Source organism: Calliphora vicina, chromosome 4, assembly GCF_958450345.1.
Source record: "Calliphora vicina chromosome 4, idCalVici1.1, whole genome shotgun sequence".
Taxonomy (NCBI): Eukaryota; Metazoa; Arthropoda; class Insecta; order Diptera; family Calliphoridae; genus Calliphora; species Calliphora vicina.
Window position 1 is genome coordinate 7729710 of NC_088783.1, and position 144179 is coordinate 7873888.

The 144179-nt window shown below is 29.0% G+C and overlaps 1 protein-coding gene across 1 annotated transcript; it reads left to right on the top strand.

Annotated features, from left to right (window-relative positions):
• Positions 1 to 24420: 24420 nt before the first annotated feature.
• On the top strand, positions 24421 to 100530 carry LOC135957917 (uncharacterized). Its single transcript, XM_065508759.1, has 6 exons — positions 24421 to 24953; positions 38420 to 38599; positions 85239 to 85330; positions 85466 to 85591; positions 93416 to 93811; positions 98727 to 100530. The coding sequence occupies exons 1-6, from the start codon at positions 24462 to 24464 to the stop codon at positions 100528 to 100530; spliced, it is 3090 nt and encodes a 1029-aa protein (XP_065364831.1). The 5' UTR covers positions 24421 to 24461.
• The last annotated feature ends 43649 nt before the right edge of the window (positions 100531 to 144179 follow it).

Here is a 144179-nt window from a genome sequence, read left to right on the forward strand (position 1 = left end):
GTGAGAATAAATGGCAGATATATGCTCTTCAAAATGACATTTATTCGGTACAAATGCCTTTCGAAAAATTATCGATGATTATTAGGTATTGTGAACATTCATATTTTTAATAATTCCCCAATTTTTTAAACATTTTTGTTAGATAATTATTAACTTTGGCGAAATTTCGTAAATTTTAGATTTTTTGTTCTGACGGGCATTCCAAAAGACATTACACTTATACAAACGATTACAAACGAATAAAATGCCCAGAAATAAACATTATCGACAAGTGACAATAAACACATGCAATGGTTTTCAATGGTCATAAATCACACACAAATTCAAAAATGCCTGAGTATAAGAGAAGATCCCCTGCAGTTCTTGGAATTAGTTGCGCATGAATTTAGTAGCGATTTGAATTTAACGGTCTGTAAAGAGTGCTTGCATCATTCATCATGTTTATAAACATGTCCATCAGTAGAAGCTTCTACTTAACAACAATGATACACGCAGAGAGAAAATATAATTGGGCATGGTTACTGTAACCATTTAAATAGTGTTACAAGATTTTTAACAATATTATAGTCACAGTAACCATTTACATGATTGTGGTAACCATAATATGGTTAATTTACGATTCACATGATTGTGTCAACCATATATATGGTTACAGTAAACAAATATATGTTTGTGGCAACCATATTTATGATGAATAATTTTATAATAATTTGTTTTTCTTTGATAAGTCCTTCATCATATGAATGGTTGTCACAAACATATATTTGTTTACTGTAACCATATATATGGTTGACACAATCATGTGAATCGTAAATTAACCATATTATGGTTACCACAATCATGTAAATGGTTACTGTGACTATAATATTGTTAAAAATCTTGTAACACTATTTAAATTATCTATTTAATTAAGCTGCTGAAGCTTCATGAAGCTACTGGAAGGAAGATGGCGCTATGTACAAATAGTGGCAGCAGTTGCAGTCAGTAGTCAGTTCATTATATGCTGTTAGATTTAACATATGCATTTTTGTACATTATAATGTGTAATTTAAGTGTGTTTATTATTGTGAAACATGTATTTGTATAAAAACACTAGTGACTAATTAAACTGTTGTTGTGTAAATTTGAAAAAAAAATGTTAAACTACTAAACTGCTTTTATTTGCAATCAAAAAATCCGGTTTATTTAAAATAATCCACCGTTTCTAATAGGTAAAAACATAACAATATGATTTCATTCCATTTGTAATTTCTATAATTTTCATTATAGTTAGTTAATATAGTTAAGTCAATATAGCCATGTCCGTCAGTATTATATGATTATAGCAAGTTTGTCTAAGCCGGTGCAAAGTTTACTATGTGTAACTGCCATTATAACTACAGGTTATATACATATATATGAATTTTGTATGTTTGTAATAAACACAAATACTTTCTTAGTACAAAATATTTGTATTTATCGATGTTTTTTTGACTCCCTACCCCTTAAAACTTCAATAGGGTGGGTTATTTACAATAAGCGTTTTGTTGCTGTGGTGCTGCTGATGGACTGGTGTTGGAATTTTCATGTTGTTGAGGAATTGTTTGCATTAAACATGAAATTACTAACCAAATATATTTCATAACTTCTTGTCATGTCACTTGCTGTCAACATGATAGTTTTTTCTTTTTTATCTTACAAGCTTTGTCTTGTTTCCGGTTGCATGGGGGGATACTTAGATTTGATGAATTACAATATTATTGAGAGAAAAATGAAAACGGGACGTCTTATAGAGGGGATTTAGAGCTATGGAGGAAAAAGGTATATGGAGGAAAAAGGTATGTACAGTCAGAGACTAAAGTTTAAATACATCTCAAAAATATTTAAACTTTTGTCGAGTGAATTTTATAGTATGTATTTTTAAGAATTAACGTTATGTTTATAATGATGTCTATTTTTTGTTATTGTATTTTGTTATTTATAAAACTAAATAAAACTGTATACTTTAAGTTTTCTTTTCTTTAAACAATCAATATTTGAGATTGTATTAAATTTATTTAGTCTCTGATTGTATATTAAGGTGGACCTTCAATGTATGGAAAAATTGAAAAATCATCTGTTTCAAAAACGAAGTGCAATTTTGTATTAGCTTAGTATAAAAAAAACATCGAGATTGATAGATGAATGGGCTTTGAGCGAGACCGAACTCAGGTGGTCAAATATCATCACTTGTAGAATATCCAGAATGCTCTGGCCCAATCTGACAGAGGATAGAACTAGGACTCTTTTGTATCTTAGCAGGAATTCGATTAGGCTTCTTACGGGTATAATTACTGGGCACTGTATGATTGGACATATGTCGGAACGTATGGGTTACCCACGTTATAGCTACTGTAGAAGTTGTTTAGACGAAGAGGAGGAGGAATCGGTACAGCACCTTCTATGTGAATGCCCAGCCTTACAAGAGCATAGACTACTACATCTTGGTAGAGCTCTTTTCCATGATCTGGACTGTCTCAGAGATGTGTCACTAGTAAATATGATCAGGTTTATTAGAAGTACCGGTTGGTTCCCACGGGGACCACAGGAATCACATAGTCAACGAAATTAGGAAGGAAAACTATTCTCACTTTATGTACGAATTTTCAGCATAAGGGAATAGTATTTCTAAGGGTATCACAATGGGCCACAGGGCCTCCGAGTGAACTCACTAAATTGCGAGCAACCCACGTAACCTAACCTAACCTAGACCTATTGGATAGTAATTCAAACACAATTTTTCAACAAGATCGGTCAAGAATTCTCGGAGTTAGAGGGGGTCAACATTTGACATTTTGGCCAAACATGTGATTTTTCTCATGCATGTAACTTAAGACCTATTGTTCTTAGCAAAATGTATTCTATTTCTTCAATCTTTCGATAAAAAATATTTAAAAAAAAATAAAAAAATTTTAATATTTTTTTTCCGAAACAAAAACTTTTTTGAGTTTTTTTTCAATATGGCGCCTTTTATTTTTCTTAAAATAAAGCTTAGATATTTTCCTTGAGGACCTATTTGGTCGCTTAGTGGGATGCGAGTTCGATATCTATAAAAAAAAAATGTTTTGTAACTCAAAACATGCAATTTTTGACTTTTTTTCCAAAATCAAAAACTTTGTTGACTTTTTTTTCGAAATGGGACCTCTTTTTAATTTTTTTTTGCTCAACAGAAAGCTCAGATATTTCCTTTAAGACCTATTTAGTCGCTTAGTGGGATGCGTGTGGGATATCTATCAAAATAAATGTTTTGTAACTCAATATATAAAATTTCCGACCTTCACCCCGATCAGAAGACATCGATTTTAAAAGTTGGTTCACTTGATTTGAAATTCCCATATGTAAGTTATTAGAAACAGCGTTTAAAAGACACCCTATCTATTGCAAATTCCGCATTTTAAGTCATGCATCCAATATATTAAAAACAATCCAATTCTGTTGCCAATTTGAAGTTAGACTTCTACTATTTAATACTAATCTATATAAGTAATCATATGACCAGACACTACAATGAAAATGGTATTATAATTTGTTAGTTTTATATCGAATGACATATAAATTGTAATTTTGAAAACCTAAATTTTATAATAATTGTATGTACAAAGTTAAACATGCCTTGGAAAAGCCTATAGACTTTAATTTAGTTATATACTAAATTCAACAAAAAAAAAAACTATTTAAAATATCTGTTTGGCCACAGAGCCAAAATATTTTTGTATTTTTTTTTTTTTTTAACATAGACAAATTTTATTTTGCCACAGACAAGAGCATAATGTGCACAGATCCAAACTTAAATGTGTATATGTGTAGTTTACACATACCAGAAACACATGCCACATCATTTATCATATACATTAGGGTGGCTCCAACCAAAATAAAAAATCATTCTAATATACCCGTTTTCAAAATATTTGTACTGCGTTCAGTATTTGGTGAGCTGTATCAAAGGATAAAGAGTTAATCTAATCGGTTTCCAAAAATTCAAATAAAATTCGAAATAGACTGAATTTTGAAAAACGAAAAAACCCGTTTAGGTTGAGTTATATGGGGTTTATAATTTATTAAATTAAACTAATTACTTTAAATAATTACATTTAAAAAATTCAAATTTTTGCAAAAAATTACAAAACTTATAACATTTTTGGACTTAAACCGTAATTTTAGGGTTAAAGGTCTTTGAAAGCGCCTTTCAAATATGAACAAAATCATATAAACCCTAAAAAGGACATTTTTATCCTTAATTTTAGTTGAGATTATTTTATGTAATTCTCCATAGAAATTTGGCCATCCTAATGTACATATTTATATAAATAATGATGATGATGTTTCGTATGTTGCATGTGTACATATGTATGTTATAAATAATATCCTTTTTTGTTGCTGCTGTTGTTGTACGTGTAACAATGCTGTATTATGTTACCGTTACTTCTACTGCTCCCCAGTTTGCAGTGACTGGTCTTGTTACACACAATCACTCAAACATAAATTTGTACATGAAAACACATATTTCTTTCTCCATTTCATTTTAGGTCGACAAAATTTAGGTGATATTTGCCTCAAGCGACCATTTCCGTTCAATTTACGATACTTAATTTGTTTTTGTGGCTTTTGCCTTAGTATTTGCAACTATGTATGTGTGTTGTTACATTGGATGCTAGAAAAATTAATTTCGTCAGAAAGGAGGACTCTAAATTAGTGATCATTTGTAAAAATATTATTACGTTTTTAACTTTTAAAAACGGTGGTTTATTTCCTTTAAATAAACAGAATACTTTTGATTGCAAATAAAATCAGTTTAGTAGTTTAAAATTGTAACAACTCTTTAGTTATTCAAATGTACAACAGTTTAATTAAATCACTAAGTGTTTTTAGTATACACACACTCTCATGTTAACACTAACAGATTATAATAAACTCACTAACTACTGCAATCGCAACCACTATTTGTAGACAGTGCCATCTTCATTCGAGTAGCCTCGATTGTTCTTAACGGACAAAACTAGAATACTCGAATTCTATAGCTTTCAAATTTAATGTTAGCAGCTTAAACATTTAGTGTTGCCATATTTACAAACAATGCTAATAACTGCATGCTATCAACATTGTTGTTAAGTAAAAGCTTCTATTGATGGACATTTTTGTAAACATAATACAGACTCGTTTAATTCGAATTCCTTGAAAAATATTTTCATTTATTAGAATGTATGAGTTGGGAAAAGTTTTGAAAGCGTTTTTAATATATTTCTTATGGTACGAAAAAAACAAAAGTTATATTTTTAAAATAAAGTCGACTTTAACAAAAATTAACATTAAAATTTCTTTTATGGTTAGGGTGAATATTTTTAAATATTTATGAAAAAAGTACAACATTTGTAAAAGATCAAATAAAAAAGAATGCAATTTTTATTCAAGATTTATTATATTTTTTTAATTTGTAATTTAAAAATTGACTTCGACAATACATTACGAAAAATGCAAATTAATGATGTTTGATTGCTATGATTCCTAAGCCAAAATATTGAAGCCTAAATGCATATGCAAATTATATGTGGCTCACTCCGCAAAATTTAAATATTTTTACTCCCACCCAATTAATTTTAAGCTAAATAAAGTTTAGTTGAATATTTCCCTAACATTATATCCATGTGTGAGAGCGTCTGTAATGGGCTTGAGTTTGCATGTTACATGTATCAAATTTATTTGCATACAAATAAATAAAAAAAAAACTAAAACAGACACATGCAACAACAAAAATAAAAAAAAACAATCTTTAAACATTCATACATATGTCTGTTTATCTTGAGGAAACAAACATTTACATACATAGATATAAAAGATACAGTGTCGATCAAAAAACATTCGACAAAAATGGCTTCTATACTATGTCTATAGGGATAATATATTTGCTTGTTTTTTAAAACAAAAAATAATTCCCACTCAGATTTAACTAAAAATAAGTAAGAAAGTATGGTGGGTCAAGCCCGACCATATAATACCCTAAGTAAAAGAGCAAACAAAAATTCTCTTTTAAAATTTCAATAACTTTTATTTTTGAGTGATTTTCGGAAGTGGGCCTTATATGGGGGCTATGACCAATTATGGACCGATTACCATGAAATTAGGTCGTGTGATTTATGTCTCTATTAAAGTTAACTATGTTGAATTTTGTGTGTTTACCATTTTTAAGCGATTTATGCACGTTAAAGTGATTTTCGGAAGCGGGTCTATATGGGAGCTATGACTAATTATGGACCGATCGTAACAAAATTTGGTGACATAAATTTTGTGTATATAAAACTTATTTGGAGCGGAATTTGTGTAGATACCTATATAAATTAAACATTTATGACCGATAAAGTCCAATTTCGGGAGGACATTTGTATGGGGGCTATGTGAAATAGTGGACCGATTTCAGCCAGTTTCAATAGGCTTGGTCCTTGAGCCGAAAAAATAAATGTACCAAATTTGATCGAAATATCTTCAAAATTGCGACCTGTACTCTGCGCACAAGGTTTACATGGACAGCCAGCCAGCCGACCAGACGGACGGACGGACATCGTTTAATCGACTCAGAAAGTGATTCTAAGTCGATCGGTATAATTTAAGGTGGGTGTTAGACTAATATTTTTGGGCGTTACAAACATCTGCACAAACGCATAATACCCTCCCCACTATGGTGGTGTAGGGTATAAATACAAAATGATAAAAATATTTACTTGATAAAAATAGTCACCTTACGGTGATTGCGGTAACCATATGATTATGTACCGATTCTCATGATTGTAGCAATCATATACATTAGAGTGTCCCTTAGAATTAAATTTTTTGAAATGTTGAAACGGTACCCGCTGAAAACTTTCGTAATGACCTAAAATACCACAAGAAAAATGTTTAGCTTGTTCTAAGAAGGGCAAACCCTGCCGACTTTCGATTTAGTTTTGAGGTGCATTTACAAGCGGAGAAATGCATTTTTTTCAGTTTTTTTTTTTTAAATTTTGTTATTATGTTATTACTTTTGCAATTTAATTTAAAAGAATCGAAATGTGTACATAATTGTCGTTCTAATGAGATATAAAAGACAAAAATTGGTTAAAAAATGTTAAAGTTATTAAAAAATAGACAGGACATTAAAGTGTCTCCGGCCACTAGAACAAGAAATGTAGGAACAAAATTAACATATTTTGAGAAATATTAAAACAAAAGTTTATTATTACTTAAAATATATCCATATTTACTTGTATATGAGTTTTTGTCTTCGTAGGATACCGTTAACCTATTCGCAGGTATAACAAAAAAAAAATATTTTTTTTTAACTGCAGTTTCAAAACCCAATTTCAAATTTTTAAAAATTTTGTTAAACAAATTTCAGAATTTTTTGATCATGACATGGGGATTTATTTACAATATAATAGAGAATAAAAATGTGAAAAAGAATGCCAATACTCCCTATAGTTTTTCCGTACCTACTATATAAATTTTGCTATTTTCAAGAAAAACTAATTTTTTGGCCATTTTCCTTACTGTTATTAATTTTAAATAAAATCTGTTCAGAATATTATAGATCAGGTAATTTTAAATATAGTCTGAAAGTTTTCCTAAAATCGGAAAACGTTACGTCAATATTTGGAATTTCTAATGGAAAGATAGCGAAATGTTATTTATATAACATGAACTCTAGTATTTATAATAACAGCACAAAAATGGAAATTAACCCTTAAGGCCACTTGAGGTTAAAATGACCCTGAACTTTTAAAATTATGAAAAACACAGTCATTTTGACTCCAAGTGCTAAAAAAGAGTTTTAAATACCCATCATAAAAAAACTCATTTGAGGAGTTTAATTTTTTCCGTCAAAAAAAAACTCATTTGAGGAGTTTTATTTTTCCAGTCAGAAAAGAAAACTCATTTTATGTAAATTGACACCTAAAGCTTGCAGCTGCTCAGATCATTACGATTTTTAAAGCAGCTTGCATTGCAATTGTATAAATTGTCATTAAAATAAAAACAAGTAGGATTTTAATTTGATATTATTTGATTCCTGTTATTAAATTGTTGTTGCTTATTTTTCTTAAACAAATAAATTACTACACACATTATAGTAGAAAATAAACGAAAAGAGTTTTATTTTCTGATGGGAAAAATAAAACTCCTCAAATGACTTTTATTTTCTGACGGGAGAAATAAAACTCCTCAAATGACTTTTATTTTCTGACGGGTAAAATAAAACTCCTCAAATGTGTTTTTTATGATCATAGATTCTGAAAGACAGAGTCTATAGGAATATATTATTATATAAGTTAGTTTTTGAGAGTTTTTGATTTAAAATTTTATGGATAAAAGTTATAAATTATATTGTGTCCGATACTGTACATGGTGTATAATACATGAGATACTATTAGTGTAACTAAGTGTAAGTGTGCATGTGTGTTGAGAGGAGCTAGTTTAAAATGTTTTGGCTCAAATACCAGTAGATTTGGTCAAAGTTTAATGAACCTTTAGTTTTTTTTTGGAAAATAAATACTATGTTGTGGTTTCTTTTGCTGTTGCTATTTTCTGGATTTTTTCTAAATTTTTTTTGTTTTCTTTTTAAAAAAAAAGAATAACTGGCTTTGCTCATACTATACCATAATGTTTCTCAATATTAAATTCAGTATTAAGTTTTTTTGTAGCACACATTTTTGTTGTTATATGTGTTGCAACAATAGTTTTGGTTTGTTTCATATTTAGGAAACGCAAAAAAATGAACTAGTAGAAAAAATGAACAAAAATCATTTGCTTGTTTCTTTTTTTACAAACTGCATCTCCTACATGAAACCCAAAATGGAGACTGAGACTATTTTTAACAATTTGTTTTACCCTAAGGAGTTTTTTCTCTATTTCTTTTTTATACTATTTTCCCAAGTATTTTTAGCATAAAAAGTTTTATCGTGTAGGACTTTTACTCAACATGTTAGCATGATGAATATTTCACTTGGTTCTAAACTCTGAAAGATTATATTTTTACACATTTTTCATTTAGTTTTCTTTGTTTTTTTTGTGGCCATTGCTGTTGTCATAAATGTTTGTGGGGAATTCTTTATAAAATGCAGTGTGGGTTTATAGTCGAATTAACAAGGGATTCATTTAATGTGAAGTTATTAGAACAAGATTAAACGGCAGATTTTCCACTGCACTTTATTTATAGTTTTAGCGGTTTGGTTTTTATTTAAAAAATAATATATGTTTAAACATTTATGGCGTTTTATAAGTAACTTACTGCGTACGTGGATTTTTATAAGAATTTTTTAGGATCAAAATTAATAAATTAGATATTACCACGAGATTTTATATATGGGGCATTTCATGTCAAGTGAACCAACCTTTGAAATCGATGTCTTCCGATCGGGATGAAATTTGCTCCAAGGTTAGTTCTATTGGATAGTAACTCAGACACAATTTTGCAACAAGATCGGTTAGAGGGGTTCAAAATTTGACATTTTGACCAAGAAGGGTTTTTTCTTATCCATGTAACTTATTAACTTATTGTTCTTAGCTAAATGTGTCCCAAATAGTTTAGATAGCTCTTTCTTCAATCTTTCGAAAAAAAATATTTAAAAAAAAATTAAAAATTTGTAATATTTTTTTTCCGAAATCAAAAATATTTTTGACTTTTCTTTCAAAATGGCCTCTTTTTTTTAAATAAAGCTTAGATATTTTCCTTGAAGACCTATTTGGTCGCTTAGTGGGATAACTATCAAAATAAATATTTTGTAACTAAAGACATACAAATGTTGAGTTTTTTTGCAAAAACAAAAACTTTGTTGACTTTTTTTTTTTCAAAAAGGACCCTTTTTTATTTTTTTTTTAGCTCAACCAAAAGCTGAGATATTTTCCTTGAAGACCCTTTTGGTCGCTTAGTGGGATGCGAGTGGGATATCTATCAAAATAAATATTTTGTAACTCAAGACTACAATTTTTGACTTTTTTTGGCAAAATCAAAAGGAAAGCTTACGTCCATTTCTTAAAATAGTGTTCTTCTTGCTTTCGTTAGAAAAGGACGTGCTGTTAATATGTCGGAAGTTAACAAAATTTGTGCTAAATGTTTTGTTTATATTGATAAAAATCCTATAAATTGCATTATTTGCCATCGCATTTTTCATAATCATTGTGCTAATATAAATGATTTAAATGCTTTAAAAATAATAAATTACAATAAAAACATTGTTTACAATTGTGACAATTGTTTACCATCTTCTTGTGGACTAGTTTCAACAGTATATATTTTGTCAAATGAAGTAAATAAATTGAAGTCTATGGTCATTGAACTCTCTCAAAATCTTAAATCAAATAATGTAAAAGAAACAAAAAATATTGAGACTGCAAACAATACATCTTATAGTAAACATGTAATTGCTGAATCCAATGATTTTGTCGTTAATACAAGTGATGTTCGACAATCGCTCTCCCCAAATGAAGTTGTTGCTGTTGATAATGAGAATATTCAAACAATTGGTGATCGTAATTCTCTTGCTCTTGTTATGAATTCATCTATACTGTCTTCTACAAATGTGAATACTGCAAACGCTAATTTGAGTTCACTTTCTTCTGGTCATGCTTTAACTGAAAATAACAATTTCAGTTGCGTTGAAAATAATATTGCTGAATCCAATCAACCTGCTGTAGCTGCTCTCAATACTGGTTTTACTCAAACTGATACTCTGACTAGTGATGTTGTTGTTGGTGTAATTAATAAACAAAAACATAATTACACTACTCTTGCTAATGGTACTAATGAAATAAATACTAATGTATATCCATCTACATCTAAAGCTGCTTTTGCTGATAATGTAAATAACAAAGAGTCTGAATGGACTAATGTTTTAAAAAAGTAGAATAATAAACAAAAAAGAATTGTTTTTGGCCAGAGTAATAACAGTGAACTTGATGTTATTGTTCGTAGGCAATGGGTGCACTTATCATCATTTAAACCATCTGTAACAGAAGATCAGATTAAGTTGTATGTTGCTAAACATATTGATGTTAATGCAGAACATATTGTCTGTTATAAGTTAATTAAGAAGGATGCTAATTTAGATGATCTTAATAAAATCAATTTCAAACTTGGAATATCTTCAAACTTCTATGAGAGACTTTTTGATGCTTCTATTTGGCCATCAAATATTAGAGTACGTCCGTTTAAAAATTTTCCAAAAAAGCCGTCGGTTCAACATTTAACATAGCTAAAAACACGCATAAAACTAATTCTTTATCTATTTATTATCAAAATGTTTCTGGAATGAGAAGCAAATCGTCCTTAGCTCTTTCATTTACATCTCAAATGGATTATGATGTATACGTTATCATTGAAACATGGCTTAATGAAAATTTTTATGATGGTGAATTTTTTGATTTAAATATATATCAAGTATTTAGAAAAGATAGAGATGCTATTAAAACTGGTCTCAATAAAGGAGGCGGCGTTGTAATTATTGTAAAACGTTCATTAGAGTCAAAATTAATATGTTTACTTGATGATGATTCTCTTATAGATCAAATATGTGTTGCAATTTCAGGTACTTGTAATAATAATATTTATATTTGTGCTTCTTATATACCACCTAATAGTAGTGATTTACTCTATGAGAAGCATGTTAATAATATAATCAGTTTATATGATTCTAATTCTACTGAATCAGAATTTTGTATCTTAGGTGATTATAATTTGAGTAAATTAACATGGTCTTTTATTTCTGGTGATGATAAATTATTTTTACCAGGAAATGTAAACGGCCTACATGAGATTAATTTAATTGATTCTTTTTTTAGTCTTAACTTAAAACAATCTAATACTATTCCAAATAAATTAAATAGAATATTGGACTTAGTTTTTGTTTCTAATGAAATTAATTGTACAGTATCAGAATGTGCGACATCTCTGTGTAAAGCTGACATGCATCACATTCCATTAAGTATTTCTGTAGATTTTTATGCTTATAATTATATAAAAAATACAGATAAAATTTGTTATAATTTTAAATGTTGTAATTATGATATAATTAATGATTTTATTAATTCTGTAAATTGGATTGAGCTTTTTCTTGAGAAAAGTGTGTTTGAGTGTTATGATATTTTTCTTACGAAAATGTCGGATATATTTTCTTTGTATGTACCCAGGGCTAATGGTAGGGTTTATAAGTTGCCTTGGTATACTAGGGGCTTGAAAAAACTAAAAAATTTAAGAAATAAATTTTTCAGGAAGTATAGGATTGGTTATAATAGTGAACATCTTAAGTTATATAAACATTATTTGAGAGAATTTAATTTTCTTAATAGATATTTATATAATCAATATATTATTGGTTTTGAGGATTCTATTAATATTAACCCAAAATCATTTTGGTCATTTATTAGTTCCAAACGTGGTAAATCTTCTATTCCGTCTTCTGTTTTTTATAAGGACAATATGTCAAACTCTTCTATTCAGTCTGCAAATCTTTTTGCGCAATATTTCAAATCTAATTTTATTTTACCATCAGCTAATTTTGATTGTTCCGTTTTGAACAATATTCGTTCAGCAGGTCAGTTCTCAGACATTCAATTATCTATTTCTGATATAGTTTCTGCTATATCTGTTCTAAAGAATTCGTTAGGCTGTGATTCGGATGGTTTATGTGCTTATTTTATAAAAAACTGTTGTTCTTCTATTTGCTTCCCTCTGCAATTGATTTTCAATAAATCATTGAAGTTAGGAATATTTCTAGATAAATGGAAACTTTCGTCTATTACTCCTGTATTTAAATCTGGCAATAAATGTAATGTTGAAAATTATAGACCTATTTCTAAGTTATCGACTGTTTCAAAGCTTTTTGAACATACGATAATTAAAAAAATTTCTTTTTTTGTTGAGCCTATTATAATAGAAGAACAACATGGTTTTTTACGAGGCCGTTCAACAACCACGAATTTAGCAGTTTTTAATCATTATTGTATATCTAACTTTGAATTGGGATTTCAAGTAGATACGATATATATGGACTATTCAAAAGCTTTTGATAAAATCTCACACAATATTCTGCTAGCAAAATTGGATAAAATTGGATTTCATTCAAATTTTTTGAACTGGTTGAGTTCTTATTTGTGTAACCGTGTTTGTTATGTCAATATTGATGATTATTTTTCTATCCCTTATGTTGCTACTTCTGGTGTGACTCAAGGAAGTGTGTTAGGCCCCTTTCTTTTTTGCCTTTACATTAATGATATTTCTTCTTGCTTTAATGTCTGTAAATTTTTGCTTTATGCTGATGATATAAAAATTTTTTATCGTGTTAAATGTTCTCAAGATGCTTTAGATTTGCAGAAGAGTTTGGATAAATTAGTTTTATGGTCGGATCGTAATAAATTACAATTTAATATTAATAAATGTTGTTATCTATGCTTTCATAAAGTGAAACATACTGTTTATTTTAATTATTCCATACATTCTATATTACTACGAGAAGTTTATGATATCATGGATTTAGGAGTTATATTTGATAGCAAATTAACTTTCATAAACCATCTAAATTATATTATTCCAAAATCATATTCTCTTCTAGCATTTGTTAGGAGAAATAGTACTGAATTTTTTAATCAATTTACACGTAAAATTTTATACTTTTCATTTGTTCGATCTGTTCTTGAATATGCTTCTATTATATGGAACCCCCATTATATTGTACATGTAAATCGTTTAGAAAGAGTTCAACGTAAATTTACAAAATTTGCTCTTTCTTTGAATATAATAGATTATAATCATATGTTTTCTTACATTACCCGTTGTAATATGTTGGGCATTCAAACACTTGAGAGTAGAAGGTCATTCCAATCTATTTTATTCTTATTTGATATTGTAAATTACAATATAGTATGTCCTAATTTGTTGTCATATGTTAATATAAGTGTACCATCTAGATCATTAAGATATCATAATTACTTTTTTATTGGTTTACATAAAACTAACTATTCTTTGAATGAACCATTGGTTAGAGCTCAAAATTTGTTTAATAATTTAAATGAAAATTATGTTTTAGATTTTAGTTTTTCTAAAGAAAAATTTAAACATTATTTAAAGAATTTGTTATAATTATTTTTAAGCGAATAGTCTGTAAGGATATTTTGTAAATCCAAAGACTTTTATAAATAAATTGAATAAATAAATAAATAAATAAAAAATAAATATTTTGTAACTCAAGAAATACCATTTTTGAAATTTTTTTGAAAAATCTAAATTTTTTTCCAATATGGGCCCTTTTTTAAAATTTTTTTTTAAAAAGTTTTTGATTTTGCCAAAAAAAATCAAAAATTGTATAGCTTGAGTTACAAATAGAGTTTTTATCCCGGGAATTCCCGGGACAAATTTCCCGGGAATTTTCCAAATTTTTCACTACCCGATTCCCGGGATTTTTAATCGGGATTTCCGGGAATTTAAAACTGACAAAACTACAAACATTTTAGAACTCACAAAAAAATATGAAAAGCTTTTTTTACAGTAATTCATTTATATCTCGGCAATAATAGACCGATTATTACTATTATTTATTTGGGCTTTTTCGAATGAATATTTAAAATGACATATGGAAAACTGCACGATCTAGAAATAAAGGTGACTAATCTTCAATGCCAAGATGTACCGGTGCGAATTATTACAGAACCTTCTGGTAGAACAAAGGCCCCTACTTTTGATGGCACACCATTTGGTATTTTCAAGTATAGAAGGCATTTTGACCTTGAAAGAAAAGACAGCAACAGTACTTGTTTTTTTTTATTAAAAGCTGAATAAAACTGAATGAATAAACAACATTTTAACCCAATTTGTAGTAGATTTGAATCAACAAAAATTTAATTATTCAAAGTTTGAATAAATTCTGTTATTAAATAACTGCAAAATTAATTAAATTTAAATGAAGCTAAAGAATTAGATACTGGGAATGGATTTATGGAATGAAAGGCTGACATTTTTTAATTACGCGTTAAAATTTAATAAATTTAACTCAAATTTAATTAATTAATACGAAGCTCTTTATATAATGATTATAACACTAAGTTTTTATATGAAATTTTTCAGATTTATTGATTTATCGCAAAGCCACAGGAATAAAATCAGATATCGACCATAAAAATCTATGGATTATTTTCGTATTTATTCACAATTAAGTAAATTCGCTCATTTTTACAAAATTGCATTTTGCTTACAAGCGTGTACTTTGAGTGTAAATTTTACATGTGTTTTGTTTTTGTTACAATAAAAAAATTAACACTTTTTAAGTTATCATAAATTATATGGATTTTTAAAGCCTCTAAAATGTTGTTGCCCTGTGTAATTATTAACGCTTGCAGTATTGGGGTATGCAAGAATAAATTTCGCATTGCGCGTAAAGTTGAAATTGGTTTTTAAAAAATTCTTAAAAAATAATTTTTTTGCTGAAATAAAAGTAAGTGAGGACATTTCATAGAACTCTGTTGGAACTAAGTATATTTGAAGAACAATTTTAAAAGCAATTTGGTAAAGAAAAAAAATTTAAAACATTTTTTGTTGAAAAACTTTTTTGGGTGAAAAATAGGTGAACAAATCGAGGTAGAAGCAGTTGTTTGCTTATTTCTCAGTCATTTGTTGATCGATTTTCTCGGTGGGTTGGCCTAAGTTATTTGGAGGCTTCGGAAAGTTGAAGGGATCGCAAATTAAAAATTTTTAAATTACAAACGGAATAACAAACGTATATGTATGAATATCCTTGTCACATATGGTAATGAGTATTAATTTCTAAACACTAATTAGCATTTATCGCAACAATATGAACTAATTTGAAAAAAATCACATTAAAAAAAAAATTAAAAATAATATCGCTATAAATCAAATGTTATAACATTTCATAATTTTTTAATTGTCATTTCACTGTAACATCTTAGACATGTTTCCACATACATACACACTTGCAGTGATATCCATTCTAGTGTAATAATTAGTAAGTTTTTTTTTCCCATTGAATGGAATTTCATGTTTATGGGACATAAAAAAAGTTATTTTTATTAGATTCCAGCAAACTATCCATCCATCCACACACTTGCATGAGCATATTTATTGCACACACGTGTTTCTTTGCAGGAATTTGATTTATGAAAGATATTTAAACTTGGCAAGATATGAAGCAATAACAAATGGCAACAACATTGTTGCAAGATATTAAATGGAAAAAAAAACTGATTTTTCAAACACAAATTGCATTCAGTGCATGTTCTTCATATGATACAGTCAACGCCTGCACCATCTTTATCATCAGCATCCTACTAATGTTAGTCAGTACAATTATTATCACCATTATGAACAATGGACAGACTGACTGACTGACTTATTTTATTCACACATATTTTCTCATTTATATTCCCAACTCTGTGCTCACTTGTTCTCCATCTTCTCCCGTTTATTAGCAGTTACTAAACTAAAGTAACTATTTAAGTTTTCACCTCCTTCCATTTCACCACAATGAGCACAAATTGCATTAGACTTGATGGTTTCAGTTTTGGTTTGAGTTTCGGTTTTGTCTTGACTTGCATTGAGTTCATATGTGGTTTATTTGGTTCCTCCCCGTAGTGTTGCTTTGCTTGCTTTTTGTACATCAGTTCGTTATTTTTTTTTTGTTTTGTTTGTGAGTTCTTTTCCATGTTGCGAGTTTAATCTTTATGTTGCTCATCAACATTATTTTGTTGCTGTTGCTGTTTTTGTTTCTAGTTCTATTCTTTATAGTTTTTTACATAATTTTTCATTAGATTCATCTGTTAGACAGATGGGAATCCTTAGGAGCATCCCACATGAACATATGAACTGTGTTTGTGGTTATGCTAGTACACTCAAGGAATAAAATTGGGAAACAATTATTGTTTACAGAATTCACAGAAACTGAATTGCTTCGATGACTATAGAAGAATTTATTTCAGCTGCACTCGGAACTGTGAAAATTCAATTCTTCGAGGATTGTTAGGTTAACGAGAGCTACCCTTGCTCCAATTTTCCTCAATTTTTATCAACAGAACAGATTCCACGTATATATTGGATGTAAGATTTAAAAATGCGGAATTTTTTAAAGTTTTTAGATTTTATTTTGTACAATATAAATATCTATATTCGAAGTATTACCTATTCTTAGCTATGACCTTTACCCATCTTATTGACAACATATGAATTCCGAGACAAAAGAACTGCTCAACCAATAACGAACCAAGCCAACATCGGAAACTCAGTAACAAAGTGTAGCGTATCCCAGAGAGAGCATTCAGCATAGATCGAAAGAAATATAAGTCAGACGGGGCACGGCCTGGACTATAAGGCTGGTGAGGCAAAACTTCCCAACCACTTCGTTCTAAATACTTTTTAACAGGTATTGCAACTGAGCCTTGTCATTACGGAATATTACGGTTTGGTGTCTGGACGCATATACTGGGTATTTTTCGGCAAATCCTGGTTGATGGTTGGATGCGCAGTTTCTTCTCTTTCGAACGTTTGGGTATCCGCAACATTATCAAGTGTGAGGCATAGGAAGCGGTTCTTTGAAATCGTTTTTCTCAAGCCTTGAACTAGAATTCGCTGCTTCGGACACATGATTGCATAAAAACTCATATAGTGTCACGTTTGGTGAGACATCTGCAGAAGATTCTGGAATGCAAGATTTTCACTTGAACAAATTGCTGCTTTGCCAGTGCTATCTTGCTTTCATATATGGTTAAATAGGTTCTGGTATTGCTCATATATTATATATCCAATCACCTTCATCTCGATAATTGTGTAGCTAAGAAGGTCTTGAGAAGGATCACCATAAGTTAGGCTTTGTTTTATGATCTTAAACATTAACGCAAGCTAAGTGTCCTCTCAAATACCGGATATTTTGAGCTACTTGCACGCAGAGATAAAATATAGTTGTGCATTTTTACTGAAACCATTCAACATTGTTACAAGTTTTTTGATAATATTATAGTTACAGTAACTATTTACATGATTGTGATAACCATAATATGATTAATTTACGAGTCACATAATTGTATCAATCATATATATGGTTACAGTAATAGTGTTTATAAACAGGTTAACCGGTTAACCGAAAACCCGGTTTTTCTTCGAAATCTCGGTTTTTTGCGAACCGGTTAATTTAAAATGTTGATTTTCGGTTAACCGGTTTATCCGGTTTTTATCACTCGGTTAACCGTTGTGACTAAAATTAACAAATCTCGCATTTTACTTCATTTTGAATATTCATTGTATACACATTATTTGTCTGACTTGAAACTTAAACTGCTGATTTACAATACAAACCTCTTTAGATTAATATTTTTAATATTTACAATGATTCTAAATAGTAGAGGACGATGAGTTTACTTTAAAACTTTTTCAGAATAAATTTCACATAATGAACCTGTTAAAAATTAAAATTAAATTCCGCATAATTCTATAAATTTTGGCTAAATCTTGCGTTTACATCTTATAGGTCTGTTTTTGGGACTTGTAACATTTTCTGTTTCATATCAGAAAGTCGAGGTGATAATAGATTTCAAAATTATCAAATATTTAATTAAAAAAATTATTTATATTTTTTGATTGAAATTCAATGAATAAACCAATAATTTAAACAAGTATTATATATTTAGTAACATATTTATAAACATTTGACTGAGATAATAATTTTGAAATTTTTACAAAATAAATGGACTTAGCACTTTTGTATATTTATAGTTATTTAATATTAACAATCCTGACTACTCAAAATTGCAAATTTTGAAGCTGTATATACTTTATTGGACATTTTATGTTTTCTACACATATATGACGGTTAACCGGTTTAACCGGTTTTTTCGATGTCGGTTAACCGAAAAACCGGTTTTTTCAAAAAGGACAATTTTCGGTTAACCGACAAACCGGTTTTTTAAAAAGTCGGTTTTTTATAAACACTATACAGTAATCAAGTATATGTTTGTTTCCAGAAGCTGGGCTCCATGTTGTATTCATCCGAATTCTTGGAGATCTGGGACGCCTTGTATTTTACGGAATGTGTCAGTGAATGACGTTTCAACATTAGTCGAAATTATCATCACATCTGGCATATTTTTTATTAAATTGTCTGCCATTTTTTCATTTAATTTTTTTCAAGTCAGGCGATGGAGCAACAGCCTTCCCTTTAGGATGAGCTGGGGTTTGATCAGTTTTCAGAATTTTAATTCTTTTCTATGGCTTTGGTTGTGATGAATCCTCAATTTGATCTTCATTCACATTTGCCTTAATAATTTTTCTATATGTTTCGTTTGCTAGAATCATCTGTTTCCTTGTATTCAACTTTTCACCATGCATTTCATCGATAGTTCTTATTTGTACGAACTTGTTCTTTTATAGCGTGGTACAAACTCCATCAAAGATGTTATAAGTACGAAAAGCATTAATCTTTCCTTTTGCTTCTCCAGTTTTCACGCTGTAACATAATATTCCGGAATGATTTTCGATGTTATGCGTTGTTGTTACTCATTCATCATCATAATCTTGACATAATGTCCTTATAAGACATTATCAAGGAATAACATCCACACAGGGAAGCAGTTGGAAACCAATTCTGCAGAATTTCAAGTTTCATTATATCACAGCTGGGGTGTTCATCCATTATTTCCAGAACTACTACAGCTTACGAGTCTATTTCTAACCTGAGACTATCCTTGAGGGTCTATGTCTGTATGTTCACGTTTATGCCTAAGTCTAATGTGCTGTTTTTGTAATCCAAACGAGTACTTTGAGTGGAAATTTAACATGTGTTTTGTTATTGTAACAAAAACAAAATACATGTAAAATTTCCACTCAAAGCACTCGATTGCTATAAAAAATAGCACATAAGACTACGTTCATGTTTCTATATAATATTTGTTTTGAGCATTTCTTTTTTTAAGTATTCGAATCTTTGAGTGTATTTCATTTCATGTTGCTCCTTGTAGTGGCTGCAGTGATGTGATGTTATTTGATGTGTATGGTATTTATGAATGCATCATGTATATTTATGTTTTGTGAGTGGTATGCAACTAATCACAGCACTATCTCCTCTATCGCTACTTCCTCCGTTGAGATGTAAGCTATCATGTCATGATAGTATAAAATTAAAAATTGTTTACATTTTTAATTTCAAAATTATATGTTCATATGTAAGTTCTTTTTTTTATTAAGTTTGTATTAACTTCTAAACATAATTTTGACTAACTTATTCAGTGTAGATAAAATTAATTGCGTTGAAACAGAAAATTAATTTGCAAATCAAATATAGTCAGACTGTTAAAAAAACGAATAATTTAGCAGAAACATAAACGATGAAACAACAATGTTATTTTTATATATATATTTCGCTTTTCTATAGACATTTGTGGCTATGCTATTAATTTCGTATTATGGTCCTTATTTTGAACTTCTGTGATTTTACTTGCTACCAATGTTCACATTTCACATTTAAGGCATTTAACATTTCATATACGAATGTTTGGATCAAAATAGCAATATTTTCAAAAAAAAAATTCAAAAAGTTATTCGTTTTTGTATTTTATTTACCCATAGATGTTAAAATATAATATGTATATGAATATTTTCTGACAGCGACAATTCATTATAACTTGATACCACAAATTATAACATTTACTGTAAATCACAATCCTAAATTGAATTTTTTTTAATGAAATTTCAATAATTAAAAAAAATTCTTAAATGAGGATTGAAAATGTACATTTTAACGGTTGTTTCTATTATGGGTTAGCGTGGCAACCGATTTGACATTGGCTTAATTCGAGAAAATTTAGTTTTTAGTCCTAAATTTGTTAAAATTATTTCTTAAAACAACATTTCGCAGCCTATTATTAGTATTCAGTACACAAAGGTTTAAAAATAAAATTTTCTCGAAATTTCGTTAAAAAAAATTATAAAATTTAGGATTTGCGATTTGCATGAAATTTTATGATTATTTTTGATACCAAGTCGATGTCAGAAAATGTCCATATAGTACGGGTAACTAAAAAAATATTTTTTTGGAGAAAATATTGCTACTTTGACACTAATAGCGTTTTCATTTCTAGCATAAATTATGCCTTTTACCCCCGAAAATATGATACATGTTTCACCTTGAACATTGGATGTAACACATTGTGAGAGTACGGATAACCCTTAATAAATAGTACAAAATATGTTGGCAATATTTTGTGTCAGAAAAGCAAACGACATAAACTTCAACTAAAATGTACAACCTCTGAAGGTTATCTGATTCTGCTAAAACTTTCAGCATTTTGATTTTAAGATGACGGGGACCAATTTAAGACCTTGGGAACATTGAAAATAGCAAAAATGCAAAAATGCAAAAATATAAAATTAAAGAAACAATTGTAGAAATTGAATTAAAAACAAAATAACATGACATTAAAGTGTCAAAGTGCAATTATACAAATCGCTGGCAAAGTTGAATAATTAAAGAAAAATTATACTTATACACACATGTACTTACAAAAGATCCTAATAACCAGCCAGCAGTTTTGAAGTAGTCAATGTATCTCTTAGTAATCTAATGTATCCCAAGTAATCTAATGTGAAGTCAATTGTCACCAAAGTGTCTCTAAGTAATCAAGAATGTAGTAATTTTAATTGTTTATTTTGTATTGCACTTTTTAATGAGGGTTTCGTTCAAACATCTAAGGTAATGAAGGGTGAAGTCAATTACCTCTTTAGTATCTCTATGTTATCTAGAGTGTAGTCAGCTTAAACTTTTAATTTGTTATGCGCTTTAGAAAGTAGGTATTTTACCCACCAGATAATAAAACCAAGAATTAAACATTATATTTGCAATTTATTTGCACATGTTAAAATAACTAATCTCGTAGCTATTTATGTAGCTAGTGGTCACCCTAAGTGATAGCTAAAATCACTAGTTTTGCTGGGCAGCATTTTTGCATTGAATGCTAAAGAAGTCAATACATCCCTTTTAGAAAGTTGTTTTCATTAATGTCTAGTTATTTGGCTGACTGAAATTTATATATTTTTGGGTCATTCGGTCAATTGGTTACTTTATGTATCCTAGGTAATCTAGCGAGAAGTCAATCGGCACTTTATTGCGCCTAAGTAATCTGGGGTGTAGTCACTTTTAACATATTTTGTACTTTAGAAAGTTGTTATTTCACTCACCACAAGAAGTTGGAGAGTCAATTTGCACTAAGTTTCCTTTTGCAATAACTATTCACATAGCTAATTCCATAATCAGTTCGGGACACTTAGCCAGAACTGCAGGATTATTTGTGGTTTTTCTGCTTGAAATGTTTAAATTGTTCATAATGTGCGTATGCATGTGTGAGGATTTGTTACAATTTCAATGGAAGTGTTACAATGACAACGACCGTTTTGAATAGAGATGACAATTGTGTAATACCACTAAATACACATTCACATGGAAAACAAAAGAATGACAGAGTCTGTAATTAGTCCTTCCATGACTGAGAAATGTGATTTGTAAATGAGTTGCACAAAGTAAATTAAGGACAAGAAGAAGGCAATGATTGATTGGTCTGTCAAAATAGAGAAAATTTAAAAAAGAAATTTGTCAATACGACTTTATAATTCATTGGAATCATGGCAGAACAAGCAAGGTACAATTATTAGAAAGTATATTCTCAATTATACATTCCCTATAACGTCAAATAAAAGAAAATGAAAAAAATATAAAAAGGAAATGTCTAAAAAAATTAATTAAATTTAAATATTTATTACAAAAAATTCAATTTAAACCATTTATATTTGAAGAAAGACTATATTTTTTAAATAAGTGTATACAAATTTGAATTAAAACGTTAAAAATTTATGAAATATCGCGCCAACAAATTAAAAAAAGTGAAGTGATTGAATACATATTTTGACGTTTTAGGGGTGAACATTGAAAACTCTATCTAATAATTGTACCTGGTAACTGATTACACCATGCATTGGAATGATAATTTTCAATGTCTTTAATTTTAATCCATACAATTTTATCATTTGCATTAAATGATTATAAAACCAAAATTAGAATATGCGGAAAATGTAATAAAGGTAAGTTTTTAAAAGCTTTGTGCTTTAAAATTTTTAGAAAAGAATGCGTTTTTAGCTGAACCTTGCATTTGTGAATATCACGCTATTCCACACGAATTTTTTATACTGTACGTCGAATATTGGCTGCAGACATCAGTACTTAATTATAGCTTAGGTCCTTATGAAACTGAAATAAAATCTAGCTATGTCCCTCGGCTTTTAGAACTTATAAGCCAGATTTAGAAAATATTCAGCCTAGCCACAAAAGTCTTAAAATCAATTTTAAGTCAATAAAGTTGACTATTATTTTAAATTTCGTAGCTTAAAACAAATTTCAAATATAATTTAAAACGTTGTTTTATTATTATAAAAATAAGCTTAATGTTTTGAACTTTTATGTACATTTTTTTTTAATTTTTTTGAAATTTCTTTTTTTTTATTTACATTCATTGAAAAATATTTTCATTTATTTGAAAGTATGAGTTGGGAAATGTTTTGAAAGCTTTTTTAAAATATCTCTTATGGTACGAAAAAAACAAAAGTTCTATTTTAAAATAAAGTCGACAATAACAAAAAAAAAATTAACTTTAAAATTTCTTTTATAGTTAGGCTGATTAATTATACCCTTCACCATGAGTGTCATTCCCCTTGTAATTTCTACATTTTTCATTTGTGACCCCACAAAGTATATATATTCTGGATCGTTATAGATAGCGAAGACGATATAGCCATGTCCGTCTGTATGTTGTAGTCAATTTCCCGTAGCCCACAAATAATTTACATACATGATTCATACATCAATATATCGGAAATTCTTCCGGCTCGGTTGCTATTTAAAATCGACAAAATGGCTGAGATATAAGGAAAAAACCGGGATAACCTCGATTTTTGACCTATTTTTTATCTATATCTAGATTCCGAAGTCATTAATATAGACAATATGGATATCCAATGATAGATATTTCAAAGTCCATTGCAACAATGTATGTATATAAGGCTATAGTAAGTTGGACCTACAATGAGTCAAAATCGGGAAAAATATTTTTTAATCCGAATTTTTTTTTCATAAAAAAATTTTTTTTTGTCATAATTTATTTTCTCAAAAAAAATGTTTGTTTAAAAATTAAAAAAAAAAATTGGAAAAAAATTTAAAAAAATTTAATTTTGTTTAAATAAAAATATTTAAAAAAAATATATTTTTATGTATAATTTGGTGAACGGTATATAAGATTCGGCACAGCCGAATATAGCTCTCTTACTTGTTTTTTTACCTAATAAACTGTTATGTTTAAATGAAATTAATTTATTTTTTATATTCCTTACCATTGCAGCTATTTTGAGGGCTTTGCTACTGACCTAAGCCTCTACCATCCATAGCATGACTTCAACATTAGACGTACCAGAACCTTCTCCCCTAAGCCTACCCTCCCTCAATGACGACAAAGATTTCCACATGGCCGCCAGTACGAGTGCAGATGAAAATAATCAAAACATGAATATGGCCGACAAGGATGGGCCCGATAAATATCTGCTGATTATTGCCCAATATCTCGATGGTCACATAAATGACACAGATGCCATCGATCGATATAATGGTCCTGTGCTGATAGCTAGCATTAAAAATGTCTACTGGATATTTCTGATACAGTATGCCATGTTGGCGATGATGGGCATCCTAATGAATGTTACCATAATTGCGTACATTATGTACCATCGTCTGTACAAGGATGTGACACATGCATTTATTGTGAATTTGGCATTTTGCCATTTTATACAGTGTGCTGTGGTGTTGCCGATTTCGTTGATGGTGATGCTGATACAGAATTGGATATTTGGCCAGTTTTTGTGTTTCTTCCTGCCCATGCTGCAGGTGAGTTGTAATTAGAGGATAGAATGTAATGTCAAGTGATTTAGATGGTGAAATGAAAATGTAGGTTGTTTTTGTTGGGCAAAAGTTAGTTGACAATTTGGAAGTTTTTGTTAAGATAAAGATGTTGATGAGGAGATTTTGCATTGTAACAAAGTTGCAATGTAGTGGCAATTTATTTAATGATTGCTTCAATAACACAGTGCAACACGAAAAAAATGATAAAAGACCAAAACAAAAGAGAGCCATGTCTCCTAGTTTTGCCCAAAGTCATGCACTTTTTATGGGCCCCCAAAGATTTGTGGTCCTCAGTGTAATTTTTGCAAATAAGTGATAATTTTCTCAGGCTCATATCTTGCAAATGGTTTGGAATTTTGATTTACTCTCTGAGGCAAAGTTGTAGCCCTTGTCATAAAGAACACAAAACCTTCATCTTCAAGATCAAAATCGCAAAAAACTTTAAAAAATTCCAAATAAATTTAGAAATACATTTTTTAAAGCTGCCTAAAAGAATGCTTTAGTTTATAATAATTTAATAGTTTATGGCCCAAAACACTTAATTCCTTTAGTTTTTTCTTACTAACTTATATTGACCTACCTATACGGTCTTAAGAGTCATTCCTAGGAACTTCATATGTTCTAGAAAGTTATTTATTGAGATCTTAGGTACATTTTTGTAGTTGATTGTTTCCTTGAATTTTGAACGGTTTGCTACCTTTGAATCTAAACAGGGGGAAAAAGGTATAAAAAACGAATTTTTTTAAGTATTTGCGATTTTTACCTTGAAGATGAGATTTTTTTGATTTTATATGTTCACAATTCTTACTCTTTACGACAAGGGCTACAACTTTGCCTCAGAGAGTAAATCAGAATTCCGAACTGTTTGCAAGATATGAGCCTGAGTAAGTGATCACTTTTTTGCAAAAATGATTCCGAGACCCTAATTCTTTGGGGGTCCATAAAAAAGTGCAAAACTAGTGTACGTATGGTTATATTTCCATGACTTAAAAAATTACACACAGTGTTATGTGTAATTTAAATATTATTAATTTTTAAATTTAAGTTATTTTAGCACCTTCCACAATGAGGCTTATTCGAAAATAAATGTTGATAAAGGTATTTATAGACGGCAATATTGAGTATTAACACTTTTCAAATTTAAAATGTTATTGAAATCAGTCGGTATTTCAAAAAATCGTTTCGAAAAAACATTTATTGTTTACACGATAGTATTACAAATATTTTATTTCTTTGTTGATTGATATTTTTCTGAAAATTTTATTTTTATTTTATATTTTCTTGACTTTTTTATTTGTTTTTATAAATACATACCCGATACATATGAAAATAAAAAGTTTTTGAATTGTTTTAAACAAATTTTCAATACCGACCGTAAATCAAAAAAATCATTTGTATTTTTTGAAATTCTAATACAAATTTTGTTTAGACGATGAAATTGTATTATGATACTTGAGTTTTTGACAAATATTAATACTCAGTATTGCCGTCTATAAATACCTTAAGTAAATAACTTCTAAACTACTGATTAGTTTTCTTTTCTTGGCTATATTTATTTACTTTAGACCTGATAGCTAATAAAATGCTGAAAATAGCTGGCACCCTTACCTTTGGTCTCTCATTTGTATTTCTATTTTCCCAAAGTTAATACTTTGTTGTGTCTTTAAATATTTGTTTGGTGTTTAAGGAATTCTTTTTAATTTACTTTTGTTTTGCTTTTATTTCTTCAGGAAAGTAATAATTTTCCGCATTTAGTTTTCTGGTTTTAATCAATCTTGCTGCAGCTATTTATAGATTCTCTTAAACAACAATACCCTACATTAGGCAAGTTGCATTATACATAGGTTTAGTCTAGTTTTTTCTAATAAAGTAAAGATAAAGTATAGTTTCCTTCAAACAATCTATTGTAGCTGTCTCATCCATATTTAGTTTCCATTGCTAAAGAAGTGTATTCATCAACGTACCATTAACCAACAAACTCAAACTTTAGCTCTCTTCTTTCATTTATTTCTTAATTTCCAATACGATTTTTCTTACTTCTTTAACCCCACCACTCCCCATTCTGTACAGCTGTAGACAAACATTTGTCTGTATTTTTTTTCTTTTAGCAGCTTCTTTTATTTCTATTAAAGGTTTTTCTATCACTTTTTTTGTTTGTCTTTCCTCAGCTTAAGAATAAATTTTGAAAAATGTCTTTAACTTGATATTCGAATACAAAGTAAATGAAGAAAGTACATGTTTTATTCATGATAATCTAGAAATTTACACAAATGCACACATACTATACATTAGATATATTCACATAGAAAATAGACATTTTAACACTAACAAACTTAAACACTATTACTCTATAGATCCATATAAGGATAAAAGACAATATTTTTCAAATACTTTATGGTTTTTTTATGGTAAAAAATTTGCTTTAACAACATTTATTATGGAATTAAGTTTATATGCATACATATCGCACTGGTTCCTCTAAAGAGCGTCAACTCAAAATTTTTCAATTTTCACTTTTTGCAGGAAATCGATGTACAGTGGTCATATCTACCCGCTGTAAAAATCTTACATCATTTTCTCTACTCTTTCGCCAAAAAAATACAGTTGTATCCCTCTTCTTGATATAAAAGTAGCTTCTCCAGAGTCAACTAAAGAGAAATATTTTGAGTTGTCCCCAAATGTAAGCTGAATTCATATCAGTTGTGTTTCAACTAAATAGAAATATTTTAAGTTGTGCTAGTGTTTATGTCACAGCGGTTTACTTTGATAATGTTCGATTTTGTGTTGTCTCTTTTTAGTTGTTATAGGTAAGTTTATTGTGCTGTTATATTTCGTTTTGTTTCTATATTTATGAAATTATTGTGACATTTTAAACTATATACAAAAAACTGAATGTGCGCTTGTACATTTGTATGCATGTATGTCTGAACTCTATAGACTGCTAAATGCTGGACCGATTTTCTTAAAATTATTACAGTATTTTCCCATCCGAGTTTTAGCTAGTCACTATACAAAAACCTTAAAAAAACAGCAAAAATTACTTATCATTTTATTTCTATCATGCCTAGTCAGTAGTCCATGATTTTAATTCTTAGTTTTTTCATTAAACAAAACTGTTGTTAATTTGTTTTACAATAGAAATAGCACAAAAAAATAATTATTTTGAACAATTCTCGCCTGGTTTACATAAAAACTTAAATTTTTGACGATGACGTGTGCGAATCTAGAACACTATTCAGCTTATTTCGTTGAGAATAGCGATGATAGTACGGAGGATCCATTCATAGACAATTCTGAGGACGAGTTTCATACATCGGCAGTTTCTGAAAGCAGTTCTTCGGACTTCGAAAATCAGGTAGAAGAAGCAATTAGTCGAAAAAGAAAGATATACCGCTATAATTCCACAAAAAATAAAAAGCAAAAACAACAAAAATTTTTAAGAGACTTCGGACTTCAGTATACATCGTTATCTGAATCCAAAAAAAATGTAAAATCTAGAAGTTTGCGCCCACCTTGCGGAGAAAAGTGTCGTTTGCGATGCAGCGAAAAAATAACCGAATCAACACGCATGCAAATTTTCCACAAATATTGGTCATTTGGTGACCTACAAAGACAAAGGGAGTTTATAGCTAGCCATACAAAGCCAATTAAACCAAAATATAGGTACGTCTGCACACAAGATTTTCGTAGACTAAATAACAGTTTTTCCTTGAAAGTCGACTCAAAATCAATAAGGGTATGTAAGACATTTTTTAAAGCAACCCTTGATATAACCAACAAAGTTATAGATACAGCAGTTAGAAAAAAGAATGAAGAAGGATTTGTAGAGGGTGACCTTCGTGGAAAGCATAACAATCATCTGAAAGTAAGCTCTGAAATTAGGAATAGTATACGGGAATTTATAAAAAATATACCTAAAATTGAGTCTCATTATTTGCGAGCTCAAACGACACGTGAATATATTGAAAGTGGTAAAAGTATTGCAGATCTATACAGGGACTACAAAGAGAATCGCGAATCAGAGAATTTAACGCCCGGAAGTAAAATTATGTTCTACAGGATATTCAATGGAGAATTTAACTTATCTTTTTTTAAACCTAAGAAAGACCAATGTGAACTCTGCGAATCGTTCAAGAATTCAGACGAAAATGGCAAAAGAGATTTGATTGAAGTCTACACTTTACACCAGGAAGAAAAGAAATTATGTAGAGAAGAAAAAGAATTAGATAAGAAAAAAGGCAATGTTGCTGTATATGATCTGCAGGCAGTCCTTCCATTGCCAAAAGGATTTACAACTTCCTTTTATTACAAAAGTAAAATAAACTGCTATAATTTTACCATCAGCGACCTTTATGTTAAAAATGTTGATTGCTTTTTTTGGACCGAAGTGGAAGGAAAGCGTGGCTCCAATGAGATTGGAACTTGTGTACTTTTGTATATTAATAATCTTGTACAAAAAACAGATAACGTCCAAGATTTAGATTTAATATTTTATTCAGACAACTGCTGTGGACAGCAAAAAAATAAGTATTTACTTTCAATGTACTTTTATGCAGTTCAAAAGTATAATTTACGAAGCATTACACACAAGTATTTGATCCAAGGCCACTCTCAAAACGAAGGAGACAACGTACATAGCGTAATAGAAAAACAAGTGAAGAGATATCTAGGTAGCAAACCAATATATACGCCAGATCAATATACCACCTTAATAACAGCCGCTAAAAAGACCGGAACTCCATATGCAGTTCACCAATTATCGCATGATGCATTTTACGACCTTAAGTCACTACAAGAAGAATGGGGCCAAAATTTTGTTATAAATGAGGGCAACCAAAAAGTTAAATGGAATAACATTAAAGTTCTACGAGTAGAAAAGGATAACTTAGATTCGTTTTTATACAAAACATCTTATAAAGAAACAAAATTTGACAAGGTGTATGTAAAAAAAAAAACTTAAAGTCTTCTGACGATTGGAATAATCTTAAGTAAGTTTTTATTAATTAAAATTAGCAATACAAGTTGTAAAAAAATTAACCATTTTTCTCCTTTCAGGCTTTGTTCTGCTTATTCCGAAAAGTTACCATTATCGGAAATTAAAAAAGTAGACATAAGTGAACTGGTAAAAAAAAACATCATTCCAAAAGAGTATTACGAATCGTACTACAAAAACATAATAGATATCTAATTTTCATTCATTTTTAAATTTAATTACTATTTTTTGTTATGTATGTATGTGAATAAACATTAATTAAACCATTTTAAACTGAATAATATAAATTTGATTTACTTTAGGATACATAAGTTTGATATTTCTAACCATAAGTGACATGTTTATTAGAATTAAACAGAATTCTCAGTTAAACTGGCACAACATGAAATGACACCACTATATAAATGAACAAATTTCACATAAAGGGGAACAACTCAAAAAACTTGTTATTTTTCAATAATCCCTGAAAAAATTACAAAAACAACTACCGTTGTATACTTCTTACTCATATTTCTTTACAATGCCATAATTGTTTTTAACTTTCATTGTAAATATTCCAAAAAAAACAGTTTTTTGCCTCTACTGAAAATTTGTAAATTTTGAGTTGACTCCCTTTAGAGGAACAAGTGCGATATGGTTAAATCCAAGAATATTTTCATTTCAATGACAAAAATTACACGGTCATGACAGTATAAGTTCAACTCTACTACCAAAGGGTAGTCAATTTGGCGATTTTGGTGACCAATTTCATTTTAGGGCCTCCAAAGATTCTGAAAATCTGTGGGCTCTCAAAAAAAGGTGTCATCAGTTTTTGGCCAACAGCTATATAATATAGATAAGAGTTTGGTGAACGAATAATTACCTAGTAAAAGTACTTTTTTTTTCTTTCCAGCAAATTTTTTAGTGTGAACAAATTTATAGCGTTTTATACGACATTGGAAAGACCTTTGAAATATCTACCAGTAGATATCCATATTGTCCTTATTAATGAATTAGTAATACAGATATAGATAGATGTCAAAAATCGAGGATTTCGGGGTTTTTTGCTTATATCTAAGCCATTCGTGGGCCAATTTTTTCGATTTTAAATACCAACCGAACCGGGACTATACCGGATATATTGATGTATGAACCATGTATGTAAGCTATTTGGGGACTACGAAAAGTTGATTTCAACATACAGACGGACATGACTAGATCAACTCCTCTATCTATAACTATTCAGAATATATATATACTTTATGGGGACTAAAATGTAGAAATTACAAACAGAATCACAAACTTATAATTCGCCAAAACGTTACAAAGGACATTTTAAATAAACACTTTATTGAAATTATCATTTTAAATAAGTCTGAAAACAAACAAATATCTACACAGTTTTGTAGTAAAGAAAAGTACTGAAACATTTTTTAAAAAATATTAAGAAATGTATTTTTGAGAATTCTGGAATGTCTTTTACGTGAACTAACTTGCTATGGTTGAGAATATATCTTTATGACTAGGAAAGAAGAATTATAAATTCTTTCATTACCCCAAATGTTCAAAAAATTCTGGGATTTTACCATATACTGTTGCATTTTACTACAATATACGAGAGATGTGACATAAAATGCATCATAGATTTTTATATTGTTGTTTTTGTTTATTTTCATTTTAGTATCTATCTATCCACACTGCATTGTTTGCATTTAATACTAACAAAGTGTCAATCTAAAACATGAATTAATATAAATGTTTATGGATCTGTGTGTATACAATGAAAGATACTTGTGTATATAGACATAGACTAGTTGTATTTATGGCCAACAAGCATACACAAGTAAAACCCAGCAGTTCTGGGCGACTGAGTCTCAAACTAGTGATTTGGTTCATCAATTACAGATGCAGAATATCAGTTGAGACTGCATGGATAAACTTTAAAAATTACTACAGTTTGGCCAAACAAGAGTTTGTACAATGATAATAGCACTTTTTACTGAGTGAAATGGGTTATCCCTAAAATGAAAAGAAGCTAAAACAAGTAAGAGGAAGACTTGTATAGCCACCATATAGTCATATGGGGACTATAGTCCGAACAGTCCAGAATTTGATAGAGTGATTAATTTCTTAAAAATTTTAATTATGTCGTAATTTTTGTTAATATCATTGTACATAAATTATTTATTTTTCCGATATAGCGGCTAGTTTAATTATTGATCGATCCTCCCAAAAGTTTGTAGCTTGTCTATCTTCAATTTCATCACAATATTGATTATTATAAAGAAATTATGAATGTTCAAGTCATTTTCTGAGGGAGACCTTGTATGGGGACTGGGGACAAATGTTGCCCCCCATCTTTTTTAAGGGACACTGACTCTCCACTAGATTACATTTGGTTTGTAAAATAACTACATCCTGAAATGAAGAACAAAATAAAACAAGTAAGAGCTATATTCGGCTGTGCCGAATCTTATATACCCTTCAAAAAAAAATTTTTTTTCGCAAAGTAGTTTTTTAATTTTTTTGGGAAAAAATATTTTTCTAACAGTTATTTCAATTGTTTTTTTTTTTAAATTTTAAAATTTTTTTTTTTGTTTTTTAATTTTTTTTGATGAAAAAAAAATTCGGGTTAAAAAATATTTTTTCCGATTTTGACCCATTGTAGGTCTTATATACATACGTCATTGTAAAGGTCTTTGAAATATCTATCATTAGATATCCATATTGTCTATATTAATGACTTAGTAATCCAGATATAGGTCAAAATTGGTATAAACATCTAGGTTGTCCTGGTTTTTTCCTCATATCTCAGCCATTTGCGGACCGATTTGGCTGATTTTAAATAGCATGTCTGACAGAATTATTGAAGATTTGGATCCCGATGATATCTGGGGTCTTCTGAAAATTGATTTCAACAGACAGACGGACAGACAGACAGACTGACATGGCTTAATCGACTTCGCTATCAATACGGATCCAGAATATACATATATACTTTATAGGGTCGGAAAAAGCTTCTCACGAACGTGAAGGATATAATTAAAGTGACTACCATCTTGACTACATAGAAACACTAAAATGACAATCTTCTTCAAAATAGTTTACATGGAATGTATAAAGCAACCAACTTGTCAAATGACTATGTCAAGTAAGCCAACTTTTGAAATCTATTACTTCCGATCGGGATGAAATTTGCATCAAGGTTAGTTTTTGATTTTGCCAAAAAAATCAAAAATGTTATATCTTGAGTTACAAAACATTTATTTTGATATACATATATCCCACTCGCATCCCACTATTTTTTTCTTTTTTGTTTTTTTTTTTTCAAAATAGGACCTTTTTATTTTTGTTCAAAAGAAAGTTTACATATTTTTTTGAAGACGAAAGATTGAGGAAATAGCTATCTAAACTATTTGGGACACATTTTACTAAGAACAATAGGTAATAAGTTACATGAATGAGAAAAAACAACTGTTTGGCCAAAATGTAAAATTTTAAACCCCCCTCTAATTCAGAGAGTTCTCCACCGATATTGTTGAAAAATTTGCAAATTTCATCCCGATCGGAAAACAATGATTTCAAAAGTTGGTTCCCCCATAAATTAATGCCAAATGAAAATGACTGTCTAACACAAATACATTTACTATTTTTTGAACAGCTGGGCATATAAAAGCAATGAACACAAATGCAAGTGTAAATAAATGTTAGAGAAAATATAAAAATAAAATTTACTGATTGAGTTGACAGGAAGGGGGAAATTGTTAGTTGTATTTATAAGAATATAAAGCTATAAATATAGATCTGAAAGACTATATCGCTGGAGGTTATACTACATTTGTTTAATACAATTTACAGCTTTTAATGAGAATTTGGTATTAGAGTTATGCAATCAATCATAAATTTCAGAATTGGAGAGTAAATTCTTATTGAATTTGAACAAATCATATCCGTTAATAATACTATGTGAACAATATGTTGTAACAGGTTTGCTATATCCCCAGGATTTTTTAAATAACAAAATATTCAATCATGTTTCCTTATAAATTACATATTTTCAATAAAATACTCAATTTAAAAGCAATTTATTTTAAAATTTTACAAAATTTATTTAATAGTAGCCTTAATAAATTTATTCCTTTTAATTCAATTTAAGTTCTTACATATTTTCTGTAACAAAAATATTCAACATTTACATTTTTCTTAACTAACATATATTGCAATAATAAATATTGTGTCATATATTTTTAAAGGTAATTTAATAAAAACATAACATAACCTGTAGCCATTTAAGTTATTCCTTTTGAGTTGAAAGCTAATGAAAAAAAATAACAAGCAGCATTTCCAATGAATTATACAGCATGACTTTAGGCGTCAAACAAAAAGAACAAAATATGTACAGCAAAGCTAAATATTAAGTAGAACAAATCAGTCTCTAATGCAGCATAAATTGTTCAACAAATACAAACAACGATAAATTTCATTTGGGCAAATTATTTGCCAACAAAAGATTGTACATTCTTTTCTAAATTTAATAACAAATAGAATATTTTATTATTTATAAATAAACAAAGCATACTTTTGGTTGTTGTTTTACAATTTGTATTGTTATGTTGTTTTTTGTAAACATAAAAATCTTTCTCGTAAAACACTCAAATTTGCAATTTTGATTTCGTTTTTAAATTGTCTTCATAAATTTTTCAAACGCCAGACATGTCTTTTCTTTAACTGCAGCTTGTTAAAATTTTAAAAAAGGTTGTTTTATTACTGTCATTTATTTATGCAAATCTGGGCATGTTTTTATATCCTTTGCCACTGATTGTGGCCAAAAGCTTAAAGCACGTTGTTGGGGCTAAGATTTTCATTGTTTTTGCCATTTAATACGTGTCATCTTGTATGCAAAAGGGAGTTGTATAAACAAGGCCAGTTGGAGTTTAGCAGGAATATGGTGTTTTCGGACCTAATAAGTACTTTACACCTGGTTTGAATTTCAGGGGAAATTTAAGTCAAATATTTTGTAGTTTATACTCCAAGCAAGGTTCAATTCTATTTATTGTAATACTCAAAACTATTATAAAAAATGTCTGAATATGTTGGCCCATATCACAGCATTTATGGATCTATTTAGCTTATTTTCAATACCAAAATATTCGAGATTGTATTATTGTATATTTGGCATTAACTTCAGAATCGTATCAACTGTATATAATTTTACATTTTAAAGCTGTTTCTTTCATTATTCGTGCGCCTAAACGACCCATTTATTTATTATGAAACATTAATTGCCTACTATTCGGCTTAGAGTATCACAAAGTCGCTTTTGCCCGATAGAAAAATTCTTTATATGATCAATCCTATATCAATTTCTCGTAAAAAAACCATTTTAATGGTTTAATACAAAAACCTACAGCAGCAACAGCTCCAACAAAAAAATAAAACGTTAAATTTAAATAAATCTAATTGTTGTTACATGTAACCATAAAATACAAAAAAAGCTTAAACAGAATTCCATTCCACATACACATTAACACAATTTAAACGTGTTTTGCAGTAAATATAAACTAAAAACCATTAATTAAAATTCCAGACAAAATGTGGGGCAAATGTGTTCTGTTGGAAATTTAAAATGAGGTAAAACAAAAAAGAAAAATACAATGTAGAATTTATATTTTGCTAAATGAAATTATAATAAATTTATTTTAAAACAACAGCAGGTGTTTAAAATTACAGTTTTTTGGACATAATTTAAAGATTATTATCAAATAATTAAGATTTAAGAGCCAAAAACGGTGCGTTTTAAGATTAATCAGGAGTAAACAGGGGTAGTTATTGTGTTATTATGTTTTTGTGACTAAAAATATTCTTATTTTCTATTGTATCCCAGCAGTTCTGCAGAAGTCAATGTATCCTTTTTAGATAGTAATTTTCATTAATGTCCTATAACTGCCTCCAATTTGTCATTTGGCTACATTATGATAAAGACACCTTGAAACATGTACATTAAACTATTTTCAATTACTTGCTGGAAAAAGTTTTAACTCTTTGCGGTTTAGTGGTTAGTTTACTAACCACCTTTTAGTCTTTAAACGTCAGATATATATATATATTAATTTGAAAATATTGCAAAGTGCAGTTTTTTTAAGAGACTTTCATGCATTGAATAAAAAAAAACACAGAGTGTTTATTGTTCATCGAATTCAGTGTTAATTTTTTTAGTTTGTTTGGTCTGAAAATTTAGTCAAAATTATTCGATTTCAAAAAAAATGATTTACTAACCACTGTGGTTAGTAAACAAACCACCCTTGGAAAACCTTGGAATGGCGTGTTTTTCAATTCTTTTGATTTTAAACTTATACACAAAAAAACGTGGCAGAAAGATTTTTTTAAATATTTCCAATGGTAGTTTAAAATAAAGTTGACTTTAACAAAAATTAACTGTAAAATTTATTTTAAAATGCAGCATCTTTAACATGGAATTACCATTAATGCTGTACATTTAATAGTTTCTAAGTTATGGGGAATTATGTTAGCATGCTTTTTTAAATTTTTGTTTTGTCCAGCATACCGGACTTTATTTTGCACTTTTTGCACTTCTGCGTAATTTGTAATTTGAGATATGTATGACATTTTACGATTTTTGTTGGTATCAAGTTATCCTTTGAAAGACCTAACTCAGTTGTCAAAAACTTGAGTGGTGAGAATGTATTACACAGTGCAAGACCAAAAAAAAAGTTTTTTGCGATTTTTATCTTGAAGTAAATTCCGAACTGTTTGCAAGATATGAGCCAGAGAAAATGATACCTTTTTTGCAAAAATGACACCGAGGCCCCAAATTTTTGGGAGCCCACAAAACAAGTGCATGACTTGGGAAAAACTAGGAGACAAGAGTCTCTTTTTTTTGGTTTTTTATCACATAGTGGTGTCCGTATATGGTTATATTGCCATGACTTCAAAAATTAGACACAGTGTTATTGGTTGTATGACTTAAAAATTAAGGATTTTTTTAAATTTTTGAATTTTATTTGAAACGTTTGTACAGCATAAATTCATAGTATTGGCCATTGTTAGATATGACCTTTTCCCAGCTGTCTGGCAACGTATGGATTCCGAGCTAAAATAAAGAAACAACCCAATATGGGATACTCTATTACAAAGTGAAACGTATCCCAGAGAGAACGTTGTGCATAGATCGAAATAAATATTAGTCGGACGGGGCGTGGTCTGGACAATAAAGCGGTGAAGCAAAACTTTAAAACCACTTCATTCTAAATACAGCATTGTCATGATAGAATATTTTAATTTCATGTTTGTCCTCATATTCTGGTCGTTTTTCGGCCAATGCTCAATTCAAACAAATCAGTTGTCGTAAATAAAGATTCTCTGTGATTGTCTGGCCAGATTTCCATAGCCCATAATAGATTGGATCAGTTTTCTCCCACCGAATACAGAGCATGAATATTTTATTTTGGTGTCGATTCGGCTTGTTGGCCGTGCTCGGTATAAGATCTCTTACGCCTCGGGTTATTATAATGGATGAATTTTTCATCATAAGTACACAGAGAAAACAGATTCGTGATAGCAACCGAATTTGTGACCGAATTTCACAGTTGTGGCTACAATATTTTGGAATGGGTAACCAAAGTTTGATTGCCTCAACTGAAATTCTTCTTTATCAACTGACTTTCTATTGTTATAACTGAAAAATTCTATATGTGCAACCGAATCATTCGATTGGCAACAAATTCGGTTGCTATCACGAATCTGTTTTCTCTGTGTATTTTTTGTATGAAAAAACGTACTTTTAATAACGTTTTTCTTTATAACTCCTGAACTAATCGATACATCGAAAATTGACCTTTAAACTTTTGGAAGTAAACAATTTTATGCACACCATTTGAAGGACAATATCTTTGGCTTGAAAATGGAGTCAAAAAATGATGCTGGTCTTTGAGTAGTTTCAAAGTTATGGTCAATTATGTGTATGTAATTTTAGATAATTTTAACAAATTTTTCAATTTTCAAATCGCGATATTTTTACATCGAAATTAGTTTCCATTGAAAAAGTTACTGATGTGAGGAACATATTCGATATATTATGTATGTTGTAAATTTCATTAAAATCGGAGATGGTAAATCCGACTGCTGTCCGCTTTCACATGGATCCACCCAAAAACTATGTTGAATTGTATTTATTTTTCCAACATTTAATTTCTTTTTTGGAAATATTTCTGCTTTGCCCCGAAACTTGAAACTTTTTTTATGCGTTATGCGATTTTGCTCAAATGTTCAGCATTTGGTTTTAAAATGACGGAAAACATTTTAAGGCCTTGAAAAAAATGCAACGATTTAATGAAAACTTTGTATATTTGGAAACAAATCCGAAAATAGAAATTTCCAGTCCCTTTAACATTCATATTTCATATCTCCATATTCTTAAGTATTTATTTTTAAACTATTCTTCATATTTATTTAATTCCAGGACATACCACTGCACGTTGCCATGATAACACACATATTAATAGCATGGGATCGTATGCGTTGGTTGGGTGATCCTTTAAAAGGACGTTTTCCCGCCTTTGTGTGTTGCTGTGCAACCTGGTTAACTGGCATGGTTATCGCACTACCATATCCCATCTATACAATTTATGTGGAAATTGGGGTAAGTTTGGCAAAATAGTGATGAACAACATGCAAACATTCAAAAAAAAAAAAACTATTTCAAATATAAAAGTTTATAAAAAATGTGAATTTACATGCATTTATATGTAAATATAAATGTATGTAATCTACATGCATAAAAAAATAACGACAATTACAAAGAGAATTATACATATATGCATATACTTATTATGTAGAAAGTACTTGTATGAAGAGTATTTATATTTATAAATATATAAATAGAATTTAAAAAAGCAGTTGCACATAACATATCGTTGATGCGCCTGATGTTGGTTTATTATTTGTCAACAAAAAAAATTAGGAGATGTGTGTAATTTTTTAGTAATGGAAATATTACCATATACGGACTCCACTACGTGATAAAAGACCAAAAAAAGAAGACCCATGTCTGCCAGTTTTTCCCAAAGTCATACACTTTTTTATTATGGGCCTCGGTGTCATTTTTGCAAAAACTGATCATTTTCTTAGGCTCATAGCTTGCAATCAGTTCGGAATTTTTATTTACTCTCTGAAGCAAAGTTGTAGCCCTTGTCATAAAGAACAAAAACTGTGAACTTATAAAATCTTCATCTTCAAGATCAAAATCGCAAAATCGCAAAAAGCATTAAAGAATTCGATTTTTTTGCCCTGTTCCCCCCTGTTCAGGTCCCTAGGTAGCAAACCGTTCATAATTCAAGGAAACAATCAACTAAAAAAATGTATATAAGATCTTAATAAACAACTTTCTAGAACATATGAACTTCCTAGGAATGATTTGTAACACCGTTTAGGTACGTCAATATAATTTACTAAGAAAAAGCTAATGGAATTAGGTGTTTTGGTCCATAAACTATTAAATTATTATAATCGAAAGCATACTTTTAGGCAGCTTTAAAAAAATGTATTTCTAAATTTATTTCGAATTTTTTAAGATTTTTGCGATTTTGATCTTGAAGATGAAGTTTTTTGAATTTATATGTTCACAATTTTTGTTCTTTATGAACAACTTTGCTTCAGAGAGTAAATAAAAATTCAGAACTCTTTGCAAGATATGATCCTGAGAAAGTCATCACTTGGGCAATCATGACTTTGGACAAAACTGGGAGACAAGGTGTCCCTTATTTTGCACTTTTTGGATGCTACACAGAAATGTTGTCTGATTGAGTAAAGGCTAAACAAGGGCCACCTTATTGTGCATATGTGTGTTGCATATACTTGTGAAAGTAGTTGCAGGTGGTTAACAAAACATTCTGGATAAAAGTGGGTTACAGCTCGCTCTTTGTTGGTGCATGTGTGTAGGTGGGCAGGTATTTTCAGAATGCATAGATGAAGTAGTAACATTTTATATGCATGTACCAGGATTTACATGAAAACGTAAAACATGCATGTATTTTTTAAGCAAATAAACCAACAAACATTTTGTGTTAACAAAATTTTTATACATATTTATTTTTTAAGGGTTTTGCTTTCTACGAAATTGTTTATGGTTCAAGTTTGTTGAATTTCAATTATAAGTTAGCAAGTATGAGTTGTTTGCTATAGCAATTATGTTATGGGTTTTACTACCACATACTGGCAAATACATACATACGCCTAGATTGTTTTTGTATGGAAAAAAGTTTCTTTGGGAATAAAATTATATACACGCGTTCGAAACCACTCGATTGTAAAAGTCAGTTGCACAGCAGGGGCATCTGAATAATGTCGATGTATAAAAATAGCCTTCTTTGTAAATCGTTTGAATGTTTGTCAAAAAGAGTAGTTGATATAATTGATACTTATCTGAAAGTGAAGCCAAAGAACTGAATGAGTTTTTATGCGGATTTTTTTTTTTATTATTTTCATTATTCATTTTGAAAAATTACCCAATATAATCATATTCAGTTTCATGGCACATTAATGCTGTTTATATTTAAGAATTAATATTCGTTCGTTTAGCAATAACTCGATATTTTAAAGGGTATTTTACAGATTTCGCAAATTAGGATAATGAAATACTCTATCATATCTACCACCTGCACAAATGCTAGACATTATTTAGTAGGTATTAGCTTTACAAGCAGGGTTTCAAAGTTTGGATGCATTTCTGATAAATGATGCGTTCAGCTGTAATTTGTTCATTGAAGGGTTACGTATAAGTGATATTTATTTACATTAACTAAATATTCGAAAATGCAAATTTTCTGACCAAGTTTCCAAGTTGTTTGTTAAACAAGTAAGAGAGCTATATTCGGCTGTGCCGAATCTTATATACCCTTCACCAAATTATACTTTAAAATACATTTTTTTAAATATTTTTAGGTAAGCAAAATTTTTTTTTGAATTGTTTTTCAATTTTTTTTTTTTTTTGAAATTGTTTTTTATTTTTTTTTAAAAAAAGTTTTTTCCAAATTTAAAAAAAAAAAATTTTTTATGACAAAAAAAATTCGGGTTAAAAAATATTTTTCCCGATTTTGACCCATTGTAGGTCCAACTTACTATAGCCTTATCTACATCGTTGCAATGGACTTTGATATATTTATCATTAGATATCCATATTGTATATATTAATGACTTAGTAATCCAGATATAGATCAAAAATAGGTCACAAATCGAGGTTGTCCCGGTTTTTTGCTCATATCTACGTTATTTATGGACCGATTTTGCTGATTTTAAATAGCAAACTTCTCGAAAGCATGTCTGACAGAATTATTGAAGATTTGGATCCCGAAGATATCTGGGGTCTTCAGAAAATTGATTTCAACAGACAGACGGACATGGCTTAATCGAATATATATACTTTATAGGGTCGGAAATGGAAAATGTAGAAATTACAAACGGAATGACAAACTTATATATACCCTTCTCACGAAGGTGAAGGGTAAAAAAGAGGAGGTTTGTTTTATTTTGTGTAATTTGGATTTTATTGCAAATAAAAACACTTTCCTTTTAAAATTTTTCCACTATTGTAGTTGCATAAAATTTTTTATTAAAAAAACGAATTAAAAAGGGCTCGATACAAATTAAAATTTTAGAAAAAATGAAAGTTACCAAAAATAAACTTTACTTTACTGAGGCCAAGCAGCGATTGGCTCGCAAAGACTAATATGAAGTTAAAGTAAAGGTAGTTTCACACATGACAAATATTTGACGAAAAAGACGTAACCACTAAATAAAATTCATTTCAATTCTTTTATTGATTTGAAAAACTTATTTTACTTAGGATGATTCAAAACAAAAAATTTAGTTTCATTTTCTTACAAAACACTTGTAAGAGTAAACACGTCAAACAAATTTGTGCTAAAAAAAGTGGTTACACTTTTTAAGGACTGCAATTTTTCTTTCTTATGAATACATAAATATCGTTGCCTTAATATAGAAAGGCCCTAACTCATGTTATCTTTCGGGTTATCTTTTTTCAAATATACCAGAACGTTAATTGTTGAACGAAATTTTTATTGCAAATAATGTCGCAAGAATAGCACTGTTACGATTTTATCCCCAACAGCTGTCACAATAAAGACTGATAGACGAACAAGTTTTTCTTTCTTCAACAAGTTTTTAATATTTGAAGACAAATAAAAAAGATTACCCATTTCTGCTGCCACTTTCGTAAAAGCTTTCGTTATAGAATGCATACTTTCTAGAGTAAAACAGTGTTATAGCGATTCCGTGTGCTGTATTAACTACATTTTGCAGATCGAAACTAGCACACAGAAATGAAGAATGAGCTTTATTATGTTCCTGGTCCACTAAAAAATTTTCCTTTGACTTCTCTACATCCATTATTTGCATTTGATATGCTTTTGTTGACTGCAATTCACTACTCAAGCTCTTGACGCTTTCACAAGTTCACATCTTAGGCATATTAAAATAATGTTTTAGTATTATTATTAGACTTGGGTAGTTCATGAACGAACTAGTTCAATTGAACGATTCCATTATTTGAACTAACTGAACAAGTTCAAATCGTTTGCTCACATAGTTAAGTATTGAAATATGAACTAAATTGGTTCATATGTACGTTCTTAACTAAATGCGTGATTTCTTTGTTTTTTCTGCTTCTTTTTATACGAATTCTGACATAATGCCGAAAAAGTAAGGGTCATAATGGATAGAATCCGTTCTCAGAATTATATGGAAACTGTCAACAAATTAAAAATCCAAGGAGCATTTTAGCTCTAATATCATATCTGTTGTTTTAGTTCAGAACAGAGAGACAGTTTTAATATTTTATTATAAGCTATGTATCACTCGTTTATTGTTCTTTTATAAATAGGTAGATAAAAAGTCTAATTACACTGTCCAACAAATTGAGACTATGTTGAGTATATCATTTTTGTAAAATAAATTTATAGTCCAGCTGCACAGTGCGGCCAAAGGCACCTTTGTCCGGCCAAAAGTCGAAAAAACAAGTTTTTAGTTGGGGGTTTTTTGTCATTGGGTTGGTTAAAGAAATGCTCTAGGAGATAAAAAATTATCATAGTAAGGTCCCTTGCCTCAAATGCACTTCATAATTTCAGTTTGAATGAGGCCTTCACACGAATGTCACACTACCGTAGGAAGGATCGACTAGAAGGAGTTTCCGTTAAACAGGTGTCAAAGTTTTTGTAATCAAGCAAATCAAACGAAACAAAATGGATTCTACAGCTGAAGGTAACTATAATACGCAAAATCAAAATCTTAATGTAAATTTCTAAATAGTAAATTGTTAGAAAGTGATATGTAAGGATTATTTTTAATTTGTTAAACAAAATTGATGTGATTGAGTGAATTTTTTTTCTTGCTTTTTCCTGTTCTCTAAGCAATTGGAAGAAATAAGTCAAAGTATTATTTAACAACTAAAATAAAATTTAGCTGCAAGAATTTGCAAGTTACCCTACGTTTCGCAAAAAAAATTTAATTTTTTTGGTAACTACCTTGCAAAAATACTTAATAGAGGGTTTACGGCTCATTTTTTTTTGCTTGTAAGGTGGTACGCTTTAATGTACATAAAATACAACACCACATTTATATATAGAAATATACAGTAAACTCTCGAAAATTTGAACTAAGGTAGAGCTACACAAATACGTATGCATGTATTTGTTGAATGCACTCTAACATCGCCATATTGCATTTCACCATTGTAAATTTGTTAATTATACCATTCACCATGAGTGGCAAGGGTATATATAAGTTTGTCATTCCGTTTGTAATTTCTACATTTTTCATTTGCGATCCCACAAAGTATATATGTATATTCTGAATCATTATAGATAGCGGAGTCGATATAGCCATGTCCGTCTGTCCGTCTGTGTGTTGAAATCAACTTTCTGAAGCCCCCAAATAACTTACATACACGAATGATACATCAATTCTTCCGGGACAACCTCGATTTTTGACCTACTTTTGATCTATGTATATCTGGATTACTAAATCATTAATATAGACAATATGGATATCTAATGATAGATATTTCAAAGACCTGTGCAACGACGTATATAAGACCATAGTAAGTTGGACCTACGATGTGTCAAAATCGGAAAAAATATTTTTTAACCCGAATTTTTTTTTTTCACCAAATTTTTTTTTCACTAAATATTAAAAAAAAAAAATTTAAAAACAATTTCAAAAAAACAACTGGAAAAAAATTAAATTTTGTTTACCTAAAAATATTTAAAATTTTTATTTTAAAGTATATTTTGGTGAAGGGTATATAAAATTCGGCACAGCCGAATCTCTTACTTGATTTTAATAAATTTTCAATTATAGACCCTAATAATATCAAAACAAAAACTTTTAATCAATTAGAAAATTCATTTAATTCTTTTTTCGTATGTAATGACGCCATATTAGGTCGGCCATTTTGAATTTGCAAATTCTGATAAAGGACTCGTAATCAGCGACCCCAAAAACCCCCATATACAAATTTGTGGATCATTTTGTACTATTTTCGACTTTTGGCCGGAAAAAGGTGCCTTTGGCCGCACTGTGAACTGGTCTGAATTTTTTTTTTTACAGTAGGTCAAAGTTTTAATTTTTTGATCGAAGGTAGCATTATACTAACTGAAAAAAATTTGTAAGTGGAATTTTATGGGGATAATTTTTGTGGAAGATCTTAATCCCCTATCTCCTATCTTCAGGGGTCAAATTTTGACCCCTTTTTCGAGAAAATCGAAAAAATTCCTTTCAAAAAGGACAGATAAGGATTAAAATATTCTACGAAACTTTTTGCCGTAAAATTTCATTGGGGGTCACCAAAGACACAAAAGTTGTAAATAGAGCCCTTTACGATTAATTAGCAAAATTACAAGCCATATCGGGTCTCACATTTTTTAAAAATATCTCCAAAAATCCAAGTATGATCCGAATGAGCTGAAATTTAAAATATAAATAGTCCATAAGGAGATATTTAGGTTTATTTATTTATTTTTTTTAATTATGCTCGATCTTTTTTTTTTGGTTTTTTAGATATGGCGGGCCTACGAGGTTCGAAATTTTTTTTTTAAATATTATCTACATTTGCTATAAAATTTCGAAAACAACAAAAATAACATTATAACAGTTATCTCATCCCTATAAAAAGTTACACGCATCCAAAGTTAAAACATGAAAAAATAGCCATTATTCTACAAAAATCGCTAAATGTTGCAAATGTTCCAAAAATGCTGTTGGACAGTGCTATTATATTATAACTTTTAAAAACAATAAAATTTTCAGTTTTTTTATTAAGAAATTTTAGCTTAAGCGACAAGCCCCTGTCACAAAAAAATAAAAAAATATTTAATTGTCGTTTCTTTATAATCACATTTTTCCCTTTGTAAAGTATTCTCCCACTCTCCCAATATAGTTTCCGTACTTCTGGTGTCATCGTATAATCTCGTATATATCAAAGAGCTGTATTTTTTGTCAGTTGATATTCCATCATATTCAAATACATATGTCATGTATGTGAAATATGTATTTACAAAAATAAGCACTTAAGGTTAAATCCGGTATTTCTGATTAAAAAAAATATGTTAAAATTTAACAGAATAATCCATATGTGAATTTATTGATAAAAAATTTTATATATATCGAAATTCACTTAGTTTGAATTTCAGTTGAACTTTTTTTTTTGTGTTTTTGTTTGTATCTCTTTCCAGTAATGCTTCATATAAGTTATTACCCCAACTTTTTCTCTTCATTTCGAGTAATATTAAAAAATGTAGTATGTGTGAGGAAGTAAGTAAGTAAACAAGTATTGGTAAACATATGTTCACTTTAAGATTTTTTTTATTTCCAACCTGTTTTCCAAAAAATTAATAAAAAAAATATAAAGGAAATGAGAAGAATTCCACTCACTCTGATAAACAGTGGGCTCGTTAAATGTATACATTAAGGTGGCTCTTATTTTTGCTTAAATGTTTAGCATCTGGTTTTTAGATGACAGAGAAGAATTTTAGGAACATTCAAAGATTAAAAAATTTTAAAATAATGGGTCAATTTGTTCGGGTGAGAAAAAACGTTCTAAGAATATTTCCAAAAGTTAAACCTACCTCTGACTAGAGGTTTAAAGATTTTAGTTTAACTAACATAGCGGAAGCTAGATTTTGATTTTAGACAAATACTTTAGTTTGTTAATATTCTTAGAATTTGTTGTAGATTATGTTTTTCCTATATGCTTGTTAAACAAAAAAATGTATCCACCCTAATATGTATGTATATGTATATAGTCCATGTGTATTACAAATAAAAGTGTGTATTTGTTTGTTTACAACTTTTTCACTTGTTGACAGAGTTTAAACCCTTTTTTTTAGTAAAAGCTTTTCTCAAGTAGTGACTCCCTTTTTTCTTTTATGCTTTGTTTTAATTTTCTTCATACTACTTGTATTTTCCTGTCTTTTGACAATTTTATGGCAAAATTGAAAAGACTAAAAACTGTTTAAATATTTACAAAATAACAACAACAAATACACTTGTTTATGTTAAACTGAGATGTTGAAGTAAATGAAAGTTGAAATTTATTTTCAAAACACTTTCCTTGAATGATAAATATGTAACAGAAGAATATAAATAAATTAAAAACATACATGTTTACAATTTCTTACTAAGACTTTGCTGGACAATTTGCAAAACAAAAAAGGAAAACATATTGTTTCAGGCAAATATTTACGTGTATAAGTTACTTGAAAAATAAAATATATAAAAAGCACTTTGAATATTAAATTTTTTACTTATTAAAGTTATGATCATATAAAAGTTGTGCTACGAAATGAAACAATATAAAAAACAAGTAAGAAAGTATGGTCGGGCTTGACCTACACAAAAAAACATTTTTCTTTTAAAATTTCAATAATTTATATTTTTGAGTGATTTTCGGAAGTGGGCCTTATATGGGGGCTATGACCAATTATGAACCGATCACCATGAAATTAGGTCGTGTGATTTATGTCTATATGAAAGTTTACTATGTTGAATTTTGTGTGTATACCAACATTTTTAAGCGATTTATGCACGTAAAAATGATTTTCGGAAGCGGGTCTATATGGGAGCTATGACTAATTATGGACCGATCGTAACAAAATTTGGTGACATGAATTTTGTGTATATAGAACTTATTTGGAGCAGAATTTTTGGAGATACATATATAAATTAAACATTTATGACCGATAAAGTCCAATTTCGGGAGGACATTTGTATGGTGGCTAGGTGAAATAATGGACCGATTTCAGCCAGTTTCAATAGGCTTGGTCCTTGAGGCGAAAAAATAATATGCACCAAATTTCATCGAAATATCTTCAAAATTGCGACCTGTACTCTGCGCACAAGGTTTACATGGACAGCCAGCCAGCCGACCAGACGGGCGGACATCGTTTAATCGACTCAGAAAGTGATTCTAAGTCGATCGGTATACTTTAAAGTGGGTGTTAGACTAATATTTTTGGGCGTTACAAACATCTGCACAAACGCATTATACCCTCCCCACTATGGTGGTGTAGGGTATAAACATTTGTTATGTTACCGAATGCAGATTCTAGTTCTGGTGAGAAATTTTGTTTATTATCTGATATATCTTCATTCCAGCACGAATTTAGCATGTTCAGCTACCACAAATCTATTGGAATTTACAACTTTAGTGATATTATTTGCAAATGTAACTAATATTAATGATTGTAGTAAACTGCAATCCGATATAAATTGCTTATCAGAGTGGTGTTCTAAAAATCTTAAATTAATGTTTCAAAATGTTTTATAATTTCTATAAGCATAGTTTAAACCATAGAGAACATAGAGCGGAAACTAGAAAAAAACTCAAACTAAAAAATTACTCAAAATAATCATACATACGAGTGTTGTTTTTGTTTACACGTAGTTTTTTCTACTAATACATTCTCACCACTTAGGTTTTTGACAACTGAGTTAGGTCTTTGACAGGAGAGTTTCCGCCCTATGTCTATTCTCTATGGTTTAAACCCTATTATGTTCAATTAAATTGTAATTTAGATTGACGTCAAACGTGATGTTGATTTTAAATACTTGGGAATTATTTTTGATGTTAAACTGTCATTTGTGAATCACATTGATTACAGTATAAATTTAACTTTTACACTTAATGATCAATCTTATGCATCTAAGAGGAAGTTGTTTGGACTTCAAACATTGCATGATCGCAGATCTTGTTCCTGTCTTATGTTTGTTTATAAAGCTTTGTGTGGTCAAATATTTTGCTCCGAAATCTGTGAACATTTTATCCGCTTAGAGATATGAGGAGAAACCGTATTTTTGAGGACACTTAGCATAATGCAAATTATGTTTTAAATGAACCAACTACAAGATAACTGAAAATCTGTATTAGTATTTCTCCTTTTTTAAATATGAATTCCGTGGTAGAGGAACTGATCATCTTTTGAGGCATTGTCTGGACTATAAAGCGGATGAAGCAAAACTTCCCACACACTTCATTCTAAATAGTTTTTAAAAGGTATTGAAATATGTGGTCCAGCGTTATCTTGATGGAATATTGCGATTTAGCGTCTGGGCATATTTTAGCCAATATTCGCCTCAAAGAAATCAGTTGCATTCGATATAGGTTCCCTATGATGGCCTTGTCAGATTTCAGCAGCTCACATAAAGTGCATTATCGATTTTAATAAAATTGATCACGACTATAGAGGAGCTGTACCAGAAATTGGAATTTAAACACTAAGGCAATTAGAGAAAATTTTACATAATGCTGAAATTTACATAAAAAAATAGGTATAGTTTATTTTTGTCTTCTATAGTATATCGCAGAATGTTACCATTGAGAAAACTATAAACACATTACACAGGACAACAAAATCGAAAAAATTTTAGAGGCTTTTTAAACCACTTACTTAATTTATGATAACTTAAAAAGGGTTAGTTCGATATTATTGAAGTAAACTTAGAAAACTTCAAACTTACATAAACTTTAAACTATTTATATATTGCGGCTCAGTAGTGTCGGAGTTATAATATCAAATTTAAGCAAAAAATATATTTTTTTAGGAGAAAATACCAAATTTTTGTGTTTTAAAAAACTCATGAAAAATCGAAAACGGCAGACCTGGTTCAATTTTATTACTTTTTCGCAAAGCCGCATATAATAGTAATAAAACGAGATATTGATCATAAAAATCGATTGGTTCTTTTCGAATTTATTCACAATTAAGTGAATTCGCTCATTTTCCCAAAATTTTAGTTTTTTGTTTGATATACATAAAATTTAGTAGTTAATGTTCTTCTTTCGATAGATTGAATTTTGAAAACATTTTCCCCATGCTATGTACAAATATCCATATATATATTGCGTTCCAATCGGCTCAGTAGTTTCGGAGTTATAATAACAAATTGAAGCTAAAAATATATTATGTATGTGAAAATAGCAAATTTTTTTCTTTTAAAAAAATCATGAAAAATCGAAAACGGCAGAAATTGTTCTGATTTATTACCTTATCGCAAAGCCACTGTAATAGGAACAAAATGAAATATCGATAATAAAAATCGATGGTCATACTGCGAATAGGTTAACGATATTCTACGAAGACAAAAAGTCATATACAAGTAAATATGGATATATGTTAAGCAAAAATGAGTTTTTATTTTAATATTTCTTGAAATATGTTAATTTCGTTTCTACATTTCTTGCTCTAGTGGCCTGAAACACATTAATCGCCTGGGGAATTTTTAATAACTTTAACATTTTTTGACCAATTTTAGTCTTTTATATCTCATTTTATATCTCGACAATTGTGTGTGCATGTCTATTCTTTTAAATTAAATTGCAAAAGTAATTGTGTAATGGCAAAATTTTTACAAAAACTGAAAAAAATTTAATTTTTTTCACCATTTAAATGCACCTCAAAACTTTGAGCGACGAGCGGCACGGGTTAACGTAGTTTAATCGAGCTCAAATTTCGGTTATCGCAATATCTGGAAAGGGGAATCGTTTTGTGGGGTCCAGACGAACAAAATTCCGCCATCGATTTTTTGTGGTCACTCTAATATACACTAATAATTTTATCATTTTTGTTCTTGGGTAACCATGATACATCAAATCTATGTAGTGGTTCGTGAAGCCTTTTTTTGCTGTTCACCTGTGTTATTTATTTTGTTTTCTGTTAACTAAAGATTAATATAAGTATTTTTTTTCATAAATGAATCATGTGAAACGTAAATCAACCATATTATGGTTACCACAATCATATAAATAGTTACTGTGACTATAATATTGTATAAAAACTTGTAAAAATATTGAAATGATTACAGTAAACATGCCTTCGTACACTCAATATTTTCAGCAATTTTTAAAGGTTTTAATATTTAAACTTAATGTACTTTGGTATAGGGTATATAAGATTTCATCCAGCCGAATATACTTAACACTCTTACTTGTTTTTTAAGTTAATTGTTTACAAAACTATCTTATACAAAAACCAAATTGAAAACATAAACCAATAACAATAAAATTAATAATAATTTACTTATTAATTTGTTTACTGAAACTACAAAATAATTAGATATTTTTTTATATTATTTATAAATGGTCCACTTTATTTAATTAAAAGTTAATTAATCAATATGTGAGTATTTCATACATATTGGTCACAGAGGTTATCAAATAGAAATATGTATAGCTACACATTTCCCTAATGTTATGAAAACGGTCATACTCTTATCAAGATTTTTGATTTATTCTCATTAATTCGATTGATGTTTGGTTTTTGTTTTTTTTTATTCCCGGTTGATTGAAGGCGTATGATTGTTAATTAATTGATTTAATATAGAAAGAGGAAAAATATTGCTCATACGTCTGGAGTGGTTTTCTTCGAAGTAATAAAATTGAATTAACTAATTAACTAGTGGCATGCTTTTGTTTTGCTGCTGGTTAATTGCACTGGCGAGTATAAGTAATAAATTATATACGATTTAGAAAAGGTGGAGAAGTAGGTGGATGATGAAAGGATGTTTCTTTCAAATAAACTAAAAAGGAAATTTCCACAGAACTTTGGTTTATTTAGCAACATTTAAACTTGGAATTACATACATTTATGTACATAAAACTCTTGTATACTTGCACTGCCATGTGGTTTGATTTGCATTGGAAAATTATATTAAAATTAGTTTTATTTAGAAATTGTATCCCTTTGACTTTATCAATTTTTGGACAATCTAGCTTTCCTTTTAAATTGAATTTTAATTAAAAAGGAGAAGCAAAACATAATATTGATTTACAAATTTAATAAAAACTTATATATTTTGCCTAAATTTCCAATTGATTTGTCAATTGTTGACATATGTACACATTTAAATAGAATTTTATGTAACTAATTGTAGCTATTGAGAGAAATGAAATCACTTGGAAAAACATATAAAATCATATTAAGTCAATGGCTTCAATTTCGAAAGAAATGTGTAATGAAAATAGGAAAATCCTAAAATGTTATTATCTACAAATATGTATGTATAAGGAAGAATTTGTATGGATGTCTTATTTGGGAAATTCATAAACTCCTTTAATATGACTTAAAAATCCCGCAGTGTTTTTAAATTGTTTAGCTTTTATTTTGAAACACTTGTACAATATAAATTTTTACACGAAATTGTATATTGTTAGCTATGACCTTTTCCCCATCATTTTGGCAACATATGGCCTCCGCATCCGAAGAACTGCTAATCTTTTGAGGCAAAGAACAAATCAAACCAATTTCGGATACTCTGTGTTGAAGTGAAGCGAATTCCGGAGAAAGCGATTCGGCAGGTGTGGACTATAAGACAGGTGAGGCAAAACTTTCCAACCACTTCTGCAACATGTGGCCGAGCGTTGTTATATACATATTCTGGGTTCTCATGAGCTTCTAAGATGATCTAGCTATGTCCATTCGTATGTCTGTTGAAAACATGATAGTGTCCAAAACGAAAGAAGCTCACTGTAGCTTAAATTTGTTTGGTATTGAAAATGTTCAATGGTTCATGATTTCACCTAGCCTACAAAGTAGTTCTAAGTAATCTAAAATTATTCTTTAAAGTATGTAGAAAATCGGTTCCTAGTCCCCATACAAGGTCGCCCTCAAGAAATGACTTCAACATTTAAGTCATTGAAAAAAAAAAACTTTAAAAAATTCAAAATACATTTAGAAATAAATTTGTTTAAAGCTGCCTAAAAGTATGCTTTAGTTTATAATAATTTAATGGTTTATGGCCCAAAACACTTAATTCCTTTAGTTTTTTCTTACTAACTTATACTGACCTACCTAAACGGTGTTAAGAATCATTCCTAGGAAGTTCATAAGTTCTAGAAAGATGTTTATTGAGATCTTAGGTACATTTTTGTAGATAATTGTTTTTTTTGGATTTTTAACTGTTTGCTACCTATGGACCTGAACAGGGGAAAAAAGCTAAAAAATCGAATTTTTTAAGTTTGATGCGATTTTGATCTTGAAGATGAAGTTTTTTTGATTTTATATGTTCACAATGTTTGTTCCTTATGACAAGGGCTACAACTTTTCCTCAGATAGTAAAGCATAATTCCAAAATGTTTGTAAGATATAAGCCTGAGAAAATCATCACTTTTTAGGAAAAATGAAAAATTTTTGTCTTAAATTCCTGGCCACCACTGTATAACCCCTATATCAGAAAAATATTTTATTATTAATAAATTATTCAAAAATAAGTTTCTGATTCCAATAAATACTAAAAATTTTGAAAGTTGTACCTATTAAAGAATTTCGATGAAACATTTTGTTTTCAAATTATTGTATTTTATGTTTGTATTTTTGGGACAATTTCTTTAATTTATATCTATAAAACCATTAAAGACACTAAATGGCAAATGAAATCATGTATATCTTACCTGAAGCTGGTGGATTTATTATAAATATTATTGGAAACATTTTATGTTTACTTTAATATTTACTAAACTCCCCTGAACACAGCATCAAAATTACTTAAACATTTCTCCAGTGTACATTAAATGTTAAGAATTATACCCTGGAGTATTTTGAGCTCATACTCATAAAATGAAACACAAACACACTGAATAAATACAGACATACAAGAACATCCAAAGAATTAAGCAGCTTATTGAGAAGGTTATCAATATGGATACATATAAGTTCACTTATGTATGTACATACTTATTAGGGTGGTTCTCTCAAAGAGAACTAGTAAAATTGTTCTCCACCATCTTAGAACAAATTAATTCCAAGTTGGAAAGAATTTTTTAATAGATATTATGAATCGAACTTGATTTTTGTTTCATTCAGAATAAGAACTAGTTCATAAATATTATTTTATGAATTTTTACTTTTTTTTACATAAATTTGTTGGTATTTTATAAAAGATTGCATTACAATTATCATTAAATATTTTTGTTTAATGGCCCTATATTGACCAAACATTCAAGATTAATCAACAAAATGTGAAACTTAAAAAATATCATTAAACATAATTAAACATGTATTAACATTCAAGCATTTCATCTGCGTCCAAAAATGCAGTCAATTTCGCACATATTTTCATATTATGTAGCTAAAAATCATAAAAAATTGTCCACTGAATTTTTAACTTCGAAATTGACCACAAATGAAACTAAAATTTTTTTCTATGTATCCTCATGATTTAGAGATTTCAAGAAGTTTCGAACATAAATTCGAATTTTCGAATTTAATTTGTATTTGTTATCAAGTTATAATGGATATATTAAAACATATATGGAAATGTGTGAAATACCAAAACAAATTGGAATTTATTTTTAAATTTCTTAGGAAAATATTGCTACTTTGACTCAAAATTCGAAAATTCAAATTGGATTTTGCTCAAATTTTCTGAATTTTGAATTGTGAGGAGTATCGAAAAAGTGCAAAATAAGGCCTCCCTAATGAACATACGTACATATGTATATAAGCATTTCAACACTGAACAAATAAAAATATCGAAATTATTAATTGCATTATAGTTTTTGTTGGAATTTTTTCAAAATTTTATAGTATTGTTACGAATTTGCATTAACCTTTATGTCAACGGAAACATACCTGGGTATGTTAAGATAGGATCACCCGTTTGGAAGATAAAGCCCATTTACAAAGTTGCACCAATACGTCAACAGCATACATACCTGGGTATCCATAGTGAAACGCATGCAAATATAATGATAAAATTGAAAAGTATAGTATTTTTTTAACGTTTTTACCCACTCTACTCCACATTTTTGATAACAGCGGGGCCAAATATATTTAAAAAGGCGATTATTCGCTATTTTTTGGGAAAAATTTCAAAGAAGATGTATTAGGAATTTATACTTTTTGAAAAGCTAACTTTACACTAAATATTTTAAACGAAAATAAATTTAAAAATCGTTGATACGGAGTGGACTAGGGCCATTCAAATAACGCCTATTTTTTATGTAAAATTTAACTTTGGAGCAAAAATTCCCAAATCGCGTAGTCAATATCAAAATAAAGTAATCTATTTTAGATGGCCAAATTTGTTCTTAATTATTCTGTAAAGGGTTCCGATAACCCCGCTTCTGGTGTGGATATTATACCAAAAAAACTAAAAAATCCCATTTTTGGGATTTTTGAAAACTTTTTTGGGAATAACGGGATTCCTGATTATAAATTTCAAAATTAGTTTCTAGTTTTCTATTTCTAATAGAAAGATCTATATAACCGTGAAATTTCATTAAAAAGTAGTAATAAATAAAAAATTAATTTTAATTTAAAAAATTTCTATCTTTGCAAAAACTCAATAAGAAGCATTTTTTGTCATACCTACATAACCACTTTTTTCAAAAAACAATGACTAAATGTAAGGGTAATCATAAAATGTTTGAACATTTTGTCTATTTCTAAGAAAATAAAAAAAAATAATATAGATATTCCAACAAACGAGTTAGATATTAGCATTTTTATGCTAACGGCATGCCATTCACCATATAAAACGTGTGAACCCACCCAGGTATGTTGCTGTTGACGTGCATAAAGCAGTTCTGCTGTTGATATAAAGGTTAACGGTCTGTAACGACTGCTTGCAACATTCATCATGTTTATTAACATGTCGAATGTTGATAGAACGCTGTTATTATCATTGTTTGTAAGTATGGCAACACTAAATGTTTAAGCTGCTAACATTAACATTTAAAGCTCTAGAATTCGAACTTTCTAGATTTGTCCATTAAGAACAATCATGATGCTACACGAAAGATGGCGCCGTGTATAGTATATAGTGGCAGATCGTCGTTAGTTAGTTTATCATACATTAAAAAGTTTAAATTACACTCTGTGTCTATTAAAAACCACATAGTGACTAGTTAAACTGTTGTTATGTAAAATTTGGATAAATGCATTTCTTTAAGTGTAATTGTTTAAATGCATTTCTTTAAGTGTAATTGTTTGTACAGCTGTTTGCGTATGTTTTTATACGTGATGTTGATATTTAACCATAAATTTATGAAAAATTCTTAAAGTTTTATATTTTATGCGTGTGATTTCAATGGCTAAAACTCGTATCCATGCAGTTCTGAAGAATGGTCACGAAAAGTAATTTTAGCTAGCTGTTATGATCTCAACATGTAACTAGATATTTGTTACCTGGGAGAACACAAATTTACCATACAAAAGTTTAAAAAAACACATAACTACGAAATAAACTAAAAATATATAAATTGTAATTTGATATTAAAGAAAAACAGCCTAACTACAAAAGCCTTAAAGTCAATTTTAAGCCCATAAAGTTGACTACTATTTTAAATTTCGAACCATAAAACAAATTTTAAATAAAATTTTAAATGTTGTTTTATTATTTCAAACTTTTATGTACATTTTCACCCTAACTATGAAAGAAATTTTAGAGTTAATTTTTGTTAAAGCCGACTTTATTTTAAAACAAAACTTTTGTTTTTATTTTAAAACAGCTTCAAAACTATTTCCAATATACATATACATTCAAATAATTGAAAATAGTTTTCAATGAATGTAAATAGAAAAAGTAAATTTCAAAAAATTAAAAAAACAAAATATACATAAAAGTTCAAAACCAAAAGCTTTTTTTGAAATAATAAAACAACATTTTAAATTATATTTAAAATTTGTTTTATGGTACGAAATTTAAAATAATAGTCAACTTTATGGACCTAAAATCGACTTTAAGGCTTTTGTAGTTAGGCTGTTTGTTTTTTTAATTTTTTGAAATTTCTTTTGAAAACTATTTTCAATTATTTGAATGTATATGTTTGAAAAAATTTTGAATATTTTTCAAATAAAAACAAAAGTTCTATTATAAAATAAAGTCGTCTATAACAGAAATTAACTTTAAAATTTCTTTCATAGTTAGGGAGAAATACTTTCCAAAAAAGGTTCCATTGTCACTATCAAAACCGAAGTGTTTCTACACGTATCCACACATAATTACATATGTCTGTATGTATGTGTAGTCTGTGACTACATGCGTTTGTTAAAGTCTAACGTCTAAGAGAGTATTAACTGTTGCTTTTGCCCTGCTGTGTAAACAGAATCGACAGATTGCTGTACATGTTATGGACTGTTATTGTTTTAAGTCGCACATACTGGGTATCAGTCCCTTGAGGGTGTTTTTTTTGTTTGTACGTGTCACACCACTGTTGGCGAAATGTGTTCATAAAAGGAATTTCGTTTTTAGCACCACAAAATCGAATCCAAAATAAGCTCACACTGAAAACCAATATGAAATTAAAGTCAACCACAGGCATAATTAATAAAGAGTCAATAATATTTGGTTGGCATTTTTATTTTGCATAATTTGTTTGGGTTAATTTTGAACCATTCTGTATTTTTGTATGAGTTAAATTAACTAATCTTTCAGTTGGTATAAAACATTATAATTTAATTTTGTTATAAAACAAACCAATTTTAGTTTAACAGAAATACTTGCAACATTTCACGTAAAACATTAAATGTATTTGTCATGCATGACTCAGAAAGTGATTCTGAGTCGATCGGTATACTTTAAGTCAGTTAGTTAGTTACATAAATAAGCTAGGCATCATATACAAAGCAATCCAGTCCATAGTAAAAGCAACCTTATAAATGTTTTAGTTTCCCAGAACAAGAGAAACTTCGAATATCACAAAATATTAAAAAAGTTATTGAAATTACATTTCAGTTTTTTCTATGTATGTTACACAGCATCAGATACCCGGAAATCTAAACCAAAGCTCAATATTCTCAGAAGAAAAAATATAGAATTTCTAGATGAAAGGCAACTGTGTATTATTTGAGTTGTAAAGGCACGTGTGCATTTTAAAATAAACTTGTTTATCTATAAATAGAAATAGATAAATAGAGTTAGAGTGTGGGAATATCTTTCTACAACAAATAATAAAAACTGAATATTGCTTTTAATTCCAACAACAAATATTTTGTTATCAAAAACATTTAAAGTGTTGTGACATTTTATTTGCTATGTTTAAGAAAAAATTAAATAAAATGTCCAAGAATTGTGCAAACATTTTGTCTATTTGAAATAGAAATTCTAAAGAAAATCGGTTTTTTTAATTTTGTCTTTGAAAAGGGGGATTGAAAAAAGGCCAAATAGGATTGCCATTAATCTCCTAACAAGAGTTGTCTAAAGAAAATGTTTAAATTTGTTTGTATAAATTAACGTTTAGCAACAAAAATAAAAAAACGCTTATTCTTGGCTGATACAAAATGTTTCATTGAAATACTTGTCCTAAAATAACACTGTTAAATAAATGAAAAGTAAAGTGAGTCATTTTAAGGAGAAGAAAACGGCAGCCAAATTATCTGCTGCAAAACTATGTTGAGAAATTGAGTTTAAGGATTCTCTTCCTGTTTAAGTAATTTTATACCTATTTAGTAATGCTTAAGAAAAGGTATTTGTAAATTTATTTTTTTTTTTTTTGTAAGAAAAAAATGCTACTAAAATTTCCTTTACCAGTTTCTAAATAAAATTTGTTGCTTTTAATAATTTAATGTTAGATTTATGCTAAACAAATTTATGTAAATTTTTTGCTAACAATGTAATCTACATTTTTTATATATTTTGTTTCAGTTTTTTTTATATAATTTTTAGGTAAATATTATTCAACAATGTAATTTGAAGGTTATATTATGTTTTAGTTTTAGATTATCGTTACGGTTTGTTTTTTCTTTCATTTAGAATTTTTTGAAAGTAAGAGATTTTTCCTAGTTATTGTGTCTAAGTTAAGACTAATAAAGTTAAGCAAAATAAACTTTATATTTTTACAATTAACATGTAAATAACTAAAATCATACAGCCTAACTACAAAAGAATTAATTAATTAGTTAATTTTTGTTAAAGTCGACTTTATTTTTAAATAGAATTTTTGTCTTTTTCGTACCATAAGAAACATTTTAAAAAAGCTTTCAAAACTTTATCCAACTCATACTTTCAAATAAATGAAAATATTGTTCAATGATTGTAAATAAAACAAGTAAGAGAGCTATCTATAATCGGCTGTGCCGAATTATACTTAAAAATATTTTTTTTTAAATGTTTTGATTTTAAATAAAATTAATTTTTTCTTTTAATTGTTTTTATTTTTTTCAAAATTGTTTTTTAAAAAAGTTTTTTTCAATTTTTTTTTAATTTTTTATTTTTTTTTTTTTTGGATTATTTAAGACAAAAAATTGATGAAAAAAAAATTCGGGTTAAAATTTTTTTACCGATTTTGACCCATTGTTGGTCCAACGTACTATAGCCTTATATACGTCGTTGCAATGGACTTTGAAATATCTATCATTAGATATCCATATTGTCTATATTAATGGCTTAGTAATAGATATAAAATCGAGGCAAAAATCGAGGTTGTCTCGGTTTTTTCCTTATATCTCAGCCATTTGTAGGCCGATTTTCTCGATTTTAAATAGCAACAGAGCCTTAAGAATTCCCGATATATTGATGTATGATCATGTATGTAAGTTATTTGGGGATTACGGAAAGTTGATTTCAACATACAGACGGACAGACGGACATGGCTACATCGACTTTGCTATCTATAACGATCCAGAATATATACATATACTTTGTAGGGTCGCAAATGAAAAATGTAGAAATTACAAACGGAATGACATACCCTTGCCACTCATGGCGAATGGTATAAAAAGAAATTTAAAAAAAAATTAAAAAAAAAACTTAAAGTTTAAAACAAAAAGCTTATTTTATAATAATAAAACTTCATTATACCCTTCACCATGAGTGGCAAGGGTATATATAAGTTTGTTATTCCGTTTGTAATTTCCACATTTTTCATTTGTGACCCCATAAAGTACATATATTCTGGATCGTTATAGATAGCGGAATCCATATAGCCATGTCCGCCTGTCCGTCTGTGTGTTGAAATCAACTTTCCGAAGCCCCCAAATAACTTACATACACGATTCATACATCAATATCTCCGAAATTCTTCCGGTTCGGTCGCTATTTAAAATCGAGAAAATCGGTCCACAAATGGCTGAGATATAAGGAAAAAACTAAGACAACCTCGATTTTTGACCTATTTTTGACCTATATCTGGATTACTAAGTCATTAATATAGACAATATGGATATCTAATGATAGATATTTCAAAGACCTTTGCAACGACGTATATAAGACCATAGTTAGTTGGACATACAATGGGTCAAAATCGGAAAAAATATTTTTTAACCCGAATTTTTTTTTCATAAAAATTTTTTTTGGCATTATTTTCTTTTTCCAAAAAAAATAATTAAAGAAATTAAAAAAAAAAATTTTGAAAAAAAATTTAAAAAAAAAATAAAAAACAATTTGTAAAAAAAATTTTTTTTTAAAAATTTTAAAACATTAAAAAATAAATTTTGATTTTGTTCAAATAAAAATATTTAAAAAAAAAAATATTTTTAAGTATAATTTGGTGAAGGGTATATAAGATTCGGCATAGCCGAATATAGCTCTCTTACTTGTTTTATTTGAAATTTGTTTTATGGTATGAAATTTAAAATAATAGTGGTTAGTGGTTAGTGTTAAAAACTTTCAAGTCTATTCATTATGAAAATTTACATTTAAATACAAAAAACATTTGGAAAGATTTATGACTTTTGAGATAAATTTGAAAATTGATATTGGCCAATGTAAGCTATGACCTTTTCCCCATCTGCTCATCTTTTAGGTAAATGGTATTAAAATTTAATATAGCATAATAGTCATAGCTATCTATTAAAATATTCCAAATTTTTAATAAAAGAAAACACAATTTAATAAAGAGCTAAATATGAAATAATCTATTTTCTTATATTTTGTGAAAGTGCAAAAAAATTTAATATAACAAAATCAATATGTGGCCTGTTTTCGTTTTGGCTTTCTTTTTGATGTCATCATTGTTGCCATCAAATTTCATAATCATTTTAGGCAAAAGCCACTTGTTAATATCGTTTACAGCTGACAGACATGTTAATACGGGTATCGCCTGCATACTCCCAACAATCTTTAACATAATCTACACAGAAAAGGATTCACGAATTTGTTTGTTATTAGTATTTCTTAGACCAATAATGCGGTTATTGAGTTTCATTTTAACAAGGGATTCATAACAAAAACTCAGCAAAACCACCTCCGCCTACAAAAAACATAATAATTTATATAAAATTCTTTGGGGACTTTGTAAAGTAAATAGATTTTGTATATGTATGTATATATTTTCAGGTGAAATGAAATCTTAATAAACTTGTTAAGTTTTCATCTATTCCTGATTTCATTTGGGTTTAAAACTGCAAATGAAAACAACGAAAAAAAGGTTATAATAGTCTTATAAGCAGATTAACACAAAAAAAGGAAAAGGCTGTGTGACATATTCACTGAAACGGAAAATGGTATAAATTTGTTAAGTAAACCGCAGTGAAAAACATTTGGTAAATGAAAAACAAATTTAAATATTTGTTTTATAAAACAGATTTTATAACAAGAATTAAAGAGTTTCACAGCTAAAGTACATAAATATTTATAAGAAGTCAAATAGGCGATCATTTACGCTTCAATAACACAAACAGATTTTTAATTTTTTTCCTCAACTAATGTGCATTGTTGCAGAAAGTTAGTGGAGAAATTAAAAAAGAAAAGATAGAACAAAAATTTCATTTACAATTGAAAAACTGGCACTATGAAATTTCTTTAACCTTGATGATTTAGTTTTTAAAGAAATAACCTAAAAACCCTAAGAGATTATTCATTCCGGGAAAGATTCAGACTTCAGACTTTATTCAATCCTTTAATTTTTCTTATTATGAAAAACTCCCGATTTAATTCAGGATTTTCGATTTTTGAAAAGTGGAAAAATTCGAAAAAAACATATATAAGTTTATGTATTTATATCTTGTAAAGCTGTTCTCCAATTCGTTTGATTGTAGAACCATGCGAAAGGTTATTATATTCTCTTTAAATTAGGACTTGTTTACTGTAACCATATATATGATTGAAACAATCATGTGAATCGTAAATTAACCATATTATAGTTGCCTCAATCATATAAATAGTTACTGTGACTATAATATTGTTAAAAAACCATTGAAATGGTTACAGTAAACAATCACAACTATATGTTTTCTTTGCCAGTACTGGTATTTCAAGCATAGGTGTTCAAAAGTTCTATTATTCTATAACCAGCCACTAGGACGTATGATGATTATTTTGTAGAAATTCTAATTCCAACACTCATACGTATTCCATTTATTTTTTATATAATTTTTCTTGCAACAAATAGAATTCGCAGAATTTTTTTTCCCCAAAAACCAAACAAATGCTAAAATAAACTAAATAAAAACTCATGCCGGATATTAGAAAAAAAGGAAACGACAACAGCAACAACTAGCAAAACAAACTCCATATAAACAACAATAAACACACAAATAAAATGTTGTAAAATGATTTTTTAGTGTCTAAAACTTAACAACAAATTGAGCATAAAAACCATAAAACATGAAACAACATACAAAAAAATGATGGCCACATATTGTGTATGTATCTCTACATATGAGTATCTACAACTTTCTACAACAATCCCTTACTTATGTGTGGCATGCTGATGTTCTTTCTGCATTATTGTTCTAGTATTTACATATGGGAATCATAAAAACGAATGGATATTAAATGGAAACTAAGAAACAATTTCGAATATGGCAGGAATTGAAGATATTTACATATGTATGTACAGAAATGCATGTATTTAGATATTAAAGTTATTCCATAGTGATCATAAGAGATTGTGTTTGGAAGTCAGTGATGCTTGATATTTAGTTACGGTTATGATATCTACTACATATTAGAAATCGAATGCCAATTTCTTCTCTAAATGACTTGTCATTTATATATATTTAAGGTATTTAAAATATTTGTCCAATAGCATATAAACATTTTGAATGGACAATTTTTTTATTTCGTTATTTTTTTTATTAAAAAAATTGATTTTTTTGTTTAAAAATAAAACCTTTTTCTGATAAAAAGAATCTCGTAATAAAAAAGTTTTTTACGTTTTTTTAAAATAACAAAAAAAAGAGCTATATTCGGCTATGCAGAATCTTATATCCCATGATAAAAATATAGAAGGTAGTTTCAATCAAATTTTTTTTTTTCAAATAAGGTTTTTTGAAGTTTCCTTATTTTGTGAGCATTATAAAAAGCGTTGCCATATTCCTAAAAATGATTTTTATTTTAGAGAAATTTTTTACAAAAAATGTGTAATTTATAATTTAGTATATGTAAATAAAAATGTATTAAGTATGTTGTGTTGGAAGTTAATGATTCAATTCCTAACATTCGCTATATAATTTGGGCTACCTGACAAAGAATTTTCATTAAATTTTAAAAAAATTTAATTTAAACGTTCCAAAAGGCTTAAAAAACTGGTGTTCGGTTTGTATAATCCACCCTCTGACAAGTTTTACATACATCCAGCCACTGTTGTCGTTTGTTAGGTAATGTAGGGACTTTATAAAAATTTACATTTGAATTTTTGCAAAAATATTTGGTATTTTCGCAGTTGGGGAAAATGCAACTCATGTTTGTTAAATCTTAAAATAATGTTCACAAATTAGCTTTGAAATATTTGAAAATGAAAATCTTACCTTTGATCCCAATTTGATAGTAAATATTTTGTTTAATATTCTTCAAATTAATGAAAATTATGTATTAATTTTTTCACAAACTTCAAAGAATATATGGGAAAATTTTTAATTAATATGGTATTACTATTTTAACGAAAACGTCAAAATCCTTAAGCATGTCAGACGTAGAATTTTAAAAAATAAAGAGAGAATGAAACTACCTTCTATTTTTCTACCATGTTATATCCCCTTCACCAAATTATACTTCAAAATAAAAAATTTAAATATTTTTAGGAGAACTAAATTTTTTTTTTAATTTTTTGGAAAAAAAATTTTAGAGTTGGTTTTTTTAAATTTTAATTTTTTATATTCAAATTTTTTTTTTAAATTTAAAAATTTTTTTTTTGGTTTTTTAAACTTTTTTTTGGTGAAAAACAATTCGGGTTAAAAAATATTTTTTCCGATTTTGACCCATTGTAGGTTCAACTTACTATGGTCTTATATACGTCGTTGCAAAGGTCTTTGAAATAGCTATCATTAGATATCCATATTGTCTATATTAATGACTTAGTAATCCAGATATAGATCAAAAATTTGTGGACCGATTTTGCTGATTTTAATTAGCAAACTTCTCGAAAGCATGTCTGACATAATTATTGAAGATTTGGATCCCGAAGATATCAGGGGTCTTTAGAAAATTGATTTCAACAGACAGACAGACGGACATAGCTTATTCGACTCCGCTATCTATAAGGATCCAGAATATATGTATATACTTTATAGGGTCGGAAAAGAAAAATGTAGAAATTACAAACGGAATGACAAACTTATATATACCCTTCTCAGGAAGGTGAAGGGTATAAAAAATTGTTTCTAAAATTGTGAATTTTTTATTGTTTCTCCACATAATTTATGATAACTCAAAAAGGGTTGTTAGTCCCATATTATTGAAGTAAACTTACAGAAGTTCAAGTTTACATAATCTTTAATCTGTTTGTATATTACGTTTTAATCGGCTCAGGAGTTTCGGAGTTATAATAACAAATTGAAGAAAAATACATTATATTTTTCGTGAAAATATAAAATTTTTTTGTTTTAAAAAACTCATAAAAAATCTAAAACAGCAGAAATTTTTCAGGCTTATTGCTTTGTCGCAAAGCCGTATATAATAGAAACAAAATTAGATATCGATCATACAAATTTATTGAGTCTTTTCGAATTTATTCACCATTAAGTGAATTTGCTCATTTGCACAAAATTTTTGTTTTTTGTTTGATATACATAAAATTGAGTAGTTAATGTTTATCTTTCGATTGATTGAATTTTGAAAACATTTTCCCCATGCTATGTACAATTTTTTTTATATATATTTCGTTTCAATAGGCTCAGTAGTTTCGGAATTATAATAACAAATTGAAGAAAAAAATATATTTTTTACGTGAAAATAGCAAATTTTTTTGTTTTGAAAAAATCATGAAAAATCTAAAACGGCAGAAATAGTTTGTATTTATTACTTTACCGCAAAGCCACATGTAATAGCAACAAAATGAGATATCGGTCATAAGAATCTATGGATTATTTTCGAATTTATTCATAATTACGAGAATTTGCTCATTTTCACAAAAATACAAATATTTCATTTATGTTGTTGCAGATATTTTATTTTTTGATGTATTTGATGTGCACACAAATTAATTACTACTGGATTAAACGCTGGTAGTTTTCTATTCTTGTTATTCTTTATTTCATTCTTATAACTGAACTATCTATGAACCAACTTGACTGATTTTCAATAGCAAAATGCTAGAATTTTTATCTGACATAAATTTCGGAGAGTGCTTTCAGAATCGTTTAATTGAATGTTTCCATATGTATCAATATTGTGGAAATTACAAGCATCATAACAACCCTGCCATTCATGACAAAAGCTAAAAAAACGTGCTTTAAATATTTAAATTTATAAAATAATAATGAAACAATATTATTATTCAACGCAGACCCAAAACAATTTTCTACTAGAACTGAAAATTGTGGTTGCAGGAAACAAACATCAAAATATAAAAGGTTTTATCTAACTGCATTTGGTTTTCTTATTGGTAAGAAAAGGAATTAAAATTTTCCCAAAACAAATTAAAACAAAAAATATTTCCATAGAAAATAACAAAAAAAAAAAAAACAACACAACCAAATGAATACAAATTTTAAATAAAAGAATTTTACTTTAGAAAATTAAAGGAAAAAACAAATTTTATAGAAAATTTATATATTAGGAAGGCTCTTAAAATCACTTGTTTTGTATAAAATTCAAATTGTTTAAAAATGTTTGCGTGTAATAATATGTTCAATTTACCCAATTTTTCATCTATTATACGATTTCCAAGAAAAGAAGTAGTTACAAAAATGTTTATAACAAAACAAAGGGCGTCTCTAATGTATGTATAGATAGATAAACAAAAAAAAAATAGGTATTTCCAAATATTTAAATACAATGAATGATATTCTACCATTATTTATGGACTTCTAACATGATACAAAACTGAATTGTTTTTCCCAGGTATGAGCAATGTCTACAAAAACAAAAAATTTAGATTTTGTTAAATAGTTTTCTGTTTATATATCATTTATACTTTTGTTAAATGAACTTCTTGGCTAAATGCAACATTTTTACCATAAACTAAAGGGAAGTTATAAAATTATAGTCTTCTGGTTTTATTTCGTTTTATTTTATGTTCAATGCTTTATAAAAAAAGTTTATTTTTATGCTAGCAAGAAATGCAATTTCTGGGAAAATTTTTTTAAAAGAAAAAATTTTATTAAGAAAAAATGAGGGGCGAAGTTTCCAGGAAATAGTTGGTAGTACAGTTGGTATTTGAGTGCAGTACACTTGAAGAAACCATAATGTTTATAACGCTATTTAGTTATTTTGTTTGTTTTAAATGACTCAGCATATAGTGGATTAGAATCAAAATATTTTTATTATAAACTAGCTGTCCCGACAAACGTTGTTCTGCCATAGCTCACTATAATAGTACTCCAGATATGCAATAATAAATTTTTATTTCGTATGGGAGGTGCCACGCCCATTGTACCTATAAAGGTCAATTGTGAATCTAAACCATTCAGGGACAAACTCAAACACACACAAACAATTTCATCGAAATCGGCCCAGCCGTTACGGAGGAGTTCAGTTCTAACACTCGTACAGAAGCATTCCATATCTCCGGAACCACTATGCCGATTTCGTGAAAACTTCACATAAACCATCTACAGACCATCCCCAACGTACCCTGAAATTTTGGTTGAAATCGGTCGACCCGTTTTCGCAGTTAGTGGTGACATCAAAATGTACATTGCTTTTTATATATAAGATTTACCATTTCCAATTGTATGTTCCGATTGAGATGAGATTTCATGTGGACATAACAGAGGAGTTAAGGACAAAATAACCGACCAAAGGCTTAAATGTTATTTTCTTCAGTTGAAGATAATAAGCCTAACCATAAAAGTCTTAAAGCCGATTTTAAGCCAATAAAGTTGACAATTATTTGAAATTTCTTAACATAAAGCCAATTTTGTTATTTTAAAATAAGGACTGACTTCATAAACGCATTTTGCAAAGCAACACTGCAATGCATAGTGTTCATAAACGCAATAGATTTTGTTTTGGCAATGTCGCAAGTCCATTATTGTATGGCAATGCTTGTCCATCTGTCAAATTTGTGGACTGTTTATATTTATGATTATTTACAAAACATTTATGCGTTCATAACTGTCACAAAATATTGCTTTGCCTTGTAATTGCTTTGCATTACTGCGTTTATGAAATAGGCCAAGATTTTTGTTTTGAAATTTTTTAAAATTTTTTTTTATTAATTGAAATATGTTTTGAAATCTTCATTTAACATATTTTGTATGGCATGTAAAAAATAAAAGTACTATTTTAAAATAAAGTCAACTATAACAAAAATTGACTTTAAAGTTTCTTTTATGGTTAGGCTGAATATTTAAGAATTCGAAGTAAATTTTTTAAATCAAAAGATTTTGATAGAAGATACGATTCAAAATAATCTAACAATACTCGCGACTATGGGTTCAACAGAATAATAGTTACAGGTTTTTGTCACTCAAATTCTAGTCAACATAAAATTCCATTGCCACACAAAATCTAAAATCTAAAGTTCAAAGTTAAATTGTTTTAATAGATGCGTGTAAAATATCTAAAGTAAAACTTTTATTGTGTGCATGATTTAAAAATGCGGGATTTACAATAGATGGCGGTTTTTGTTTTTAATAACTTATATGTCATTTTTTAATTTATTCTCACTTAGTTATTGAACATTACAGTGTAAACAGCTATTTTTTTTTTGCTTCGAAATTATTGAATTTTGTGCTAACAAAGCGTCATGCGGTAAGTTTTGCTTTACTTCTTTAAAAAGTGCCGCTGAAGCACTCCTATTGCTCACAACAGCATATGGTGAATGTGTTCCATCGGTTTCAATGTGCGAAAGATGGTTTGTTCGGTTCAGAAGATAACCCAGGCCAGCCAAACAATTTTAAGACCAAGAATTGGAGGAGCTCATCAAGAGCTTGCAAAATCATTGGACGCTACTCAAGCAGCGCAATTCAAAACGTGTGCAAGAATCAGGATTCATACAAAGGCAGGGAAATTGGAATTGAAGCTGAGAGACCTTGAAAGACGATTTTGTAAGTCTGAAATGATGCATGAATGCTATAAAAGATAATAATTTTTGCACCGAAACAGAAGCTTAAGAGATCGTATGTGAAGCCCGGCCAAAAGGTGGTGGCATTAAGGTAATTGTCATTTATTTTGAGGAGGTAAATGGGTGCCCCGATAGACATGTTTCCTGAACATTTTTACTGTCAACATTTTTGCTGTAACATTTTTTCTTTGAACATGTTTCTTGAAGATTTGCTCTATATATGTATTTCTGCAACAAACCAGAACTATATTGCTGCTATATATTTTCTGTAATCACGATGCTGCCATTTTGTTTGTTCTATAAACCTGATGCTGGACTATAATGAGGGTTTTGCCTCACTCGCTTTATAGTCCAGACCGTGCTCCGTTCGACTACTAGTTGTTTCGTTCGATCAATGCAGAACACTCTGTCTGGGATACGTTTCATTATGGATCAGATTATTCGATATTGGCTTGATTCGTTTTTGGCCTCGAAAGATGAACATGTCTTTTGGCTCGGATTCCATATTTTGCCAGTAAGATGGGAAAAGGTCATAGCTAACAATAACCAAAACTTCGAATTAATTTGTATTGTACAAATGTTTCATAACACAGAGCAACACGAACAAAAGTAACCATATACGGACACCACTACGTGATAAAAGACCAAAAAAGAAAAGACCCGTATCTCCCAGTTTTGCCCAAAGTCATGCACTTTTTTAAGGGCCCCCAAGGATTTGGGGCGTCGCAAAAATGACACCGAATGATCATTTTCTCATGTTTTGATTTACTCTCTGAGACAAAGTTGTAGCCCTTGTCATATAGAACAAAAATTGTGAACATATAAAATCAAAAAAACTTCATCTTCAGGATCAAAATCGCAAAAAAACTTTAAATTCGACTTTTTCCCCTGTATAGGTAGCAAACCGTTCAAAATTCAAGGATACAATCAACTACAAAACTGTACCTAAGATCTCAATAAACAACTTTCTAGAACATATGAACTTCCTAGGAATGATTCTTAACACCGTTTAGGTAGCAATTAAGTGATTTGGGCCATAAACTATTAAATTATTATAAACTAAAGCATACTTTTAGGCAGCTTAAAAAAATGTATTTCTAAATTTATTTCGAATTTTTTAAAGTTTTTTGTGATTTTGATCTTGAAGATGAAGCTTTTTATGACAAGGGATAGAAATTGGCCTCAGAGGAGAGTAAATCAAACAGTTTACAAGATATGGGCCTGAGAAAATTATCAATTTTTTTGAAAATATTACACCAAGGCCCCAAATCTTTGGGGGCCCATAAAAAAAGTGCATGACTTTGGGCAAAACTGGGATACACGGTCTTTTGGTCTTTTATCACGTACAAGTGACCGTATATGGTTATATTTCCATGACCTAAAAAATTACACACAGTGTAATAAAAGCAAACAATTTTTAAAAATCTCTACTTGATAAAAATCTTTAGAAAATGACCATAAAATACCTGTGTTTAGTCGAATTACTGTGAGTACATTCGAATTAGTTCGAAAACAATTCCTTAAATCCACTGTAAAATTTATTTCAGTGTAAGTACTGAAAATTTTCAAGCTCATTTCAGATCTCGTTACACCACTTCCTTACACATTGTTACATGTTGTGTGTGAATTTCTTTTCTTTTCATTACATTTTATTATTTCCTTTTTATAGTCTTTTTTTCTTCTCTTAACAACAGTTGTTGTTGGCAATGTTGTTGTTGCTGATGTGATGTTACTAGTTGTGTTGCTGTCTGTTTCTGTTGTACGATTTAAGTCAATGATGTGCATGTTCTTGTCTTGACTTTGATTAATTGTTGTCTTCAAGACATTTTAGGCTTCAAATAAAGATTTTGTTTTTTCGTTTTTTACACAGAAAAAAAGGGAAAAACCAATAAAAATAAAATATTGTTGGCAAAGTCAGCAGGGCACCTTGAAGTTCGGGGAAATTGAGTGTTTGTGAAAGAGGGGGAATAAATATGTACTTGATTTATATTGAAATCACAAAGAGATATTTAAGTAAATGACCTTGTTAAGCAATAAGTATTTAATAATATTAAACGGAAATTGATGAGCAGCAGGATAAATAGGGACATGAGGAGGGTCAAATTTTGTTTGGAGAAGTATTTAGTAAAGTAATTAAGGTTTCAAAAACACTGGAGTTTCAAGAAAAATAAACTAGAAAACCACTATTGATTGACAGCTAACTTTAAACACGAAATTACAGAAATTTCTTTTATTTATTATTTAAAAGAAAAATTGTAACTAACTAAACTTAATGAAAACTTCAATCCATTTACTTTTAATTTGCTTTTTTGCTTTTGCTTTGTGCCTCAAGTTGTTCATCTTGGCTTCAAAGATAAATATTGTTCTAAAGCATAAGAAGCTCTTCTGTCATTTGCTTCGTTTTTTTTTTCCAAATGAATAATATTTAATAATAATTTATTGAAAGTAGAGCACAACAACAAATCATACGATTTGTATGATAAATGAGTTTTTTATTAAGCAAAAAGAAATGAAATAGAAGTGTGAAATTATAAAGAACTCATACCATTTGAATATCTACATGAAGAATGGAATAAATAAAAAAATATAATCCAAAGGCTATTATATTTCATTATAACACAAATTAGAAATGAATAAGCAAATAAAAAATACTTTAATATAAATTCAAGGACATCAAGGAAATAATTTGTAAAAATGTAAGGTAAATAAGCCTGATTTTGAAGAATTTACATAATTTATTGCCCTATTTTGATAAATTCTTAACTAATATAAAAACTTCAACATTGCCTGAAAAAAGTTTCTTTGCTAATTAATACGGAAACTTAATTAAAGAAAGACAGAAAAAACGGCAATAATTTTTCTACCACCCTTTTCGTTTTAAAAAAATAAGAAAAAAATGTATTCAAGGCCAACATAAAGAATAAAAAGAAAACCGCTAAAATAAACGAATTTAAATTAAAATATAACAAGAAATTCCTTTAATTTTTTCTTAAAAGCATTTAATTCATATAAAAAATTTATAAAAACAATTAATGTTATGTTTATATTTCATTGTGAATAACATTAAATATTTTTGCCTTTAAAGTTTAAACAAGTTTTCTTTTTATTAAATTTTCTATTAATTTTAATATTCTCCTCAGCGTATGATTAATATTAATATGCCATTATGTTTCCTAATACAAATTACTCATACGTGGTGTGTTACATTTACTGTTTTCTTCACACTTGCATGGATTTGCTTTAGATTTTAACTTTTTTTGTTGAAGATTTATTGTATAAAGTTTGTTAGTGAAATTAGTCACGTTCTTGACTACAAACTTAAAATCCTTTTAATATTTTTTTATTTTTTTGGTTCTTTTAGCAAAATATTGTGTGTATTTATTAGGATGCTCCATTTAAAATCATGTAAGACAATTTTATTTGGGGATTCGTGTTCTCTGTATATGGATTTGGGGCTTGTGATTTTTTTGTTTTAAGTATAATTATGTTGCTGCAACATGTTTATTAATAAAATGTTTCTATAACAATATTTTCTCAAAGTAGTTTCTCTTTAATTCTGTAGCTGGAAGGTTTTTTCTGTAAACATGTTTTGCAACATTTTCATTGCAAACATATTGCAACATTATTTTCTTCAACAAGGCACAATATAATTATGTTGCTGGAATATTTTCATTATAAACATGTTGCAGTAAAATTTTCTCTTAAAACTTTATTCTTCAACCTTTTCTCAAACAAGTAAACTAATTTCTGCAATATTTTTTCTACAAACATAATGCTGCAACATTTTCTCATAATATTTCTCTATAATTGTTGCTGGAAGATTTTCTCTACAATTATGTTGAAGAAAAATATTGACGGAATACTTGTTTCTGCAACATATTCTTCATAAACAGTTGCTGCAATATTTTCTCTGTAATCATGTTTCTAGAAAATTTTTAATATGAATATTTTGCTGCAACATTGATTATATTATAAATATCTGCATCATTTTCTCTACAAACATATTGCTGCATAATGTTTGTCTATAATTATGTTGTTTTTTGTAAACATGTTTAGCAACATTTTCATTGCAAACAGATTGCTACATCCTTTTCTCCAGGTTCACTACAATTATGTGGTTGAAAAATTTTCATTATAAACATGTTGCAGTAAAATTTGCTATTAAAATATGTTTCTTCAACATTTTCTCAAATAAATAAACAAATTTCTGCAACAGTTTCTCAAAATGTTTCTCTATAATTATGTTGCTGAAAGATTTTCTCAACAAATATGTTGATGGAAATTTTTTACAGATTTCTTGTTGCAACATATTCTTCATAAACAGTTGCTGCAATATTTTCTTATTTTTTAATTATGTTGCTGGAAGATTTTCTCTGAACATGTTTTTTTTCTATAAATATGTTTCATCAACATTTTTCAAATAAAAATGATTTTAACCCAGATATGCCGACTGTACTACATGTAGTACACGTTTATCAAAATACCATTTTTTTTCTTCTCACCAATACCTCATAGGAGAATGTGTGATCGCATTATTTTTTGCCTTTTCACAAAATGTTTCTCTATAATTATGTTGATGTACGATTTTCACTGTAAACATATTGCTGCAACATTTTTTCAAACATCTTTCTCTATAATTATGTTGATCTAACATTTTTACTGAAAACATCAAGCTGCAACATTTTCAGTGAAAACTTTTTATCCATAAACATGTTGCTGGAATATTTTCTCTGTAATAATTTTTCTGGCAAATGCTGCTGCAACATTTATTCTATAAACAGGCTTTTTATACATTTTCTCTAAAGACATATTACGGTATCCTTTTCTCAAAATATTTGTCTATAATTCTGTTGCTGGAAGATTTTCACTGTAAACATGTTGATACAACATTTTCTCAAACAATTTTCTCTACAATTATGTTGATACGACATTTCACTGAAATCAAGTTTCTACAAAACTTTTTATGCTGCAACATACCAAAAATACGTTGTTGCAATATCTTTTCTGTAATCATGATACTGCATGATTTTTGCAATAAACATGTTGCTGCAACATTTTCTCATTTTTTTATATAATTATTTTACAGGTAGATTTTCTCTGTAATCGTGATTCTAGAAAATGTTAGTTGTGAACATATTATTTCTATAAACATGCTTCTTCAAAATTTTATCTACAAATATATTGCTGCATCCTTTTCTCAAACTGTTTCTCTATAATGATGTTGCTGGAAGATTCTCGCTCTAAAAATATTTCTGCAACATTTTCTCAAACAACTTTCTCTACAATTATGTTGATACAAAATTTTTAATGAAAACTTGTTTCTGCAACATTTTTTCCATAAACATGTTGCTGAAATATTTTCTCTATATAATTATATATATATAATATTGCTAGAAGATTTTCTCTGTAAACATGTTTCTAGAAAATTTTTACTGTAAACATATTGCTGCAGCATTTTGTATAAACTTGTTTCTTGAACATCTGCTTACTTCTTTAACATACCAAAAATATGTTGTTGCAATATCTTTTCTGAAATCATATTGCAGCTACATTTTTTCTATAGACATGATTCAGCAACATTTTTCAAGTAAAAATGATTTTAAATTACATGCTTTTTTAAACATTTTATTACAAATTCTGTTAATATTTTTATTTTTTTTTTATTAAACTTTTATACTGTTTAAAAAATATATTTAAAACCATGACCCTTAAGGAAACACGTCTTTGTGATAAAAACATAAGCATTATCCCAAGAGTTTTCATAGAAAAACAAAAAACTTTCAGCCATAATAAAACATTTATCTTAAGCATAGACTCTTTGTTCGTTCCCACGTGAAATTGTTTCACAGATTCATATCACAAAACAATCAATACAATACAATTTATAACAAACATTTCATTGAAGTCAGTACACGGTGACAACCATAAATATTTGCTCGTTGTTTTAATTGAACAATTTAACAATTTAGCTCAAACCTTAACTATTTCACCCATTACAGCTAAAAATGCAAAAATTTAAAATATATTTTTATTGCTGAAGCCAAAAACGATTTCAAAAGAAAAAATTTATTAATTTTTTATCAGAAAATCATATAATTGATTTAAATCAAAGCTTTCTGACCAAACCAATGTTCAAAATTTCGTTCAATATGTCAGTAGTTTTACTAGTACACAGAGAAAACAGATTCGTGATAGCAACCGAATATGTTGCCAATCGAATGATTCGGTTGCACACATCGAATTTTTCAGTTCTATCAACAGAAAGTCAGTTGATAAAGAAGAGTTTCGGTTGAAGCAACCAAACTTTTGTTACCCTTTCGAAAATTCTGTAGCCGCAACTGTAAAATTCGATCACTAAGGTAGAATCATTCGATTGGCAACAAATTTGGTTGCTATCACGAATCTGTTTTCTCTGCGTATATTTATTTTCCTATGAAAAATGCTCATGTTATTTTAATATAAAAATAAATTTTATTTCCAAAACGTACGCAACTTTTATTAAAAAGGTAGCGGAAGTAACAATTGAATAAATACCTTATAAATATTACTCGTAAAATAATGTTTTTCATATTTCATAAAATGAAATAAATAAAGAAAACAAAAGAAAAAAACCTATTTGTTATTCTTAACAAAAATATCTGATGAATTATGAAACATCTACTTTACAGATGAATAAACATCCAGGGGTTTTGTAAAAAACAACTGAAAACAAAACGAGAAAAAAAACCTAAAAATAAATCTTTTACAAATTTCTAACATTTTTGCAGCACATTTATTAATTCATAAATTAAATAAAAACCTTTTTTTTGTACTTTCGATTAAGTTAAGAGCGCTTGTATTCAAAGTAAATATTTAAACATTTTACAAGCAACAATTATAAAAAAAATCAATAGCTGGTAAAACCAAAAAACCAAGAAATTAATGGAAATTTAATGGAAAACTATTATTTTCGATGTCATGCTAGAAATTATAAAGTATTTATGGGAATAACTAAGTACTTTCATATCTACATTTGAAGAAGCTCATGCTTGAGTATGTACATATGAGGAAAAACAAAATTTTTGGAGAATTTGGCAAAAAAATATTTTTTCAAAATTTGTTTTTTTAAGAAAAAATTTTAAATATTGGTAAATTTTGATTTTTTCTTGAATCCCACCATATATAATTATTTATGGGCTATAAAAATTTCTCAAATCTAGTAACTCTAGGATTTCAATTTAATGGAAAAACTCTTGTAAGTTTCAAAGCATATATTTAAATTTTTAACTTTTAAATGAGGTGAGAAATTAGTAACCTACGATTTTGAATCCATTGATTTTTATTCCTTTCATCGATTCACAAAAATTTTTGATTTTTCTCATATACGCTTTGTAATTTTGTGCATGTGTGTGTGTGACTGACTATGAATGTATATTGTATGTATGTATATGAGTAGGTTTAAGAACTTTTTCATTTTAAACTGTCAGTCAATGTGTCATTAGAGGAAATTGGTTCAATTGCTTCCAATGCTTACATTTAGTCGATATGAACAGTGTTAAACTAAATAATAGGTACAATGATTTATTTTTAAGGAAACAAATATATGGAAACTTTATATAAATATTAAGCTAAGAGTGAATTAATTTCTGCAGATGATTTGCATGCATTATTTTATATAGAGATGGAAAATAAGGTGGCCATTTAGTTTCAACAGATTATTAGTTATCATCAGGGCAACCAAAAATATGCTCTAAAAAACATAAAATATGCACTTAAAAACGAAAAATATGCTATTAAAATATAAAAAATATGCACTTAAAAATAGTTGGTTATTGTTTGATTTCAAAATTTCATTAATAAAATATATATGAAGTAAATAAAATATTGAGCTCATAATTTAAAATTGGTTATTATAGGATTAAATTTCGATTTTAGTGAATTTGGCACTACATGAAAATAGTTTGATTCAATTCATTTTATTATATTTAGCAATAAATTACTATGTGTTTACTTAAGTTTTAAAATTTGTAAGCTAAATCTTCAAACTTTTTTTTGGTAATTAGTGGCATAATATTTTACATTCTCAATCCATGTGTCCCAATATTTATAGGATCCCTACTGAGGATGTACCCAATCAATTTCTCGAAATGTTTCTATTCTATATGAAGTTTTAAAAACCTTTTTACCATTTAAATAATGTTTCAAAAACTCTATGAATAGCCTGTGTCATTTTATGGTAAAAATTGCAATGGATTTTGGAGCATTCATCATGTATCTAGATTAATATCTGAATACGGCTTCTAAAATTTAAATAGAATTATAAAAAAGCCTTACAATAGTGGAATGACTGCAATTAAAAAAATATAAAAAAACTTTTTATTCAAGTTTTAACATTGGAACTCAAAATTCCCATGTTTCTTCCTTTCTTATCATTTTTAACGTCTATCGATATCCACGTATATTGTTTTTTAATGATTTCTTAATAACTTTTTTTTACAAGTTATGTAAATACATATATCAATGGGTTTTGAACGCGAAATTTTCGATGGATCTTAATATTCTGAACATCTGTTGAATACTTATTCATTTTACATTAGTGGTAAACTATTAATGCCCAACCATAACTGTCTCAAGCTGCCTTAAATTCCTTCTTTTAAATGTATCCAAAAATTTGTTATGAAGTTGCCCATAATAACATAGAATTTTGGAATTTTCTTTTAATTTTTTACATATTTTTACTATTTGTTAAATTTTAATATTTGTGTGTGTATATTTTTAATTTAATTGAAATATATGGAAACTAACCACCCTTAAGTCAACGAAAATTCTATGAAGATAAGTCGATTATGGATACTCTATTTTTGTATTAAAGTAGCTTAGACCAATTATCATTGGACCTCAAAATAAAAATAGTAAAATATAGAAATGAAAAATTACAATACAAACAATAAAATTATATCAGGAAAATAAAATAATGAAAAATAAAAGAAAATATGCAACAAAAATATGCAGTTATGAGTTAAATATCCAAAAATATGCTAAAATATGCAATAAAGAGCAAAATATGCAAAAATATCCACTAACAAATCGATGCCAAAATTCTTAAAATTGTCTGAAACTAACTCATATGTTTATACGCCGCACAGCAAAAAATATGATATTGCATATTTTTGGTTGCCCTGGTTATCATTTATCAGTTAAAATTCACTTTATGCTGTAATTCATTGAGAGATTAAATTACGATAAGTATAGTTTGGTGATGTACCCTTCACCAAACTATACTTTAAAATAAAATTTTAAACAAAATTTAATTTTTTTTTTCAAAATTTTTCTTAATTGGTTTTCTATTTAATTTAAAAAAAGTTTTTTTCAACATTTTTTATTTAAATTCATTTGAAAAAAAAATTTTTTTAATTCAAAAAAAAAAAAAATCTTAGTGAAAAAAAAAAATTCGGGTTAAAATATATTTTTCCCTATTTTGAACCATTGTAGGTCCAACTTACATAAAAAATCAATTTCCCAAAATTTTTAAATTTTCAAAAAGGTACCTTTTGTTCAGCGGCTCCTCATATAAGTTTGACATTCCGTTTGTAATTTCTACCCTGTCCGTCTGTATGTTCAAATCAACTTTCCGTAGCCCCGAAATAACTTATATACATGATTCATACATCAATATATCGGGAATTCCTCCGGCTCGGTTGCTATTTAAAATCGACAATCGGCCAATAAATGGCTGAGATAGAAGGAAAAAACCGGGATAACCTCGATGTTTGGCCTATATCTGGATTACTAAGTCCTTAATATAGACAATATGGATATCCAATGATAGATATTTTGAAGTACATTGTAACGATGTATATAAGGCTATAAGTTGAACCTACAATAGGTCAAAATCGTGAAAAATATTTTTTAACCCGATTTTTTTCACAACATTTTTTTTTTTAATAATTTAAAAAAAAAAATTGGAAAAAACTTTTTTAAATTGAAACAATTTGAAAAAAAAATAAAAAAATTTAATTTTTTTTACCTAAAAATATTTAAAAATTTTATTTTAAAGTATAATTTGGTGAAGGGTATATAAGATTCGGCACAGTCGAATATAGCTGTCCTACTTGTTATAGCCTTCACATTTTTTTAATTTTGTTTACCCAAAAATATTTAAAAATTGTATTTTAAAGTATAATTTAGTGAAGGGTATATAAGATTCAGCACAGCCGAATATAGCTCTCCTACTTGTTCTTATTAATGTTATGTGAAAGAATTTATGTTTTAGAACTGAAAATAAATTTAAAATTGTTAACCCCATTTTCTCAATATCTGTCAGTTTATCGTCACGATAAAAAATAACCAGAGATTGAGAAAATGGGGGTTAATATCTTAGTTATATGCTGAGTTAGTTTTAGTCTCTGCTTTAATGTTTAAAACAGTCACGAGCAAAATTGGGATTCTAATGCACGCGTGCATAGGCCAAAAAATTCTGCTGACGCTTTGTTGACCAAGGTTGCCAACTCTTCAGCTCTGAAAATGGCTAGATTTTGAATTATAAATGGCTAGAAATGGCTAAAACCCAAAAATAATACAAATATACAAATTCATAAATATTACATTTCTTGCCCCCATTACCACGGAGTCTGGTTATGTGTTAACTAATAGTTATACTGACAGTTTTGAAAAATAATTTTTACCGACTTCGTATTAATGGGGTTTAGCAGATTAACCCAAACTTTCTCAATCTCCGGTTATCGTTTTTCGTAACGATATTCTTTCAATAAATAGAATTTTTGTATGAGAACTGTCAGTAAGGAGTGAGATCGAAAAATTCTTAACACACGTTTTTCATTACATTTTTTAACCCAAGTATTATTTGAATTTTTTTTTGATCAAGTTACCTTTGAAAAACATGTCAGTTATTATGTGTAATGTCAATTATATTAATTTTTTTGTTAATCTGATTAAAATGAGTGACCAGAAAAAAGTGCGTACTGAAATTATTAAATATTTTCAACAAAACCCAACTTGGTCTTACAAAAAGTTGGCCAAGCATACAAAGGTCTGCCGTCAAACTGTTTCCAATGTTATTAAACAGTACCGGGAGAACTTGTCAGTTGATAGAAAACCTGGTTCAGGTAGAAGGAATGGTCCACATGATGTTTCTAAAGCCAAAAAAATAGAACGCATTTTCAAAAGAGCTCCCAACACATCCGGTAGGAAAGCAGCCCGGTTAGCTCAGTGCTCGGACTATTTGGTACGAAAAGTTAAAGCTAATGCAGGTTTAAAAACATACAAGGCTCAAAAAGTTCCTGACAGGAACGCTACTAAAAATTTAGAGGCCAAAAACAGAGCACGGAAATTGAAGTCAAGTTTTATAAAAAAATATTCTTGCTGCATAATGGATGACGAAACGTATGTTCTGGCAGATTTTTCGCAACTTCCAGGTCAAAAATTTTATGTTGCTGATGCTCGAGGGAATGTTGAAGAAAAGTTTAGGACCCAAAAGCAGACAAAATTTCCCAGAAAGTTCTTGGTATGGCAAGCAATATGCAGTTGCGGCAAAAGAAGCCACTCATTTGTTACAACGGGCTCTATAAATACCGAAATTTACATCAAGGAATGTTTACAAAAAAGGCTGCTTCCATTCATAAGACTTCATAATGTGTCCACTTATTTTTGGCCTGACTTGGCATCCTGTCACTATGGCAAACAAGCCCTTGAGTGGTACAAGAACAATAATGTGGTATTTGTACCAAGAGAGGCAAATCCTCCAAACTGCCCGGAGCTAAGGCCAGTGGAGAGATATTGGGCTCTTGTTAAAAGAGAATTGAAGAGTACAAAAAAGGTGTCCAAAAGTGTGGTAGATTTTAAACGGAGATGGACTACATGTTCGAGCAAAGTGACAGAAAGCACTATAAAAACGTTAATGGAAGGGTTTCCGAAAAAGGTTCAAAATTTCATCACTAGTGATTAAAACTATAAAAATAATTTTTTTTGTAAATTGTAATAATAATTTCAATCAAATAAAAAAAAAATTAAAGCTGTAAGTTTAGTGGTTTCTTTTTTATAAACATATATGTATGTTAAGAATTTTTCGATCTCACTCCTTATATCGTCACGATGAAAAATAACCAGAGATTGAGAAAATGCGGATAAATATTGTAATATCAATATTTTTTTTTCCTTTTTGATAAATTAAACATATTTCTGGGCACTTACATTCAAAATCGGATCCATTGAAGAAATGTAAAATTGATTTTTGAATATGCCTCATGTGTTTGCTTTGGAAACAATTTCGAAGCCTGTTTTCATAAAACCAATAATATTCTCATCAAATTATCAACAGACGAATTTGTTTAAAAAGACTGTTTCTTTGTCATTTGATAAAAAATACTGTTTTATTTTTAAAAAATTCCAAAAATGCTCAAGATAAGTATAAAATAAAAAAGGCTAAGACAAAATAAAATGGCTAGATCTTCCGGCTAGATTAATTCTAGCCATTTTTTTATGGCTAAATGAAAATAAAATCGCTAGATCTAGCCGGAAAATGGCTAAATTGGCAACCTTGTTGTTGACACACCTACACTATAAGCTTGTGTGTATTAGTGTGTCTGTGTTTTACTGAAATGACCACTTGTTTGTTGCTTTGTTACGATCTCAGAGATCAAAATCAAATCAGTTGCTGTTTAGCATTTGTAGAAGCAAGGTTATGTTGCGGATTTTTTTATGTTTATGATTTTCTCTCTTTTATTACAGTCAGTGCAGTCAGTCATCTCTCTGCTGCTTAACGCACACAAATATACTCATAGTGGTATGTGTTTGCCCATGACTGGTTTAAAATATGCATTAAGAATGGCTCCTCAAATGTAGAATCAGGTTAAACACATATGTACAAATAAGTAAATACTCTCCTGCTTATGTATGCATACATACATATACACAAAAAGATTTCCAAACACATACAAATACAATTACAATTAGACTAGAATAAATTTCAACAACAGATCAAATACTCGTACAAATAGACCTTGTCATTTCGTTAAAACAAACAAAAGTTAAACCATTAAACAAAACTTAAGAATACTTAATCGTAGAAACGAGGGTCAATGGATAAAAAACTAAAAAAATATGTGCAAGTTTACTTGAGCAAGTCTTGGGTTTATTGAAGAGAGAGGAAGAAACAGGAGAACATTTTCAATATCCTCTCCTCTCTCATCCACAAACTCAAGACTTGTTCGAGTAAACTTGACGTGCGTGAACCACAACTAAGAAAATTCCGGAATATGTTTTATCCAATGTATTAAAGTCGAATTGAACAATTCTTGGCAACTGTTCAATGTCTCTACGGTATACTTTGGTCTCTACTACTCAGTAGAACATTTCAACAAATAAATTTTCAAAATATTTCCATACTCCTACACACAGATTATGTACACATTTGTATTTTCATTGTTCAACAACATTCCTTCAACACACTTAATTCTTCTATTGCATTATATGTATAAGTTTTGTAGTTGCCAGCAATAATAAACATTTAAACATTTATACATACATTCGTCATTTATTAATTATTTAGAAAATTAATTTCATTTCATGTTCGCAACAACATTGTATTTTGTTCGTACTAAAAACGCCCCTTAAAAAAGCAGCGTAAAGTTCATTATCTCCACATGCCAGGATTTATTTATTTGTTTGTATGTGTTTGGAAACACCTCTTAAAAACTGGATTTGGAAATATAAAGTATTTGAAAATGTTGTTAGAGATTTTCACTACATGATATTGAGTAAAACATACATTATAATGGTGTGACCTATGACCCTTAATAAGGAACTACTGTTTAATGGATGTTTTAAATTTGTGCAAAAAAAAAATAAATAAGTTGTAAAAATTTTGTTTTAAATATGACTGCAGATTATTGTAAAAATATACATTTTAATGGTGTGACCTATGACCCTCAATAAGGAACTACTTTTTAATGGATGTTTTAAATTTGTGCAAAAAAAAATAAGTTGTAAAAATTTTGTTTTAAATATGACTGCAGATTATTGTAAATAAGACTGCAATCTAATTCATGAGTTTGGCTTAAACTATAGACTGCATAACTTAAAAATGCGGGGTTTTTAAAATTTTTTGTTTTTATTTTGAAACATTTGTATGACCTTTTTCCAAACGAACTGCTTACCTTTTGAGACCAAGAACGAATCAAGCCAATATCGGATACTCTGTTCCAATGTTAAGCGTATCAAAGAGAGAGCGTTCTGCATCGATCAAAGCAAATAGTAGTCGGACGGGGCATGGTCTGGACTATAAAGCGGTTGAGGCAAAACTTCCCAAGCACTTCATTCTAACTAGTTATTAATAGGTATTGCAATATGTGACCGAATATAACGGCTTCATGTCTGGCCGCATATTCTGGGCGTTTTTTGGCCAATGTTCGCATTTCTATTTCTGGAGACTTCTAATTGTGGCCAGTGTTGTATACCGGTCGATTAACGGCAGTTAACATAACTGTGGACATTATTAACATAGCTGTGTAACATACAACATTGAATGAAAGCTGTAAGTTGATCATTGTAGAAATAGAACTTTCATGAAGCTACTGGAATGAAGATGGCGCTGTGTACAAATAGTGGCAGCAGTTGCATTCGGTAGTCAGTTTATTATAGGCGCTGTTAGAGTTAACATCAACAACAACTGCATCCTTGTACATTATAAAGTGTAATTTAAGTGTGTGTATTATTTTGAATTATACACGAGTATTTGTATAATAGGTCTTTATTTTTAGTGACTATTTAAGCTGTTGTTGTGTAAAATTTTAATAAAGAGTTGTTACAATTTTAAACTAGTTACTAAACTGCTTTTATTTGCAATCAAAAGTATCCGGCTTATTTAAAGGAAATAATGTACCTTTTTTAAAAGGTAAAAACGTTACAATATTCTATTGACTATTGATATTTCCTGTAGTTTGAATACGATTGTGGTTTAAATTAGTACATGATAAGAACCACAAACGTATCTTAAATTATATTAGGATAAGATCATGATTGTGGCTTAAATTTGAATAGAATAGGGGCATCGATGGTGTCGTAAACTAGATTCATGACTGTGTCTTAAACACCTCTGTGGCTTAAGTTTTACAAAATTAAGGGCCACGATTATGGTTTAAATTTGACTAGAATAAGATCCTCAATTGTGTCTTAGTCTGGTTTTATGTGGCTTTAATTTGACTAGAATAAGGGCACCGATTATGTCTTAACCTAGGCTATAATAAGGGCCACGATTGTAGTTTAAATTAGAACTTCATTAGAACCACAATCTTCTTAAATTAGACCAGGATGAGGCCGTGAATGTGTCTTAGATTTGACTAGAATAAGTAGAATAGTTTTGCTTTAGTTTAGGTAGGTGTATGTATTGTTACGAATTTGTATTAGCTATTTGAATTTAACAGTTTGTAATGATTTCCTGTAACATTCATTATGTTTATAGCACGCAGTTGTGAGCATTGTTTGTAAGTGTGGCATCATTAAATGATTAAGCAGCTAACATTTACATTGAAGCTGCCAAAAGCTTCTAAAATTCGAATATTCTAGTTTTGTCCGTACATAAAGCTACTCGAAGGAAGATGGCGCTATATATAAATAGTGGCTGCGGTTGCAGTAGTTAAAGAGTTAATTTTAAACTACTAAACTGCTTTTATTTGCAATCAAATGTATCCGGTTTATTGAAAGGAAATAAACCACAGTTTTTAAAAGGTAAAAACGTAACAATATTCAATATTATGGCTTAGATAATATCCACGATTCACAGTGGCTCATTTTCGTTTTTCATCGGCCAAAACTCTGTAACTTTTGAACCGATAGAGATATTTTAGAATTTTTTTTTTGGTGGACAGATAACTTCTTGAATTTTTCTCCAGTTTTAATTTCATTAAAATCCGTTTAGCAGTTGTTGCGCAATTTAAGGTTAAAGTTGAACTTTTAATTTTTTATAGCATTTAGTATGATTTTTTGTTTTTTGAATCTGCTATACTTATTAAAAAAGTTATCAGCAGATAAAAACAAGTAAGGAAGTATGTTCGGCCAAGCTCGACTATATAATACCTACACTATTATTTATTTTCGTGAATGATTTTCGGAAGCGGGTCTTATATGGGAGCTATGACTAATTATGGACCTATCGCCATGAAATTAGGTAGTGTGATTTATGTCTATATGGAAGTTATTTCTATTGAATTTAGTGTTTATACCAACATTTTTAAGAGATTTATGCTCGTTAAAGTGATTTTCGGAAGCGGGTCTTATATATGAGCTATAACTAATAATGGACCGATCATCATAAAATTAGGTGACATTAATTCAGTTTATATAAAACTTATTTGGAGCAAAATTTGTGTAGATGCATATATAAATTAACCATTTACGACCGATAAAGTATAACTTCGGTTGAACATTTGTATGGGTGCTAGGTGAAATAGTGGATCGATTTCAGTAATTTTCAATAGACTTCGTCCTCGGGCCGAAAAAAATTTATGTACCAAATTTTATCGCAATATCTTCAAAATTGCGACTTGTACTTTGCGCCAGTCATATGAACAAATAAAATAAAAATAGAAAAAAAATTTGGGAGTAATTTCATTCAAATGAAAAAAGTGTTCAACAAACAGGTCAACAAGTATATATAGGCTTAAAGAGGACACTTTGGACTTTCTCCTGGTTGTAAAATTTGTTTAACCCCTTTTGACCCTAAGCACTTTTACTCCACTGAAATTCAAATTTGGCTAAAATATAGTACCTGAGAAAAAAAATTAATAACACATCACGTATAAACGGTACAATGACAAATCATATCAGCTCTTAAAGACTATTATCCTACCAACATAACAAAAGAAAAATCATCCAATTATCTATAATAGTTTGCGAGTAATGATAATTTACAAAAATCACATTTTTATAAAATGACATACAATATTTGACTTTAACTGCATGCCACGCACACAATTGACAATATTTTTATATAATTTTTTGGCTACCTTAGTTTCAATGTGTTTACTATTGACTGGCATTCAAATTTTTTAAATCGGAGTTAACAAAAAGTTGGACTTTTGGCCGATGAAATTGAGATATGAGCCACTGATTGTGGTTTAAATTAGAACATGATAAGAACCACAAACGTCTTTTAAATTAGATCAGGATTAGGCCATGATTGCGACTTTAAATAGACTAGAATAAGAGCCAGGCAAGACTAAAAAAACACTTTACAATTATGCCTTAACCTAGACTACAAATAAAATTATTATCTCTTAAATTATACTACAATATTTCATATTTTAATCTTGATCCATTTTAATCATTAAATTAATACTAAACATACAAAATAATAATAAATGTTACCTTTTTAATAATTTATTTTTAGGACTTTATACCAAGACTCGGTGGAATGGGCTTGTGTGTAGTAAATTTAATGGATGACATGCATGAATACGTACGAGGACTATTTTTACTTATGTAAGTAAAAATTCACAAACCAAAAAAAATTATTCTACTTAGTCTCTAAAATGTTTTATTTAATAAAGTTACTTACTTCATTATATTAACTGAATTTTTTTTTCATTTAAAAAAATTTCTTTAAAAAAATCTTAGGTATTGTGCTCCCACCGTATTGTTGGCTTATTTATACATACGAACCTCACAAGAATTGCGACCACCGGAAGAGCCATTGGCCGTTATGCTGTATGAACATCGCGTTGACATTAGGATGAGGCAACGGTAAGTTTCTTTTAGTTCTTTTGGTTTATAAGTAAAAAAATGTTAAATACAAAACTTAGTTAGAATAACAATAGAGCGCGCGCACAACACAATGTTTAACAAACAGCTACAATAAAAGACAAGTAAGAAATTAAATAAATGTAACAAGAGCGATATCAAAAAAAAGTAAAAAAAATAAAATGTTTTATTTTTTTTTTCAAATGCCTGCCTGCACTATTGTCAGTTGACGACATTAAAGACGACAAAACACAGTGAACAAGAACAAAAGCTTGAAAGAGAAAAAATTAAATAAAATTAAAAGTCATGGAGATAAATTCCAGGGTGGAAATGAACATCTGTCATTTGTTTTACAGCATTGTTTTAATTCAATTCAATATAATGTTAATTTAAACATAAATGTAAGGAATTTTATTTATTCTTAAGAAAATAAGACAGAATTGAATTATTACTTGTAATAGAGTCAACTTAATAACTGCAGAGGTTCTGGTTCACTAATATGACAACGATTATGACTTAAATTTTATTTGGAAAAGGGCCACAATTGGCTAGAATAAGACTAGATTAATTTCCACTATTGTGGCTTAAATTTGCTTAAAATAGGGACCACGATTTTGTCTTTGCTTAGACAATTGTAAGGGAAATAATTGTGTCTTGACTTAGACTTTAATAAATTTGACTAAAATATGATTGCGTCTTAACTTAGACTATAATAAGGGCAAGAATTGGGTCCTAAACTAAACTGGTTTATATTGGTATAAGAGCCATGACTGTGGCTTAAATTTTCCTAAAATAAGGGTCACAATTTTGTCTTAGCTTAGACTATTGTAAGGGCCACAACTGTGTCTTGACTTAGACTATAATAATGGCCACGAATTTGTCTAGAATATGGGCTACGATTATGACTTAACTTAGACTATAACAAGATCCACGATTGTGGCCTAAATTTGCCTAAAATAACTTAGACTATTGTAAGGGTCATAATTGTGGCTTAAATTTGTTTAGAACAAGGTCCTACATTGTGGCTTAAATGCAACTAGAATAAAGGCATCGAGGGTGTCTTAAAGTAGATCCATGACTGTGTCTTAAATTTGACTAGAATAAGGGCCATAATTGTGATTTAAATTCGACTAGAATAAGGGCCACGATTATGGCTTAAATTTGCCTAAAATAAGAGCCACGATATTGTCTTAGCTTAGACACAAATGTGTCTTGGCTTAGACTATAATAACGACGACACTTGTGACTTAAATTTTACTAATAACTGTAATAACGGACACGAATTTGACTAGAATATGGGCTACGATTGTGTCATACTTAGGCTATAATAAGGTGCACGATTGTAGCTTAAAATTATCTAAAATAAGGGCCCCAATTTTGTCTTAGCTTTGTATGTTGTAAGGGCTGCAATTTAGTCTTGACTTAGGACAATTTTGTCTTAGCTTAGCCTATTGTAAGGGCCATGTTTGTGGCATAAATTTATCTAGAACAAGGTCCTGCATTGTGCCTGAAATTTGACTAGAATAAAATCCTCAATTGTGTCTTAAACTAGTCTGGTATAAGATCCATAAATGTGGCTTTAATTTGACTAGAACAAGGGCAACGATTATGTCCTAACTTAGGCTGTAATAAGGGTTATGATTGTGGCTTAACTTGAACTATAATTAAAGCCTCGATTGTGGCTTAAATTTACTTAGAATAAGGATTTCGATAGTGTCTTAAACTAGACTGGTACAAGATCCATGATTGTGTTTTAAATTTGACTTGAATAAGTGTCACGGTTTTCCTCTCGTTTAGGTAGGTGTAGGTATTGTTACAAATTTGCATTAGCGAAAAGTTTTGTCTATTAAGAACTTTCATGAATCTTCCCGAAGGAAGATGGCGCTGTGTATAAATAGTGGATGCGGTTACAGTTAGTTAGTTTGTCATAGGCGCTGCTAGAGTTAACATCAACTGCATTCCTATAAATTATAAAGTATAATTTAAGTGTGTGTGTAGGGTTTTTATCCCGGGAATTCCCAGGACAAATTTCCCGGGAATTTTGCAAATTTTTCACTACCCGATACCCGAAACTCGAAACGATACTGACAAAACTACAAAGAAAACATTTTAGAACTCACAAAAAAATGTGAAAAGTTTTTTTTACAGTCTTTCATTTATATCTCGGCAATATTAGACCGATCATTACTATTATTTATTTGGGCTTTTTCGAATGAACATTTAAAATGACATATGGAAAACTGCACGATCTAGAAATAAAGGTGACTAATCTTCAATGCCAAGATGTACCGGTGCGAATTATTCCAGAAACTTCTAGTAGAACAAAGGCCCCTACTTTTGATGGTATTTTCAAGTATAGAATGCATTTTGACCTTGAAAGGAAACACAGCAACAGTACTTGTTTTTTTATTAAAAGCTGAATAAAACTGAATGAAGAAACAACATTTTAACTCAATTTGTAGTAGATTTGAATCAACAAAAATTTAATCATTCAAAGTTTGAATAAATTCTGTTATTAATTAACTGCAAAATTAATTAAATTTAAATGAAGCTAAAGAATTAGATACTGGGAATGGATTTATGGAATGAAAGGCTGGCATTTTTTAATTACGCGTTAAGATTTTAGTAAATTTAACTCAAATTTAATTAATTAATACGAAGCTCTTTATATAATGATTATAACACTGAGTTTTTATATGAAATTTTGCTATAATATTCTTAATTTTCAGTATTATTATATATTTCGGGAATAGCAGGGTAACCGGGAATTTAGAAACAAATTTTCCCGATTCCTGGGAATCAAAAAGGGTCAGGAAATTAAAAACCCTATGTGTGTGTCTTTATTAAAAAACACATAGTGACTATTTAAACTATTGTTGTGTAAATTTAAATAAAATAGAGTTGTTACAATTTAGTGCTTTTATTTGCAATCAAAAGTAACCGGTTTATTTAAAGGAAATAAACCACCATTTTTAAAAGATAAAAAAGTAACAGTATCCACCATTGCTCCTTAAATTAGTTAGAATAACAACAAAATCTTAAACTTAAATTTAAATTAAATTTTAACAAACCTAAAGACATTATAAATTTGCGACTATCCAATGATTATTTGTGTCTATTCAATCAAATCATTAAATAACTTCATATAATTTCCCCATTTTACTTTATCTACCAACATTTAAAAACGTTACCATAGAGCCTCAACATTTTTCTAGTTCAATGACCTTTAAATAACTTTAAAATCTAAGGAAACAAACATGTTGTCATAACAATTGTTTTTCAAATTCCCCTATCAGAATAGAACGAAAAACTAAATAAACTTTCTTTATAGCATAAATATTTAAAACAATTCAAAACTAAGTACTTAATAGAAAACAGAATGTTTGCTAATGATGGTTAAGTACTTTAAGTATTTATTAAGTTTAATTAATTGAAAAATTTGTTTAAGTGTTTCCGGTAGTAACTTAAATTGTATATCAATTATGCAAATAATTGGCTTAATAAATGATATCTTTAAATAACCCTAAATAAGCCTCAGGGAAAATGTATTTTTAAATATTACAGAAATTTATTTATCCTTAATAGAAAGACAAATAGTTATGACAGATAATTTAAAAATAATGGTTATTTGTTTATAATTAATTTGTTTTTGGGGATAAACAGCAGAATAATTTTTTTGAGAACTAGTTATAATTCAAACCCTAGGGTTCGTAAACTGAAGATTAAATCCTTTTAGGCATGATAGGGCATGACACAAAATAGAATTTTTAGAAATTCTTAAGAAAAAATAATACAAATTTTATTTAGCTTTTACAACTGAACTCTTTTTGTTTGTTATCAATCGTTTAGAAATATCTATTTGTGAAAATTAAATATATTTATTTAGTCATTTTCTATAAGGCACACATGCAATAAATAAACAAAAAAGAAACACAATAATCTATTTTAAAATTCATACTAGCAAATGTTCATTGTTTTGTGGATTTTGTTGCCTACATTTAGGCAATTTTTTAAAAAGGAAAAGCATAGTATTATTGTGCCTGTATTATTTACTTAACCATTTAAATTGTACAAAATAAAACCCAAAGGTTAATTAAGAAAATTATATTTTTAGAAACTTTTTAAACCTACAATAACAAAAAGCATTTTACAAAAGCACATAGCAGTCTTTTTTTAGCATATTTTTGGGGTTTCTTTTATCAAATTTGTATTTAAATCAAATTATATGTATTTAATTACCACAAATTATAGGATTTGTCAGGATATTTTTGAAAATTTCACAAAACAAAGGTAAACTGCTACACATGCAGATACACATATGTACGTACGTTTCTAAATCCTATATAAAATATATCTTAAGGTATTACAAACATGAATTGTTTCCTTGTTTATATTTTTAGCTTTTTATTATCCTTTAAACTAATGCCTTAATTATGGTTTCTAATTACCCAGGATTTTCTGTAGTATTTGATAACATTTTAAAAAGGTTGCCATTTATAAAATCAAGCTTTTAGGATTTAGAAAAAGCTGACATCTTTTACAGCATACCTTTAGGAATTTTGTAGGCTCCTTTACATCCCATGTTGTGAATAAGTTTAGAGAGTGAGCTCTTTTTAGTTACGAAATGGAATTAGTGCTCTCTTTTTGTTCTGTCTATTCTAAATTAAATGCCAAAGGCCTTATTCATAATCTATTTTTAAATTTATTACAGACTTTCCATACAAAATTTGTTTTATAAACCTTTTATAAAATTAAAAATTGATTATGAATTGATCTGAATAATTTTATTCAGAAAGGGATGTCACTTAACCTGGATATAGTCGTGATTCAACAGCAATGCATCAATTCATGAATTTCATAAATTCCTCCAAAGAACAAAATTTTATAACATATACAAATACGTAAGAGTTTTATTTTCGGCTGTGCCGAATCTTGTTTACCCACAGACAGACAACCTTGAATGGGTGACAATCCACACTAAATGGTACTTTTTCTGTCTTCTGATGGTATTTATACCCTACACCACCATAGTGGGGAGGGTATTATGCGTTTGTGCAGATGTTTGTAACGCCCAAAAATATTAGTCTAACACCCACCTTAAAGTATACCGATCGACTTAGAATCACTTTCTGAGTCGATTAAGCGATGTCCGTCCGTCTGGTCGGCTGGCTGGCTGTCCATGTAAACCTTGTGCGCAGAGTACAGGTAGCAATTTTGAAGATATTTCGATGAAATTTGATACATATTATTTTTTCGTCTCAAGGACGAAGCCTATTGAAACTGGCTGAAATCGGTCCATTAGTTCACCTAGCCCCCATACAAATGTCCTCCTGAAATTGGACTTTATCGGTCATAAATGTTTAATTTATATATGTATCTCCACAAATTCCGCTCCAAATAATTTTTATACACACAAAATTCATGTCACCAAATTTTGTTACGATCGGTCCATAATTAGTCATAGCTCCCATATATACCCGCTTCCGAAAATCACTTTAACGTGCATAAATCGCTTAAGAATGTTGGTAAACACACAAAATTCAACATAGTTAACTTTAATATAGACATAAATCACACCTAATTTCATGGTGATCGGTCCATAATTGGTCATAGCCCCATATAAGGCCCATTTCCGAAAATCACTCAAAAATATAAATTATTGAAATTTTAAAAGACAAATTATTTTGCTATTTTACTTAGTGTAGGGTATTATATGGTCGGGTTTGACCGACCATACTTTCTTACTTGTTTTTATTTTTTTTTAAACAAATCTAAAATTAAAATCAATTAATTTTGATTATTTTGAAAATCCAAACAGAACAGATGCTTTTGTTTTAGTTGCGTAACCTGTGGCCAATGCCTATATTTTTGATTCGAAGTTACTTTTCATAGCACTGTTAATTGTTTCTGATTTCAAAAGTGTTAAAAGAAACATTTGGTCGATTCACAAGGTCTCCTATCATGTCATATTGCCGTAATGTTCTAATATTTGGCAATGGTTTGAAAATGTTGTTATTACCTTTGAAGCAAAAAATTTCCAAAAATAATACTACTCTGTGTTTATTGTTTTATCGTAACCAACCAGCAGAGACCTGCGCCGAACGCCTAAAGCTACGTTTCCGCATACACCGTAATTGGCACCGAAAAAAAATTAGTTTCAGATATCGGCAACGAAAATTGTGAACGAAACGGCACCGAACAGTAACGAAAAACCATTTGTCATTTGGGGCCGAAACGAAAACAACTTCAAGTATGTTATTTTCGGTGCTATAGGAACGAGATTATTTTGATTATTTTTTTTTTATTTCAAATTTAAAGAAAATCAAAATGATTAAAAAAAATAAATTTTCTTTATTGGAAGGGGAAAAAATAATAGATTTTGTCAAAAATTATGAAATTCTATTTAAAGTGCGACATCCAATATTAAAAAATTTATTTCTTTTCTGTTTTATGCCGCAACGCACCCAACTGAAACGAAAACTATTCAGAAACGAGACGGTGACGAACACCAACATTTTCTAGTTTCAGTTTTCTTTATCGGCGCCGATTACGGTGTATGCGGAAACCCAGCTTAAGAGTCGGTTAAGCCGAGACGCCGAGTTGTGAAATATTATAACATAATGATAATATGACATTATAGGATAGCTTGTGAATCGACCAATTATATTTATAATTCAGAGTATATTTTGAAGCATATATTTTCTTCCTATCATACTTTTGGAACATATTATTATGAATACACAATTGCTGAATTCATAAAACCCCTTGTATCATTGTATCGAGTGTATTATTGAATTCAAATACAAGAGTGTAAGCTTGTTGTTGGAAATTTTCATACACAAATTAAATACACTTATACACTTTTATTTTGTATGTTTTGTTTACAGCTATAAATTTATCTGAGCACACATAGTACCAGTATATGTGAGAGAGTAATTTGAAAAAAATGAGAGTCGGTCTACTTGTTATACGTACTACACTTTCAAAAACATTCATACAATATACAATGGGTGTTCACAAACTAATAAACAAAAATTGTATTTAATACAAGATACACGATACAAATTGTTGTGAATTCAGTAAATGTTTAGCACACAATTCAATGATTTTAAGATGATTAAATTATTACCAAACATTTGCTGTACCAAGTAACAGTGTTGTGCCAAATTTTATAGCAAACACTAAAAAATATGTTTAAAATTTAAAATTTTTTTTTGGAGAATGATGTTTTCTGATGAAAATAAAAAATCGAATTCCCTATTAGGACTCTAATACACATACAATAGCAAAATAATTTTGTATAACTTGCAAATGGAATAACAAACTACTGCTAATGAATGTTATTAAAAAAGTTTGTTATGAAATTTTCGTTTCAAATTATTATAAACTGTTTAAATTACATTTATTTGAATGTTTATTGCTTTAAAAGTTATTCCGTCTCTTTACCTCATATACTTAAACTAATTCTTAGCATACTTTTAGGCTCCTAAAATAAATTAAATTCAGAGCCTACATTAAGTTAACATATTTGAAACAAGCTTTTAAAAAAACTTTGGAAACTCATCTGCATTATTGTTTATTTCCTAAATAGAAACATCTGTTTCTTAAGTGACTTTAATAATAACAATAATAAACAGACTTAATGACTTTGCGGATTTAGTTTAGTGTTGGAAGATTATTGACAACTTAATTCAATTGGCTAAAACGGTCATAGACCAAAACAGCAACAGCAAACACTTTTAAACCACATTTACACAAATTTACCACACAAAAACATTTACTTCAACTTTGCAACACTCAACAACAAATTTATGTTTTTCTTTGCAGCAACTCATCGGCTTCCTCAGTAGATCGTTCGTACAGTGGTGCCACCACTGCTACAATAGGAGGAGCTGGCGGTGGTGGAGGAGGTAGTGTACTCAATAGTCATAGCACTTGTATGGCTCCCTATTCTACCGGCACTGCCACAAGGTCATATGACTTGTACAGTGCTGAATGGGATGTTAATCGTGAGAAACGTAATCAACGTAATTTTGGCAGCATGGCTGCTGCTCAGGTTGTTTGCCTATGTCCTTTAATGATACTACGCTTCGCCCGTCTCTCCATTGAGGAAACGTACGAGAATCAAAGACATTTCGACTTTACCTACTTGATGTTTGTATGGATTGCCTTTTTGCCCACAGTCATATTTCCCTGTATCTATGCTTCACAAATATTGCCAAGGTAAGTTTTAGTAGAGTAAGCAGCAGCATAATTTGTGCTAAATTCATTTTTAGCTTTTTTTTGCTCAATTTTCATTAATAAATTATATTAAATAGCTGAATTATAGTAATTATTTAAATAAGAGTGGGGAAGGAGGTGAAAGTAGAAAGAAGAAATGTTGGTGTTATTTGTTTGTGGGCCAACAAAGTAGAACTTTAGTGTCAACAAAGTTGTAGTAATAAAAATATTTTGGATTTTTTTTTAACACAAATTTAATTACAATGATGAACAATTTTTGTATAAATATTTTTTTCTACCAAAATAAACAATGGCAGTGTAAAACTTTGTGTTAATTTCTTAAGAAATATGAATTTGTTGGAAAGTTCTGCCAAGTTTTCTAAGGTTTATTAACAAAATTTTTCGTTAGAAAAATATCTTACAATAATGAAATTAAAATTTCCAGGAATAACCAGTCATAATGGACAGTCACTAATGTAACTGCTTAATTTTATTAAATAAAGGGTGTTTATTTTAGAGGTGAAGAACATTAAATTGTCAAAAATTCCTTCTTTTCATTTTGAAAACCCAAACGAAAAACAACACATCTGAATACAGTTTCCCTAACTTGTATTGAAATATATAAATATAGTTAACTCCACCTCTATCCTCCTAACCACCAGTAACACGAAGTCTGATCATGTTTTAATAAATAGTTATACTGAAAGTTTTCATATAAAAATTATTTTAACCGACAGTATAACTATTAGTTAAGGCATAACCAGACTTCACTAGACCTTTCAATTAACCCCATATTATCCCAGTGGAAGCTACTCCATGAAACTATTAAAAACTCGCCATATAGCAAAAGTTTGTAATCACATTTCAAACTTTATTCCCAAAGCAAAAGACTTAACAAAATTTTGCACTGACTTAAAATGTCTGCAACAAATTATAAAATTCCACATAAATCCATTATATTTACATTTAAAATGTTTTTTTTTTTAATGAAAAACAAAAACACAAATATTTTAGACTTTATCATTATGTGCTTAAAAGAACTTTCGCAAAAAAGGATTTTCTAGATAAAATCTGTCATAAATAAAGTATTCAAATTTTATAATCCCTAAATTTTACACTTTTCTTTCTTTTCTCTCTATCACACATACACAACCAAGTAAACTTTACTCCAACTTAGCACTTAAGTAAAGAGAGAGTTTCCAGGAATTATTTGTAATAAATTTAACTTTCAACTCCATATTATATAAATACATATATATGTACATAGTTTTAAAGACCCAGCAGTTCTAGAAGGCAGTCCAGAACTAGTGATTTTACCCATCATTTAGGGTGGGAACTAGTTACTTCAATAGCTACGTTACTAGTTATTTTAACACGTGGCATGTCCTAAGCAGGGGGTCAATTGACCCTTTTTGATTACAATGAGACTGTCTAATAGCTGGTCCAAAGTTGGCAACGCATTGGATTCACATACTAGTTACATAGCTTCAGTTACCTTACTAGCAATCTAACCAGTTATTTCAACATATACGGTAGCTAATTGACCTCAAATAGTAAGCTAAAAAAGTTTGAAGTGACTACGCTCCAGATTACTTATAAACACTTAAGTGGCAATTGTCTTACCACTAGATTACCTGGGATGTATAAAATAACTAATTGTCTTCTATCTTCATTACAAAAAGCACATACGTATCAAATGACCCAAAATATATAAATTGGAGTCAGCCAAGTGTATCCCTTAAAGACAGTAATTGTCACAAATGTCTTAGACAATTACTAGGGATACATTGACTATTTGCTTAACAGCTGGGGAGTGAAAAAACTTATACATGTAACTTATACATGTTTATCGTGCCTGATATCACAAATGATTGGCTTCTTCTGCCAAAACTGTAAATAGCTTGACATTATCTCGTCCATCAACAACATAAAAATCTTAGCCCGAAAGTTGTGAAAAGTCTGCCAGTAATTAAGTTTCATTATCCATTACACAACATTTTTTAATACAATTTGACCTCAATATTTTCATTTGATCTTTTGTTTCCTTATCGAGATCTGGAACTTTCTGAACTTTATACGACATCAAGTTAGCATTAGCATTGGCTCTGGGCACAAAAGAATCTGAGCATTTGACTCTAAGAGCTGCTTTTTCTTCCTGAACAATGGTTTCGTTCAATGTTTCAGTTTTCCTGATACTGTTCAATGGCTTTTGAAACAGTACACAGTGGGGCAGAATAATTTTTTTTTGGAAATAAATCTGGCACTTCAAAACGTATAGTCCGAACAGGTTAAAATTTTGACGTGGTCGTTGCCAAGAAGTATTCGAGTTTAAGTTATTAAAATGGACCCTACAAATTATGCAGGGGTGGCGCTATAGGGGCTCAAAGTAGGGTACCTTCGACATGTAAAATTTTTAAACACGTGGTATTTTTTTGTTTCTAATCCGATTTCAAAGATTTTTATACTTTTGGAAAGCGCTTGGCTAGGTCTTTATCTCTTATAATTTCCGAGTTATAGGCATTTTAAAATTAAATATTTTAAATTTTGTGATACCTTGGTTAATTTTGGACCAAATGGACTCAATTTTTTTTATTAGTTAGACAACTAAATTCCCAATAATATACAAACGATTTCAGAGCAATATCAAATATGGATCCAAAAATAAACGATTTTCAATTTAAAAATTAAAAAATAGTAGATTCTTGCTTTTTTTTTGTGCGAAAAGGTGACTTAACTCTTTTTTTTTTATTAAAAAAACAAACTTTCTTTAAGAATATATAACAATTTTATGTTTTCTGTAAGGTATTTTTACGTAGAATATTCTGGTATAAAAACCATATCCTAGTTTTCTAATACATCAGAACTACGACCTTCGAAATTTGACCTATTTTTTATCAAAATTTCAAATTTGGTCCACATGTTCTACAATCCCAAAGCTGGAATCAGAAAACGTAAAGCAATTTTGGAAACCTTGATGTATTCCCTATTTATCCCCAAAGAATTTTCCCAGCCGCAAAGGAAATGTGGACTCTATGAGGAAAATTGTTTTGGGATTCGCTTTGACCTTTTGACAAGTTTTTTTCCACTTTGTTATTGGAATGATAAATTGCGAGTTTTGTTAATAAATGACGATTTTTTTAATTAATTGAGTTTCTAAAACTATAATTTGTATAAAAATTTTAATATTATTGCAAATATTAGGAACAATTTAATCCAAATATGTTTGATTTTGATTTGTTAACTTTTGGCCTTATAAGTCAATATCTTAATTAGATGCAAAACTATGGCACTTTAAAACTATATTCTTCAAAATATTGCACTTTTTCATAATAAATTTTTTTTTATAAATTTTCTTAATATTTTATTTAACAACAATCTGACTTAGTCAGATTAAAAAATGCGCCAATGTAGCATTTGTACGGTCCATTTTAAAATAACGTTAACTCGACTACTCCTTGCCTACATCTACCTCAAATTTTATAGCAATTCAGATATAGATAAAAAATTGGTAAAAAATCAAAGTTGTCCTTTCAATATATCCGAGCCATTTGTGATCCGATTTTCTCGATTTTAAATATCAAACGAACTCGGTCCATAGCAGGTATATTGATGTATGAAGAGTGTATGTTGGTTATTTGGGGGCTACGGAAAGTTGATTTCAACATACGGACGGACAGGAGGACAGGCGGACATGGCTATATCGACTATATCGCTATTTAAAACGATCCATAATAATATATACTTTGTGGGGTCGCAAATGAAAAATGTAGAAATTACAATTATACATGGTAATAGCTATAAATATATGTATGTATATGATTATCCTAAGGAGTTTGGTATTGAAAATCCACAAATATCGGAATGTATCCAATAAGTTATCGGTATTTTATTGGTATGGGATGTCTAACCAAACCCAAAAGCTATATTACTCGGATTTGTGTTCTTTGAATTACGACACTTTTGCCTCAAAACATCAGCATGACTGGTGAATAGCTATTTACAAGAAAAAACAGCTGGATTTCAATAGTAGGGAAATGCCCCCCATTCTAATGTTATTATTGATTAACCTGCTGGTTTTGTACCAATGACTTTTGACAAAATCGGAGAATGTGGGATTTTGTAAAGGGACTTCAAAAAACCTATTTATATTGTTTATGGAATAATGTATATTTTTGTGGAATAAGAAAATATGTAGAAAGTGTGGGACTCTTACTTTAAAATTCTGCAATAATGAAAACTGGAACACAGTCGACAAGTCCTTGAAAGGCAACAATGAATCTCTACACAAAATGTAAATTAGTTGTGAATGAAACCTCAAAAAAAAAAACACAAACAAGAAATGAAAGTGCCAGGGAATTTAGTTTGGTTGACCATTGTGGTGTCAGTTTCTATTAAAAAACAAAAACCAGGGAAAAGAAAAACGAAAAAATTGTTGAACAGCGTGATAAAATATATTAATTGTGTTGTTTGGTTTTAAAAAAAACAGTGGGTAAGAATAGCAACAAAAATATGATTTAATTTATTTATTAAATTATAAATTAAAATATGCCAACTGATTTTTTATTTTACTCAACAATAAGCAATGTAATTTCAATAGGGAAGAAACAAAAATCGATTTTTTTTATAAAACTAATGACTTTAATATCACTGTTTTGAATTTTCATTAAACTCTTGTCTTAACACCTCCTGCAGGCAAATTATAAGAGTTTGTATAAAGTAGCATCATATTGAGTTGCTGCTTTAAATATTCATTTTATTCTACTTATTTTTACAAACTGCCTTTAGTCATTTATAAAAAATTCTTTATAAAACTTTGTCTGTTTCTTTCTCTTACTCAATATCTTTCAAATATGCTGCTTCTGGTGTCACATCAACTGGATGATTAAAAACAATACAACTACTCCCTCTTGCTACACAGAGAGGAACAGGAACGTCTTCGTGGCTACTTTCGTTTATCCTCAAAACGTTTGTCTAATAAATCCAATATGAAACATACAAAAGGTTGCAATGATGGCCGAAGAGGCGGTGCAGGAACTGGCGGCATTGATACACCCAGTTCTAGGGAGGATTCAATAGAAAAAGATGAAAATACAAATACAACACAAGCGACATCCATCATACTAAATGGTGATGGTTATATGAGTGGCAGCGGTGGTGGAGGTGCTGGTACAGACATAGCAGGAGGTGTTGGCAGTGATACAATGGCTGCTAGAGTGGAAAATAATAAACATGGCAAATACCAGCATCACTCAATGTGTAAAGAAGGTGGCAGTGGCGGTGTTGCAAGAGTACCACCTCCCAGACATGGCAAAGATGGTGGCAAAATGTCCAAGCGTAATGATTCTGTAACTAGTGTGACTAATGACAATGTACACGATGCCAAGAAATACAAACGTAACAAAAATTCTACTGGTAGTCTGGGAGGAGGACCAGGTGGTGGAGGTGGAGCTGGAGGTACAAATTCAAAGCCCACTCAACACCAAAGTGATGTACGCATTAATATTATATCCGATGGCAAAACTAAATCCTCAGCCCAAAGACGTATGCATTCTGTAGATACTGCTATTGGCCGGCCATCATGCTTGGGAGGAGGTCAACGCAAATTAACTTTAGAATCGTTGGATAATCGTTCTTGCTCCAATTTAACATCATCTACGTACTGCAATGGCAACAGCAGCCTGCTGGACGATGGCGACATTAGCAATTTTGGAGATGGTGAGGATTCATCCATAGTGAGTGGCATGATTGTGCAGGCCTCTAGCAATGGCAGCAGCACCGGTTTACCTCCCTACTACGAAAAGAAGCCGAATGGCATGAGTTTGTATTCCAGTGGAGGTATGCGTACCCGCGACATGTCTTTCGATGAATGCAGCTCATTTTCTCGCATGGATTCTTCTAGTACGTTGGCACGTGAAATGGAAATAATGGATTTGTTAGAGCGTGAAAGATCCAGCTTGGACATGCAAGAGTTATTGCAGAGAGAGAAACACAACGAATCGATGAAGAGACGTGATGGAGAACGCCGTAGATTGCCGGACATAGAGAAAATCTGTCAAAAATCTCCGAAACCTAAAATGGATCCCTATTCATATGAAATTTCAAACAATACTTCCATAACATCATTGTCGGCCAAGGTGCCCACCTCTACGGATCCGTTAAGGACAACAGATACCTATAGTTTAAACTCACATCTCAATGAGGATGATGCTTCCCTAAGTTTACCCTACGACAAGGAACCCATACACTCTTCTAAATCCCCCCAAAGAAGTAGTATTGACGAAGAGGTGCCCTCCGATTTCTTTGACAGTTACACACCCGGTGATACCACTGCCATCTTACCATCGTCGGCGCCAGCGGTCAGCAGTGCTGTCCAATACCAGTACTCACGCCGTTTAAGTCGCAAAACCTCCGCACATCACAATCCTGGATCTACAAACTCACATCATCATCACAATCATCGCATGTCGAAACGGGACAGTTTCAATTCGTTGAATAGCAACGATTTAATAGCTGGTGCTTTCGGTGAATTGGATCCAACGCAACCCCTAACGAAAATGTCTGTGATTGAGAATCGGGTGGTAAGACGCAGCGGCAGTGGTAGAACGTCTTCATTTTCTTCTTCGGCCCGAAGTTCTATGAAATCGCGTGATTATGGCCATAGTTCAACGCATTCGGCTCATCCGGAACTGGACTTTAGGGAGAATTTTTTGGCCGATTTGTAAGGGAAGCACAGGTATTAGATTAAATGGGTTATATAACTTAAGGGATGCTTAGCTAAGTTAAGTAATTGAAACATTTAGAGGAATTTTTTTTTATAAGAAACTAAGTATTTAAGTAAATTAAAATTTGATATATCTAATTAGTTAAGGATCAAATCTAAATATTTAATAATGATTTTAAGAGAATCTAGAAAATAAATAACTTTTGTATGTTAATTTTAGTTGGTAAGTAAATAATGCAACGTAAGTAAAGAGAAGTGCTTTAAAGTGAGTTCGGGAAAGTAGTGCAATTAATACAAAAGTTATTTTTATCTGGTTCCTTGGTAATAATAAAATTTTTTTTAAAAAGTTCTTAAAATTGAGTTGTAGAGTAATAAGCGAGGGTTGATTGATGACTATTAAGAGCAATAGTGACAGGCTTTAAAGAATTTGAATGCATTCTTGTTATTTAAACATTGATAATTAGATAGGAAAATGTAGGGAAGAAGCTGCATGTGTTTTTGCAGCGTTCAGGAAGATCAATATGGCCCTAATGATTAAGAGGAAACTTAGAATAGGGTTTCACTTTCCACAGTGAAAATTTAATATTTATTGATTCAAAATGACTGCTGTTCTGTGTAGATTTCGTGTGGCACATATAGGGTGCCCATATTTCAAGCCATTCAGCTATTATTCTTTAATATTCCTGGATGTTTCATTAAGCGCTTCCTATCTTTAAATTTAAATAAAGCAATGTGTGTGTGATATATCGAAATCTTTTATTCGTTGCTAACATACTACGCGGCATCCGAAAAATCAAATTTTCCATCAGTCTGATGTTTACCGATGGTCTGGATTATATTGGCTTTGAGGATTGCTGTGATTTGTGGCTTATTCGCACCTGCGACTTAAGAAAAACCCAAAGTTCTAACGGTGTCAAATCGCACGATCTCAGTGGACAGTTCACATCACCTCCACATGAGATGACCAAGCCCTAAAAACTCTAGTGCAGAATATCAAATGTGGCATGAGCTATATGGCATGTAGCGCCGTTCTGTTGAAACCATATGTTTTTGGTGTCAATTTTATCCAATTCAGGTTAAAAGGAGTTGATAATCACCGACCTATAGCGCTCGCCGTTGACTGTGATGGCCTGGCCAACGTTTTTCTCAAAGAAATATGGACCGATAGCCTAAATTCCACAACAAACAGTGACTTTTTCGCCATGCATTGGACGCTCTTGGATCTCATGTGGACAATTTTGTTTATTGACGTACCCATTCATCCCGAAATGAGCCTTGTCGTGTAAAAGCGTGGTAAACGAAGCGCGGTAAACGTTGTCCATATAGCAGAGCTGTAAATGAATCACTCATTTTTGAATTAATTCGCGAATCATTCACACAAAAAAATGAATTGAATGTAATTTGAGTCAATTCAAATGAATTTGGTAAAAATGAATTGCAATTCGTTTCCAATTCAAATGAATTGAATTGATTTTGAATTAATTCAAATGAATTTGGTAAAAATGAATTGCAATTCGTTTCCAATTCAAATGAATTGAATTGATTTTGAATTAATTCAATTCATTTACAATTCATTTGAATTGAATTGATTTTGAATTAATTCAAACGAATTAGAAAAAAAATTAGCAATTCATTTCCAACTCCGAAGCGAAATTCGCAGCATATTTAGCAGATTCTTCAATGTCATTAAGTATGCAGTATAATTAATCGACGGTTAAAAAGTCTTCCTTTAAATATAATGCGCCGTTACCATCGTCAGCTGGTGTTGAAAGATTATTTTCGTACGCCTCTATTCTAAACGTGGATTTCTTTCAGATGATAATTTTGAAAAGCTATTGTTGTTTAAGATGAATGATGCATTCTAATTAAATCTAATTAGCCTTATTTATGAAACTCAATTGTGTTTTGAACGACATACATTGTTATTTTTCCTGATTTTTGATTATTTTTGGAAGATAGTTTTATTTTTTTGAAATAAATATAATATAAATATTAGCAAAAAGTTTATTGTTGGGTGGTCGTGGGTCAAAAAATATCAAAAATTATTAATTGCTTCGTGAATATTAAATATGTTTTGTCGTTCAGTGTATTTCAAAATGAAAATCAGTTCTTCTTGAAGAAATAAACTCCAAACAATATGTTTTCATTGATCAGGCGCGTATACAGGACAAGGCTTTTCAATTTTTGTACTGGATATTTTCATTTTGGTAGGAGAAATCTTTCATTCCCCCTAGAGATCTGCTCTTGAATTTGATTGATTGCAACTCATTTTTGAATCATTCATTTGAATTGCTAATTCTTTTTTCTAATTCATTTGAATTAATTCAAAATCAATTCAATTCAAATGAATTGTAAATGAATTGCAACTCATTTTTACAAATTCATTTGAATTGGAAATGAATTGAAATTCATTTCTGCCTAATTCGTTTGAATTGATTCAAATTTCATTAAATTCATTTCTTCAATTCAATGAATTAATTCAAAATTTAGCTAATTCATAATGAATTAAAATCAAAAAAGAATGATTCATTTACAGCTCTGCCATATAGAACAAATAATTTTATAATTTGAACGTGTTATTGACCGCTATATCCGTCCATGGTGATTTGGCAAAACATGCGGAATAAATGACAGTCAATTCAGCAATATGGTCGCTATCAATAGTTAAAGTTTCGATGTCCATATTGGAGGACCCTTAAAATTATTTTTTCCTCTAATTTAACCGAATGTTAACTTCAAATAAAATTTCCCTGATCTAGTGCCCTATTCCCCCGCATCCTTATCTTGTCACCTCGTCTTACTCAATCAATTATACATCATAAAAGAGAAATTGATAAATGGCTCTGTTACAATATTTACATATACAATAAATCGTTTTCCATTAATTGCGAGTCGATGTTAAAACAAACTTCGGTTAAGATTATAACGAAATTGTTTAATATTTGAAGGGTCATTACGTATGGAATATGACATAATTCAAATGTTCGTACGGTATGGATATGGGAGTTCGAATTTTCAATGACTCTGCCGTCGGATTCCTCTGGCTGAGTTTCCGCATACACCATTGGTGTTCGTCACCGTCTCGTTTCTGAATTGTTTTCGTTTCAGTTGGGTGCGTTGGGGCATAATTGGATGTCGCACATTAAATAGAATTTCATAATTTTTGACAAAATCTATTATTTTTTCCTCTTCCATTAAAAAAAAATATTTTTTTTATTCATTTTGATTTTCCTTAAATTTAAAATAAAAAAATAATTAAAATAATTTCGTTCCTACAGCACCGAAAACAACCTACTTGAAGTTGTTGTCGTTCCGACCCTAAATGACAGGTTTTTCGTTACAGATCGGTGCAGTTTCGTTCCCAATTTTCGTTGCCGATTTCTGAAACGAACTTTTTTTCGGTGCAAATGTATGGAATTTCGTTTTCGGTGCCGATTACGGTGTATGCGGAAACGTAGCTAAAGCATTTTTAGTTGGGGAGATTATTTAAATCGCAATTCTAGTGGGTTTTCTCTGGCTAGTATCGAAAAATCAATGGATATAATCGAATCATTCAAAATCAATCTGTACGGAAGTAACACTGCTCCTTAAGGAAAAAAAACTTATAAATCCGGAAATTGTTCCAATTGAGTATAGGCTATTAGATAGATGATTTTTCATTCTAAATTGGGATCCTCTTCCAAAGGCTCTGAAGTCCAGTCAGTGAACAAAAGACGTTTTTCAAACTTTGAGTTCCTGGGATGGTTGGAACATGCTCATTGGTGCATGCTCAAGTCCCGATACAAAGTCTGAGTTCCTATTGAACAAGAGTAAACGACTTGCTCGTGTTGCCCTGTACACTTTCACGGACGCCGGCAAAGTTTTGGTCGTTTGGCTGCTTCTCTGTTTTAGTATGGCTCTCTTTGGCGTATACTCTTGGTCCTTCGGTGAACTACTGCTCAGCTAATGGGTGTCTTTTTTTATAATTTTTTTTTTAAATTAATTCTTGCGTTGTCTTTAATTCCAAAAATTTGGGACTAAACTTATATCCGACAAGTTGATGCAAACATTTATTTTAAAACATTTCCAGTTCAAAGTTTAGGAACTGAATGCTGGAAGAACTTCATATCCACAAATATACAAGATGTTCACATTTTTATATTAATATATTTAGTAGATGATAATGTATGGATCATATCATAATTCATGCAGGTCTTGGGCTGTATTTTTACCATCAAAATTTCCTAAAACTTCCTTGTTAGGGATTTTATCTTTGTTATGCTTCATGGGGTCACAGTTTTCTCAAGAATCAAATAGTATGTAAATAGCGTCAATTGGTCCTTCCAACTCCATATTATAACGACAGAAACACTAAAACCGATCTCCGGGAACTAATCATATTTTCTTTACGCGACTGATTTCAGAAATTTGCAAAATAGTGTACCAAAAATTTAACTCTTAATATTTTTTAATCAATCCTCGCAGAAATTATAAATTTCACTAAATTTTTAACATACATTCTTTAGAACACACACACAAATATTACATAAACGGGTTTTGTCAAAATGAATTTAAGCAAATAAACATAAACTTAAAATAAATATTAATAAAAAAAACAGAAATTATGCAAATTGAGTGGCTTTGTTCGCAAACATAAGTTCAATTTTAAACGCAACGAAAAGCTTCAATAAACAAAATGGAAACAAACAAAAACAAATACTTAAAAAGCTTTAAACACACACACACAAATAACCTTAAAAAGAAAATAGAGTAAACATAGAGTGGAATGGAGGAATAAAACGATGACATACAAAATGAAATGCAACAGGCAGAAAGTAAAATAGAAATTCATATAATTAAATAGACAACTTTAATAATTTTATATAAAATATCAAGAAAACAGAATATTAAAGCTGGGGCCATCTTAAGTTTAATTGACTTTTGAGACAAGATTTAGTTAAGCTGGCAAGGATTTTGTAAGGACAAGCAATGTTTAGCAACAATCATTAGCAGCTGTTGTTAACGTAAATTCAGAGCAGGTAAATAGTTGTGGCCTAAACATAATTGCTTAAGATGACCCTAGTTTAATTATATGAAAATATTTTTTTATGAAACACAAATCCCAAACATATAATGAATGAAATAAATATAAATATATTTTTGTACTTTTAACTAAAATATAGAGAAATAATATATAATTGTTAATAAATATCTAAAAAAACTAATATTAAAACAAATAATCAAATATTAATATAATTACTATGTATTATGGCATAAGAAATTTATAAAATAAAACAAAAAACAAAAAATGTATAAAAATTAGTTAAGTTTTTCTCAAATTTTCTAATTGTTAAAATTAAGATTTGAAATTTTTTATTATTGAATAATAACTAATAAATGTTATAAATAAATATCGTATATAAATTACCTAATTAATTATAGTTATGTACGTATAATAAGGTAGACAAATCAGTAGGAAAGTTATTTAATTTTATTTGAAAGGATTTTGGTAATAATTCTTCTTGGCAATATCATGAGAGCTTCGGTTTTATGCTCGTTTACAAATAATCTGATTGGGTGTCTGACTTAAAAATGAGGGATTTACAATAGATGGTTTATCTTTTGTATGATTTTTGTGGCACAAAATTCGACATTTGGCGGGAAGTTTTGTTTTACATCTTAAATTTGAAAAAAAAAAAATGTGACGGTGAAGCACACCGATTGCGTTCCATTGGTTTCAAAGTGCGAGAGGTGGTTTAGGCGGTTCAGACGTGGTGATTTTGATATGCAAGACAAATATCGCTCCACGAAGACAAGATTACTCCACGAAGATTGTTGTTAAACTCAACAAGGCCTTGCAAAATCATTGAGAGCTACTCAATCCGCAATTTCAAAATGTTTGCGAGCAGCAGGATTCATCCAAAGCAGGGAAATTGGACCATACGAATTGATGCGGAGAGGACCTTGCAAGATATAAAAGAAACACAATTTTGCGCTTAATCTTTACTTGTGCTGAAAAATGGATTCATTACGATAACCAGAAGCATAAGAGAAGCTATGTGAAGGCCGGCCAACCAGGCGAATCGAATATCCATGCCGCTAAGGTCTATATTATGTCTAATGGATTCATACACAGAGAAAACAGACTCGTTGTAGCAACCGAATTTGTAGCCAATCGTATGATTCTGTCTTAGTGAACGAATCTTAAAGTTGTGGGTACAAAATTTTAGAAGGGGTAAGAAAAGTTTGGTTGCTTCAACCGAAATGCTTTATTACCAACTGACTATCTCTTGATATAACCTATGTGTGCAACCGAATCATTCGATTGGCAATAAATGCGGTTGCTACTATGAATCAGTTTTCTCTGTGTACTGATGTTCATCGTTTGTCAAATCTTCAATATTGGTCGACAACTCAATTTCATGCAAAGCATCTGATAAAACTTTGGTTTCTGGTGTAGGTACCCTTCCTCTTCCATAATTGAGTTGATGTCACTCGAACAACTTTAATAACAATCCGATTCGTTGGCTTCAAGGTCGAACAATTTATAGATGTGAGCCGAGGAAAAGCTATTGGCTGAACTAATGTTGCCTCATTTCGACAAACGTTCTTCATCATTGAAGGATACACTTAACAAATTTGCGTTGTAGGAGGTTTCTTTAGTGCAAGAGTTACGCTCTTCTTGTATATATTTGGCACCAGTCATGTCCAGCAAAATTCCAGACTCTTGCGATCGTTTCAGGGAGTTTTCAATCAATTCAGCCACTGTATCTGTTTCCAGCCCTTCAGACACTTGCTGTAACATGGGATCATCCAATAGTTTGCCTATAAAAGTGCATCTTTTTGTGTATCTTTTTCTCGTAGTTTACAAATACAGTGAAGTCTCGATTATCCGTGATTCGATTATCCGGCAACATCAATTATCCGTGAAAGAAAAAGAAACAAATTTTGGATGGATTTCAACTTTTTTGCATCGATTAACCGTAATTAACTCAATTATCCTCAATTAACTCAATTATGCTGAAGAACCAAAAGTTCTGGATTAATAGTGAATGAAAAGGCTAAAATATTTCACTCCAAAATTAAACAAAAAAACGACAAACTTGGGACAAAAGTCTTCAGCTGATTATATAGCTGCCACAATTCATATCAATAGAATAGAAAAACTCAGCAATGAACGATTTATACAATTTTCCAAAAACCAAAAGTTCTGGATTAATAGTGAATGAAAAGGCAAAAATATTTCACTCAAAATTAAACAAAACAAGTAAGAGTGCTATATTCGGCTGTGCCGAATCTATATACCCTTCACCAAATTATACTTCAAAATTTTAAATATTTTTAGGTAAACAAAATTTAATTTTTTTCCAGTTGTTTTTTGAATTTTTTGAAAAAAAAAATTTTTCGATTGTTATTTAAAATTTTTTTTTTTTAAATTTAAAATTTTTTTTTTTAAATTTAAAAATTTTTTTTTTTTTTAAATTTAAAATTTTTTTTTTTGTTTTTTAAATTTAAAATTTTTTTTTTTGTTTTTTAAATTTTTTAAAAAAAAAAAAAAAAATTCGGGTTCAAAATTTTTTCCCGATTTTGACCCATTGTAGGTCCAACTTACTATGGTCTTATATAAGACGTTTGCAAATGTCTTTGAAATATCTATCATTAGATATCCATATTGTCTATATTAATGTCTTAGTAATCCAGATATAGGTAAAAAAAATAGGTCAAAAATCGAGGTAGTCTTGGTTTTTTCCTCATATCTCAGCCATTTGTGGACCGATTTTGCTGATTTTAAATAGCAAAATTCTCGAAAGCATGTCTGACAGAATTATTGAAGATTTGGATCCCGAAGATATCTGGGGTCTTCAGAAAACTGATTTCAACAGACAGACAGACAGACAGACAGACAGACAGACAGACAGACAGACAGACAGACAGACGGACAGACAGACAGACAGACAGACAGACAGACAGACAGACAGACAGACAGACAGACAGACAGACAGACAGACAGACAGACAGACAGACAGACAGACAGACGGACATGGCTTAATCGACTCCGCTATCTATAAGGATCCAGAATATATATACTTTATAGGGTCGGAAATGAAAAATGTAGAAATTACAAACGGAATGACAAACTTATATATACCCTTCTCACGAAGCTGAAGGGTATAAAAACGACAAACTTGGGACAAAATCTTCAGCTGATTATATAGCTGCCACAATTATATCAATAGAATAGCAATGAACGATTTATACAATTTTCCAAACCAAATGTGACGTCTTTGATCAAACCGATGGATCAGGGTGCAATATGGAGCTTTAAATGTCATTATCGAAAAACTATAGTGCAAAAACTATTCACGTCAATCAATAGATAAGAATTTAAGAAAACGTTTAACATCAAGAAAGCACTGTCGTCAATTAATAATGCTTGGAACTCTGTTACTTCTGCAGTTTTGAAAAATGCGTAGAATAATTTACTCTGCCCAGAAAATTAAATGTTGTGGGCATATGTCCGAAATTTAATAAATTATTTAAACATGTACATAAAATCCTTTAAAAAACTACTCAAAATTGGTACTCAATTAACAGGGAAAATTGATTATCCAGAATGCTTCCGGTCCCGACCAATACGGATAATCGAGGTCCCACTGTATGAGGTACCAAATTATGATTAACAGCCTCAACAGGATTTCTTAAAATCTTTCAACCATTTATCTGTATCCTCTTCTTCGGGTAGTTGTTCAGTTATCATGGTAGACACTATCTTAGATTCGTAGGTTAATGGTTTTTCTTTTTCATAGTTCAAACGTATTAAAGTGTTTCCTCTCTTGGAGGTTCCAGCATGGTTAGAGCTAGAAGCCGACGAACATAGAATAAACACATAGAACGGAAGGAGAGAGTAATATATATTGAAAAATTACTCTCTTTTCACACATACGGGTGATACAATAACAAAATACATGCAATACATTCTCATGAATTAGGTTTTTGACAACAGACTTAGGTTTTTGGCTCTCAGTTACCTATCTAGTTATTGTCTATGCCGACGAACATGAACTAGTTATGAAACTAGTCAACTAGCGCGTATACTACTCGTGACCGAGGAAGATTTTGCCTGTCTCTTCAACAGATTGTTCAACTGTATTTGGTGTACCAAAAGGTATCACCTGAATTCTGCCCTGAACATCACATATAACCCTTAACGAATGCAACCGATTTGAAGCTTGTATATGCAACTAGACAAATGGTAATATTCCATCATGGCAACGCTACGCCACATGTTGGAAAAAGTATTTAGAAAGAAGTGATTGGGAAGTTTTGCCTCACCCGATTAAAATCCATATATTGTCCCGTTCGACTACTTTTTGTTTCGATCGATATAGAAAGTTCTCTATGGGATACTCATCACTTCAGTATAGAGTATCGGAAATTTTCTTGGAATCCATATGTTGCCAGAATGATGGAAAAATGTCATAGCTAACAATGGCCAATACTTTGAATAAATTTATATTGTACAAATTATTCAAAATAAATGCTAGACATTTTAAAAATCCCTCATTTGTAAGTCTTATATCCAATAATAAAATCGGATAGAACGTTGCTTAATTTGTAGGAAATCTTTTAAGAAGATCTTAAAAATTTTAAATTGGAATTTTGAAAATAGCATAACGAAATTTAATTTTTTCCGCAGGATTTTTAACCGTTATTCAAGTTAGACAAAAATGCAAATCTAAACTTATGTATATCTAAGGAAGTTAGAGACAGTCTTGCATTACAAAATATCCCAAAAGGATTATTTTTGTTAAACATTTTAATAACTCGAAATTTTATAACCGATTTTTTCTTTTATTATCTTTTTGAAAAGATGATACTGTACAGATTCTGTGGGAAATGAACTACTGACTTTTAAGGTATAATTTGACCAACTGATTTGTTTGTTAATAAATTAAATAAATTATAAATATGTATTTAAAATAATTTGTGTGTATGTTTATGTATTATGTGAGTAAGTGTGTTTGTTTGTATTAAAAACTTTATAAAAAAATGCTACTACTACTACTATTATATACAACACTGTATTACTACACTAATGTTTTTTACAACTCTACTATTATGTAAACAAAATTAAACAAATAAACAACAACTAAAACAGCAGTCAAGGAAATGATGAATTAAAGAAAACATAATAAAAATGTGCCAATATTTTTTTAAAACTCTAAATTTTATAATAAACTTTAGATTTTACGCAAATAGTTTGTAATAAATAAAACCAAAATGTAAAAAACTTAAAAAAAAAACATTGCAACAAAATGTTTGCAAGCATTTTTAAAAAAGAAAATATTTTCAAAAGTCCAAAAAATTAAGCTTGTTTATTTTTTTATTTGAGCCCCAAAAAAAAGTAATACAAGCTTAAATATTTCAACAGAAATAATAAACATTTTTTTTGAAAATATTTAAAACATAAACTTTCAATTTTAAAACACCATAAAATACGTACATATTTAACTTTAAAGTTATAAAAACTACACACTCCATATACCAAAACATAATATTAACAATTAAATATAATACATAATAAAAAAACACAATCTTAAAGCTTTTCAACAGGTATTTAACATACAATTTTCAATATAAAAACAAATATACATAACATAACATAAAAATAATATAATGTTGTTACTCTTATTAAATATTAAAAACAAAAAAATAAATAAAAAACAGTTGCTTTATTATAAATAAATTCACAAGAGTCAGACACACAATAACAAATCAGAATGAAATCAAAACAAATTTAAATGAAATTAACATTTAATGAACAGAAATGAAACAATGATGGTGGTATTAAAATATTTAATAAAAATTATTATTACAAAAGAAAGAAAAAAACAAACAATCAAACATTTTTGTTACTTAAAAATGCACAAAAAAGGTTTGTATAACTTTTATATATTTCTACTAATAGATTTCCACTCCATCTTATCCATATAAGCTTTATTTCATGTTTCAACACAATTTCCAATTGTATTTCAGAAGATTCTAATTGTATTTCAGAAATTTCTAAATTCGGTATGAATCCAGGATCCAATATTAAAAATTGGCTTACTAATTTCAAATAAGTATAAGTATTTTCTCGTTTTTACACACTCTTGGTTGAAATATGTATCACACTTGTTGGATGATGAAAATTGAATTTTTTCTCTCGCTCTGCAAAACACAACCATTGAAAAGTACAAACAAAGGATATGGATATAATATATACTTTATATTCTTTGGTACAACAACTTTTCAAACGTCAAAACAGATATTATTGTTTCACAACTGTCATTTGTTGCATATCTGTGGTCAACTATTTAAAAATAAGCAAAAGAAATTATTGGTTTTTGAGAAATATAGGACAATTATAAAATTTCCCAAAAGCAATCTGATCAACACAAAGCTATTTGTGCATAATTATCTTTACCAACGACAAAAAAAACATCCTTATCTTTTCAATCACCATTAAATCTCAATTTGAACATTTTGTCATTTGTGGCTAAACCTATTTAACTTACTGTTTTTGTGATTAATAGGATCCCAACTCTAATAAGTATATTCTGAAGATAACTGAATTTTAGTGATAAAAATATAAGCTTCGCTACCATTAAAGCTGATGAAAATTAGTTAAAAATATATTTTTTTAAATAAATGTTGAGTGAATTGTTGATGGCACTCAACATTTAGTGCACTACCCCCAACTCTGATTCTGAAGATAACTGAATATACCCACTTGGCAATAAATTCCAAAAAAACGATTGTATTTATATAACAAGTAAGAGAGCTAATTCGGCTGTGCCGAATCTTATATACCCTCCACCAAATTATACTTAAAAATATTTTTTTTTTAAATATTTTTCTTTAAACAAAATCAACATTTTTTTTTTAATGTTTTAAAATTTTTTAAAAAAAAAATTTTTTTTTCCAAATTGTTTTTTAATTTTTTTTAAAAAAAGTTTTTTCAATTTTTATACCCTTCACCTTCGTGAGAAGGGTATATATAAGTTTGTCATTCCGTTTGTAATTTCTACATTTTTCATTTCCGACCCTATAAAGTATATATATTCTGGATCCTTATAGATAACGGAGTCGATTAAGCCATGTCCGTCTGTCTGTCTGTCTGTCTGTCTGTCTGTCTGTCTGTCTGTCTGTCTGTCTGTCTGTCTGTCTGTCTGTCTGTCTGTCTGTCTGTCTGTCTGTCTGTCTGTCTGTCTGTCTGTCTGTCTGTCTGTCTGTCTGTCTGTCTGTCTGTCTGTCTGTCTGTCTGTCTGTCTGTCTGTCTGTCTGTCTGTCTGTCTGTCTGTCTGTCTGTCTGTCTGTCTGTCTGTCTGTCTGTCTGTCCGTCTGTCCGTCTGTCTGTCTGTCTGTTGAAATCAGTTTTCTGAAGACCCCAGATATCTTCGGGATCCAAATCTTCAATAATTCTGTCAGACATGCCTTCGAGAATTTTGCTATTTAAAATCAGCAAAATCGGTCCACAAATGGCTGAGATATGAGGAAAAAACCAAGACAACCTCGATTTTTGACCTATTTTTTTACCTATATCTGGATTACTAAGACATTAATATAGACAATATGGATATCTAATGATAGATATTTCAAAGACATTTGCAACGACGTATATAAGACCATAGTAAGTTGGACCTACAATGGGTCAAAATCGGGAAAAAAATTTTGAACCCGAATTTTTGTTTTTTTTTTTAAAAATTTAAAAAAAATAAAATTTTTAAATTTAAAAAAAAAATTTTAAATTTAAATAACAATCAAAAAATTTTTTTTTCCAAAAAATTCAAAAAACAGCTGGAAAAAAAAATAAATTTTGTTTACCTAAAAATATTTAAAATTTTGAAGTATAATTTGGTGAAGGGTATATAAGATTCGGCACAGCCGAATATAGCACTCTTACTTGTTTTTTTTAAAATTTCTTTAATTAATTTTTTTGGAAAAAGAATTTATGACAAAAAAAAAAATTTTTGATGAAAAAAAAAATTCGGGTTCAAAAATATTTTTTTCCGATTTTGACCCATTGTATTATCAACTTATTATGGTCCTATATACGTCGTTGCAAAGGCCTTTGAAATATCTATCATTAGATATCCATATTGTCTATATTAATGACTTAGTAATCCAGATATAGGTCAAAAATAGGTGAAAAATCGAGGTTGTCCTAGTTTTTTCCTTATATCTCAGCCATTTGTCTACCGATTTTAAATAGCGACCGAGCCGGAAGAATTTCGGAGACATTGATGTATGGATCGTGTATGTACGTTATTTGGGGAAAAATGTGGAAATTACAAACGGAATGACAAACTTATATATACCCTTGCCACTCATGGTGAAAGGTATAAAAATACAAAATAAATCAAATCTAAATCTAGCAGGTGTATCTTTACCTATATAAATAAGAATCAAATGTCGTTCGTTGGTAATTGCATCAGTAGAGAAAGGCCGGACCGATTTAGACAATTTTTTTTTTAAAATGTTGGTCATAGTCCATCTTAAGTTTTTACGGAATGAAAAATTGACCACGCCCACTTATTTTACAGAAATAAAAATTGTCCACGTCCACTAATACTCCCACTTATTAAATACATCGATCTGTGATCACTCACAATTCCGACCGAAATTCGATTATTTATGTATATAAAAACTCACAATATCTTAAATCGCTAATAACTTGGCCAATAAGCGTTTAATAAAAAAACGGAACTCGATCTGTGATCACTTATATTTCTGACAAAAAAAAAAAGATTTTTTATATAAAAACTCAATATATCTAAATTCGCTAATAACTTGGCCAATAAGCGTTTAATCAAGAAAAGGAGCTCGATCTGTGATCACTCACAAAAAAACTCAAAATATCTAAATTCGCAAATAACTTGGCCAATAAGCGTTTAATCAAGAAAAAGAAATCCATCTGTGATCACTCATATTTCTGAACAAAAATCTATTTTTTATAAAAAAAATTACAATATCCAAAAATCGATTTTTTTTATATAAAAACTCAAAATATCTAAATTCGCTAATAACTTGGCCAATAAGCGTTTAATCAAGAAAAGCAGCGCGATCTGTGATCACTCATATTTCTGAACAAAATCGATTTTTTATACAAAAACTGAAAACATCAAAATTCGCTAAGTTTAATCAAGAAAAGCAGCTCGATCTGTGATCACTCATATTTCTGACCAAAAATCGATTTTTTATATAAAAACACAAAATATCTAAATTCGCTAATAACTGGACCAATAAGCGTTTAATCAAGAAAAGCAGCTCATATCTCTGAACAAAAATCGATTTTTTATATAAAAACGCAAAATATCTAAATTCTAAAATAACTTGGCCAATAAGCGTTTAATCAAGAAAAGGAGCTCGATCTGCGATCATTCATAATTCTGACCAAAAAACGATTTTTTTTATAAAAACTTACAATATCTAAATTCGCTAATAACTCGGCCAATAAGCGTTTAATCAAGAAAAGGAGCTCGGTCTGCGATAATTCTGACCAAAAAACAGCTCGATCTGTGATCACTCATATTTTTGAACAAAAATCGATTTTTTTATATAAAAACTCACAATATCTTAAATCGTTAATAACTTAGCCAATAAGCGTTTCATCAAGAAAACGAGTTTTATTTGTGATCACTCATATTTCAATTTGACACACCTTTCGTGTGAAATTTTGTAAGGTGATGTTAACATATGTATATTATAAAGGAAAAGCACCTAAAAAGTAATAAAATAAAACAAAAAATAACGAATAATAGGTGCAAAAAAATTAATACCAACCTACTTTAAACAGCATGATTTACTTCCTATTGTTTATTATCACCATTTCACATAGCTCTAGAAATATATGTATGTACCTAATATTACACATTTTTTCTAACACTTTTATTTTTATTTTTTTAGTATTTTCACTCTTATTTCCATTTTATTATTTACTTTCATTGTATCACACTAAGTTTTATTTCCCTTTTTTTAGTACAACACAAACAAACACATTTCAACTTGCATTATTATACAAATACAAAAAAAAAATCATAAAAAATAACTTCTTTATTTTGGCAGGCCGGCTTAACAAGGCGTTGAATTTTCTTCAATCACTTTAAAGTAAGTCACAATTCATCTTCATAACCGAAATTCGTTTTTAACAGTTTACACTTTAATAAATTAATTAGCTTCAAGTTAAATTATTTTAATAACATTTTAACTATCAACTTCTTCTTCTTAGTGCCGCCAAAAACTATTCTAATAAGGAACATAATGATTAAAAAGAAAATGCAAAAACAAAACAAAGCAACAGAATTCGTTGAATGTGGGTGATAGAAGGAGAATTAAATCAATGTCAACAAAACAAAAGCCAGAAAAAGTACGAGCATTGTTGCGTTTATTTTAATTTATTATGGCGATTTATACAATATGAGAAAAATCGCTTCATAAGTTTAGTAAAGAAGTATTAATATGATTGAAGAGATGAAAACTTTAAGATAAAGCTAAGCTATAACCAAAGAATAACAAGAATAGAAACACTGTCAGTTACCTAACTCTAAGATTGCATGAGAATTTTGTTTATATTAATTAATGTTCAAACCAACCCCTGCAAGAGAAATATCAATTTAAGAGGTTTTTTATTTTTAGGGCACTGCTACACGTTCAATATATATTGTGATATTTGGATATTTGAATCGTGAATTCTTAAAAAAGTGTCCACTTTTAAAGAGTCATCTATTTATAATTTACATCAATCTTATGTTGTATTATTAGTTGTTATCTTAAATAAATCACGTTAAAAACTGACAGGGAATAAATGTAATCAGAATAATTTTATTTTATTAAAATGCAAAATCTGCTATCTTATCATTTTCATACATACACATTGAATATTTTGTGAAGAAAGACCCTCTATCTCTTATTAAGTCCCCAATAATGCTAAATTTTTAAAAAACAATTATATGCGAGATTCAGTAGTAGCTTTTAAAACAAATATTGTAGAATACCGAATTTTAATAACTCAAGTAATGTGCGAAAAAACAGTTTTTGGCTCTCCTGAAAAGTTGTGTTTTTTTTAGGATAGAGGGTTTTGAATATAGGCCCTCGATATGAATAAATTTGGAAAACATACATACGGTATATATATTAGAAAATGCGTTTTCAATAATACAATTCATGTAACACACATTTATTTGTTTTAAAATTAAGCTAACTTTTTATTAAACATAACAATTTCTATTGTAGTTATTTAAAATTCGAAATATAAACTAAAATCAAATTGAAAATATTCATATACATATGTATGTATCTTAATAATAAAATACCAGCTCTGGTGTAAATGTTTGCACTTCAATTCGTTATTCGCATATGTTGTTTGTAAATCGCCAAAAATAGCAATCAAATCGCAATAGTGTTTACACTTTTATCTTTCTTTTGTTGACATTGATTTGATTGACTCAAATTGAGTCTCTCTTGCTCTCACCTACTTTAAATGAACTCAGTTGACTTTGTTTTGTTGTTGTTGTTATTGCATTTTCTTTTTATTCCACCTGTTCCTTCTTAGAATAGTTTCTGGTGGCATTTCTATAGTAGACGAGGTGAACATGTTAATAAATTTAATTAAACGGAATTAATATAATGTAATGCACATGAAAAGTAATTGTGAAAAGAATTGTTAATTTATTAAACTGTATGAAAGTGTACAGAATTTCGGGTATGAAGATTAATTGCAGTGTTTTACTTTAAAGCAATTAAACAAAACTTAATTGTGTCGTTAAATAATGAAGAACTTTTTTTATGTTTTCTACTTGTCTCTTCTTATATGCTTGATGTTTGTTGTTTTTGTAAAATAATACAAGTTAGAATGTGTTTGTGTTGTTTTGAAAAGAGGAAATAAAATCTAGTGTGATGCAATGAAAGTAATAAAATGAAAATAATAAAAAAAATAAAAGTCAATTCTTATTGTAAAATAAAAATGATTCTGTCGTAAAAATGTTGTTAAAAAAATGTGTGATTTTAATAAGCAATGTTTCATGATCTAGTTGGAAAATATGTAAATGGAGGTAATAAAAATAGGAGCCAAAAAGGAATTTGCTAATTACACAAATACCCACTAAAATATGATATAAATAAATCCAGACTTTCAATATGGTGAGTTTTTATTTAAATGTTCCTTTTTTTCTTTTGCCTATTTCATTGAAATTAACAGGGACCGTAACAATTATGACATTTATAATAAAAATCACAACATAATTGTTATTTTCTGAGTTTTATTTTTTTTGTCAGAAATAATTGTTATTTTCTGATTTTTATTTTTTTTGTCAGAAATAATTGTTATTTTTTTTTGTCAGGAATATTTGTCAGACTTTGAGTTTTATTTTTTTTTGTCAGAAATAATTGTTATTTTTTGATTTTTATTTTTTTTGTCAGATATATTTGTCAGACTTTGATTTTTATTTTTATACCCTTCACCACGATTGGCAAGGGTATATATAAGTTTGTCATTCCGTTTATAATTTCTACATTTTTCATTTGCGACCCCACAAAGTATATATATTCTGGATCGTTATAGATAGCGAAGTCGATATCGCCATGTCCGTCTATTGAAATCAACTGTATGTTGAAATCAACTTTCCGTAGCCCCCAAATAACTTACAAACATGATTGATACGTCAATATATCGGGAATTTTTCCGGCTCGGTTGCCATTTAAAATCGAGAAAATCGGCCCACAAATGGCTGAGATAACGGGACAACCTCGATTTTTGGCCTATTTTCGGGCCATTTTTTTACCAAAAAATTTTGTTGGTCAAAAAAAGAAAAATGTAGAAATTACAAACGGAATGACAAACTTATATATACCCATGCCACTCACAGTGAAGGGTATAAAAATAAAAATCAAAGTCTGACAAATATATCTGACAAAAAAATAAAAATCAAAAAATAACAATTATTTCTGACAAAAAAAAAATAAAAATCAAAGTCTGACAAATATTCCTGACAAAAAAAATAAAACTCAAAGTCCGACAAATATTCCTGACAAAAAAAAAATAAAAATCAAAAATAACAATTATTTCTGACAAAAAAAATAAAAATCAAGAATTTAAAAAGCATGCTATTTTATGAAATTATAGTTGAAAACAATCAAAATGGTATGCTTGACTTGACTCTCCGATATTATCCTGTGATGGCTTTTTTCCTTAGAAATTTCAAGAATAATTATTATTTTCGGTCCCTGGAAATTAATTGTAATTGAAATAATACCAAACCATAGAATTATTCAGTAGGCTGATTTGATTTTGAAAGTTTTTTTTGATTTTTCTTAATTTATCAAAAGTTGACATTTCGACTTTTTATCCTATTTTAATGTAAACATACATTTTAATATGTTAATGTTAATGTTAATGTTAATGTTAATGTTAATGTTAATGTTAATGTTAATGTTAATGTTAATGTTAATGTTAATGTTAATGTTAATGTTAATGTTAATGTTAATGTTAATGTTAATGTTAATGTTAATGTTAATGTTAATGTTAATGTTAATGTTAATGTTAATGTTAATGTTAATGTTAATGTTAATGTTAATGTTAATGTTAATGTTAATGTTAATGTTAATGTTAATGTTAATGTTAATGTTAATGTTAATGTTAATGTTAATGTTAATGTTAATGTTAATGTTAATGTTAATGTTAATGTTAATGTTAATGTTAATGTTAATGTTAATGTTAATGTTAATGTTAATGTTAATGTTAATGTTAATGTTAATGTTAATGTTAATGTTAATGTTAATGTTAATGTTAATGTTAATGTTAATGTTAATGTTAATGTTAATGTTAATGTTAATGTTAATGTTAATGTTAATGTTAATGTTAATGTTAATGTTAATGTTAATGTTAATGTTAATGTTAATGTTAATGTTAATGTTAATGTTAATGTTAATGTTAATGTTAATGTTAATGTTAATGTTAATGTTAATGTTAATGTTAATGTTAATGTTAATGTTAATGTTAATGTTAATGTTAATGTTAATGTTAATGTTAATGTTAATGTTAATGTTAATGTTAATGTTAATGTTAATGTTAATGTTAATGTTAATGTTAATGTTAATGTTAATGTTAATGTTAATGTTAATGTTAATGTTAATGTTAATGTTAATGTTAATGTTAATGTTAATGTTAATGTTAATGTTAATGTTAATGTTAATGTTAATGTTAATGTTAATGTTAATGTTAATGTTAATGTTAATGTTAATGTTAATGTTAATGTTAATGTTAATGTTAATGTTAATGTTAATGTTAATGTTAATGTTAATGTTAATGTTAATGTTAATGTTAATGTTAATGTTAATGTTAATGTTAATGTTAATGTTAATGTTAATGTTAATGTTAATGTTAATGTTAATGTTAATGTTAATGTTAATGTTAATGTTAATGTTAATGTTAATGTTAATGTTAATGTTAATGTTAATGTTAATGTTAATGTTAATGTTAATGTTAATGTTAATGTTAATGTTAATGTTAATGTTAATGTTAATGTTAATGTTAATGTTAATGTTAATGTTAATGTTAATGTTAATGTTAATGTTAATGTTAATGTTAATGTTAATGTTAATGTTAATGTTAATGTTAATGTTAATGTTAATGTTAATGTTAATGTTAATGTTAATGTTAATGTTAATGTTAATGTTAATGTTAATGTTAATGTTAATGTTAATGTTAATGTTAATGTTAATGTTAATGTTAATGTTAATGTTAATGTTAATGTTAATGTTAATGTTAATGTTAATGTTAATGTTAATGTTAATGTTAATGTTAATGTTAATGTTAATGTTAATGTTAATGTTAATGTTAATGTTAATGTTAATGTTAATGTTAATGTTAATGTTAATGTTAATGTTAATGTTAATGTTAATGTTAATGTTAATGTTAATGTTAATGTTAATGTTAATGTTAATGTTAATGTTAATGTTAATGTTAATGTTAATGTTAATGTTAATGTTAATGTTAATGTTAATGTTAATGTTAATGTTAATGTTAATGTTAATGTTAATGTTAATGTTAATGTTAATGTTAATGTTAATGTTAATGTTAATGTTAATGTTAATGTTAATGTTAATGTTAATGTTAATGTTAATGTTAATGTTAATGTTAATGTTAATGTTAATGTTAATGTTAATGTTAATGTTAATGTTAATGTTAATGTTAATGTTAATGTTAATGTTAATGTTAATGTTAATGTTAATGTTAATGTTAATGTTAATGTTAATGTTAATGTTAATGTTAATGTTAATGTTAATGTTAATGTTAATGTTAATGTTAATGTTAATGTTAATGTTAATGTTAATGTTAATGTTAATGTTAATGTTAATGTTAATGTTAATGTTAATGTTAATGTTAATGTTAATGTTAATGTTAATGTTAATGTTAATGTTAATGTTAATGTTAATGTTAATGTTAATGTTAATGTTAATGTTAATGTTAATGTTAATGTTAATGTTAATGTTAATGTTAATGTTAATGTTAATGTTAATGTTAATGTTAATGTTAATGTTAATGTTAATGTTAATGTTAATGTTAATGTTAATGTTAATGTTAATGTTAATGTTAATGTTAATGTTAATGTTAATGTTAATGTTAATGTTAATGTTAATGTTAATGTTAATGTTAATGTTAATGTTAATGTTAATGTTAATGTTAATGTTAATGTTAATGTTAATGTTAATGTTAATGTTAATGTTAATGTTAATGTTAATGTTAATGTTAATGTTAATGTTAATGTTAATGTTAATGTTAATGTTAATGTTAATGTTAATGTTAATGTTAATGTTAATGTTAATGTTAATGTTAATGTTAATGTTAATGTTAATGTTAATGTTAATGTTAATGTTAATGTTAATGTTAATGTTAATGTTAATGTTAATGTTAATGTTAATGTTAATGTTAATGTTAATGTTAATGTTAATGTTAATGTTAATGTTAATGTTAATGTTAATGTTAATGTTAATGTTAATGTTAATGTTAATGTTAATGTTAATGTTAATGTTAATGTTAATGTTAATGTTAATGTTAATGTTAATGTTAATGTTAATGTTAATGTTAATGTTAATGTTAATGTTAATGTTAATGTTAATGTTAATGTTAATGTTAATGTTAATGTTAATGTTAATGTTAATGTTAATGTTAATGTTAATGTTAATGTTAATGTTAATGTTAATGTTAATGTTAATGTTAATGTTAATGTTAATGTTAATGTTAATGTTAATGTTAATGTTAATGTTAATGTTAATGTTAATGTTAATGTTAATGTTAATGTTAATGTTAATGTTAATGTTAATGTTAATGTTAATGTTAATGTTAATGTTAATGTTAATGTTAATGTTAATGTTAATGTTAATGTTAATGTTAATGTTAATGTTAATGTTAATGTTAATGTTAATGTTAATGTTAATGTTAATGTTAATGTTAATGTTAATGTTAATGTTAATGTTAATGTTAATGTTAATGTTAATGTTAATGTTAATGTTAATGTTAATGTTAATGTTAATGTTAATGTTAATGTTAATGTTAATGTTAATGTTAATGTTAATGTTAATGTTAATGTTAATGTTAATGTTAATGTTAATGTTAATGTTAATGTTAATGTTAATGTTAATGTTAATGTTAATGTTAATGTTAATGTTAATGTTAATGTTAATGTTAATGTTAATGTTAATGTTAATGTTAATGTTAATGTTAATGTTAATGTTAATGTTAATGTTAATGTTAATGTTAATGTTAATGTTAATGTTAATGTTAATGTTAATGTTAATGTTAATGTTAATGTTAATGTTAATGTTAATGTTAATGTTAATGTTAATGTTAATGTTAATGTTAATGTTAATGTTAATGTTAATGTTAATGTTAATGTTAATGTTAATGTTAATGTTAATGTTAATGTTAATGTTAATGTTAATGTTAATGTTAATGTTAATGTTAATGTTAATGTTAATGTTAATGTTAATGTTAATGTTAATGTTAATGTTAATGTTAATGTTAATGTTAATGTTAATGTTAATGTTAATGTTAATGTTAATGTTAATGTTAATGTTAATGTTAATGTTAATGTTAATGTTAATGTTAATGTTAATGTTAATGTTAATGTTAATGTTAATGTTAATGTTAATGTTAATGTTAATGTTAATGTTAATGTTAATGTTAATGTTAATGTATAGTTTTTAAATGAAAGTTGACACGTGTCCCTATTGCTATAATTGTTTACAATTATTTTAATGTTTGCTCATATTTTCCAGCCTTTTAGCATAATTAATTACACTACTCCTCATTATAAGCGTTACTTTTGTGCAATTTTCATTAGAATTAATACGGCAAAGTAAACATGTGTGTCGGTACTATGAAGTTAATGAAAATTGCGTTGCTCTCATTGCACAGAAATGCAACACAGCCGCCAACCATTCTACCAACCATCCGCAGGTTCAGTCACCCGCTAGTTTATTGCTAAATGTAGCATTAAATGACACTTTTTACATAATGATGAGTGTATGAAAGAACGAACGAACGCGTGCATGTGGAAACAAAAGACTTTTCTACTTGCAAAACGTCCACAACTGGGAAAATAACAGGTGAATGAATAGATAGACAGTGTGGCAGAATGGCAGAATGCTAATGAAATATAAAACAAATAGAGTTCCTATCCTCTCATAGAATTGTTTGCTTAACTTTGGTACCAGCTTCTTCTACTTGCCCCGCTTTGCGCACACAGTTTACTGCATTGCAAATAAATATTTGCTAGTTTTTCTCCCTGAAGTGTTTTGAAAGTGTGGAAAAACAACAAATAACTCTTAGTTTTTAACGCAATTTTTCTATTTTCTTCTTTTTTTATTTTTATTATCGATTTTGCAATTAATCACACATGTTTGTTTGCCTGGCTAAAATTGCATTCGTTTCATTTGTTTATTTATTCATTCAATGTGTCACAATCCCATATACAGACATCTGCTTATTGGAACGTTTATGTTAAAGTGTATGTGTCTGTCTGTCTATGGCAGCGTTTTGGAACATTCAATTCCAGTAATTGCACCTTTGGCAACATATTGCCAGTTCTAGACTGGAGTACGTGCTGCATGGCTGTTGAGTGTAGAGAAAGACAAATAACTGTGTGTTGTTATATTAAATGGATGGATAGTTGGTTGAGCAAGTGCGTTTTGTATTGTGTTTATCATTTAAACCTGCAGTTTTTAAGGCAAGCAATTTGTCAACTTTGCACTAGCTACATCGCTACCACAGATTACTCTTACTAATTCTACATAGCAGTTCTTATCGATTACTTAAATAGTATTTTTTAATAATGTCTAGATTACTTTATACGTCACAGGTATTCTAGAATGAAGTCAATTGTCACTTTATTGTCTTTAAATCAGACAGATTAATCTTTTTGAACTGCACTTTAGATTCTAAAGTTTAGAATGTAGTTATATTACCTACCCTAGTAGGGTTTTATAGCTGACCTTTCGACTTTTTCCGTTTTATAAAAACTTTTTAAATATTTTTAGGTAAACAAAATTAAAAAAAACGTTTTTTTTTCAAAATTTGTTTAATTTTTTATTATTTATTAACGAAAATAATTTGAGCCAAATATTTTTTTTAATTTTTTTTTTATATTTTTTTAATTAAAAATTTTATTTTTATTTATTTGTGGAATAAAATGTTTTTGGTGAAAAAAAATTCGGAGTAATGAGTAATCCAGATATATGTAGGTCAAAAATAGGTCAAAGATCGAGGTTGTCCTGGTTTTTTCCTTATATCTCAGCCATTTGTGGGTCTATTGTTTCGAACAGCAACAGAGCTGGGAGAATTCCCCATATATTGATGTATGAATCATGAATGTAAGTTATTTTGGGGCCAAAAGAGCTGCTCATCTTTTGAGGCCAAGAACGAATCAAGCCTATATCGGACACTCTGTTCTAAAGTGAAGCGTATCCCAGAGAGAGCGTTCTGCATCGATCGAAACAAATAGTAGTCGACGGGTCACGGTCTGGACTACAAAGCGTGTGAGGTAAAACTTCCTCACCATTCCATTCTAAATACTCTTTAACAGCTATTGCATCATGTGTCCGAGCGTTGTCATGATGGAATATTACAATTTCATGTCTAGCCGGATATTCTGGGCGTTTTTCGGCCAAAGCTCACTTCAAACGAATTAGTTGCGTTCGGTACAGGTTCCATGTGATGGTCAAATGCATAGCATTACCTTAGTGCCATGGATATTTGGCTTTGTTGTCGATTCGTAATGTATCCATTTCTCATCGCAAGTAATGATTCGGTGCAAAAATTATTTTCTTTTATAGCGTTAGAGCATCATTCCGGACATGCAAAATCGTCTTTCAAGGTCTCACGACTGCAATTTCCCTGCTTTTGGATGAAGCATGCAGCTCGCAAATGTTAGAAAATTTCTGCTGGAGTAGTAGTGGAGTTATACAACAATCTTCATGGATAAATACATCCAATTATTGGTATTCGAACTTTTTTTGCAGGCCTTGGCGATCTCTGTCTTACATGTCGAAATCAGTACTTCTGAACCGAACAAACCATTGCTAGCACGTTGAAATCGATGGAACACATTCGACATAAGCTTTGGTGGTGGGAAAGTGTTAAGCTAGTTTAAGACTAAAACTATCTTTATCACCATTTAAATATTGAATCTCGATCATCCCATTTAAAAAAAATTAAAAAAATTTAATGTATTACATATTGTAATTTTCTAATCAATTTCAAAAACTGATAAAATTTGATTATTTTCTTAATACTCGCAGTAAAAACTATTTGGTATTTGCTCATATGCTGTATATATTAACATTGATTTGCTTATCTGCTACAAATATTTCATACTAAATACACTTGTTTGCAAACATGCCACACATATTGATAAACGTATTATTATATTTCTTTTTCGGAAATTGATTGTTGCTATGGCTATTGCAGCCGTAACACCAATAAAAATATTTGCATTTTTTCTTTAATTCAATTTAAAAAAATAAATCCAAAAAATTATCGATGTTGTTTGTGTGGGTAGCCTTTCTAAATAAATGAAATAACGCAATTGTTATTTATTGACTGCAGAAAAACAAATCAATGTCCATTCTCGTTTGCGAAAACAATTCACTTTTGAATCACACTAATTAATGCCAAACACGTCTACAATTTGTGTTAAATAATAACAAAAAAAGGCAATAAAAATAAAAGAAACGCTCTATAAAATGGTGTGAAGAGCAAAAAGTTAAATTTAAATGAAAACTGTAACTATTTGCATGTAACATTATGACAATTTAAAGTTTAAAAAACGTTTTTTTCTCCACCCTGTTATCGATAACAATAGAATAAAAGCGAAGCCACCTAAACCTTGGCAAACATTTGTAATCAATTCTTTTTTAACACTCCTGAAGAAAACGGAATCCAGTTACCAATACATGTGCTGTTACATTAGTGTATCCTTTCAGGAGCTTTTAAAATGTTTGTGCACATCCTTTCTAAAATGGCTTGTGTTTCTGTTGGAATTTCACTTAAAAATACATGAATAGTTTTTATTTCTCCATACACTGGCTTCCAACAACACCACTACCTCTACACATAATGGAACGAATAATGAACGAACAGTGGTTGCCCACATTCAGCTACCTTTCTACGCCTGTGTTTATGCAACAAAAAACCGTATTACATGTAGTTTTTTTCAAATGATCTTTTATTAATTTGCATATACATCTGGTGAATGTGTTGTAATTTGTATAACCCGGCAGTTTTACAGGTATTCAATGTACATATCCAGTAATGTATGACATTAATTCTCACTAATATCTGATTACTTAGTAGGATTCTATAAGTCGATTGTTCGATTGTTCGAACAATCGACTTTTTCCTGAAAAAAGTCGAAAAGTCGAAATCGACTTTTTGGTCGGAAAAAAGTCGAAAAATCGATTATGTTATCGACAAAAGTCGATTAGTCGAAAATAGTCGATAAAATTCGAAAAAAGTCGAATAATCGATAAAAGTCGACTATTTAGATTGTTAAAAAGAAAAATATTTAATTGCAACATTATACTAAAGCTATTGCAATTTGGTACACTTGCATTTTTTGTAGTGTATGCTAATATACATATTTAAATAATAAATAAATATTTGTAAAATAAAGCTTTTTTCTACACAAAATTTTTCTAACTATTATTGCCTTGATAAATTTAATTTTTATTGCTAAACATTACAAAAGGCTCATCAATAAATGTGGAAACCATGTATTTTTTACAAAAAATTATAAAAAGTTAAAAAAAGTCGGAAAGTCGATTAACTAAAAAGTCGAAAGTTCGAAAAGTCGACTTTTCATAAATTACCAAAAGTCGAAAAGTCGACTTTTTAAAAAACGAAAAAACTCGAAAGGTCGAATTTTTGTTTCAGCTATAGAAGCCTATTACTTATCTAACTCCAATTTATATTTTTATTGTAGTGCGACATGTAGTGCAAAAATAAGTCAATTGGTTACTTTATATATCCCAGATAATCTAGAGTGAAATCAATTGCCACTTTAGTGACTCTAAGTAATCTAAAGTGTAGTCACTTTAGATTTTTTTTACTGTGCTTTATAAGTTTTTCCATTTTTCCATCATTATCTGACATATTCTATTTACATATTAAAAGTGTCTGGAAACACTTGTATTTGGTATCGTTGCAAAGGTAATTAAATGTATAGTAGAATACATTGCAGTGTCATGTCCTAGGAGTAATTTTGTTGGTTCGAAAATTTAGCTTAAAATGGGGTTTTTAAAGAATCTTTAAATTTGCATTATATTAAACAGGAGGTTTTTATAAAATTCTAAATAAAAATTAAAACATTTTGTAAACAATTAATGCCAGAATTCCCGTCATTTATTTAAAAAAAAAATATCAAAAAATAGGAATTTAATATTTTTGTCTTTTGAGACCACATTTGGACCGAGGTTGGTAGAAGTATTTAGGATTCCCTACTTTGGGATTTTAGAACAAATACTTTAAATCTGGGTGGTTATTATGTAACTCCTTTCGAAAATAAATTCGTTCGAATTTGTATGCTTTATACATTGTAACTCGACATTTTTTTCGAATCGAATTACATAAGAACCACCGAGAATTTTAACATTTGTACGCCTATAGAGTGAAATAGATTTTGCAAAAATAAGAGTATCTGAAAAATTATTTGGTCTTTATGTTCCATTCAGATTGTTCAAATTACTTGAATATGGCATTATTTATTAAACTATTTTATATTTTATAAATATTCCTAATAATATGATTTATGTTACACATGCGTATAATGGGTAAAATATAAAAACAACCCTTATATGCTATCATTTCACACCTATGGTTAAGTGAAATATCCTTGAAATAATAAGGATAATAGATAAATCGCATGCGTATAATCACGTACGCATGTATTCTAGATTAGTTGTTAGATTTTAGTGTTTAGTTCTTAAGGTTTTAGTTTTAATAAATAAATTAATGCCTTACAAGCATTCAACGAGTAATGACAAATATACAATTTGTTATTAATTAATTCACAGAGGGTACCATGATACAACCATTAGAAGGTAGAATCACTAGGGAGAGAGTTTAAAATGCTATGCCTTGTTACGTCAAATAATAGAAAAACAAAAAACAGAAATACGAAAAAAATCACTTACGCCTTTTACTGGCTCAAGAGAAGATGTCGCATTTGGTATTAGACGTGCACGTTTTGTGGCTTGATGCAGTTCAATATAATCGGAGTCATTGAAATGATGCATGCAAATCCGGGAGTGTTTCTTCAGCTCAACACCGCTGGCTGCACTCCATTCTTTAATTTTATTTTCAGGACATTTACACAAAGACAAAGATTTACACAAACAACATTTAACACGCATGTTTCTTCATAAATTTTGAAATTGAATTTGAATTATTTTTCAATTTATGTATGTAGTTAATTTTTGATTTTTGATGTTTTATTTCAATTGTACTTTTATTTTTTATTTTATAGTAGTCTGACAATTCAAGGCATGTATAATTGAGAACATATTTTATAGTGATTCTACCTTTTATTGTTATATTATGGAGGGTACTATATTTTAAAATAATAAAAAGTACTTTCGAAATATTGTTGTCTAAAATATTGAGCGAAATAAGGGTATATCGTACGTGATATAAAATGGAACTCATTTTGAGGTACATGTAGAAATATGCGAAAATATTCGAATCGTGAGAGGCGTTATGTTTTCTTTTAATTTCTTACACTAAACGCAATATTTTTCCTTTACAATCCGTCATATATAAATAAAAACAATCTTTAGATGATTTTATAATAAATAAAATTTAATATCGTACGTGACATACCGTACGTGACAGATTTTTCTCTTATAATAAAACAATATATATTCTGTAAATATATGTATACAAAAACTAAAAAAGTGAATAGAAAATATACATTCGGTTTCAATAAACAATTTGACAATAGCAAAAGACAATCAGAGTCAAATTCATTTCATACTACAAGCTAATTGGGAGCCTAGTTTTCGCCGTAATTTTAGCCTAAAACATTAAAAAATTAAATATAATCAGTTTGAACTATTATTTTTGTCTTTAAAATGTTGTAATATGATTTAAATACTTTCACATAGTAACATTTTATTATTTTCTTCTATTCAAATCATCTTGAAAAAAAGTTTCAAAGGTTTTTGTGTTTTCAGTCGTGGTAGCGATTCTTGTGGAATTGCCCATATGTAGTTCAAATAGTTCTATTAATTTAGAATTTTTTTGTTTGAAACACAACAAAAATTCGTTTAAACCATGGTACAATTATTAGAGAGAGTTTCCAATGTTCACCCCTAAAACATCAAACTATGTATTTAATCACTTAACTTGTTTTAATTTGTTACCGCGATATTTTTTAAATTATAAACACTTGTTAATAAAAATATAGTTTTTCTTCAATTGTTAGTAAATTTTTGTAATAAAAATTTTAATTCAAAAATTTTTTTTTGCATTTCCTTTTTATATTTTTTAATTTTCTTTTGTTTGACGTTATAGGGAATGTATAATAGAGAACATACTTCCTAATAATTGTACCTTGTTAATTATACAATGGTTTAAACTATCATAATATATTAATATAGATAATATATGAGGACATGACAATATGACCAAATAGTAGACCGTGTGAATACCCCAATTGTACTTTTTTAAAATTATTTTTTCAACGGACAACGAATTAATAATGTCTGCAATATTCAACTTCAAAGTCACCTATTTTTGGACTCATACCAATATATTGAAGTTAAAATTTCCTACGTGATATTGAAAATAGAATGTTTTAAACAAAAGAATTAATTTTAGTGGAAGTCAAAGTAAAAATGTCTCTGATATTTTAAGAATATTGCTGAGCTTAGTTTAGAAATGTTGGTATACACACAAAATTTAACACAGTTAACTATAATATAAACATAAATCACACGACCTAATTCCATGGTGATCGGTCCATAAATGGTTATAGCTCCCATATAAGGCCCACTTCCGAAAATCACTCAAAAATATAAATTATTGAAATTTTAAAAGAAAAATGTTTTTGCTATTTTACTTAGTGTAGGGTATTATATGGTTTTTACTTGTTTTGGACTTATGAAAGATATTTGGACCTGCTGTCAGACAGTCCCTTTGTAATCTTTGTTCAGCTAATTGACCTTCTCCTTAGGACAGTGGTGACCCTTAATGTTAGGTTAAATCACTAGTTAGGGACAGTCACCCAGAAGTGCTGGGAATTGACAAAAGTTATGTCCCACATACACACATTAAGTTTGTTTTGTCTCCGAATTTTATAGTGGTATGGTGTAGACGACAGTGGGTTCTATGAATAACGAAGGACTTTTAGTTAGGAGAACATTTTTCAAACTTAATAGTAGATTCATTGTACTACTCGCTCAGTGACTAATTATATGTTAAAAATCCTAACGTATTCAATTTAATAATGTTATGAATATAGGACTTATATGGATATTCAGTGGATATTCATTTCCTTCACCACTTTGGTAAGGGTTTATAAAAGTTTTCTCAAGATTTACGAAATAATTGAGTTAAATAGAAAACCCTGTAATTTCTTTGGATTTTTATTTTTTTTTTTGAAAAATCCAAGGTTGTTAAATCTCTCGATCTAACAATATTTTGGATGGATTTAAAATTTGCTCATTACGTTAGAACCACTTTAAAACTATGTACTTTTGTATTCCGTTTTTTAATCAAATTCAAATATTTAAAATTTGAATATTGTCCAACTACTTAACACTGCATTTACACATGCAAGTAATTTGATGAAAGTTGAGAAAAAGTATTATTATCGATAATGTCGAAAATACTCTATTTGTTTTCACTTGTATAAAAGAGTCAAAAATTATCATTGTCCAGCTAAATTCACTAAACAGTGAAAGTACAGGTGGCTAGCAAGTGGTGTTAGTGCAAAAGTGTGAATGTATTGAGTTTTTCGAACTATTACATGCTAGGTAAATCATTAATCTTATTCGGACTTTACTGTAGCAAGTTTTTGATTGAATTCTAAACTTTTTAGTTATAACATGTGTTTTTGCCACGTGCAGTTTTCAACCTGCCAGCAAACATTTATTACAATAATAGGTAAACGATATTGTTCCTCATGTTTGTAACATGAATTTCTAAACCAATCAGATTCGATTAAAGAAATCGCGAATCATTTAAATGTAAACAATCTTACCCGAAAGTAGTTTAAATTACAATTTTTGATTTGGCTTAACTAATTTCAAAGTTATTGTACTAGTCAGCTTAGAATACAAAGACGCCAAGTCCACTTTTGATGAAAATTTATTTATTTTAAATTCAAAATTAAATTAATTATTGTGGGTAGAAATTTCACAAATTTTATATAATTTGAAATGTTAAAAATATCATTAAACATCCATTAAATCAATTTATCATTTTATCATTTTGCATCAGAAAATCATAAAAAAAGAATTTTTAACATTTCTCAACATAAAAGTAATTTTTTCAGGCAAAATGCTAAAAATATGAAAAAATCATCATAGTATGTATTTATGAATGTTATTTAATGAAATTAATGAAATAAATTCAATAATATTTATGTTAAAACTTTTTTCTGTATAACAATTTAACATCAATCTAATAATACCAAATGTAGTGTACACAACTTCTGCAAGCAAACAGCATTTTACTACCTTTTTTATGTATATTTTGTTGCATCAATTTGCAATTTTTTACATCTTTTTTTTTTCGTAAAGTGACACGGAAATTAAGAACTTTGCATGTGTTCACAAAAAAAAAAATAGAGGAAAAACTAATGCCTTTCAAAATATCGTATTCATTTAAAATGTGAGAATATTGTTTTAGGCGAAAATGAATTTATGTTAAAAATGGTATAAATGTTAGTTTATAAAGTTAAAATGTTGCTTTTTTTGAAGTAGAATTTTAGGGAAATTTAGGTTTTTGTACTAAAGTTTAGATACATTTTTCAAAGTTTTTCAAATCTTCTACACGAGAGAACAACGAGTTTTAATTTTTGAAAAATATTTCAAAAATAATGAAAGATGACCACACATTTTTTATAAGTATTTTTATAAAATTTTTTCATTGAAATCTGTCTATATTTGTTTAACTTAAGTAACTTTGACACCCTGTATCTCATCTTGTATTCCAACAGGATGGTCACAAATTTAATTTTCTTAAATGTCATCCTTTACGATTCGTTTGTACATCATTTTACAATCGCATTAGTAGTTCAGAAGATTCAGATTTATTACCACTTTTTTTGCCACAGTTTCGATTTTTCTAGCAAAATCATCCCAAGCTAGGAAGCACATATTCACCTTGATGGCTTTGTGAAATGTCAAAATTACCACAGTTGGAGTTCATAAACAAATGCGGATTTTGGACTTTTTTTGGATCACACTTCTTCGTAAATGAGATTGATTGGTCAAGCAGTTACTAATACTGGAGCTAGATATTGTGATATGTTAATGTTGATTATATTAATGTGGACTTAGTAACACAAATGGACCTACTGTATGAACCCAAGTGAGTTGTTCTATCCTGCTTCGATTAGACGTCTCCTTGATAACACTGTGTGTAATTTGTTTTAGTCACCGTTTCTCCCAGTTTTGCACAAAGTCATGCACGGAGTCATTTTTACAAAAAAGGGATAATTTTCTCAGGCTCATATCTTGCAAACAGTTCGGAATTTTGATTAACTCTCTGAGGCAAAGTTGTTTCCCTTGTCATAAAGAACAAAAATTGTGAACATGTAAAATCAAAAAACTTCATCATCAAAATCAAAATCGCAAGAAACTTTAAAAAATTCGAAATAAATTTAGACATACATTTTTTAAATCTGCCTAAAAGTATGCTATATTTTTAGGGTATTCAATTAATCGGGTTCCTGGTTTAATCGGTTAATCGAGCAAATAGTTACTCGAGGTTTAGATTTAATCGGTTAATAATCGGTTAATTTTAAATTATTCGATTAACCGAATAATTTGTATTTTAATTTTATATTGAAAGGAAAAACACGAATTTTGTGTACTTTTATAAGCATTTTGTTAATAAAAAAAACAAAAACATAAAAACCAAACAAAATATAACAATTCAATAAAACAATAAATAGGGAATATTCTGAAAAAAAACTTTCAAAAAATGAATATAATTTAAATGCTTTCCTTTGAAACGATTTTTTTACTTTTTAATAAAACTTGACTTGACAAAACTCTCTCACTGATTGTAGAAATCGAAAGTAAGGCATGATAAAGAATATCCAATTTCTCAGTTATCTTTTAAGTTTTCTCTAAGCATATAAAATCCTCCATCATTCCATTGGAGCTCTATTTGGATTTTTTTAGATTTTGAATACTTTATTAGTTACGTCAAGTTTTGATAAAGGACTCGTTTCAGTAATGTCTTCAGTTTCGTCTAATACCATGTCGCCCGCGGACTCATTAGGACAAAGTTCATCATAGAAACATTCTAGAAAAAAGGTCATTTCCAAATTCCTTAGTTTCAGTTTTCGTACATATTATTCACGAGTTAAGAAATAAAATTTGTGCGTTTTAAATTATATTTCTATATAAAGTGCAAAACAAATGAAATTTCGGTTAATCGGTTAATCGACACAAATTAATCGGTTTATTTGTTATTTGAAAATCGTAAATTTTAAATTATTCGAACAGTTAACCCACCAAAATTAATCGGTTAACCGATTAACGGCTAATCGATTGAATACAGTATATAGTTTATAATAATTTAATAGTTTATGGCCCAATAGTTTATTTTTTTTCTTACTAACTTATATTGACCAACATAAATGGTGTTAAGATTCATTCCTAGGAAGTTCATATGTTCTAGAAAGCTGTTTATTTATATCTCAGGTACATTTTTGTATTTGATTGTTTCCTTGAATTTTGAACCGTTTGCTACCTATGGACCTGAAAAAAAAAAAAAAATCGTATTTTTTAAGTTTTTTGCGATTTTGATCCTGAAGATGAAGTTATGCAAAATAAGTCTGTCTATCTGTCTGTCTGTCTGTCCGTCTGTCCGTCTGTCTGTTGAACTCAATTTTCTGAAGACCCCAGATATCTTCGGGATCCAAATCTTCAATAATTCTGTGAGACATGCTTTCGAGAAGTTTGCTATTTAAAATCAGCAAAATCGGTCCACAAATGGCTGAGATATGAGGAAAAAACCAAGACAACCTCGATTTTTGACCTATATCTGGATTACTAAGACATTAATATAGACAATATGGATATCTAATGATAGATATTTCAAAGACATTTGCAACGACGTATATAAGACCATAGTAAGTTGGACCTACAATGGGTCAAAATCGGAAAATATAAATTATTTCAAAATATAAAAAAAGTATTTTAAAATTTAAAAAAAAAAATTAAAAAAACAACTGGAAAAAAAATTAAATTTTGTTTACCTAAAAATATTTAAAATTTTGAAGTATAATTTGGTGAAGGGTATATAAGATTCGGCACAGCCGAATATAGCACTCTTACTTGTTTTTAATAACAATCTAAATAAAACTGTATTTTCAATTTAAGTAAAATTTGGCGCTTCATTCATTACTTAACTACTTCTATGTAACGTAAATATAATGTAGTAATCTTTACAAAGAAAAATTTGAAGAACTACTATTGTGTTTTTTCTCGTTTTTCTCTTATTTATTACTTTACAAATATACAGTGACCTACATTTATTTAATGCTCATCTCCCCTTTAAATTCGTGTTTGAAAATTTAAATTCAACAACTACTGAGTTTATCCCATTTTAAAAAAGACGATAATTTCGTAAAACTTGAAACATTTCCTGTTTTGTTATTGCTCTGTATATTTAATTTTGAAATATTCGTTTAAACAAACAAAACTAAATAAACTAGGAAATAAAAACGCGTGTGTGAAACATTTAAAATTCAACAAATGCTAAAAAAAATTCCAAACATAATCATTCTTTGGCCGAGTTGAGGAACCTTAGAGGTATGGTGGGCCAAAAGTAATTTAATGTTCGCTCAATTTAAATAGAAAAAAGTTGGTACTAAGAGGATTGCCGCATAATCAACATAGTATTCCTGGGTGACATTTGTATGGGGGCTAGGTGAAATCATACACCGATATTTCAATATAAAACAAAAATTTTCAACAAAGAATTCAACAAACGAAAGGAGTCAGCTAGCTCCTTTCGTTCCATATTTTCGATTTTAATTCGAAATTAGTTCGATAAAAAGTGCGGACTCGATACGATGCAAACTGGGTAATATTTCTGCCACAAGTGTAACCCACCTCCGCTATGTAATGTTAAGTAAGTGTATAAAATTGTTTTTATCACCACTATTTCGTATAAAAGTAAAATATAATTCATTCTTTTTTTATAACTGACCATAATCACTGAATTTGCAATTGTTACCAAAAATTAAATTGAAAGAAAAGATTTCATATAATGTGTGAGATACAGTCGTCGTAAATTGTACATTAATGTCATGAATGCGAACGGACTCGACAATACATTTATACATTTACTGAGCTCATACGTAACAATGTAAATACATATATGTATGTAGTTACATTCAGCTGGACAGACGTCCGTCCAAATGTACGTTTTTAATATGGACTAGTTAAAATGCGTGTGTTAACGACATGCCGGCATATAAGAAAAAACGACAACAAAATAAAAAATTATTTTTAATGTGAGAAAAAAAATATGTAAGTCAGTAGTAGCAGTAGAAGAATTGCAGATAACAACACAAGCCATGTTCTCAGAGTTGTTCGTTACAGTTGGCCCTTTCATATTATGCACTAAGAAATATGCAAAATATTTTCATGTTAAATTTTATGTTTTTCAATGTAAAACAAAAATCTCGAAAAATATATTTTCAAAATCCACTCCAGTTTGGCATTCCTAGTTACTTTGGAAAGGATGTGGTATGTTTATGATTCAATATCTGTAAAGTTATCAGTTCAGCAAAACTAGAATATATTACAACAAAACATTTTTAAAGGGTCAACTGTAGTAAACTGTTGATACTACAAATATATTAACAGTCATCGTCAATAATATAGAACTACACCATGGTAGAACCAACCAGGTACAATTATTAGGGAGAGTTTTCAATATTTACCCCTACAACGTCAAATAACGCATTTACTCTAATCACTTTTTATTTTGTTTTCTCAATGTTTTGCACGTTATATTAAAACTAACACATATTTATTTGGAAAAATTTTTATTTGAATTGAATATTTTAGGAAAAAAAGTAAATACACAAAAATTTGTTTAATTATTTTTTTTTGTCTTAGACATTTCGTTTTGTTTTTTTCTAATTTTCTTTTGTTTGACGTTATAGGGAATGTATAATTGAGAACGTACTTTCTAATAATTGTACCTTGCTTGTTCTGCTATGGAACTACACCATTTTTGATTGAAATGGAGAAAATTCGAAATAAAATTGAGAATTTCAAATTGAAATTGAGAAAATTCCAAATGAAATTGTGAATTTCCATATTAAATTGAGAGAATTCCAAATAAAATTGAGAATTTCCATTTTAAATTGAGAAAATTACAATTGAAATTGAGAATTTCCATTTGAAATTGAGAAAATTCCAAATAAAATTGAGAAATTCAACTTGAAATTTAGAAAATTACACATGAAATTGGGAAAATTCTATTTGAATTTGAGAAAATTCCAAATGAAATTGGGAAAATTCTAAATAAAATTGAGAAACATTATATAAATTATTTTAAACTAAAAAAATAAAATTAACGATTATATCAGATGTGGTGATCTGGATAGAGAGATCAATTTCAATTTATTTTGTCGTAGAAAACATGATTGGTCTCGTGTTGGATCCCGAACAGTTCTTTCGATACATACTTCCCGTGGCCCCGACATCCACCTGATAGGTGCAATTGCTACCTTAGACGTTATTCAAATGGATAGTCGCAGAGGTTCGTTCACTGCCGAAAGCGCAAACGAATGGGTCAAAAGTGTTGATAGCAAGTTCAGTTATCTGAACTCGTTTTGGTATGTGACAATGCCACTTGCCACAGTCGTTTACGTGAAATTTTAGACAACTCTCCAGCTACACTTTTACCATTGAGTGCCTATTCACCAATTCTTAACCCCATTGAAATAATTTGGTATGTAGGAGAGCAGAGGATTTTATATCTTCAAGAATTAATTAACGATTCCAAGTCCTGTGTAACTACTGGAGATTGCAGTAAAGCTATACAACATACAACATCATTCAACCAAAGCGCTTTGGAATTGCAAGATATGCCTGTTGGTCAATAAGACTGCGTACGTATGTTTTTTGTTTAATGTTTGTATATTATAATATTTATTTATTTATGTAGAGTAAAATAAAATTTTCTCAATTTCATTTGGAATTTTCTTAATTTCAATTGGAATTTTCTCAATTTGAAATGAAATTTCTTAATTTCATTTGGAATTTTCTCAATTTCATATTGAAATTCTCAATATCATTTGGAATTTTCTCAATTTAAAATGGAATTTATCAATTTCATTTGGAATTTTCTCAATATCATGTATAATGTTCTCAATTTCAATGAAAAATGGTGTAAGATAATACAGCTTCAAGCAAATGATTTTGTGAGTTTTTCTCTCGTGTAACGCACCTATTTTTCTGTTTGCCTGTTTGGTGAAAACACGATAGGTATTAAAAATCGGCAATATTGGATCATAATTTCATATAGCCCCCAAACAAGTCCCCCTTAGAATTGTTTGAGCAGTCATAATTATGTGAATTATGCGGCAATATTATTAAAATTGTGAACCAATTAGTTCTTAGTAAACTGAAATTATAGTACAAAGTATGGCAAAGGCCCACCTCCGAAAATGACTTGAACATTCATAATTGTCTTATAATAACATTCTGCTACAAAATAACACGTTTTGTTAGATCTTGAAAAGCGACCTAATGGGGGTTGTAGGCCACACTAAAATCGTCTTCAAAGATATTGAAACACCCACAAAATATTGATTTAATTTGTAAAAACAGTTTTATGGTAGGTCCTCTAACTCACACATTTATAGACCGATTTCAGAATTTTAAACAATTATGGAGATGTAAAGAATTAAGCTTTCATAAAATTTATGCATCAAATGAATATTCCAAAAACTTTAAATTGGACGATTTTTAATGAACTGTAACTATTATTTTCTTCAACACTGTTTGCCATAGTGTAGTGTTGTCAAGTATATGTGTAAAGAATAGCAATAATTTGAGCAACACTGTGTGTGTGTGTGACTATGTGTTTATATTTACGAGTAAGTAGTAAACGTATCAAAGTTAAATGTTAAGTTTATTGGCTTAAGTATGCGACGTGTTATGAATAAAAATGAAAAATAGATGATAAAAAAAAAAAACATATTCCACATACGTTGAAACATATGTATAATGTACTATGTCATACTTCCACACACACTCTCCCAACCACCCACTCGCTCTTTCCGACTCTGCACAACTATTACGATTACCAGTGTTGACCAATTTTGTCCGCTATTTCCCATCAAAGCACACTACACAGACCGCTGGAAACCGATTTGTTTTGTTAATTACAGCTAAAAATATAGAACTAAAAATTGTGCCTCGAGTTGTGTGAAGCCAAAAAGTTGTAAATGTCCATGATTGACAAAATATGCTTGGTTAATCCTCGAGGCCATATCGTGGCGTGGATTAACCCACCATATTAGGACGTACACTGATGAAATTTTCCTCAAAAATTCTTTGTTGATCAGAAATCTTTTGCTATTTTCTTTAAATATATTGCGAATAATATCATGAAATTATGCACACATTTTTCTTTTAATAAAAAGACAAAATTGGTTACAAATATTCTGATGTAGCGGCAACACTGTTTACAATTCATATTGAAGAGAGTGAACACTGTTATTGTTATTATTATTACTCATTCATTGTATTATAATTTATGAAAAGAGGAAAAACAACAACATTAAAATAATTGTTACATTACTGTGTATTTCCACACACATCCATACATACAGTCTTCTTCTTCTTGTATAGAAAATGTTTGTTTATTGTTGGTTTTACGCGTGCTGTCGTTCGGTTGGTAAAATAGCAATAACAACAACAACATAATTCATACGAGTACGAACTATCTCACACATGCACAGTTAAGCCATTCGTACATTTTAACTTCGTCATTATTTTCGCTTTGTTGTTTTTATTATTGTATTATTTCTACAGGTAGTAAGTACGTGTTACAAAATACTTGTTGTATTTGTTGGTTTGGCTTTAAAACTGTTTTTTTTATTGAATTTTGTGTTGAGCATGAGTTTGTAAGTGTGGAGTGGGGAGGAGAGGGTGTTAGTGAATGGATTAACGCCGCTAAAATGTTTGTTTTGAATTTTAAATTAATTATTTAGTTCATTTTGTTAAGTCTTGTTCCAAAGGAATTTTATTTTATTTATTTTTGTTTAAGGCACGTGCGCTTTTATGAAAAGTGAAATGTAATGAAAGTCATAAATTATTTTATATATTTAATAATAGTTTGAATATTAATTATGATTATCATTATTTGTTATTAAAATTATGTATTCTTCATACGTAACCGTTTACATAACTGTTTTATGAACATGGTGTATAAAAATAATGTGTTAGTTTACTTGAATTAATGTAAAATATTAACGCTTAAAGACATTGCAACAAAATTTGGAAATAGTGTAGATCCAAATGTCCTTAAATCAATGGCATTATAATTTTTGACACTTTTCATATTCAAATAACAAAATTCCTAAAACGGGGAAACTGTGTTCCAAAAACATAGTTTTTTTTTTGAAAAGACCCTACTGTGACGTTATTAGTAATAGTAAAATAATTGTTTACGTATTTAAACATGACATGGCGCTTTTTCGAGGATAGGTGCTTTTCCTTTTTAGTATTTTTTACTCAACATTTTTTTTTAAATTGGCAAAGTTTGGATAGGTGTGGAGGCGACTAGGTTCGTTTAAGTGAACCAAGTTTTACTTTACACGCTTTTGCATTAGTTTATATGTATATTCCCGAAGAATTTTTTTTACAAAAGAAAAAATATTTTTTTTTACAAAAAACTTAAAAACGGCCTTTTTTACATTTTTTACATTTTTCAAATTTTGATGCATGTAATTTTTTACACCCTTCACCAAATTATACTTTAAAATAAAAATTTTAAATATTTTTAGGTAAACAAAATTAAAATTTTTTTCCAGTTGTTTTTTTTCGAAGATTTTAAAATGTTTGTGAAAAAAAAATTCGGGTTAAAAAATATTTTTTTCGATTTTAACCCATAGGTCCAACTTACTGTGGACCTATGGGTCGTTGAAAAGGCCTTTGAAATATCTATCATTAGATATCCGTATTGTCTATATTAATGACTAAGTAATCCAGATATAGGTCAAAAATCGAGTAATGGTTTTTTTCCTTATATCTCAGCCATTTGTAGACCGATAAATAGAAACCAAGCCGGAAGAATTAAAAAGATATTGATGTATGAATCATGTATGAATGTTATTTGGGGGATTCGGAATGTTGATTTCAATATACAGACGGACAGAAGGACATGGCTATATCGATTCCGCTATCAGAATATATATACTTTATGGGTCGCAAATGAAAAACCTGGAAATTACAAACGGAATGAAAAACTTATATATATACTAGGGTATTCAATTGATTAACCGTTAATCGGTTAACCGATTAATTTTGGACGGTTAACTGTTCGAATAATTTGAAATTGCCAATTTTCAAATAACAAATAAACCGATTAATTTGTGTCGATTAACCGATTAACCGATTAACCGAAATTCCTTTTTTTGCACTTTAAAAAATTTGTATTTATTTTTCCGTTTCAATTCAAATACAAATTTCAAATTAAAATTAGATATTTTTTGAACATCCAATAAACATGACTAGTGAGTATGTATAACAACTGACATATTTAATTTACATGTATTTGAAACTTTGTTTGTATTTACATGTATAGACGAAACTTTTTTTTGAAATGAGTCTTTTATCATAACTAAACGAAACTATTAAATTAATCAAAATCTAAAACAATCCAAAAAGGAATATTCTTTATCATGCTTTTGATTTCTCCAACATATACAATCCGCGAGAGAGTTTTTTTCCAAGAAAAGTTTTATTAAATCTAAAGAAAAAAATCTCTTAAATTATATTCTTTTTATAAAGGATTATTTCAGCAGATCTCACTAAAACCCTAAAAAACTCTCACATCGCTCATCAACGTCATAATTAAAAAAAAGTCTTTTTGAGAAAAACGTCATTGAATATTTTATGACATTTTACTATTTCTAAAATAAATTTTCAACAAATCACGCTATTTCAGAAATATAAATAGTATTTGTTAATATCTTTCTAATCTCTATTTTACCCAAATTTTTATTATATTTACAAAAATAATCTGAAATACCTTATTTGCTGTTTTTATGTTTATGTACACAAAATTCGTTGTTGTATTTTCAATTTAAAATGAAAATAGAAATTATTCGGTTAATCGAATAATTTTAAATTAACCGATTATTAACCGAATAAATCTAAACCTCGATTAATTATTTGCTCGTTTAACCGATTAAACCAGAAACCCGATTAATTGAATACCCTAATATATACCCTTGCCACTCGTGGTGAAGGGTATAAAAATAAATAAATATCTCTTGAACTAGAAGAGATAACTTATATAAGGACTATTTATATTTTAAATTTCAGCTCATTCGAATCATACTAGGATTTTAGGCTTTTTTTAAATGTAAGACCCGAGATGGCGTTCAATTTTTCTAATTAATCGTAAAATGCTTCATTTACAACTTTTGTATCTTTGGCGACCCCCACTTTGGCGACTCCGGCAAAAATTTTCGTAGAATATTTTATTTGTAAAAAAAAAATTTACACCAGCTGGACTATAAGTTTATTCCACAAAAATTATCCACTCAACGTATCCTTTCAGAATTATAGGGTGCTATTCTGTTCCAATCAAAAAGTCTTAATTTGTTGGACAATGTTATTAATGATAAACAGTTTTGCGATTTTCATGCAAATGTATGTCAGTAGTCAGTAACCCAAAATTTTTCCGAATTATATGATTTTCACTAAAGCAAACTAAATCATTGAAATAATTTTAATTTTGAAAGTTCTACAGCACACAGTGGGCAGAATGGAAATTTTTTGGAAATAAATCTGGAATTTCTAAACGGCTTATCCGATCAGGATGGGTGTAGACAAGGAGTATTCGAGTTTAAGTTATTATAATGGACCTTACAAATGCCCCAACAGCGGCGCTATGGGGGCTCAAAGTAGGGTACCTTCGACATGTACAATTTTTAAACACGTACCATTTTTTTGTTTCCCATCCGATTTCAAAGATTTTTACAATTTGGAAAGCGCCCTAGCCGAGACTTGAAAAAACATGCTTGTGTGTGCTATTTATTTTTTAAAATTTTAAATTTATAGGCCAAATTTTGGCATACCTTGGTCCCATTTTTTAAAAATATAGGCCGTACTTTTGGACCAAATGGATTCGAATTTTTTTTGTTATTTAGACAACTAAATTATCAATAGTATGTAAAAGATGCCAGAGCAATATCAATTACGGATTCAAAAATAAACGATTTTCTATATAAATATTAAGAAAATAGTTAATTTTTCCTGTTTTTTGGGAGAAAAGATTACTTAACTCTTTATACCCTACACCACCATAGTGGGGAGGGTATAATGTCCTCCCGAAATTGGACTTTATCGGTCATAAATGTTTAATTTATATATGTATCTCCACAAATTCCGCTCCAAATAAGTCTTATATGCACAAAATTCATGTCACCAAATTTTGTTACGATCGGTCCATAATTAGTCATAGCTCCCATATAGACCCGCTTCCGAAAATCACTTTAACGTGCATAAATCGCTTAAAAATCTTGGTATACACACAAAATTCAACATAGTTAACTTTAATTTAGTCATAAATCACACGACCTAATTTCATGGTGATCGGTCCATAATTGGTCATAGCACCCATATAAGGCCCACTTCCGAAAATCACTCAAAAATGAAATTTTAAAAGAAAAATGTTTTTGGTCATTTACTTGGCGTAGGGTATTATATGGTCGCGCTTGACCGACCATACTTTCTTACTAGTTTTTTATTAAAAAAAACTTTCTTTAAGAACGTATAAAAAGTTTATGGTTTTCTGTAAGGTATCTTTATGGAGAACATTTTGATATAAAAAACATTTTCTATTTTTTGAATTCGGAATTTGACCTATTTTTTATCAAAATTTCAACTTTGGACCACATGTTCTAAAATCTCAAAGCTGGGATCAGAAAATTTGGAAACCCTTGTGTATTCCCTATTTATCTCTAAACCATTTTCCCAGCTCCAAAGGAAATGTGGACTAAATGGGCAAAAATGTAAAAAAATTAAATTTTTGGGATTTTCGCTCCAATTTTAAGAATTGCGGGATTCCGTTTGACCTTTTGACAAGTTTTTTAATATTTTGTTATTTAGAATGACAAATGTAGAAAACGTTGAAAATTTCATTGAGGTTTGTTGATAAATAAAGATTTTATGGACTCTACAAATGTCCATTTTAATAGCTTAAACTCGAATACTCCATGTTAAATTTCATCCTGATCGGATAAGCCGTTAAGAAATGCCAGATTTATTTCCTAAAAATTTCGATTCTGTCCCACTGTGCAGCATTCCAATTGCATTTCAGAAGTTTCTAATTATATTTCAGGAAATTCCAATTGAATTTCAGAACTTTCCATTTGTATTTCAGAAGTTTCTAATTGTATTTCAGAATTTTTAATTGGTATTGCTATTAGAATTTTCTAAAATATAAATGGAAATTTCCGAAATACAATTGGATATGCTGTAGCAGTAATCAAGGCTTGACCTAGAATAGGGGTTTACAAACTTTTTCATTCATTTTTGTAATTAACACCTTTTGTCAAATCACTACATGCAATGACAACGTGTATAATTCTCAACATAAATGTGTGTCTCTGTGTTTTTAGGTAAATTTAAATTTAG

What these genes read in the sequence shown, in the direction of transcription:
- LOC135957917 (XM_065508759.1), top strand. Translation starts at nt 24,462, where the DNA reads ATGACTTCAACATTAGACGTACCAGAACCTTCTCCCCTAAGCCTACCC. An exon ending in TCTTCCTGCCCATGCTGCAG is followed by an intron (nt 24,954 to 38,419) that starts GTGAGTTGTAAT and finishes ATTTAATTCCAG; the next exon opens with GACATACCACTGCACGTTGC. An exon ending in CGAGGACTATTTTTACTTAT is followed by an intron (nt 85,331 to 85,465) that starts GTAAGTAAAAAT and finishes AAAAAATCTTAG; the next exon opens with GTATTGTGCTCCCACCGTAT.